At 44.7% G+C, this 128,896-nt stretch overlaps 2 protein-coding genes across 5 annotated transcripts; one reads left to right on the top strand and one right to left on the bottom strand.

Annotated features, from left to right (window-relative positions):
• Positions 1–4,580: 4,580 nt before the first annotated feature.
• On the top strand, positions 4,581–6,437 carry insm1b (insulinoma-associated 1b). The gene has a single exon (XM_076108261.1). It carries the CDS (start codon positions 4,581–4,583, stop codon positions 6,030–6,032), a length of 1,452 nt encoding a protein of 483 aa, XP_075964376.1. The 3' UTR covers positions 6,033–6,437.
• Positions 6,438–9,049: 2,612 nt separating this feature from the next.
• ralgapa2 (Ral GTPase activating protein catalytic subunit alpha 2) lies at positions 9,050–93,719 on the bottom strand. Of its 4 annotated transcripts, XM_076107975.1 has the most exons (42): positions 93,444–93,719; positions 81,305–81,415; positions 80,892–80,941; positions 74,100–74,157; positions 72,514–72,557; positions 72,216–72,396; positions 71,927–72,042; positions 71,001–71,139; positions 70,257–70,465; positions 69,664–69,909; positions 69,279–69,461; positions 68,121–68,255; positions 67,863–68,011; positions 67,631–67,742; positions 66,976–67,213; positions 65,876–66,058; positions 63,501–63,647; positions 62,978–63,100; positions 61,540–61,625; positions 61,363–61,453; positions 60,925–61,098; positions 60,039–60,209; positions 59,134–59,327; positions 58,725–58,823; positions 58,011–58,166; positions 53,779–53,907; positions 52,396–52,524; positions 52,080–52,138; positions 51,663–51,771; positions 49,958–50,068; positions 49,611–49,679; positions 49,218–49,355; positions 46,681–46,858; positions 44,479–45,316; positions 43,751–43,822; positions 42,958–43,081; positions 42,689–42,844; positions 39,846–40,004; positions 36,948–37,075; positions 17,740–17,861; positions 14,073–14,114; positions 11,821–11,949 (listed from the first exon to the last, which is right to left on the bottom strand). In XM_076107975.1, exons 1-41 carry the CDS (start codon positions 93,547–93,549, stop codon positions 14,110–14,112), a joined length of 6,027 nt encoding a protein of 2,008 aa, XP_075964090.1. In that variant the 5' UTR covers positions 93,550–93,719; the 3' UTR covers positions 11,821–11,949; positions 14,073–14,109. The 4 variants fall into 4 exon arrangements, with proteins under 4 accessions (XP_075964088.1, XP_075964091.1, XP_075964089.1 ...); XM_076107973.1 differs by lacking the exon at positions 14,073–14,114 and having other exon boundaries at positions 9,050–11,949; positions 93,444–93,718; XM_076107976.1 differs by lacking the exons at positions 14,073–14,114; positions 60,039–60,209 and having other exon boundaries at positions 9,050–11,949; positions 93,444–93,718.
• Positions 93,720–128,896: the final 35,177 nt, after the last annotated feature.

Genomic DNA, 128,896 nt, shown 5'->3' with positions numbered 1-128,896 from the left:
TCCGCTCATGAATACAGAAATGAATGTGGTGGACGTCAGAGGTGAGAAGCAGGCCAGAGCCGTTTTAATCAGTTCCCAGATAGAACAATCACTTTATCCACCTCCACAGCTCAGAGGTGAATTAGTGTTTAACATTCCAGGGCATGCTTTCTGACAGGGGACTCCACCCCCAAACAGCCAATGGACTGTGGAGATTATCGAGAGACACTCTGATGTTTTCGACGAGTAAATTAGAGCTAAACATGCCCCTGGGACTCCAGCCACTGATATGCCTGATATGCAGCAAGACCTCTTTTTAATAAGAGGCTCTTTATGGGAAAAGAAAAAAGAATCTGTGATTGTCCCTTTGAAGCATTTGTTCACATCTGTGCACACACAACATAGATACAACCAATTAAAGCATCTAACGCTTTCCTTGAAGTACTAAGCAACCTTTTTGCAATTGATGATATGGTGTTTCATATTTACCTTGCAGTATACGTATATACATATATGAAGAAGACCATTTTTGGTAGTTGTTCAGCTCCACCGAACCTCTTCAGAAATGACATAAAAGCCCAGAAACATCTGTCCTCACAGAGTCATCAGCATCATTGTCAAAAGTACGGATGACATCGGGGACATTCTCAGTCAACACCGAGGTCCATTAGTCTTAAGCTCAGAGCTATACCACTTTACAGGGCTTTTCACAGTAACCTGGTCTCGCGGGTATCCTTCTAAAGTACACTTTAAAGTCTAGACAGTGACCTTTGTGTTGCTCTCATGGCCAAACAGGCAATTTCCCCATTGATCCTCTAGATGCTACAGTCTGACTTCTTTTCCAGAGGCTCACTACAAACCTTTTACTATTGTTGCTCTTTATATGTGCCGACTGACTGTTGTTTCACTGTGACTTGTTGACTCCCCTGAGACTGCCAACAGATGGTCTTCATCGTCTTCCACGAGAAAGCCAAACAGTGGCACACAGTTCATATTGGTGGAACACATAACAAATACATAACAGAGGACTCTGTCTTTGTTGTTTTCCCTATGAAAACAAAAGATATAGCAGAGAACCTCCTGACTCTCCAAACAAATCTTCTCTTTGGAAAAGGAAAGTGCATTATAAGGCCAAGCAGTGAGTTGCTCCACTAAAAACAGCAGAAGCAAACAACAAATATATTTTAATTAAAACACAATCGGAAAAAGGTATGTAGATTGATTCCCACTACCAAACAGGTAGATTCATAAACAAAGCTGCAACAGAGCAACCACAAAGAATAGAGTAGTATAGAAGAGAATGGAGGTGAATTGAGCCATCATCTCTCTGTAGAAATAGTTTAAATGTGTTTTGGAAACACCCAAATAGAGCTATATTTAAAAAACAATCACTTCAATAAACTCCGGCACTTTTGTTCTACTGGGTCATTGTTCTCTTGCTGGTGCCTTCCTGCTCTCAGTTTCAGGGACAAAGGCTCAAGCCGAGGCTGTGCCGTGTCCACAGCCTGCCTGATTAAATCTGGGTCCCTCGCTGGCTCTCTCCATGGTGCTGAAAGAGCCCTCTATCAGATTACACCCAGCCAGAATAGGACCTCAGCTAATCCATTACAATAATTGATTGACAATGCATTGAAGGTGGCCATGTAGTGAGCACCAATTACAGTCATGTCCTATTGCACTTTCAAATTGGCTTGGGTTGGAAAAGCACATGGAGCCAATCATTCATCTGGGAGGTACAGGAGGTTTCTGTACATGTATGGCGAGAATGAAGCTAATCTAATCTTTGTGGAATTACCAAACTGCTCCACAGCTCCCTGGGTAACCGAGTTAATGTTTGACAGGAACGGCACAGTGAGATGCCTGCAAAGAAATCTGAGTGCAGTGTTTTGGATACTGAAGCTCAACCTTTCTCTGTAAATCCTCAGCATTAATTCTTCATCCTGTAGGTGGTGCAATGAAGTAAGAACTGGTTTCTGAGACCAGGCGCTCAGAAACTGATAGGTCTTCAACTCAAACTTCTGGTTATTGAGTCGTGAGCTATCAGACCTGCGACAGCTTAGCCGTCTTATTAAAGTGACTATTTGTGGAAAGCTGAGCAAATTTAGACCTACAGTAAAAATGTATTATTTTTTTCATCACATAAAAATAATTTTAAACTATTATTTATTCATATCTTTAAATGTTATCATATCACCTGAGACATTAGATTGACAACATGGCCTGGCTGTGAGGAAACTGAGAACATTTAAAATCCTACAGCATGCCATACGGTTTAGGAGGATGAAGTTGAGCTTGCATTAAAGTAGCTGCAGCTGTATGCTAATTAGGCGCCTATGCTTCCCGTCCGCCAGTGCAGCACGCGCCACTGATCAAACACGCGCATGCGTCTGTGTAGCCAGCAGCACACCGGCCCACGCACCCCACAGAAATTATCATGGGGGAAAGAGGAACTCGTTAAAATGCCATCAAAGCATGTAGTCCCAACAAACCACGACTAATAGATGAGCAGACAAGAAAGAACAACAAGTAACAGAGCAGAGGAGGCGAACACCAGATACACCGAACAACAAGTTTGGATAATATTTATGTCTAAGAGCAAATATAAAGGAATAGCCTGTGGGCGAGTCAGCGAAACAGGGAAAACAAGAATGAGAAAAGATAAAAAAAATAAGAAGGCATTCAGGTAACTTTAAATATGTGGTTTTCGATGAATACTTCAAAAATATGTTCAAACATAGTCACTGAATTAAATCATTGAAAGTTTCTATCTAGATGTCTCTCTTTAACTAATTTATAAAATATATATATATTTTTTTTCTTGTTTTAGCAAATGTGTCATTTCACCCTATCCAACCAAAATAACGGTGTGCTTTCAGGCAGGTGAGAAGGCACCGGCACACAGAGGCCTATTGAAAGGAAGGCGCAGGCCTGCGGCTCAGCGCCGATTGTGTAATTATTTGACTTGGTCATAGTGCAGCTTTATGCAAATGAGGGGAACAATGTACGACGATGGAGATTAATTCCTCCCTGGTCTGCCGAGTGAAAGGAAAAAGAATGCACTCTCTGCCAAGTGGCGCTCTGCAGCCTACATTTAGCCATTATAACGAGGGAAAAAGACAAATACACAATATATGCGGTATGCACGGAAACCTTAGGGGAGCTGGTAAAGAAAATTAGACACAGACAGTCGTCTGAAATAAAGATGTTTTTGTCTGACAGTCAGGAGGCTGCAGAATTAGACCAGTTTTAAAGAAACGGAGGTTTGTTTGAAGAAATGATGAAGGTATTACACACATCTTTACTTGTTTAACTTTGGATTCAACGCACACTTTAATATTGAAGATTACAAACTTATATCAGCAAACTAAACAGAAAGATCAACAATAACCATCCTGAAAACAGCACATATTTGTACAAATAACAGTTCCACACTGTATACAGAAACAACAGCACCTTCACTTTAACTTTGCATATCTGTGCAGCATTTTGCTACACAAGCCTCGGCTGCGGCCTTCTTTGTCTGGAGCACTGATTCCGCCCAGCACGCGTCTAGCTGTGGGCCAGATTGGCCGTGAGTCCCGTTAAGAGGTCAATTTGCCTTTCAAACGGCAAAAAAAAAGACAGGGATATTCAAGAACGGGCAGACGTGGCTATTGTGCACAAAGACCAGAGGGCCTTCTTATTACTTATGTATGCAGCGAGATGTCTGATTTATATGTCGAGTTAAACCGAGACAGACACGTGCCCTACAATAAAGAAACACACCCTCTATAGTGTTTATTTAAGACATAATAAAATAAAGGTCTATAAAACCTTTTTGGCCTCTTGGAAGGCCTGCGTAATGTGCGCAACTGTCGTGCGTAAAAGAGGAGCGTGGGTAGAGAAATAAACAAGTCTAAAACGTGTGGAGGTAAAAAAAAAAAAAAAAACAACAACAACAACGTGAAACACTGAACTGAGAGAATCTGGTTTCACAGTTGTGCATATTTAGGTGAATGGTCTCTTTGAGCAACACCACAGGATAAATTGAAAGAAACAGCTTTGGGTTGGTATGACCAAGCTTGTCTCATCCCTGTCTTAATTCTAAATTTCGATGATTGTGGCAGTGACGGACATTTCCTTTTGGCAGCTCCGGGGCCCCCAGAGGAGAGCCACAAAGCCGTGGCACGTGTGCATTTGTATAGGGGCCTATCAGACCGTAAAAAGAGGAGGGTCCCGTCGTGTGCCTCTGTCGGGGAGGGGCCGAGCGCACACATTAATGTAATAAACCGCCAGTACATCTGCTAAACTATCTGCACATCCTCCAACGAAATCCACCAAACCCCGACTCAGCCCTCCCACAATCCAATCCACTGGGATCCAGCTTTCATCTGATTGGTCAGGGATTCTGCAACAGGGGGGGGGCGAGAACAATAGCATCATTCCGGCATAAAAAGAGTGGAGCTATGCCTTGGAGACGAAAACATTTCAGCAACAGAAGAATCGATATACCGGGGAGATAAAGTCCCATACGCCTCTAGAGTTGCCATATTTTTAACAAACCTGGATACTCCAGACTTTGCCCACCTCCCTGAAGTGCCTTTCCGCTGTTATTCGCCAAGATGCCCAAAGGATTCCTGGTAAAAAGAAACAAGAAATCTGCACATATTTCCTACAGGACTCGGTCAGACGAAGATTACTTCCAGGAGCATCCCACCCCAGCTGCCTTGCCGAGTTATGTGGACCCCTCCCCGCCGATGTCCGTGGCGTCCAGTCCAGACCGCGCCGCAACGTCTCCGGATTTCAGAGCGGCTGACGTGCCGGTGCCAAGACTGGAGAAGCCGGTACAGTTCGGCAACCCAGAGGCGGTGTGCCAAGCCCTCTACAGCCCCACCCGGCCCATCAGCAAGGAGCACGACAGGGGATATTTTGAGCGAAGTTTCAATCTGGGCTCGCCAATTTCTGCCGAGTCATTCCCGACACCTGCCTCCCTCTCCGGCCTGGACCACCTCCTGTACGCCCCGGTCGACCTGAAAATCGGCACCAGCAACAGCAGCCGCAGCGGCACCACCAGCAGCCTCCCGGCGCCAAGCAACCGGGTTGCCACCAAAAGACCCGCAGCTCACGGCACAGAGCGCAAATCTAAACCCGCCTCCAAGAAACCCAAAGCCATTAGGAAACTCAACTTTGAAGACGAGATGACGACTTCTCCCGTGCTTGGTCTCAAAATCAAAGAGGGGCCGGTGGAGATGAAGCCGAGGTCGCCGTCCGGAGGAAAGCCTCTTGGGGAGTTTGTGTGTCAGCTGTGCAAGGAGGCGTATGCGGATCCCTTCTCCCTGGCTCAGCACAAGTGCTCCCGCATCGTCAGGGTCGAGTACCGGTGTCCCGAGTGCGATAAGATGTTCAGCTGCCCAGCCAACCTTGCCTCTCATCGCCGCTGGCACAAACCCCGGACCACCGGCGCGTCGGCGATGCCACCGGCACAGGGCATCAAAGCCGACACGGCCAAAATGCCACCGCTAGGTGTCAAGTCAGTCACCGACGAAGCCAAAGACATGAGTGACAGAGACACCCCGAGCCCAGGTCTGTCCGAGTCGGGCTCTGAAGATGGCTCATATGACTGCCAGTACTGCGGGAAGAGGTTTAAGCGACAGGCATACCTAAGAAAACACATCATGGCACACCAGGCCTTGCAAAAGAAAGTGCTGGAGGAGCACGGGTTTCAAACCGGCGACCACCCGGCCGAGCAGGCTCCGGTGGTATCCTCCTCCTCCTCCTCCTCCTCCTCAGCATCATCATCATCATCATCCTCAGAGGAAGCCTCAAACCAAAGCCCTCTCAATCTGAGCCCAGCGGACTGCCTGCTGTGCCCGGTGTGCGGGGAGAGTTTCACCAGCAGGGCCGGCCAGGAGAGACACCTGCGCCTCATGCACTCCTCCCAGATTTACCCGTGCAAATACTGCCCCGCCACTCTCTACAGCTCGCCGGGGCTCACCAGGCACATAAACAAGTGCCACCCCTCGGAGAACAGGCAGGTGATCCTGCTCCAGATGCCGGTGCGCCCCGCCTGCTAAAGACAACACTAAACTCGTGCCTTTAATGGAGGGGATGGGGTGGGGGTTGGGGGGTGGGGTAAAAAAAAAAGGAGAAACAAAAAAGTGGCTTTGGGGTTAAAAAAAATGAAGAGTTTGTGATGCTCACTGCCATAACTTTAGGCCAATGAAAGGCAGGGCGGTTTGATGTTTAAGTGGTGTTTAATGAGGTGTATTTTCCATGCCAATCAGTGATTGTTGAATGCTTCTCTCTATATTTGAATTACATATAGGCCTATTTTGAGATTTTCTTTCTCAAATTAGTTTATCAAGAAAAAAAAAAAAAGAATACAAAGCGTTAGTTTGACTGTTAAAGGGTATTTTTCTAGGACAGCACATGTGTTCAATGATAGCTTCTAGACCTAAGAAATGTCTTAAAATTCTCAGAAATCCTTTCCCCCATCGAAGCCTTTTGAATTCACTGACCGTGATCGCTCTATCGCTGTAGCTTTACGCTGTTTGTGAACGACAGAACTTGTCAACTTTGTATTGGTGGGGAAAAAGAGAGTGACTGAAGCATTCCCTGTTTAGTAGAACCACGAATGCCTTTAGTATACAGATAAGCCTAGTCCGACATAGCCTACATACACATCCAAATCCCGCTGTATAACTGCCTTAAAAAAAGTCAACATAGACTGTTTGAATTTTGAATGCTGGCACATATTTTATTATGTTATTATTATTATTATTGAAGAATTGTTGCAATATTTTTCATCATATGTTTATTTATTTATTTATTCTAATTATTTTATGTAACTTATTGTTGTGTTTGTTGTGACTTCTTCTGTGAATCGTTCTGGCAGTTTACATGTGGTATAGCCAAAATGTTAATTTTTTTGTTTTGTTTTTGCTTTTGGGTCAAATTCACGAGTTGTGATAATTGTCGTGAGTCGGGTTTTTAATCTTCAATCTCCACAGCTCTTGTAAACAGGAAAAAAACAAAAAAACGTAAAGCTCTTACCTTAGATGCAATCTTTTTTAAGGACAAGTTATTTTTCTTAAATGTTGGCTTTTATAGCGCTTTGATTGTATGTGTACATCGTTGTTGTCTATCGAAATAAAATATTTTCAAAAGGACACGTGTCTCAAGGTGGCTTAATAACTTTTTCAGAGTGAAAAAAGTACACGACGGTGATGAACTTTATTTCTTAACAATAATCACCATATTTCCAAAGGGAGTTTTGAGTTGAAGACGTGAAGGATTTAATAAGTGTTTGAATAATACGCTTGTTGATCCTCGTGTTAGTTGTCAATGCTTTTGTTTCTGGAATTGTTTCTCTTTAGGGAAGTCAAGGCGAATTATTTCCAAAAAGGCAAAATAATACATGAAAACCGAATACATGTAGAAAAGATTAAATATGACACGGACTACTTTGAGATGTTGTAATAAGGCCTCGGATTGTTGTGGTCCCATTCTCAGGAGCCAAACTAAGACAATTACCCTGCATACAACTTTGCGCAAAATATCTTTCAAAATTACCTTTAAACTAAAACAAATCTTGACACTTCATTTATGAGTATATATTTTTAAATATTGTAATGGATTTAGGAACTTAATTCATCAAAAATGTATACAGTTTCTGTCTTTTCCAAACACAATTGTTCAAAGGAGGTGAAGGGCAGTTTCAATGCTGCTTTTATGCCCGATGAGGTGGTTCAAAGTTGACTCCCTAAGGTGGGCTCCCCGGGTATAATTTAACACCCTTAAAGCTTTAACGATGTCAGCATTAAACTTCTCCCTTCTCTTCAGCGCCGTCTCTCCAACACAGGGGCCACACTCCAAAATAGTGCGAATCTATTTAGTCGTCCTAAACAGGAAAAAGAAACCTCAGGAGCGCCCTTGGACAAACCCTTGCCTTCGATTCCCCGTTCATCAGGCTGATGCGCAGTAAATCATAGCTGCACTGGCTCAATAGACGCCGTTTCGCTGCTGCCACAGAGAGGCACTTAGGGGCTAATCATAAATTCCCTCCTTAATACCATGTCAGGACATGACGGGAGGACAAAGAGGTGGTGGATCACACTCACCTCTGGAGCAGTAAAACATCTGTCTGCTTCGGCAGACTCATGCAGCTCGATTTGTGCTGATTTAGGACACATGAGGGCTCGGTTGGCTTCATATCTGACCTCCAGAACCTGTAAAGCATTAAGTCAGTTGTAATTTAGCAGGCAGCCTCCAACTGTGTCACTTCGGACCTACAGACACATGCTGTCGGCAGCATGTTCACCTCAGAGCATTATCAAAAAAAATCCCCCTTCCACAATCTGACTTTATCTCCTGTTTCTCTCTCTTTGGCCACCACAGAGTTGTTCCTGCTCATTAATACCATACACCTGTCTGAGGCCTTAAAAAAAAACACAAACTTTTTTAAAAATGAGTGTTACTCCCCCTTAAGGCATCAGTGACAATACATCAAGACAGAGATATAGTTGAAGTGTGACTACAGGGAAGCAGTGTGAAATATTAAACACATGGAATAATACAATCGGGTAGTATTAACAGAGAATGCCAGCCTCAGAGGGGCTGGGACACCCAGACCCTGCCTGTTGTGTTATAAATCACCTCATTGTCAATGACTGGGGTCTAATAGCGCTGAGCCGGGTGAAAATGAGGCAACATTACAGGCTTCTTTCTCACCCTCTCTGTCACACAGTTTTAGAGCTCCAATTACGGTCAAGTGCTTGTCTTGCATCTTTATGTGACCCTGGCGAGGCAGGGCACCCGTAGGTGCTGCAACCATTGCACCTGTACCTCCCGGTGAGGTTCCATTATGCCGGCCTGCCCTAAGCAGGGCTGAGCAGCAGGGGAGACAGATGGGAGGAGGGTCAGGTTACCCCTGCTGCTGCTAGCGTGGCTGGGCCAGGGTCAGAAAGCCCATGGTAACAGCACCATTATGTCAGCGCGCGCACACACACACACACACATACACACACACACCAAAATCTGAGGTTACACAATTAGCTGATGTGTTTTTGAGAAGGAAAAAGGACAAAGATACTTAGAATTTCAAATTGATTTAATGAAATGTTTAAATTTTCACATTTCTAATAAAGATAGCAGGACTTCGGTCGTTAAAAACAGTTTGATATGTTGACAAGTAATGATGAAATCTTCAAGATTTTTTTCCTCTTTCTCTTATACAAAGATTATATTACAGGCATTAAGATATTTATATTCAGAAGGCGCTCAAGCCCTCAAATTTGACACAATGTACAAGTATTTCTGAAACGAGAAGAAAAGAAAAGAACATACTAGGGCCTAACACGAGCTCATTATCTTCACGTATTTAAGACACACAATCCTTATCTTGGTCCAAACTAACATCTCCAGCGACTAAGCCACCAAAGGGGGAGCACAGACCCCTTTTAACACACATCATCTATAACCTACAATCTTTAAGATCAGCATCCTGGGCGGTTCCTTCAACTGGCTTTAGGGGGAAATAAAAAAACATAGATGTGATCCGGGCCTATATATATCTATACATTCTTCAAAAAACAAAAGCACAAAATAAAAATGTGTCCCTCCGTCCTCCTGCTGTTTGGATTCCCCGTCTTCTGCTCGGGGAATAAACAAACAAAAGGAGGCGACATGTGAAGGAAGAGAGAAAGATGACAGGAGAGCATGGGGGGAAAGTAAGGCATAGCAGCGCAACAGATGGGGATAGTGTTGCAGCTTGGGTGGAGCCCTCAGAGGGTGTGAGAGTACAGTGTGTGTGTGTGTGTGTGTGTGGGGGGGGGGGACACCTGGCTACCATGACAACCCCGAGCGGGCAGGCTGGAGAAGCGAGAGCGTCGGCCTGGCCGTTGCTAGGAGGGCTGCTAGAGTTCAGCTCTGGCATGCCACCTAAACCCAGAACATCCGCCCCTCCTCTGGCCTCAGGAGGCGACATGGGGAGAGGATCATGGGAAAAGCGGAGGAGGAGGAGGAGCTGGTGCCACTTGATCCATTCACAGATAAAGACGGAGCAGCGCACCACCTGTAATAAAGACTAAACGGAGAACCCCGCAATTCAAAATCCATCTGCTGTTGTTTTTGTTGTGGGAAGCACAAGACACTGACCTTTAGACACACAGGGGACGGAACAAAACAACAGCTTTGAGTTAACGCTGCTAACGGGGAGATGTGACGCAGGGTGTCCATGGTTTGTCTCAGACTACGAAGAGGAGGAACTAAAATGTGATTATGGGGAGGAAAGGTGGTGTTGGACAGCATCTTACAGGACAGACATTACACAGGCACTGTGAGAAGCTCTTCCCGAAACTCTCACTCTCTCTCACTCTCTCTCACGCACACACACACACACACACACACACACACACGTACGCACACACAGACACACAGACACACACACACGTACGCACACACACACACACACACACACACACACACACACACACACACACACACACACGTACGCACACACAGACACCAGTGCATGGAGGTAAGATTCACCTGAGGCTCTGGCGGTATTTTTCCTCTAAACAGCACAAGAATACATAATACAACAGAACAGCAAAAATAATTCATCAGATAGTCTTCTATATACATCCAGCAACAGACCAATACAATTTAAAGCAATTTAAATCCAAGAACAAAGAGAAACATTCAATGCTATAGTGAAATCAATGACGGTGAGTGCAAACACGTTGGTGGGGAACGTTGGAATGTCGATGTCTTCAGCTTCACAGGACAGGGAAACTGATCGCAGAGGAAAGAGACAGGAGGAACTTATTCAATTACCGGACATGAGCCTATGTTAACGACATCAGAAAACAATTACAAAACGCAGTCTTTTCTCATTTCAGCAGAGTTGCATAAATCAAATCATGACACAATCCATCGGAATTCATTTAAAAAAGGACAATTAGAGTGATAAAAAGAACAACAAAAACAAATTTCTTTTCAGCTCCAGTTAGAAAGACGTCATTGATTGTCCAGTCCGGGTTCAAAACAATAAAAAAAAAAGCCTCTGACTGCTCGTACTGCAGGGACTCCGTGCCCAGGAAGTCTGTGTAGTAGTGCAGCGAGTACAGATCATTCTGGGGGAGGTATTCCCCATGCATCAGTGTTTGCTCCTTTCCAGTGTAGGGAGACGGTCCACCAACAGTCCAAACTGGTGCCAACGAGCAGGACGACGACATCGTCTTTGACACAGAGAGGTTGTGGCAGGTGCAGGAAGAGGTATAAAGGCAGACTCATTTACAAATGGATACCAATCTCGTGTGCAGTTTCAGCATAGTGCCATTTACAGCTGTATCATTCAGTGCTTTATCGCATTAAGTGTTGAGACCGATGAGATATGGAAACAAAGTGAAGCAGGCTCCCGCTCCCTTACTATAGTAATAACTTCTTTCCCTAGTGCATCGAGAATGCACTCGAACATGAGAATAAAAATGACATTGCTATTACAGGTTGCTTTAAGACTCCTATGTCTTCCTATGCTGCCGATTCTTTAAGCTGAGACCACCACGGCCAACATAAATAGTTTAGTCACATGTCCATCTCGATTGAGCAGTTAAACACCACAACAAATGGAAATGTATCAACGAAATCAATGATTGCCACTTAAATTAAAAAATTGCAATATGCTCCTGTTACATCTTTATACGACACTAAATAAAACAAAGAACTCGCCAGAAAAGAAACAACTCTTGCAGTCACGGCTGGGTGTTTGAGGTTCTTCGAGAAAAGATTAAAGGCTGCACTTGGGGGTGGTGGGGTGGGTGGGTTGAAGAGCTCAGTTGGAGGATTTGCTTATAGCGCTGGCTGACCGGCGGAGTTTTCCGGAAACTCTGTTCTTTGTGGCACGGGGCATTGTGGGAGAAACCTGGTCGACAGAGTCCGTCGTTGCGGTGCTGTTTCCGGCTTCTGTGCTCGCGCTGCCGGTGAAGGAGCCTGGGAGAGAGATGCAGGGAGTTGGTAGATAGAAAGGACAACGATGGAGAGAGAGAGAGAGAGAGAGAGAGAGAGAGAGAGAGAGACGGCGCTGGTTAGACGTGGCGGTGGGGTTCATTGGGCTTTGTGTGATTGCTGTTCATCCCAGCATGCTTTGTCATGCACGTGGCTGCTCCCACAACCAAGATTACCCAGTTCATAGGATTTCCACCAACATTCACCACACTTCCAATGTTTGTTCTGCCCCTTATGTCATTAGAATATAGACGTGAGGAGGCAAATCAAAAATATTTCAGAAATGACATGCCTCTTCCACATGCTGTGAAAAAGCAAAGCTTGTTAAAGAGAAGCTGCCTTTCTTCCCAATACAGTTTTGCCAGATGCTTATATGGTATTAAACGAAATGAGCGGTAACCTTTGCAGCTACGCGCACAAAAAAAAAAAAAAAAAAAATTATTCAGTTCGCAGTGTGACAGCAGAATGCTTTGAATGAAAATAAAATTGCACATTATGCTCTTGTTGTGAACATGTGGAGCCTGCCCATTGTCAGGTATTGTCCTTTTTCAAAAACTTCACATCCATGATTAGGGGATGACGAGCTGGAATAAGCCGGGAGGTGGGCATGGAACGCTGGTGTATTCAAGTATTGTGAACGCTGCCCTGGCTTCCTCAGTGTGCCCCTGACCAAACCCAGACTGAGGGCCCCCCCCCCCCCCACACCCGCCTCGGCCCCCGTGCTCCGAGTTTAAACAACTTTTCTGCTTTGTTGAGATGGCATCTGGTTGCCTATTTTCTTTCCTATCCTTTTATTTCCTGCCATTTTTTCGGAGGCATCTCAAGTTGCAGCGGCTAAAAGGAATGGCAGATGGCTGGAGTAACAGACACTCAGCAGCACAGTGGACACCGGCAGCATCCAGGGCTGCTCGTTGGGAGAGGAGGGCTGGGCTATGGATGAAACATTGGGTGTGGGTATTGTGAAGGGCCGGGAGGGAGGTGAGGGGGGGGGGGGGGGTCCCAACATGAATTCTCAAATCTGCATATTAATCTAAAAAAGGGTTGGGCTTGGCTAAAAATGTGGGCTGGCCCGATGGACAGAACAATTCCTGCATTCCCGTATTCTTCAACTCATTCCTACAGTAAATACTTTGTTTTATAAACTAAACTTTGTCTGGATGTGCTGTAAAGACATATGATAGACAGGATGAAGGAAACCACCTATTACAGCTAATATACACAGACAGTGGTGTGGTACAGTTATCCACCCACTCAACAGACTTCCCTTTTCGTTTAGCAGCCATTAAAACATGCTGCACTAAACAGTCATCACTCCCACCGAGGCACTTAATGACTGTGGTTACATCAGCTTCTAAACGTCGTTCCTCACTGTATGGCCTTAGGTAAGAATTCATTTTCATAGTAAGTTACTGAGTGGAAAAATAGCCCAGATCCAGAGGAGCTAATGTATCATTATTATCGTCGTAAGAACCCAGCATTTCCGCTCTTTACTCAGCCCAGTCTGCCGTACGGTGAGGTTCATTTCAAATGGAGAGAAGAGGGGAGAGACCGAGCGAGAGGGAAAACAAAGAGGGTCTTTAAATGGCCCCGCTATCCCATTGGTCCCCTCCGCAGCAGTTCAAACAAGGCTTTAGATGACAAAGACATCTTCCAGTGCGGCAGGTGTTAGTCTCAGAGTCTGCCCCGGGCAAACAGGCACACTCCAACAGGAGGAAATGAGGGGGGTGGAGGGGGAAGAAGAAAAAAAGAAAGAAAGAAAGAAAAGAGAAAAGTGTTTGCTGGGGGAAGAGATAAAGGCGCGCCACATGCAGAAGCGAGGGCCAGAAGTGTAGCCGTATTGTTCATGCTGCTACTTAGTCAGGTGCTAATTGTCCCCACCGTGCATCACTTTCAATTACCAGCCTGGCCTAAACAGTAGGACACCCCCCGAATAAACAGCCTGATTTCTCTGTCCCCTTCGCTTTGTCAGAGCACTCAGTAAGTAAAGCTTGGTTAGTGCTGAATGAAAAGAAGGAGGGGTGGGGGAGGAAGAACAGCCAGGATGAGTGATCGAGCGACGGGGTAGGCCGCTGGACGGAAACAAGCTTCCGGTCTGACTCGGGGCTTACCTTCGCCATATACAGTATTTGGACCTTTAAGATATTTTTAATCTACAAAGGGAAAAAACAAGAGTAGAGCATCATGTGAGTGAGAGCAGCGGACACACACTATACCACACTGCAGCGGAACACAACACAACACAACGCTGTCTGAAGGGACGGACGAGCGGGACCTTCAGACAGCTTGTGTGCCGTCGAGGTTAGTCGTCACTGGAGGGTTTAAAAGTCAGACAAGGTTCACTGATTTGGGTGATGACTTAATCATGAAGTGCCACCTTTTTTTTTTTCTTTTCCTGAAGACACCTTTCAGGACATAATGTCTGATTAATCTGTCCAATTCACACATTTCAAAATAAGGGTAATTTTGCATGAATGGTGGGCAGTTCTCATGGCAACAACAGACAAAACACATCACCAGTGTTACTTTTAGAGGTTCGGGTGAGGTTAGGATGAGAGAGTTAAAGATGCCAGGCTCCTCAGAGGGTCGTGGGACATTTTAACTTGTTTTATCCATGAGGGGGGGAAAAAAGTATTGCTTTCTATTCATTTAGAAAAAGTTTAGAGGATGAAAACACACGACATAAAAACAAGACAATAAAAAGTGAGCAAAGCAGTGCAGGTGTATCACAACGAGGGCAGAGCACTGTCTGTATGACAGATGGACCGGCTCATGCAGGAAGCCGTGACGCCGGTGTGAAGTTACAGGGTCAAAGTGAGGTTGCATTCAGGATCATGGTGGACGACGTTGTGGAGGATGCTGAAAAGCCCAAAAATGTACAGAGATGACCGGAGAGGGCGGAGGGTTAAATGCCTTTCACGGGGAAGCGGTGAAACACTGAGGGAGCGCGTCATTTAGCAATTAGCATGCAGAATCTGGACTTGGAACTTGAGCCCTACTTTTCTTTTACAAAAGGGCTAAATCAAGCGCAGCCCCCCCCGGTTATTTGATGATGGCGGGGTTCAAAGTGACCTAAATGAATGGATGGATGCTGGTGGGCTGTGGCTGGGCGTCATGCCTAGTGTGGAGGAAGCAGGCAGAGTCTTACAGTCCAGTTTGGCCCAGGGGTACTCCATGTCCCAAACCATCCCCGGCCAACGCCTGCACGCTGTCGTGGAGCATGGATGACATGTTAGTGGCAGCAATGGGAGCCAGAGCAGGATGGACGTACAGACAGACGCACGCACGCACGCACGCACGCACGCACGCACGCACGCACGCACGCACGCACGCACGCACGCACGCACGCACGCACGCACGCACGCACGCACGCACGCACACACACACACACACACACACACACACACACACACACACACACACACACACACACACACACACACACACACACACACACACACACACACACACACACACACACACACACACACACACACACACACACACACACACACACACACACACACACACACACACACACACACACACACACACACACACACACACAGAGGAGGGCAGTAAAGCACATTTCAGAAGGGTGAGAATGAGGAGCAGCGTCGGCCAGCCATCAATGACACATTGAAGCTATATGCTTGATGGGACACAAAAGATCAGGATGATTAACTACAGCGATAAAGGATACTTGGATGCATTATTCATGTGGCCTAAAGCATTAAATACATGCCTTTGGTTTTGAGACGCTAAAGAGCAGCCTTTAGTTTAATGATACGGTTGAGAAGAATACATGAAAACACACACAACTCTGGAGGCTAGGAGCAACTGTTAAAGTCAATTAAACAACTAATTGATTGATGGAAAGTTGATCTGCAACAATTTTTGACAAACGAATAAATTTAATTTTTTAAAGCAAAAATCACATTCACTGGTTCTAGATTAGGCAAATGGGAATTTTGCTGGTTATCTTATATCCCCCTTAATACATTAGGCTTACATTTTTGATTTTTCTGTAAAATATTGTTGTTTCTTTAAATTTACACATATTTCACAGTAAATCACAGATTCACATACTGCTTGTCTCAGCACGTCAGTGAAGCTAACTGGTCCTTATAATGAACAGTGAAACAGTCAAACCCAAAATGTCACATTTCCGTGGCTGCACCATAACATAAAATAGATATATTCTATTATCTTTTTTTTTTGCGGGAAATGTATTGTTAGAAATGTGTTTACTTTGACAGCACTTAAATTTAAACACAGTTATTTGGACAAATGAGCCCCAAGATGAGTCAGAATTTAAAATGACAAACAGCAAAGGCCATTTGTGAAATTGCTCAACAGCACCGTTATAATGGTTAACGTACAAGAAAGTGACTGTGTTACAGTATTGTATGGTGCAAGTGAGTCCTGGATACAATATGAATGGATACACACACACACACACGCACACGCACGCGCATTCATCTTGTAATTCATTTACACACGTAGATTCCGGAGAAATACAAATTGCTGTTCAGAACGAGTTTCCGCAGCAGCGAGGGTGACTCAACTGCCGTACAGACTTCATTATGTTACGGCCTCTCACATTAGACACAGTGTATATGTCCCATGCTGTGAAACATTATTCTCAAGCCTGGCTAACCTCTCTAACCCACCTCTTCCCAGCCACAAAGGAACCCATAGCTGAAATAATCTACGGCAGCTAGTGCTTCTTGCTCTCCCTCTCCACTATATTCCTCTGCATCTGTATTTTCTTCCTCTCAGTCCTTCCCTTTCAGCTAGTTTGGTGCTGGGTATGAGAGGCGGCGACAAGAGGTCGGTCTGAGGAGATTTTTTTGGGCAAACAGTATGGTAATGTGGCCGACTACCTCTTGCCTGCCCGCAACAGCCTGAATATCACACCTGCCGTCTGAGAATCTGAAGTCCTTCACACACTAGCACATTCAGACATATAATTCTCACATGCCAGCATACAGGAAGGACATAGTACATACATATTCACCCACCCTTAAAGCATATCAGCAATGACAGATTTGAAAATGACAAGACATCTATGGTGTGGTATTGTGGAGCGAGTGTGTCGTGATCCAATAGAGTGGAAAAGTGCAATCCCGTATTGATTTCAGTGCTGTTGCAGATCGATCAGAGCTGGTTCAAGAAGGAAGAACACGATAAGACACGTTTTCCATTGTATTCATCATGGACTGATAAGGGTGCTGTGCTGACATCCGCGAGCTGCTGTTTGACGGTCGGATCCCCTAAGTGTTGGTGAATGAGCTCATGAAGACGCGCGCACACACACAAACACACACACACAAACGTGCACTCTACGGCTGCTATTTAACAAGGCTGCTTATATTCATAGGAAAGTAATTGCACGGAAAGATGCAGTTTTGAAACAAGAAGAGATGAACAAAGTAGGGTGAGTGGGGCTTGAGGAAGCGGAGAAAGCGGAGTGTTTGAAGTCAGTCGGATGGCGTGAAGAGCCGATCCCGTCGTTTGATATTCATCAGCGGGCGTAGGCGTGGAAGGAGAGTGGAGAGAATGAGGGGGGTGGAGGAGGGGACAGGGGCAAACAGGTGCGTTGTGGAGGAGGAGGAGAGACAAACACAGGAGAAGAGGCAAGGAGGCCCGGAGGAGGGGAAAATGAAGAAAGGGGGATGAAGCATCATTGGGATGGAGAGACGGAATGAGAAAAGCAAAAGGACATGGAGTGGAAAGAACATGGAGGACGTAGGTGCAGTGTGGTTCAGTTCTCACCTGTCCCACTCATTGGATAGCCAGGAGACGGAGAGAAGACCTGTGAGGCAAAGTCTTCAAAAGTCATGACCTCTCTGTGGTTCTGAACAATGGCCTCCAGGTAGAGCGCCCGCTCCTCATAGCTGGTTAGCGCTCGTTAAGGAACAAAACACAACGGCCTGTTGGAGAAGATGAAGGCAGCAAGGTGGAGTAATTATTCGCCTCGTTTGTCATTTAAACCTAAAACTCACAAAATAATCTCATTTCAGAATGTCATCAAAACATGTCAGTTCATAGTCACAGTTGCAAATCACTCGTTTTTTTTTCTGTGCTGTACTGCATATACATGTAGTGGGAGAGCGAGACGCAGGGCAGCTCCAACATCAGCACCGTAGCCAGAAGCAGAGATGGACCAATCAGCCATGCCACACAGCCCCAAATAAGAAAGCAGTCTCCAATATAATCATACAAAAAGAAAGAAAGAATACATCACTACTGGCATGATGCTCCAAACCTCTCTCGTCCCCCCCCCCCCCCCTCTCGTCCCTCTAATAGAACCCTGCTGCAGGCAGCATGTCTAGGACCACCCTCCCCGATGTGCTGCCTGCCACTTCTCCGTGCCATCAGGGGGAAAATTGGAGCCATTTGAAATTCAGAGTGACAAGCAGTGACTGGAGCCTGGGCAGCCAGCATGCAGGACGGATGGATGGCCGGATTTGAAATGTGGAAAAGCTCAAATTAATAAATAAATAAATAAGTGGGCTTGCAAAATGGCTGCCGGATGAGGGTGGAAAACGTTCCGATGGCCATTATCATATCATTATCATAGATGTATCGCGGTAAGTCTGTTGTGTAATGGAGGCAAGTGCTGGATGAAATATGGTGCAGGGAACTATTGGAGTGACAAAGGGCTGTCTGATGGCACGTTTCAGATTTAATAGTGTGTGTGCATGTTTGACAATGAGTCTGATTATTCTCACAGCTGTCTGTTGTGACCATGTTTCTTTGATAGACGACACCTAACAAATTGCTTGACAAACATGCATTCTCTCTCTCTCTCTCTCTCTCTCTCTCTCTCTCTCACACACACACACACACACACACACAAACAACTCTAGTCACTCAACACAGAGGACCCCTCCCCCTCATCTCATTACAACTGCCAGGGTGGAATAGCAGTGGGCTGTCGCTGAAGCCAAGGCTGAACCAGGCTGAGCCGAGATAGGCTGGACTGGGCCGAGAGGCTCTGGTCTGGGTTAGATAGATAGGACGAGACAGTGACTGGGCAGGGGGCCTGCTGTGGGCACATGCCGCCACAGCAGGGGCCAACAGCCATGACCAATGGCTTTGAGGGAACCGTGGCAAAGCGGGGGTGACGGGCACCTGAGCCGGGAGGCACCAGAGAGTACGATGGCCAAGCTGCTCACAGGGACAGACAGTGCTGGACAGAGGGCAGACTGACACAAAGGATAGGGTACCACAGGAAGATAGGGATTGGGTTTGTATACTCGTAAATGGTTGCGATGTTCTGTTCCACACACCCTCTGACCCAAATAATAAGTGTAATATAGTCATTTTACAGTCCATGTCTTTTAAACGGCAAAAACATGAAAAGCATTATTCAACAAAAACTCACAATATTTGGACGTTTGTCTGGACAGAACACCAAGAAATCCCTTCAAAATAAAAGCTCATATTTCCTACCTTAAGGAGGAAAAGGGGAGTGGAAAGACAGGGCCAGGATCTCCATTTAAGAGAAGCAGAGCAGCACCACTTCAAGCATGTACAAACACTTCCCTCTTGAGCTCTATGTCGGTCTTCCAGTCATACCCAGACATGCAACATCACTGTTTTCTGTCACTTGCTGGAAACAGTATTGGACAAAGAGTGGGCATGCCAGTCCCTGCTGCCATGGTAACTTGGGTCACAGCTTTGTGTGGTGGGTCATATCCAGGCTTTTATGGATGACAGACACAGAAAAAGCATGTTTGTAAAAGAACAAAATGTGCCCAAATAGATAAGTGGAAGACAAAATAAAGTAGAACGAAGGACTTAATGAAAAGAAACGGTAAAAAGTTAGAAAGAGGCCGAGAAATGAAAGACAAGGGAGGACGAGGAGAGAGAAAGAGAACCTTCCACACAGCGTGGGTCAACAGAGCCATATGGCTGTCCATTATCAGAGATGCAGATGACTGGAGGCCTGTTATTGAGATTCCTAAAGCAAATATTGACTCCATCTGGAGCAGGCGCTCTCTCTCGACTCTGACACACGCCTCTCCTCCACCACTTCCTTCCGCTGCCCAAGTTAGACAAATGGATTATGGCGGGTGAGAAAAAACAAAACAAAAAAAACTTTAAAGAATAAAATGAAGGGAGATAGTGTGGAATTACCAAGAGCTGAGAGAAAATATACGACAGGCTGCCAGGGAGAAAGACTGGCGCTGAGGGAGGGAGACTAATAAAAGGTAGTTTGGAGATGAGTGAAAGCGAGAGCCGTAATCAGCTCACTTAAGTAAATGTACGATGCTATCTGTGGGTAAAAAAAAATTGCCGCACAGAAATCAGACCCGATGCACAGTGAGGGGTAATCTTTCCTTCGCTCTCTCGCACTCCCGCTCCTTTCTGCTCGTCTCTAATTACTAAGCCACGGGCACAGCTTGTTCCCCAGCATTTGCACAGATGCGGCTGCCTCCATGCAGTAACTTAATCAATGGACACTTCCAGAACGGTGATGCAAAGACTGTGTCCATGTCATGGACACCCAACCCGCTGACACTGACCTATTTTTCAGGGGGAAAATAACAAAATTCCCTGGAAGGATGGACCACGAAATACAAAATGTTATCCTTAAAGAAAATGTTACACGTTGTGAAAGCCTTTTTTCTGAATGACAATATTACTATGTCGAACAAAAGCTCCTCTATATTTTGTGCTCTAAAATACTCTCATAAAGCTAGAGATGAAATAAATGAAAAGGAAAATGCAGACAGGTCTACATTTCCACAGATGGACTTCAACCCAAGTCACCCGTGACATAACTGTCATTTACAGCTGAACCGGGCAAGCACGACAAGCCGGTGTGTGGGAGCAAAGTCGGTTGCGCCACTTTGGGAATTTCCAAGGAACCCCTACGTTCCAAGCCGCTGCATTCCTATTAGGGAGAAGAGAGGGAAACCAATGCCAATGGAGCTTGGTAACCATCGGGACAGTAACAAGAAGACTCCCAATGTGAAACAACTTCAGTAAGTGGACTGATGTCTCGAGACGTGGAGGTTGTGGTTAGGGCATTATGAGGGCGGGGAGGGAGTATTAGGTTTAAAGCACTAAGTCAGTCTATTAACTACAACACATAATGTGTTTTTAGTGCATAACGGTCCTTGTTGACCATCCTGTCCCCTGCTTGCCCTTTCTTCCTTGGTGACAAAGCCAGTGACCTATTGTTGGCACATCATGTTTGAGTGAACACACTAGTACACAAACGCACAGGTCAATTATGCCCAAACACACAAGATACATGCAAATACCAAGATATGCAAGATATGCAAGATATGCAAGATACATGCAAAAGAACACAAACGGTGTTAGGTTGCTGATAGAAACACCACCAGAAACGGATTCTAACAACATAAAACCTGTAAAGGCATATGTGCATGTGGATATGAGTCAGCCTACGTGTACATGCATATGTATCTGTGGGCGCGTGCACGTATGTATACATATGCATGTGTGTCTTCCAGATGGCAAGGGGGTTGCTCTGGGGGAATGGTGGGGGTCAAGCATCTTTGTGGATCAAAGCCAAGGTCAGGGCAGCTGCAGTGGCCCATGTTCAAGGTGAATAGAGGCCTCAGATGGCTCTTCATTAGCAGGCTGCTCCATCCCTGCTGGACCCCATCGCCAACCGCCACCAACCCTCATCATCATCACGCTCCCCTTTTTCTATCTCCGTCCACAGGGACCTGTCCTGAAAATGCCTGTCCACCGGGATCAATTTTGTGCCGCGTGTAACCCCACCCAGCGCATGCAGACACGTACACATGCTCACACATAGGCACCACACACACACTAACACCCTCCACCCACACACACACTTCCCCAAAAGAGCCTATGTTGACCTCTGAACTGGTGTCTCTCTGGAGAGCAGCATCCTTACCATCCAGCCTCTGTCTTTGTGTTCCTCAGTCCCCCTGCTGACAAAAGGCCTCACGCCACCACTGGCCTCTGACACACACACTCACTCACTCAACAGCCTTTAAAAACACACATACACACACACACACACACACACACACACACACACACAGACAGCAGGGACGTTCATGGCTTCAGAAAATACGCCTCAACTGAAAGGTACTCTGAATGTAAGCAGTTCATATTCAGCAGCTTGTGTGTATCCCTGAGAAACAAACCTGTGAATGCATTTTGTTTACCATAAAACATTAGGTGTCAACATTTTGTTTTAAAGTTAGCATCCATGTTTACAAGTGCTGGAGCATTGCAACACGTTTTAATGTGTAACTACCAACTGTCAATCAACAGAAAAGTATGAACCATTAGCAGTTATTTGTATTGCCTCCCAAGTGTTCTCATGCATGTGCGTCCTTGTGTTAGATACGAATGGCGGTAAAGTTTTGAAGAAATACCTCATTACCTATGTTTCCTATCAGTCTACATCATGATTCTTTTTAACATTATAGAGTCCACCTATGTTCAGTTTTACCTGTCAGCAAAAGGTCTCAAGGTTCACAGAGTGAACACCAAGCCACAAAGTTCAAAGAGCTCCATAGACCTATGAGACAGAACGGTCTTAAAACTCAGATTCCGTTAAAGTAATTATTACAAGTGCATTAGTTTGAGAACTGAGGGTACCCCAGAAATGTAATGGGATTTAAACCATCGCCATTCTTTCAAGAGCTCCCCATGTGGCCAATCTCAGGAAATGTCACAGAGGTCTTGGTCAGGAAAGGACGAACCCAATGACCACTGTGTGACAGCCCATCTGGAGTTTGCCAAAGGGAAGTTCATAGATTCTGAAAGCATGATGCGACAAAAAACAATTTGGTCTGAATGCCAAGTGAACTATCTGGTGAAGACAAGATAGGGAATATCCTCCCCATAGTGAATTGCATTGGTTGCTGTAGGGATGGCTGTCAGCAGCAGGGACTCGGAGACTGGTGAAGACTAAAGTGGGTTCAGCCCAAGTGTCCCAGACTGGAACACTGTTTTGTGCTTTGTTTGTACAAAACAATGAAAGCTTGCGAAGAGGTTTTTGTTTGTAGTCTTTACTCTGATTTTCCATTTAATGAAGAACAGAATGAACAAGGCAGACCGATAGAGACTCGCATCATTATTCCGTTGATTAAGGCAGGGCAGAGGCTGAAGGTCTAGATTAGGCAATGGAGCATTACAAGGGGTCTTAAGATGCACCATACTGACATTTCACTTCTTAAGCTCCATTTCTATCCACTTCTAAGTCAGATGACGGGCGCAGCAGGGTGCCTGACCCCTGTGCTTTTGTCAAAGATGCCCTTATCATGTTGAGTGACTAGGCTAAAATTTCTTTGCTTATTGAGGAAGGTTTCATAGTCGGGTCAAGTCAATTCAATATTTATATAGCCCCCATCACAAACCACAATTTGTTCCACCCTCTATCCATAGAACCCGATTTGAGTAGAAAAAAATTCTCCCCTAAAAAAGACCTAAAGGAAAAAATGGAGAAAATTTCAGGAAGAGTGACAGCAGGACAAACATAGACTATAAGTACTAGACTTAAAGGGATAATGGTAACATGACAACAGGTACAAGGCCTAAAGTAATCAAAGAATAAGCAACTAACTGAAATGGATATAAAGGCCTCAACAGGCCATGTGGCCAATCTCAGGAAATGTTATAGTGGTAGTTGTCAAGAGACAACGAACCAGAGGGCCAAGGACAGTGCCCTGAGGTACTCCATATTACACATCAGAACATTTTGATGTTCTATCCGCTAAGCAAGACTTGTGCCAAGGCCAGAGACACCACATTGATTTTCCAGTCAGTCAAGGAGTATACAAATATCAATGGTGTCAAAAGTTTCACTGAGATCCAGAAATAGATGTGCAAAGATGGAATCGGAGTCCATAGTAAGCAGAAGATCCCTCAGCACTTTGGTAAGTGCAGTTTTGGTGGAGGGGCAAGCCCTGAAAGAAGATTGAAATGGTTCAAAAAAGACGACAGGTTGCTCTTTCTAGCGCTTTTGAAAAGAATGGAGGACTGGGCAATATTGTGTTAGATGTTAGAGATACACTAACAATATTCAAGCCTTATAATGAAAGCAAAAACTTTGCCATGCATGGGGAGGAAACGCTCCCTACGCTTCTCGGGCCCCCACAGCAGCAGCCAAGGTTAATCCTGTTTGTAGAAGCGCTGGTGGTAAAAAGGCCTCTTGTAGTGAAGAGGGACAGTTTAGAGATGAGGTGGAGGGTGCCTCTAGGTGCTTGACCCCCCCTCCTCTCTTAGCCCCACATCTGCCCATTAACCTGGGCCAATCAGCTTGACCTTGGTGAGGAGAAGCGCTCAGGAGTAGCTCACATCGCCATTGACTCCCAGCAGTCACATAATTGGCCTGTTGAGAGGAAGGGATTGGGGGGGGAGGGGGGGGGAGTGCTTGGTTGTGCCGCGGTGCCAGTGCAGCAGGAAGAAAAAAAAAAAAACAGATGTGGTCATTATTTTTTTTGTTGAAAGGCACAGTGCCTCACGTCCTCATACCACATGCACTCTCATAGCAGTATATTACACAAATACTGTCCATCCATACAAATACATTAAGGCGCTAAGTCTCGTGCTTAGGTGGTGAACTAGAAAGGAAAAAGTGTCAGATTTGAAAAATGATTGGTGGCAAAATCAGGCAAGACACACCTTTAAATAACTTGCATACAGGCTTTTGTTGCCAGTCATTACACTGCTACCATATGAGGTAATGAAAGCAGACAAGTGTCACATGAAAATGTTTAAATCAACAGGGGATCACAGTGCCGTCTCCATGCGGCATTGGTATGGACAAATGGATTGAACTGAATATGGATTATCCGTTGCTCATTATGGAAAAGGGGATAAGAGGCAGAAAAATGTCAGGAGAGACTGGGAAATGTAAAGAGGGGATACACAGGGAAAAGAATTGGCGGAGACACTAAAACATGGGATGGGACTATGGAGAAAGAAGGCGGAGATGGAGAGCGGTGAGTGGGGAAGATGGAAAAGAGGAAGGGAAGAAAGAGGGATAAAGCCGAGCAGGTGTTGATTGGAGAGAGGCCAGGCGGTGAGTGCCAGCGGTACCTGTTGTCACAGCGAGGGCTGAGGTGTGAAGCTCGTCTCAGCAGAGGCCCTCAGAGGTGTGAGGTGATTATGGGGAAACGGGGAGGAAGACAGAGACATTTAGACGAAGAGACGCGGAGAGAAAGAAAGATAGGGACAGAGAGAGTGAATGTGGCAATACAGCTGGCTGCTGGAATAATGGCATAGTGGGATGGAACAACAGATTGAGATGGATAAAGTGAGAGCGTGTGTGACAGAAACTAGCCAGTAGGGTGATTTTAGAGTGTGCATGTGTGTCCCAATCCCATTTTATATGGCAGCTACTCAAACCTTGGTGTCTCATTAAACAGCTTTTTTGCTGTAGACACAGAAAATGTCTGAATGTGTCACAAATGCATTACGATGAGTGGAGGTGTTTGTGTGTCCATTTTCTGGGTGTGCATAGACATACAGGAGATCAGATGCTCTGGAGGAATAGCTGGTTTCAGAAGAGTTTTAACAAGTGGCCTAATTAGGAGCGGGTCCAGGAAACTGGAGCTCAGAGCCCCAAAGGACTCGGGTCAAACAGTAAGCCCAGGTTAATCACACCTCCTGAGGGGTGACTTTCCCCACAGCAAGAGCTTTCTAAGCTTCAACCTCCACACCTCTCTACCGTCCATCTGGCATTCAGACAGCGGGACGGGAAGTTATGGCTGTGACATCACTCCTAACCTGTGACATCATCACTGCCCATCAGTGATTTCACACAGGTTTGCCACCGCTGCAGACAAAAATCTGATGTCTGCTGGCTGGCATGACCAGGTTATTTATGAGTTGACCGGAGGAAGTAGTCACCCATTTTCTCGAGTCTCTGGAAGCCCACCATTCCTCTGGGGGACACTAAAAATCGATTTCCGCTCCACAACAAATCATAAGAACAGCACCTACACCAAAGTCAATGTTGACCCCTAAACTATGTTAGGACAAGTTGTTGGGGGGCTCGCAGAACATAAATGATAAAGCAACAAGTCATCCTCACACCACACAGAGAAACACGATGGCCACAAGATACCTGGTGACATCATAATTTGTTGTAGCGCGGTTTGTTCAACACAACATGACTGCCATCAAAGCCTACTGGGCTTGTGTATTCAGATGAGCCGAGTCTGTAACCAATCTCCTTTTCAAAGGACTCTGGTCTCCATTGATGAGTCGTAACACAGCAGCCTTAGATGTGAAACACAATGGATCGACATGATTAATCAAACACAGGCCCATTACAGCCAGACAGTCACGCAGGCCCCCACCGTGCATTAACAGAAAGTCATAATAAGATGAGCAAAGGCTCATAGGGATGAAGATTAACAGATACAGTTCTGTGACTGGCTGGGTGAGAGTTCTCTCTGAAGGTCTCCTTTGTCAGTGACGATGGCCAGAGTGACATGAATGCCTCAGCCATCTGGAAACATTATTAGGTCAGGACAAAGGTGTGCATCTTATGAGTTATCTGAGGTGAATATGCGTCCTTTTTTGTTTTTTTCTCCAGTTCCTGATATTTGAATTGTTTAGAATCAAGACAGGGGACAACAGCATCTATCTGATCTCAATTTGAACTTTTAATAAAAAGTCAAAGATGAAACCGGGAAGGGCACACTGGGCCGAGACTTCGCTTGAAAACCATCTGATTACTTATGAGGCATTTCACCTCTTCTTTCTTCAACTTTCTAGAGAGCGATTATCATCATCAGGCTACAGACTCAAACCCACCTGTGCCCACCCCAAAGCATGGCAGCAGTCAAAGTACCCTGATGTTCTATAATCTGATAATAATTTGACACATCTAGAAAAGCACTCTGACACTTAATGAGGAGTGGGCCAACTCTGGGTCATGCCAAATGGCTCAGATTTTAACCCGACGGTAACACTGTTCAGACAAGCACTGCTGAAATATTAAAACAAAACGAACAGAGGTTTATGCAATTTTAATGATGCTTGTGGCATGTGCGGCAGAATAACTGTGATGCCTTAACGCCAAGCATCTCCGTCTGCTTCCCCGCCAAGGCGTGCCGCACGTGAAGTCTCTTGTTCCTCCATTGCCCCCTCTGTGAAAGGTTCATCGGGCCAATTAGGCTGCTTGGCCTTATGCAAAATGCCAGGCATTTAGCGGGAATGATAATGATTCGCGCTGGGTTTACATATGATCACAGCTGTGGTGAATGCACAGAGTGGGTTAGTTACTGGGGGCAAGAGTGGTTTCATTTGGCCTCACGTTTGCATTTTGGACATATTTCACTCAATTCTATTGTGATTTCCTTAAAATATCATATGAAGACACTAGTCAGGCAAAGTTGCTCATATCTTTTTGTCAAAGTGATGAGGATAATGATGGATGAATGTGTTGTTGTTGAGGCTATGATATGATGAGGAAATTGTGTTTTGTTACTGGTGTTCTTTCTGTACAGTGAGCACTCAGCCTGACAATAAGTCTGCAATAGTTACCGTCAATAATCGGTACTTATATTTGGGTCCAAATCTAAAGCAAGTTGTTGTGTATGTCTGAAATTAATGTGCTGGGACAGTGACGGGCTGGGGGACAGCCAGGAAAAAGGGGCCCAGTCTTCTACCTGCTGTAATTGTAATGGATGAGGCCGACGGCAAAGGGGATGTCTATATGTATACACACATAAGCACGCACCCAGAGAGAAACCCACACACAAAACCTTGAGCAAAAAAGAAAATGGACTTCTGTGTTGGCAACAGCTTTTTCCTAATCCTCGCCCCTGGGCTATATTGTGCAGTCAAGCAGGCTATTACATGGCAACAATTAGGGGGGCTGGAGCCCAACACCTGGTCGTCTCCTATTCTGGCCCTTCAGTGGCAGCTGACTGTACAGTCTCACAGCCAGGTGGCCCTCCTTCAATGACATTAGCTAGTCACTCCAGGGTTAATCAGAAGCCTGCCATCATCCTGTGGGCACGCATAGAGCCCAATTCAGACTGGAAGCTTTTATAGGGGGGGGGGGGGAGAGGTATGATGGAGACAATGTTGTTATAAAAACTTGTTCAACTGAAGATCTCAGAGAGCCCAGATAATCAAAATGAACTTGGGGGAGGGGTTGGAGCCTCTTGGATTCGTGGCCTAAGTTCAGCGCACTGCCTTGATTGGCTCAAGCGGAGCTCACGGCACATCAACTGTGCATCCTGCAGATTATAATGGACCTTTTCATGGGTGGACAAAAACAGATGGAGGAGCGGGAAGTGCTATACGTCCATGCAGACGGGTGATGATGTGGGGGGGAGGGAAACTGGATTTGGTCAAAGTCGGCAGATACAAAAACAAGTGGGTGTCGCTAGAGCTGCCCCGGCTAGATCTGCCTGCACAAAGCCCCATTCCGAAGCCCCCTGGCTCAGAGATCTGAGGGTAAATAACACTCATTAGAATAACAAAAGCTATAGATTTGTACCCAAATCAGCTAGAGTCTCATCAATAGTAATTAGAGGCTATACATAACTAATGAAGATGTGTACACTGCATTAAACAAAGGTACTGAGAGCTGTTGTGCATCTAAACATAGTGTTGGATAAGTGGATGTCTGCAGCACAAAAGTTTTCTTAAATTTCATTACCATTAGAATCAATCTGTATTTTAATGTTATACTGTATGACAAAGATGCATTTCGTTAAGATAAGTGGACCCCACAATTAGAATGTGTTGTACCTGTGTCTGCAGCCAACAATACTTTCTCTTTGTTCCACATCGACGCAATATCATTACAGCCTGTTGCAGCGGAGAGACACAGGAAGATTTTGGCCAATATTTCTCAGTGCTTCTCTTTCAGCCACATCCACCACTTGACAATGAGACACACTATCAGCATTAACACATCAAAGGCTGCTTTCTGTAAAAAAAAGAGGCAGACAATGCACAGCGATGCACACTTAAATGTTTTGTTTTTGTTATTGCTTTGTTTGCTGTGCCTTGTCTGTCGATGCAGAAAATACCATTTCGTGCAAAAGATGCAAATGCTGCGAGGCACAAGGACATCCTCGAAAAGAGAACAATGGCCACAGGCCAGCAGAGGAGCAGACACTGCCTTTGAACCATTTAAAGAGGCATTCATGTGCAACTTATAAATAATCAACTAATTCCTTCTTAAAACAGCCAATTACGTCTGTGACATTAAAAGCAACGCAAGCCCATGCAAAACGAAAAAGAGCAATCCAAGTCTCGGAAAGAATTGAGAATGTAATGGCCATTTAGGGACAAAGAAACCCAATAATGTCACAAGGTGTCCTCACAGGAGTGCCAAACAAAACCCAGGGCCACATCAGAGACCAAGAGATTCCAGCGTAGAACGGTGAGTGACATTTCACTGACATTTCCCAGCAGCATTCTGTGCAGGGCTGTCTCAAGACGGCATCAGAAATGTCTATGGATATGCTCGCATGTGACACAGGCGTTAAGGGATGCGGGTTCTTTCAGGGGACGCCGCAGCTCTGGGGCCGGTGATGAGGAGCCTGGATCCTGGGAGATTGAATGGTAATCACTGGGGCACAGATAATGGATGATTGAAGGCTCTTTCTACGCCGCTGTTGGATTTCAATATCAGAGAGGCCCTAGAATTGGGATTCTTATCAGGGGCGGTGTGTCAAACAAAGGAGAGCCGAGCGTGAAATATGGGGTCCAACTCAGGCACACGACCATGGCGATTAGCACAAGGATAAAAAAGGCCGCACAAACAAAAGAGGGCAGCTTTAGCTGGACAAAGGGCTGTCCACTGCCTTGTAACAAGAGACATGGAAGGAAGAGGGGACATAAAGGAAGGGAGAGAGTACTTGGTGGAAAAAGAGGACAGGACAAGAGTTGTGCTGAGACGGCTGAAAGATGAATGGTGACAGACCCAACTGTTAAAGAGTGTTCCAGATTCCCTGCTTCTGAAGAGGAATAATGGACCAGCGGGGATGAAATGCAATATACCCCGCCTCAAAGCCATTCAAACACATCCAAACAAACACACATCATCATTCAAGTACAACACAAACACACAGTGGCACGAGGCTTCACATCTCTGCCAAGCCCATCACCAAAAAAAAAAACGAAACAAAAAAAAAAAACAACAAAATTATTCCCATTTATCCCCGGATTCCAAGCGCTAGGGTTTGCCAGGAAAGCTCATTAACCCTCCCTTCAAGAACCCTGAGACAAAAGAGGGGAAAACAAAACATAACTAATCAATGAGAACGCACCCATTGAGGAGGAGGAGGAGGGGGGGGGGGGGGGGGGGGGCAAGAACATGCATCCATTTGGATAACCTGAGAGGGCTAACAGCTTTTGCTTTAGTGTTGCGCTGGCTGGCAACGGGGCGGAGAAAGAAAGTTCATTAATTAAACAGGGCTAGGGGGAACAGATGGAATGGCTAGCTGGATGCTTATCACTTAAAGCAGACAGACAGGTTTTTACACCCGCGCTAGAAGCAGCACCACCGCACATCAATCACAATGAACACGTCTTCTTAACGGAAATGCAGTCGGTATTAGTCCAGTGGAGACACTCTTGGGTCAGGTTATTCTGGCTGATGGACACAGGGACTCGCTGACCCATTAGCAGGAAAGTCTTTATAGCAAATTTCATTTTTTTGTTGATATTTAGCGAGGACGTTTGTCAGTTTTTTTTTTTTTTTAAAGTCTTTCCAAGAGTAGGGTCTTGATGAGTGTTAACATCCAAGCCAACACAGGCAGTCATTCCTTTACATATTAGTAGCCACTTTGTGATGATTACTCACTGTTGGGCCAACATGTTCAAGTGTTTACAAAACATAATAAAAGGAATACAAGTCGTGCAATCCTCTTCCTCCGCTCGATTGGTGGGAATCCACCTGAAATAGGTAGAACGAGGAGACTTTTCTTCAGCAGCAGCAGCATGAAAACACAGCATTGTCATGCTTTCTGTACTTGAAATAGAAGTTTGTGTCTATAGAAAAAGACACTCGACCACTTGGAATATCTATGATTGATTAAATGTTTTTCATTTATTTGTTTACATGTAAACAATGAAAAAAAAACAGATCTGTATTACGATTTCCATTTGATATTAGTGGAAATTCTTCAAGAACCTGCATGAGCAAGTAAATAGTAGTCAATATTAAGTTAAATATAATATATTCACAGACTAATATGCTCTGAAATTGATACAGGCCAAGCAGTTAAATACATAAAATCATTGTTTATGATATTCTAACTGATACCCAAAGCCTGAGTAGGGGATGGGACAGGTTGGACGACCCCAAACAAAACTGGCAGTCCTGCAGGCTTTCACTTTGCCGCTCACAAACACACAGATGTCAGACATGAATGCATAACAGACGGAGAGAGAAGGGGAGGGGCGTGAGGGTGGGGGTTCAAGTTTAAAAATACACAGAGCATGACATTTTTGGGTTTAAACCATGATATGCTGTTTCTACTAATGCTAGTTGAAAACTTATTTTATCTATAACCTATGTAGTGTATAAAAACTGGCTTACTCTGGCAGCTGAAAGCTCCCTCACACCATATAAATGGTTCATTAACAGTATGTCATCAAAAGTGGGGAAATAAATGGAAAAATCTAAAAGTTGAATTAACCCTGGAGTTAAATTACACTTGAAAGTAGCACTTCTATTATTATGGCAAATAAAAGACAAGCCTTATTTCTCAGAAAGGTTGCAGTTCGACACAAACAGAACACACGGTGCTCAACAATGTATAGACACACCCATGTTTCAGTTACACCAGAGGCACCACAAAATAGAGGCAGCTTCCGTATACATACAAACACAAACACACTAACAGGCACAACAGTTTGACACCAGCAGTGTGTGTACGCTACCCCAGGCGGGGCTGTGGGTCCCTGCTGTTGGCCGTCTGGTTCCACGCCCGCTCTACCTGTGTTTAAAAAGGGGCGGCCCCCATGCTCAGACCTCAAGAGTGCAGGCTGGGCTGGGCCCCCAGGGCTTTCATGGTGTGGGTGCCATGCAGCGGACGCCTTTTGTTACAGGCTGGGTGGCAAGAGGAGGAGGAACCAATGTCGGGGACGGGACGGGGGGGGGGGGGGGACGGAGAAAAAAAAAAAAAGAGTAATGCTATGAGTCATTCTGCATTAGCAGCAGGGGAGGGAGACTGGGAGAGGGGGGAGTGGGGGCAGCGAAGGGAGAGAATACTTTTGCATGTTGTATGAAGCTAGACGCCATATGCCATCCGAGCTGGGCTGCCTCCTGAGTCAGGGCTCTTGGTTTGACAGGCCTGTGCTTGCCCCCTCCTCACCCCCAGCGCTACCCCCTTCTCCCCTAACTAACACCCTCCTCCCTCTGGGCCCTCGTAGGCTCCAGCAATGGGCTGGGCAATTGCTTTGGTTGTGCATGGACTGCACTCTGTGTATTTGTGTGTGCGTATTGGAGGGGTGTGTGTGTGTGGGGGGGGGGGTACTCAGTGATCTGAACACATCGGACATTGTCGTGAGTCCCGGCAGGAACAGCTGGTCAGCTGGAGAGCAGGGCGGGAGGGGGGTAGGGATAAGGAGTGGGAAGAGATGGGAGGCAGTGCGCTACGCTGATAATGGGATTAGGTTAAAACATTCAGTGGGGGAGAGACCCCCTCCTCTCTGCATAGCCCCCCAAATACTGCGTAAACTCTCAACCGCTCTATCAAAGCCAATGCCAGCCTCCGCCCAAACCACCCTGGCCAACTCCAAGCAGGGACACTTCAACTCAGAAATGGCCCCTAACCCAACCCCCAACTACCTACCCACTCCACATCAGCCAACTGCCTCCAACTAAAAGGCTTGTATCCAGTAAATACGGACACACTACCAGATAGTTAATATAAGTTGCACCACATGTCATGGTCATGTATTAAGAATGTTACTGTATATTAGAAACAATTCTTGGCATTTTTATAAGACCTTTTAGTTGGCCAGTCCTGTTTCCATAAACAGGAAGTTGGCTAGTTATCCTCATATCCGCTCAGACCATTGCATGAAACCAGCATATAATGACTAGCTTGGCGTCTCACTGTGCCCAGTCAAGCACCGTGTTCCACAGTGATATAGACTGCTGAGTATTATCTATGAGACTGCCGACAGTTATGGCACAACAGCTGGCAAATTAGACCTATCAACGATGCTAAATAATTCATGTGAGACAACACTAACATGGCAGATCCTATTCACGACATCCCATCATGCATACAGGCGCACTTTCATCTCCGCTAGGTGAGGAATCTTACAGTATACAAAAGAACGCACTGTCGTTGGACAAAGACACAGTGAGAGTGGGACAATAACTTGCTCAGAAGGGGTGTGAGAATATGTCATTACCAATGCAGTGACTGTAATTATTATGATGGCGTCAGGGGGGGGGGGGTGCAGCAACAGCACACAAAGGAGTGCATACAGGATATCATGTCCATTATGTTTTTCAGTATACGTCCATTGAAATTATGTACATCTCGTTTTGGCATTCAGGGGAGTAAGGGGACTGTAGATATGCTCACACAAGCCTGTGAGGGAACATGACAGACTTCAGCACTGAAAGGATCAAGCATCCCTCTCTTCTTTCTGCTACTGCACACACACATACACACACACACACGTATATACACACACACCACCTAAAAGCCTGGCTCGCATGACTGCCGATGGGCAGAAACAGATTATGGTTATTGATCGCTGCCTGGAGATGGATCTGTGTGTGTGTGTGTGTGTGTGTGCGTGTATGTGTTTACGTGTGTGTCAGAGCAGAGGATTGGGACTAAGGGCAGTGTGCAAAAACTATTGATTTTGTCCAGTAGGGAGGCTATGTCTCTGAATCAAGGTCAGTTTTACACTGTCTCACCTATTAGAAACTTGCCATTTCCCCGACACACACGCGCAGACAATTTTTAGCCTCAACAATACCCCCCCCCCCCCCCCATCACATCACAAAGAGCGATGCACGGCACATCAAACTCAAGTGCTTGTTGAAGAGAGAAATGAATCCCGGCTCCTGGGTGAAAACATTATTCTACAGTGACAGTATGAAGGATCCTCATGATACAGTAAATGGCAGCAGACGGCGAAGCCATTCAGTGACGGGCTGGGTTCAGGTGACACAGACAAACTCATTGTGTCTTCCAAGCACAATCTATCGAACACTGTGTGCATGCAGTAAGTACCGTAAACAAAATTACATTCATCCATTCTACTCCGTTGCTGATGAAAAAAGAATGGTGTTTTTATAAACCCTTAAAAGGGAAAATCCGCTACCAATCAGTGGATGTCCAATCAGTGCTGATGGTGGGCCTGGCTAGCCAGAGGCAGAGACTGGGAAGCTCAAACAGCAGCCTTTAAATATTCCTCACATCCAACTACGTCACTGTCATGTCAAAGGCAATAAAAACAACCGATTTTGCTTCTGCAAACTCAACTTTCTGCGTCAATAGAGCACACACTGAGGAATCTATCGCCTCGATATACAACATTTACCATCCACACTGAATGGACGTCCACATAAAAAAGGTGGTGATGTTCCCCTTTAAGTTGTTTCAGATTGAACATTTTGTGGTCTCAATTATTCAAAATGCCGCTGTGAAGGGTGGACTAGTTGCAGACAATACACTTAGGACACACAAAGCCAGACCAGCTGCATTTTCCATCAGGCACATAAATAATAGATGATACATTACGAGTTGTCTGCGAGGGGGCTTGTGATATGATGCAAGGCCGTGGTTGTGTCTTCTTGACGGAAGAAATTGACACAAATTCTAACCGACAATGAGAGCCGGACCCTGTGCCAGAAAACAAGTACACAGATTACACAAACCCTCACAGTTCAGAGATTGAGGAAAAGGAGAGAGGAGGAGACAGAGGATGTGATGAGCAGAAAGAAAGACAGCGAAGGGGGGGGGGGGGGGGGGGTATCTATCTGAAAAACACTGTTGCTGGAGGTCATTTTTCATTATCAAATCCTATTAGCCTGAGAGATCCTGTGAGCGTTGCGGCAGACTGCTGGAGTACTCTCGAGTCTCGCGACAGAGCGGGAGAGGGGGCCACAGTGCCATACTGGCCTTTTATCTGGACACACAGGGGTCATATAGCTTCTCTTTGAAGAAATATTCAACTAATTACCTTGGAGAGTGGCCTCACGGGCAGAGAGGACAGTGTGGATTGTTAAGGCATTGTGAAGGGGTAAAGTAAGGACGAGGATTTTCCGTCTCGCACAAAAAAAACACATCCCAGAAAAAAAAAGGAGATAAAGAGCCTGAGAAAATGGAAGAATGACGACTGGAGAGGGAAAAGTGCAAAAAGGCTGGTATAATACAACAGCAAATCCAATGGAAATATAAAAGAGCAACTCCACAAGCCTTTCGCTTCTGGTTTATGCCAGCGCTGATCATTGTGCCAGTCAGGACATTCTCTGAAAACCTAAAAACGGGCTTATCACACGGTATACACACACGTACCATTTTTGGCTATTCATTAGTTAATACATCGCTTCTGTCCTCACAAGCTCTCAAGCTAGGCAGGGAAAAAAAAAACAGACATGCAGATACTCGTGCTGGCTGTGTGCTTTGCCTGCCACATTCACTCATCTCCACTCTTGGAGTGTGCGAGGCCTGGCAGCCTATCAGTGCCAGAGCTCTAGAGGCAGCGCTTATCTCCTCTCATAGATCATGCCTTTGTGCTGTCTGCTCCTCTGCTAAGGAATGCCAGGTAAGGCTTTTGTGGCCCAGCACAGTCCCGGTACTGTCCCCCCCCCCCTCCCCTCTTACCCCCTGAGGCTCACAGAGGCAGGCAGGCCTGTGGCTGGCCCCCCTCTGGCACAGAGAGTCACACTGGGCTAATTCACTTGGCGTCGGGTAACAGACATCTGTCACTCAGGATTTCCCCGGGGACGCACAGACAAGGCCTGATGTGGGGGGGATGTGATGCACTGTGAAACGCATACGGGCAGACGCATACTTACACACACCCAACTGTAAACAAAACAACATACGCAAGGTGTGTTGTAGGATAATTAAAGACCAACAGCCTTTTTTTGGGGGGGGGGGGTAAATGACAAGGATACAAAGACCTCATAATAATTCAAAAACATTTCAAATATGTCAACGTTTCAAAAACAACAGAAGCTAACCTTCCACCCAAATGAAACCTCCTCGGGGGAGGTTTCTATAGCAACCGCCAGAGGGGCAGCGTGGTTCTGGTGAGGCGGTGCCGTACATGCTGTCCGAGGAGGAGCGGGGCGTTGAGGGAGATCAGGTTTCCCCCCCCAGGGGCCATCCCGACTCTGCCCCCCATCTCACCCCCCGACTCTGCGCTGCTGGCATTCACATGCTAATTCATCTCCATTGGTGATTACACTCCCTTTAAACCAACTGACAACTACAGCTGGAGTCAGGCTCTTAACGGCACACTGTTGGGATGGATGGGTGGAGGGATGAGGGTGAGTGTGTGTGTGTGTGTGTGTGTGTGTGTGTGTGTGTGTCTGTATGCACTTGTATGCGTTTGTTGAGGGTGCTCTTATTTTTGGCTCTCCGTGTGCTCCATAAAACGGTAGTGATAGATGATGACACATTATCTGCGCTCCTGCCCAAAACAGCCTCACACAACCTCCCATGCTGCTCCAGGCTGTGAAACAGCCCCGGCCTAATAGCTGTATGTAAATCAGCCAGCCCATAAAGATCACTGTCAGCACTCAGCTGTGTGCGTTGGCTGACGTGACAGGCACATGTCTCAATGAATTTACCCAAACGGGCCACTGGTGGTGCTGAACATTTAAGCTCAGCGGTGTGGATGCATCTAATGCAATCATCATAAAAACATCGCTAAATGTACGCTCATAACCTTAACGGTTGATTTTTGAAAGAATGGTTGCATTCCTCTGACGAGCCATGCATCGTATGGGACGGTGAGCGGTAAATGAAGCAGAAGGCTTGAGGAGTAAAGGATACAAGCTCTGGTAGAGAGTCAGCCGGGACTTGACAGCTCTGCTGGCATTGATACAGGTGGCCCGCACCAAGCTTGGCAGCAGCGTCCCGGTGATGATGGCGCCGTTAAACAGCGGACCGAAGAAAGGAACCTGGGGAAGAAAGAAGAAAAGAATGAGAACTTGAGGCAACGTGACGGTCCAAAGCTAATTTGGTCGGTGTCCTGTCATTGTGTATGTAAGCGTCCGCAAATTAGAAAGGATTAAAAACTTTGTTGTTCTTCTTTCTTTCTTTTTTTTAAACCGTTTCTCCATCTGTTTAGGGCAAGGGTTCAAGATGAAATTGAATTTGTACCTAGCTTTGCATGACAACCACACATATCTAGTGTGAATCAATGTTAGGCAAATTAAATTAAAATTACAATCAATACTAAACAAAGCCCTCATATTGAGCTACCGAACAAACACAAAGGGGCAATATGCATTTTAGCGGCAGCGTGTGATTGTGTGTGGGTACGCGTCTGTTCATGCATATTGGAAAGGGGCCCTTAATCACTGAAGCTCAATGGTCGTTGACCTGGAAGTTGACGTGAATGTCAAAGTCTCCAAAAGGTCCTGCTGTCTTCAACTTGGTAGTTCCGCTAGTATAATAACCAGTCAAATTATACAATAAATGGATTTTCACCAGAAATGATACGGACCAATTAACTTGATCACACGCTAGGAAACTTGGGTGACACTGTGTAAATCTGAGTAGATAGCTTTACAAGGTGTTGGAGGTGGAGGCAGTTTAAGTTTTCCAAGTCTGGAAAAATGTGCTGGCTTGCATGTGTTGGGGTTTGGGGGCTTTGGCTTTAGAGACCCTCTGAGGCTAGAACATGTTTTACGCACTTATGTGAACCATCTGCAACCATTGAAGTATTTAATCGTGACGCACACTTGTCTTTATGTGGTCGTTGTTAGGTTTAAAGGGAACATTTCAGCAGAAAGAGTCAGAGGCTGCTGCTGCACGTAATGCATCCTGGTACATGTAGGCACGGCAAGCTCCGGAGAACTCTCGGTCAATACAGCACGCACTGAGGAATTTATTACTTCAACTGACTACATTTAACCAACACTGATTGGACATCCACATAAAAGAGGGCGGATCTAAACAGTCTCTCACAGAGTCTTAATATATGCAGTTAGGGTTATATCATTTAGATCCCCAAAGAGATGAAGATACAATGTAACTACGATCATTTATATGGGTAATAAAGTTTATATGTAACAGAGTAAATAACTGACATTTACGGTAAAATAATTAACACCATCTGAAATAAATACACCCCACTATAGGAATACATAAGAGTGAATTCTAGGGGCTGGTCTATGACTATCAATACACAATAATTGGAGTTCTCCATGATTTAAATCAAGTTATTTCTTGATTTAAATCTAGATTATTGGGTATTAATCTACCCAATAATCTATTGTTGTTATACTCCGTACTGTCTTATTAAAAATAAGACGAGATTCTATTGTTTATCGCATTATATTATGTATTTCGGTCATCTTTGAAAAATGACTCGTTTAAAAGACCACATTAAAGATGATCACTGCCCTCCGTGAGGAATACAAAACAAATGACATCATTTGTTTTTCATCTGAATAATGTTCAAATAGAAAATATTGTGAATGTATCTGAACATCTGAAGGCAAATATTCTCAGACAAAGAAATGTCACTATTCTTTAGAAGGCTACACATCGAGTGCAGTACTTCAGAGTAGCCAAGATGAAAGCTAGTCAGCAAGGGATGGTAACCATCTCTGAGAGCACATACCCACAGTGTGGGTAATAATGCACAGCTGGAGTAGGGGAAACTGAGAGCCTTCAGACAGAAACCCTAACAGGAGAAAGGACCTATAAAACTCACGGCAAAGTCTGAATAGGAAGTGAGGAGAAAGGCTTGCTTTAACTCGTGAGCAGAGACTGGAAATTAGTGCAGTGCTGAAAATAGCCAGAGTGGTTTTCTTGCTAAGTGTGCCTGGAGACTAAGACACTTTGCTATGGTTCAACATCAAAGTGTGATTTCCCCCCTCAGGTCCGAGCCTAAGTCCACCCACTGCATCATTTTTTTTTAAATGCAGAAAAGTGGACAAGGGGCAGAGAGATTAAACAGAGCGCACTTCCGTTTGACGAAAAGCCTTGATGCACCTTGAAATGAGAATTACACCCCGCAGTCACTCCGCCTCACTCTCCCCCTGCTGGGAGACTACTTTGACTGGAGAAAGTATAGGCACTGGATGTAGCAACTTGAATTCAGCCACGAACCCTAGCACCTCTGTCTCCAGAGAGTCCGTCCGCTGTCCTGCCGGCTGAAGTCTCCCAGCGGTGGGGGAGCAGGGACCCAGATTTTGTAAATCAGTGATTCTTGACGTAGATTAGATCAAAAAATTACTTTGCAAGATGTGGGCTTTCTATAAACAGTAGATGCTGTTTTGAGGCATTTTTTAATGGTGGAATGCAGATTTTTTAAATAAATTTGGTAAGAAATGTAAATATTAACAGCAGCGTTGATGTGTTTCATCAAAGTGAAGTCATATAATACAGTTTAAAGCTTAAAAACATGAAGTCACTCCTTAAATTCATTATTTAATAATTATTCTAAGTTATTTAAGTCATAGAAAGGGGTAGGACCTTATAGGTGTTTTCAAATTTGCTGTTGAATGTTTACTGTTCATTTTATTGGTTAATCTGTTTTGTTTTCTCATTATTTGTTACATATTTATCAAAATAAACCTTTCTTATCTAATCTGAAAAGCGTTAGTATAAAAGGAAAATAAGCTCACTTATAAATAGTTTGGCCACATGCAATAACAGTAACTTCCCACTTCCATTGAGTTGATCCATCTTGTATGTGTGTAGTTTATAATAGTTTACCTGTGGTTTCTTCATGATCTGGATGAAGTACATGTGGTTCTTCATTGGGTAGATGATAATCAGCACGTCTCCAAAATCAGTTGGGATGATGCCCCGTCGGTAGTCCCTGGTGTGCTCGGACCACACTATGTGCACCTCGTCATTTCCCAGGTGACGCAGCTGTAAACAAACAAAATCAGTCTAATCAACTTCCTGGCGATACGTGTTCTTGTCATCATCCTACAGTGATGATGACAAGAACACATATTTAGTGAGATCAGGGCATGTCGCTAGGTTCAACCAGCCAGTACCTTCAGCTCACACCTCTTAGAGTGAACTAGTGTATAAGAGGTATAGGAGATATGTGGAAGGGGATAATAAAACATTATTTACTGCATGTATCCTGAAGATAAAACATGATTGCAGCAGGGGCAAGAGCAAGGTGACTGCTAACAACAAGTCTAAATCACAAACTTTGTTTGAAATCAATGGTTTAAATAGGGGTCTGGGCTCTGGTTTTGACTCTTTTTATAGCTTTTTCATTACAAATTCAAATTGCAAACATAAAATGAGCAAAATTGAGCATTTCAAAACCAAATAATTCGAATCCAATTGACTTTCCCCATCATAGATTAAATTGCTTCCCATTTCCACGCTATTCACAAATCCAAATGAAACTGGGCAGGACAAGAACGTATATTTAAATGACAGGAAATTGATGGATGCTAGCTTGAAATAGGTAAACAGCTCCTCCTTTTCCAAAGTAAAATAGAGGGACACAGTCGCAGTATATTCTCGCTGTATTCTGTAGATCACTTTTGCCTCTTTTCACTGCACGGTTGGGCTCGACTCGACTCACTTTCGGTACCAGGTTCCTTTTCTCTTTTTGGTTTTCCACTGCGGGTAGTAGCTGGTAGCCCAGTGATGTTTTCTGGGGTATCATGGACACTGAAAAGTGAGCCTCTACTCAGAAGAAAACATCTGCCAATGTACTGTGGGCCTAATGAGCCATTAAGAAACATGCCCTCGCCACCAAAAATGCAATTAGCACATTCTATTATAAGCCCTTAATTATGGTAATACGGTAATCTTAAACAAATCCACGGCATGCTGATTACTGGAGCTCGCCAGTTCTGTCCAAGGATCAGCAGGTACCAACCAGGTCAGTCACTGGGACAATTTCAGAGAAAATGTTGAATATGCATTTGCGGTAGACAATTAACACGGGGATGTTAATTTGGGTTAAGATATTAGCATTTGGATGAGCTTTAATAACAAGTTTAATGAGGATGCTTATGCTCTAGTCAATCATCTTCTGCACCCGCCTAGTTACTCCTTTGTTAATCACATCCAAATGTTTGAGACTTCTTTTATAAAATGGGATTCAAGTCAAAGGCTCTTGTCCAATTAGCCCTCTTTGACCTCCCGCCCAGCCAATGGGCTTCACACATATGGAGACAGCAGACCACAAGAGGCTCCTTATCAAAACAACCTGCAGCAACCCAGTTAAGCTGTGGTGCCTGGGGGTGAATGCGATAGCTAAGGCACCCGTCTATTTCCCTCTCTTTCCACAGACACACACACACACACACGCACACACTCTACATGGCCTGACCCCAAACCTGCAGGTCGTTTCTATAACCGCATTACGGAAGCCAGCTGCTACTGCTGCAGCCTGCACTGCCCTAAAACCCACAATTGGATTGAGGAATTCATGGTTTTCCCTATTTTCTTTTTGGTTTAGCTGGTTATTTTTTTTTTACCCTCCATCGTCTTCAAACAGGCAATCTGCCCAGCGAGAGCTCCCCCAACCCGTCACTCCCACCACGGTATGCCTCTACGTTTGCAGGCATTAAAGTGGGTGACTGCTGGACTAAAAGTGTTATTTTTAAATTGACAGGGAAACATCCTACTTGGACACAGACGAAGTCCGTTTCTCAATCAATTTCTTCACTCCACTTCCTCTTCTCTCTGCCCTGCATCCATGCACGCAGCCAGCCTGCCAATTTCTGTGCAGCCCGTGAGAGATCTGTACAAGGTGAGCCTGAGCAATTACAGAAGTTCCCCGTGAAATGGATGGAAGAGGAGTGGCAGCACACTCTACTCTGGGCATGGCCATCCCTCCAGCGCCTCACTCTGGCCAACCCAAAACCCCAAAATCTTTACTTAGGCTAACTCATTTTTTGCGGCCACTAAGCACATGTTCAGGATGGGTTTGGAATGAGTATGGGGTTATTTGTGAGACGGAGAGGGGGACGGTCTGTGGAGGACTGGAGGGGGTTGGATATGAGGGGAGTCTGATGAATTTCCCTTCTCAGCAGGGTACTGTATGAGAAGATTGGCAGCACGGGCAGAGGCCTTGCGGCTCATTTCTTCGTGCTAACTGCTACTGGTACACTACAGCTCAGAATCCCACTGCAGAACCCAATCGATCGCTCCTGTGGCGGCAGCAGGAATTGGATAAAAGGATCCTGCCGGCATCCGGCCGGCGCCTGCCCTCGCAGGGAGAGCTAATGGCTGAATCCAGGCCCTGGTCACAGCACACAGGGAGGGGGGCAGGGGCTAGCAGAATCATAGTCATTACCGCAGCGGCACATGCCCTCTCTTCACTCACGCGCCTGCGACTCTCTACTCCTCAGGTCTGAATGGCCAGGGTCACTAATCAATGCCCGCACTCTGGAGTCACACCTCCTGATCACAGCTTAACACAGAGCTGAAGGCTACAACAACATACTGCTATGGGCAGGCAGCACTGTGTAGCCATTTCACCGCTTCAAGCAGGCAAAGCAGTATTCTTCTTATTTCCGGATTTGAGGTGTGCAATTCCTACGATACGTATTATGATTATCCAGGACTTTTGTTACCTTTTTGGTGAGGCAGTCATTGGAATCAGATGGCATGCGAGTGGAGACGTGGAAGATGGTTTCCACGGTGGAGGTAGCATAGTAAGGAGCTGTCAGACCCGTGCTGCCGTTCCTCTGGAGGCCACCCATAAAGCCACAGTGTGTGGCCAGGTCCACCTGAGGGACACATGTACAGTTTAATGCGTTGAATGAGTGCGAGTGCGTTCATATTTGGGCTGTATCTGCGGAAGGCAGAGGATGTGTTGATTTGAGGGTGTGGTTGTCGGCACCTCCCATCCCAGTCCAGACACAAAGTCTTCATAGGCCTGGCTGCCTGCGCTGTTAGACAAGATGGAGCACTTGTCCTCTTGGCCCTCTCCAATGTAGAACACAGCAATCTTGTGTGTCTCTCGGCTACGGAACAAAACACATAGCAGCCTTTATTAAAAAACAACAATGTTATAAGCACAACAGAACTTTCAAAGCTTCTCACTACTCTTGCCACTCAAGTCCAATGACTCAAAAGACTACACCTTGTTTATCAAGGTAAATTGTGTGTTTTTCCGGCACATTCTATCACTATCCCTCCGGCTCGAACATGATTTTGAAAAGGATGGCAGCAAAGGCCCCCCCGTCTCCTTTCCCTGTTGCCATGGCAGTACATCACGCTGGGGTAGATTTAGGGCACTTTGCATGCTTGCGCACAGGTTGCTTTTGCCCAACCAAGTCGGGCCATCTGGGAGAATGAAGTCTAGTCCTGAGGGAAATCGTTAATAAGCTCCTGTCATGAGCAATGTGTGGTGTACTTATTGATTGGACTAAGAGAGGCACAGTAAGAGAAGGACAGCAAGAGTGATAGTGAGAGACTTCCAGGGCTGTGATCAACAGGAGACGGTACAAATTAGAAAGATCATTGGGGAGGAAGGGAGGGAGGGAGGGAGGGGGCAATATAATCAGCATGGACCAACTGTGTGATTTATAACCTGTGTTAATTTAATGTAGAAATAGGTTTACTATAGGGCTGCAGTGACAATTTGATGTTTAGCAGATATATATAGAGATATAAACAGATGAAGGTATTACCACTGCCTGGAATCCAAGTTCTTCAGTTCCCTTAAGAGTTTAGAGTTCTTCTTCAACAAATGGAAACTTTTCCTGTTTGACAAAAACAGTCTCGATTACATGTGATATTTTCAATTCTGCATGAACAGCCATTTGTGAAATAATAAAGTGGCATGATCTAGAAGCAAATTGTCCTAAAAAAAACGTTTTCAACCTAAGTTTTGTTTTTCAGACATGATTAACAAAGGCAAAAAAGGTCACAGGTGCAAACAGCAATCTCCTACTAGCTGTGTGCACGTTGCACCATCACCATTAAGAGGTGTAAGCTTTTCATTTACGGGGAGGCATGGGAAAGATGTGGCTCTGCAAGGTAGACCTTAGTGCAAACAGCTGGGCACTTTTACCCTGTGGAGAGGAGATTAAGACACTCTAGACTGCACAGTGCTTTTAGCTTTGCTCTTTCTCTCTTTGAGTAACGAGCCAACAGCTGAGTTACTTTGAGGAGGAATGATGTAACTTGGGTTCAAAAACAGGATGTGGACCGTAGAGGTTAAAACACAATATTGTGTGTTATTGTTTCTGTCATGCCACTTACATTTATCATGTGGTTTGCAGACTGAATGATAAAGAAATACATTGAGAGCAACAGGCCCCTGTATGACTTCTTACGACCCCATTTGACTCTTTTTTTCTTCTAGTACAGTGCAAACCAGAGCACTTAATGAAGCCAATTTCATTTGCTAGTGTACCTGCGGTCCCACGAGTTCATGCCAAGGTCATTAAGCAGCAGCCGGCAGAAGTAGAAAGGAGCTTTTGGTTCCTGGTGGGAGGGTTCCCTCTGGCAGGCAGCCCGAAAGCTGACATCAGCATCCCACCTCCTCACTTGCTCTTCCTCCTGCTGAGTCTGACGCAGAATGGCCTCCAGGATGGCGCTCTCTTGCTCTAGGTTCATGCCATGGGGCGAGGAGGCGGGCTGGTTGAGCCTGAGCTGTGGCTGGGGCAGGCATTCCGGGCTGCTGTGGCCCAGGTTCTCCAAAAGCATATCCAGAATATCCGCCTCCTCCTCCTCCTCACAGCAGTCAGAGAGGGAGTCCGAGACGGAGCAATGGTGTTTGTACGGCCCCTTTGTTGGAGAGTTGGGCTGGTTTCTGCTGTGAGAGGCAGTAGTGGTAGTCGAAAGAGGGCGATCGACTGCACTAAAAACGTCTGCATCAACAGAGTCTTCCTCGGTGGTGCAGTAGAGGATTGCGCCATCCCACGAGTATTTGCCCGAGATGTCCCGGACGATGACGCGCACTTGGGAGGAGGGTTGGGGGGGCTGTCCGACAGTGGGGGTCTCGGCGGGGATCTGCAGGTAGGACACCAGCGTGCTGTCGTTGAAGACGAACAGCTGCAGGTTGGGGCTTTTGAAGACCTCGGAGGACAGCTCGGACGACTCCACATACGGGTTGTCGTGGTTCTCGCTCACGAGGCTGTGGAGAAGGGCGGGGCCGCCGCTCAGTGGATGATGGCCCAGATGGTTCACCAGGTGTGTCATGACCATCCGCGCTGTCAGGGGAATCAACTCCATGTTCCGACGGCGCTTTTCTGGTGAAAGAACGAAGGCAGGGAGGTAAAAATACTGAGACCCTGGCTGAAGGAAAATACACGAGAAAGTGTAAAACCTAGTCAATGGTTAAAGTTACTGATGGGTTCAGAATAAAGCTGCACATGGGGCAGCTTCTTTTGTAATACGTCGTACGGCCCGATTTCAAAGCCCCACATTTGTGTGTAGACATGCTATCATCCGTTAGCTCTTTTTTTATACAAAGCCAAATCTCATTCATGATTACTAATAGGCGTATTTTATTCATTTCTCACAATAGCTCTGGCCAGCACACCTCTGAGTAGGTAGCATCTAATCATGAGACAACTTTCAAAAGCCCATTGAGTCATCTTACAATGGACAAGCGTTGAGACTGGCTGAGTGCTAATGAGAACCACCATCTTTACATGCTGCTTAATAGGACTCTACTTAGTGAATTGCATCTATTTTTTACTCCCAAGTGCAAGGCATGCCACGCTTTATTCTGCAATGATGTGGGAAAAACAAGAAGATGCACTCCTGCATTGTGACAGTGCTATCAATACCATCATCCCCCATCAAAGTGGAGAAAGCTCTTTAGAAAGCAGGCCAAGCTGCATTAGAGATGCACTAGCCCTTTGATGTGACTTGATCAATATGAGGTGGGGGACATGAATATAACTAGGCCGGCACTCTTTGGTTTGCCCTTTTGATAGTGTTTTGTTATTTCTACTAAGAATCTCTGCAGCTGTGCATCAGAGAGCAGAGGTGTGGTGAAATGTTCCGGACGAAAGCCACTGTTCAAATGTGACATTGTTTCAGGAGCCTGCACGTTGTATTTGGGCTCTCTAACGGACTTTTCGGAAGTTGAGGACACGAGGGAGAGAGAGGATTTCATTGCCTAATGGAATCACAAGGTCACAAAAAAGAAGGGAAAAACATCACATTTATCTGAACCCCATAATGGGTCTTCTCTCTAGGGCTGAGTACTAAGCTGCGAACATCAACCCTGTGATGGTTGATTTCCTTTTTATACTTTTAATAAGATATTGACATTTAATGGAGTGGCTCCAAATGGAAGGGCTACTCAGAGTTTGCTTTTCCCTGTAATCCTTTTTTGGATGTTTTGGGGGGGGGGGGGGGGTTATGGGTCTCTGTTGCCTGTCAGAAGCTCAGGAGGAGCTGAAATAATTTCCGTCAAAAAAGTAATCAGAGATCATCAGCTGGGGATAAGCTATAATGTGACAGATTACAGCCACCACTAACTGACAGGTTGTACCCTCTCACACGTCAATAAATCGTCATTTTATCTGCCAGTCCAGTGCAATTTTTGCAGGTAGTAAAACAAAAACCAAAAATGAAAACCCAGAAGGCTCCATGTCCTTACCCTCAGCTACAGTGAGCAAGTTGCCGAAGTCGGTGGTGGTGGTCTGGGAGGGCGGCGGCTCGAAGCTCTTAACCTGACCCAACATGAGGTCATAGTCAGTGGACAAGTCTGACAGGCTGAGGAGGTAGTGGCTCTGTTGGGTGTGCAGGTTGGAGCCGGACACACAGCAGTGCAGCACCTGAGGATTCACAGAGGAAGGCTCGGACTTAGTGATTCCTATGAAGTGCGCCTGGGTAGTTTTTCTACAGAATGACAGTGAAATGCACTTTGATGGCTGAACTTGAACTTTGATGTGTAAAAGACATCGTCCTGTTAGATGTGCTGGTGTCTGGTCAGACGGGACAGTGACACTCCTGCAGGCCTGCTACAGATCGACATGAACCAGGAGCATATGAAAGGGGAATATATGGTCCATTTACATCATAAGGCGATGGAGGAAGGGAGGGAGAAAAGGAGAGAAAAGAGGGTCTTTACTGCCACTAATCCATTTCTCCTGTGATGTGCGAGTGTATCGATCTACATAACAGATGGCAGAGCATCCGTTGGCAGGGCTAGATAAGACGCACTGGGGCAGTTGATTACAGCACTGGACAGGTTTACACTGTTTGATTTAATTAGGACTTTATCCCTGTGCTCAGCTCCCACCACGAACATGCACGCTCAGCCACACAGACAAACACACCTGTATACTGTATAATCTGAGTGGAGGGAAGGTGCCGCATAAGAGTGGCTCAAACATATGCCTAATGTATGTAAATGAGGGGGCCTCTCATTCAGAGTCGAGCAACTTGGGTAAAGCCATGCAAAGGCTAATCCCATTCAGTACACACATGCACTCAAACTTGGCAGAGAGACGCTCTGAGAGGCAGGCTGGCCCTGACATCTGAAACAGTATTGTGTGGGGCAATGTAGACAGTATGTGGATGATTCTACCGAGCAGACCTCTGGGTGCATGGGGGAGGGATTGAAGGCTTGAAGCTGAAAAGACCTGAACCAAACAGCTGCTACACCAAAGCCCCAAAGAGCTTCCTCCGTGGAGAGGTGGAGAGACAGAAAGGGAGGGGGGGGGACGGGGACCCACAGCTGTGCTTGACAACTAAGTGACTGCACTTCGCATAGCAACAGTTCCTGGAAGGTAACACACAGTGCATACTGTAGTTAAAGGGCCACATATTGTATGGACACGTGAATGCGCCTGTGTACAGACATAAATCAAATAATAAAAATGTAAACAGAGACAATGGTACACACACACACACACACACACACACACACACACACACACACACACACACACACACACACACACACACACACACACACACACACACACACACACACACACACACACACACACACGGTGGTGCAGCTGGCTGCCGAGGCAAGCTGAAAGAGCAGATGGAGAAGCTTGAGCAGAACTCCAGTGAACCAATGAGGTCTAATGCAATGTTGCCTTTTGCATTGATCTGCATGCTGTTAGTCCCCAAAACTACTTTTTTTTCACTTTTCTCATCATCTCAGAATAAATAGCATGAAAACCTTTCCGTTAGCTGGTGTTTGATGGCTTGGTATATGTTCAATATAAAACTGTAATTGAAGAAAGTTGAAGCATGAAAAAATAAATGGACCCTCCGTGCTACCTTGTCAGTGACGGTGGCCAAGGATGGAATAAAAGGGAGATTACTTTTCTATTAGGGAAGCTATTCGCCGCTTGAATAATTAGCAGCCAAGGCATCGTTGGAAATTTATAGATTTTAGTCTTGATATTGCATTAATTTTGTCACACCTTGTGATGCTTTGCTTAATATATGATTTCCAATGAAACCAAGAGGGGCCATGCCTTTTGTGTGCTGATAGACAACCAATCATGCCTAATTGTCTTTGCTTCCATAGCAGCTGCAGTCGCTCTCATATTAAGACATATTCTATTCAAATCTCCAGGACAAGCGTTTATAGCCTGAGCTTATCAACTGGACAAAGGGTCCCGTTTGAATAATTGGACCATTTCTTATCAGGGGTGACATCCTTACAAAGATCTGCCGTTGACCGCATCTGCCCAGACAGGAGGGAATGAATAATACCTCATTCATTTGTGCCTGAAGCTCGGCCCTCATCCTCTGGGTCAGACCGTAAAATAAAGCGTTAGAGGGACAGATACAGAGAACTAGATTGAACACTGCATATTTTGCCTCTTTTAAGCAAATGCAGTGAATGCTACTACAAAGCAAGTTGAAGGGGTTTCCTGAATATGATAAATGCCAACCGCATGCGTCGGGTGCTTCTTTGCTGTTGTGCCACTATAATGTTAAATGAGGCATAGTCATGAGGTCACGGCGGAGGTGAGTCTAATTAAAGTGGCAAGCCCATTGGATGGGGAGGGGGTGGAGGTGTCAAAGCTTAAGTTATTGTGTCTGCAGGCAAAGACTATGTATGTTTCAAGAGATACTGGAAAACAGACGGTAGTAAAACATAGCCAGGTTTGTTTGTTGTAAACTTTTAGCTTTTCCCACCTCCCAGCTGCCAGTGAGGCTACCCACCCTGTAGATGTAGTCCAGCAGCGGGGCCTTGTGGGATGTGCGGTCCTCCAGTGAAGGCATGGTGATGGGTTCCAGCAGCAGACTCAGCGGAACGGCCATGCACCAGTCCAACAGGCAGAGCAGCAGTGACACCATCAACTGCGGAAGTGAGGAAGAAGTTTGGCCATCAAACATACATATACAGATATTATTACAAAGCAAAAAAAAAAGAAAAAATAACTGAGAAAACACAACATGTAATCGACGACAACCGCAAAGACAGAAAATAATATAGAGAGAGGTAAAGAGAACAAATCACTTCAGCTGAAACATTCCTCTGCAAATGCACAATTCCAACATGGCAGACCGACGGCCTTTAGATCTCAGCCATGTCTTGTCCTTTCCAACATGTACCTTTTTGTCTGCTTCCACTGTTGAGTGCTCTGCGCTCGGCAACAAAAAGGCTATTGTGGCCACAAAGATCTGTGTTGGGACAAATCAAGGAGAAAGATAATTGGATGACACACTCCTATTCATCAGCTGAGTCAGGGCTGTGTGCTAAAATGGATGTGATGCCACAGGATGTCGAGTGTGCATATGCATGCGTAATGACTCATGTAAGACTTGCATTTAAAGGCTTAAGTGACTTGATAGTAATTTCGCACTCAATTTCTTACTTATAATATGTTTTCACAGGCCCCTAATGGCTACTGGCAATTTAACTGTGTGTTTGCAAGTGTGTGTGTGTGTGTGTGTGTTACCTCAATGATTTTCTTAGGCAGAGTGAGCTCCAACCTCTGGAGATGTTCCCAGTGAGAGATGAGCAGCTGAAACACGTCACAGGCCACTTGAGCCACGGCTTTGTTCCCAAACTGGACAAAAAATCAAATAAGAGGACGGGACAACGAGCCGGTCAACGATACAAAGCATTTGGCTCCTTTTAGAAGAATCAGCGCTCACAGAGAGAACATTTTTGTTGACGAACCAGTATTTTTCTGTCATACATAGAAATTCTTGCGGCAGAAGAATGCTTTTTATTACGACCGCCGTGACATTGTTGCGGCTTACAAATTGCTATAAACAGATATCTGCATATGGATGCAGATAAAAAATAAAAAAAAGCAAATAAAAAGCTAAATCGTTGTCAGACGATTTTAGACATTTGCTCTCCACACAGACCTGCATGCAACCAAAGCCCGCTGAAAAGTGATTGGTCGGTACTAGTCTGACTACAAACAGAAACCAGAACGTTTCTGATTAGAAATCTTTTCCAGTTGCCTTCAGATTTTGCGTTCATATTCAGCTGTTTACAGAGATTATAAATGACGTAAACAGAAACAGCGACTTCAAACTGCTCAAAGAGCTCAATGGTGACGGTGGGTTCATTGATTACAAATGAACGTACACTAAGCTATGCCTGTGAGGCTGACTCCACACCGTAACTCCATAAATAATTGTGACAAATATTCCCGGTGGAAGATGGGGGGGGGAGTTAAGCTACTTTCTGAGTACTTTCCCTTAAATTGAGTTTTTCACTTACTGTGCATATAATCAGCAAAATTTCATTTCCTCTTCATTGCAGGGAAAAATTGAGCGGTTGACAATTTTCTTCAAATGTGGATTTCTTTAGTGATTTGAAATTCTTTGTGGAGAAATAGAATTTCCCATTTCTTCCAGCTGAATGCCTCTCAACATGTAACAAGGGCAGACAATGTGGGGAGTGCAGAAATGGCCAAACACAAAAAGGGGCCCTGAGAGTTCAGCACCTGCTTTTGGAAAAGAGACTCTCAGTGCCACTCTTCCCCCTAGATCCCCCACCCAGCCTATACCCTCTATTTTGGGGCTGGCTGAGTCTGTGTGTCAAGTTGTACAGGGGAGTGATTACTGCTCCATTAGAGAAGGGGGGTTGCTCGAACAGGAAGCTGGGAGATGTAGCTGCTTAAATTGGCCCACATCTACCGAGAGCGAGAAGCCTGGAAATTACGCCACCGCCCCAAAACCCTTTTCCATGAAAAAAAACCCCAACCACGCACAAAAACAAAAAAACACTCTCTCTGCATCTCTTCACTCAGGGAGAAAAGAGGGCTCTTCCAAAATATGCCCACGAGTCACATGATTGGACATGTTTTATTCTCACACTTTTTGTCCACTCACTATGTTGAAATTGTCCTGCAGTCCTTTTATGTAATCAACCATCATTTCTGCAGGAGCTAAACACTATAGGGCTTCTGTAGTAAAAGAAAAAAAGACTGTGATGAAATCCAAGCTCCCTACCCCAACATATTTAAAGAACAATGTGGCCATTTCTATTCAGAATCTTTGCCACAGTTACAATCGTCAACACCGCCCATGATGCCACTAGTTTATTTTAGAAGTGCAGTTGTGTTCTGTAAATCATTTTGTACTCATAAGTGAGCGGATACCCATCTGCGAATGCAAGCGTCTTCGGCTCGGTGGGTCACTGACCTTCAGTGTTACTCCCAGAACATTGATGGCATCTTTGACCTGGTGGTGGATGTTGTTCTGCGTCAGCTCCTCACACACCCACAAGCCCAGACTGCACACAGCAATGCACCTGAATGACAGAAGCAGAGTGAAAACTAACCGGTGAATCGGAGATTCATTTGAATTGTACAAAATGTATTCAGAGTACTATACTACAATTAAAGTAGAAGGTGCTAAATTTCAAATTCAGCGCATATCTATGGTTGTGGGATCGCCTCCTCCGGGCATCGCGCAGCATTTTTATGACAAATTAGTAAATGCTCTGTGTCAATTAGCTTTCTGTATGTATGTAAAAACACATTCACATCAAACTAATACAAATAAATAGTAAAATGTAACCTCAGAAAAAATAATCATCATCACTATTGCCGATCATACCTGGCCCCTTCACAGTGTTCCTTTGTTGCCTTCTCTAGCAAGATGTTGACCAGATAATCCTGAACCGCAAATCAAACAAACAACTTTACTCCATGTTCTCAAATGACAACTGAGGCCACTCACTTCATTTGATATATGTACCGTTGTGACAACCTTCAATGTAACATAAGACTTCTCCTAATATTCTCATTTTAGGAGAAAAGTGTAAAACTCTCTGACTGTTCTTCACACTGCAGGTGACTAATCCGCTTAAAACATACAGTGAGCAGTCTTTTAGTAATCACATATATACAATATGCACATGTTGACCATTTACCTTGATATTCTCATCGCTTATGGTGATGTCATCAGAGCCCGGCACACGCTGCAGCACAGGAATCTGTCGATAAAGGTTGGGGAAACACACGAGGGAGCCCAGGATGGTCTGAGCCTCCATCCTTGGAGCCTGCAAGAGATGAGAAAGAGAAGGCTATCATTCATTCCCTGAAGCTACGTGAAGATAACCTTCTTCAAGGAGTCGGGCAGTGGGGAAAAAGGATTGGGGGCATCCAGCAGAATTAATTGCATCTTTATTCATGATTCTGCCGATGCTTAACAGAATCCCTTGACAACAAAATGACGGATTAAATGGGCAATGGATGCAGCTGTAAAGCAGGTTGTCAATCTTGATGAAATGACCTGGCAACCAAAACATATAGTTCAGAGAAGTAAGAGACAGTCAACACTAACTTTCCCATGTTTAAATCTGTGCATAATGGAAACACGGTTATCTTATCGGTTTGTCAACATCATCTCTACTAATTGATCCAAATTCGGCCAATGATGCAAAATGTTCACAAGTCTTTATTCATGCAAATGTACATCCGAACACAATTCCAAAAGACTGTGTACAGAGTACAGACTGTGTGTATCGAGCTTTAAACAATCACGTGTTTGCATGTGTTTTTATGGCCGACTGCGTTTAAAGGCCACAATGACTGCGAACACATGTTGGTGTCCACAATGAATCAAACACTTTAAATCTGATGCTCTTTAATGAAACACATTCTGTCTGGCTAAGACATTAGTTTTAGCTTGAATTAAGCGCTCTTTGCTATATAAATACAGCAGCTGTAGGCTTTTGAGTTTTATTCATAGGCAATAGGTACAGCACAATATGAAATTGACGTAATGCCAATTTCATTTTGCGCTATATGTCAATTGTGTAATAAACTTTACTTTACTTCCATAATCAATGATTCTATGGCAATATTGAGCAAAACAAATGTGTGGTATTCACTTCAGAAATATTTTGTCTAAATCCTGTCTTAAAGTACAATAAAACCTCAAAAATGAAACTAAATTTGTGTCATTTTGTCCCCTGATATTCTCTTCTATAACTACTAGATTTGACAAAACAATTTGTACTTTTCAAATGTCAAAGCTGTAAAATTCAGACTTTTGTTATTATCGATCAGTTATGAGTGAGTGAATGAATGAGACAGTTACTGAAGATCAACAGGTCGAAGAAGAATTCTGATTTTGCGTATTCTTTATCATTTCTTATAAGTACCATGCGTCTGAAAAGTTTTCAATGACATTCCTGAAAACTTTAAAAAATGTGTAATATTTAACAACTTTTTCTAGTTTCTGGTAAATTACTTTTAGATTCCAGTTTGATTCGCGTGATCAATCTGAATGTGAAAACGTGTGTGCGTACCTCTGAGGAGTCAGAGCTGAGAACGCAGGCAGCAGCAGTGATGAAATCTCCAACAAGCATGGTGAAGCCCGGCAGGCCGAGGAAGAAGAACCGAGGAGAGCAGGAACGGATGATGGTGTTCAAAACATCCTGATGACAAGCATGAACACACGCACACGCACACGCGCACACACACACACACACACACACACACACACACACACACACGGTTGATAGGAGTCAAACCTTAATTTTGATATTCATGGTATTTGCCATGACCAGCTGACTTTAATTGACAGAGCAAACACCAAAACTGAGTATCTCAGCACTTTTCTACAGTTAGATGTGATTTTTGCATTCGGTATGAGCACATGGTCTTGTCAGGGTGCTTTCACAACTGTAGTTTGGTTCCTTTTGTCTGGACCAAGGGAAAAAAATGAAACATTGTTGAATTTCAGTTCTGGTCCATGTCCTGTTCACACCGACTTTTAACAAAAAGAGAGTTAACCAAGAGAGTTAAACACAAAGTTATACGGACGGAACGGTAACTCGCTGACAGGACAGTTTTGGTGATTATCATCCCGCATCATCAAGACCCACATGAACAAATCAATTCCAGTGACTAACAGAAGTTTATGCAGCGCTTTGATGCTTCTGATGTGTGTTTTATGCTATTTGGTGTCACAAAGAGCTCACAAAGAAATAACTGATTAAAAGCATTATTAGTATTATTAGACCGCATGTCATAATGACTAACAGGTAGAGGCAGGAGGAAAAAGGAGGAGTCTCATACTGCAACGATTCAGGGCTCGTTACTGTGGAATCGCTATTTTTAATGGACTTAATGAATTGGCAAAGAACATGGAGTCTGATACGAGCACAGCGGTCTAAACTGATTTTATATGTATTAATGAGGGAAAATACCCTGATTTGCATAGAAAGGTTATATACATGGCTTTATACAGCTCAATAATAAGAGTGCTACCTGAACAGATTTCAGAGAGAGAGAGAATTAATAATCAATCTTGACGTTATATTAATGTATTGTGTGTTTATGTTATTGTATGTGTAATTTTTGATGCTTTGCCAAGATTGTTTTTAAACTTTCATGCTATTAAAGCCAAATTGAATTGAAAGAGAGAGAGAGAGAGAGAGAGAGAGTAAGTGAAAGAAAGAGTAAGAGAAAGAGAAGAGAGAGTAAGAGAGAGAGAGAGAGAGAGAGAGAGAGAGAGAGAGAGAGAGAGAGAGAGAGCAGATGGATTGTTCACAGAGGAGATGAGGAACAAAAGACCTCAACTTTGGTGAGTCCCGTGTATTTACACAGAAGCAAACCTGTAATTACAACAAGGTATTGTTTTTGCGAGGTACAGGCGGCTCAGTGGCAGATGGGTGCTCTTTCAACATCGCCATATGCTGTACTGAGGAAGGCTCGGCAAAGAGTGCTCAAATATGTGCAGCGTAATACCATCCCAGACAAGAGCGTAGAAAGCTTTTAGCAGGTTGTCAATAGAAGGTAAATGGTTCTATTTACTCTTCCTTGACAGAAGAAATACTCTTGTTAAAATAACAAAATAAAACATATTGGTTTGAGAATGCATTATGTCAGTAAAGCAATAAAGATTGTTCTCTTTCTTATCTGAGACATGCGTGTGCATATTTGTGTACAAAGGCAAGGTCCAGGCTACAAGCACCTGCCGTCTTGACCATAAACTTGTGTAAATCGGACAATTCAAACATCAGCCTGTTTCTAGCTGAACCGACGGGCACCTTAGCAAACACACAATTTCTGTGTCTCTCTCTCAGTCACGCACACACACACACACACACCTATCTATTTGGGACATTAATCACCTGGGGCTTTGGTAAACAGGGAATGAAGGTGAACAAAAGAGGAATAGAATAAACAGGCAGAGGCAATCCAACATGATGCACTGTGCATGTGGAAAATTGGTGGGAAGAGCTTTCGGATTGAGGGCCCATTTTACCCTCACTTTGTTAGTAATTGACCTCTGAAACATAATGTGCAGTGCAGACAGAGGTAATTAGCATGCAACAAACTGTTGCTTGATTGCCTGAAATGAGCATTTTAGAGCAAGCCACAAATGTAGAATGCAAAGTGTTTTCTATTGTGTGTGTGTGTAAGTAGAGGGAACCTGATTCGAGGTGTGTGTACAGAAATGAGAATTGAGCCCCGCATGTGTCTCTGTGTTGGCAGGAGGAATGGCCCCCCGTACCCCCGCATCAACAAAAGATGCATTAATGTAACTATGAATAGAGCCACCTCAGGCCTTCTCATTTGGTCTTCCAACTGGAGGAAATCTTGTTCTGTCCACCTGCTGGCTCCGGGGGTGAGAGGACAGAACAAGATTTCTTGTCGCAATTCAACACCACTATCATAAGTATGAATATCTTGGAGTTTCCCCTCATGAGCTGTTAGGAAGGGTTGTAACCCAGCTGCATAACTACGAGGTGAGGGGTTTAATCAACAGCCAGGTTTGTGGCTTAGGGGTCAACTGTCACCTCAAAATCAGGCTTTATGTTAATCATGCAAAACCTCTTTTTTTTTAGTTGAGGAGGAGCTAGTCTTGGTAAGGAAAACGGTCCGCCCACTTGTACCTAGCACATTACATTTCAGTCCGCAAGATTAACTGGTGTTGATACGTTTTCTTTCACCTATGCAAAATAATTAGGTACAAAGCTGCATTTGTGTGCACCATTTTACACAAAAAACGCTGTTGACTATTGCAGTCCAGACAGTAGACCTATTAGCTGGATTACTGCTATTGTGCTACGGTCATGCCTTTGTGTGACCAGTGACCAGAGGATGACAACCGGGACAATAGCCCTGACCTTGGTACTGACGGAGGCAGAATCCCTACACGGGAACTGTCATATTTCTCTACGCTTAGTTGAATTTTAAAGGATTTACAGGAGACCCCTGTTGTTTATAAAAACAAGGCTGTTAAGGTACATTTTATGATTTGAATAAAAGGTTGTCTCATGAAAATGCCCAAGCTGTATGCTAGAATATTTTAAAATACAAATGTACAATACTTACCGTATGTCAAAAATAAATAAATAAATAAACACAAACCATTAGTTTTTTTTCTAATTGCACATCATCATATTAGAGGATACCAGCCTGTACTGATGGCTACTGGAATCATGTAAGCAAATTGAAAAATGAGTGCATGAAAAAACTGAAAATATACATGTATGACGGATTTGGGAAAAGTATATGTTTTTTCCTTTTTACGGGTGGGGGGGGTGGGGGTTGCGGGTGAAGGCAGAGAGGAAGGAGGAGGGGGAGAGTAAGAGCCACTTTCTTATGTTAAGCAGGCGTGCGGCTGTCCTCTATTGTGTGGCGTGAGGACTCTTTTCTCCGGCCAATTTGAGCATGCTTCAGTGGCCAGCCTGGCTCTGGCCCCCCCGACGCATTATACAGAGCCACAACAAAAGCTGGAGAATGTTGCCTCTTCCCTCAATGTGCCCCCCTCATTGCTCTACTCTACACTACGTTCCCCAGGCTCCCCTCCCGCTCCTTCACACACTTCACGCAGGCAGGCCAGCCTACTCTGGGCCCCTGGCCGACATGTCAGTCTAACGGAGCGCGACAGACGTCAATCCTTAATTAATCACGTATACGCGGCAGGGGCTCAAAACATTATTTAACGACATGGAAAAACATTCTAATAAGCTTGTCGCACTGCCAAGGCGCAATAGAAACCCAGCCAGGGGGGCATACATACACACACCCACACACACTTTCATCCCCGTCCTTTGTTTTTGGGGACTCCATTCATCTCAACTCGGCTTCGGCTGGAAGGAATGGAGCCGGGACAGATTTAAATACAAGGAAGGGTGTGGCTAACGAAGGTGGAAGATGCCAAAACACAGAGGTCGTCTTCATCACCACTGGTTGGCACGCTGTTTTCAAAATCACCGGCTGAAACGAAGCCTCAACGATCTTGAATTGCAGTGCACCTATATGACCCCTGTCCTCACTAAGTTACAGGTGACCCCAAATAAAAGAATTTGCACCGGACATATATTAACATCAACAACTAACAGGAATCACTGAGTCACATCAAGCAAGAAAAAAAAGACGGCAAATTGGCATCTACAAACCATATTTCTTAGTATTGAAACAGGGCCGATGCGTGTACCTCACATGAGTTAGACTGGTGCGCCATCTAATGGTGAATAAAAACACAACTGGCAGCCGTACATTCGGTGCCACCTGCTGGCTGTACCTGGTCGTTGCTGGTGATGCCCTTGTGCATGATGTGGTAGAGGTGCACCAAGAAATCACTGTTGGGGAGCACGTCCTGGTGCCTGGTCATCATCTCACAGATCAGCTTGTAGGCCTGCAGCTTGCCAGCCTTGTACTCAGCAGGCAACATGGTGGCCTGTAGGGGGGGGGGGGACGACACTAGGGTCACTATCATTATGAAGAGGTGAAGACTTGGACGTGTTTAACATCTATTATACCCGTCACCACTGGAATCACTTTGACTTTAATGTGCAACTTTCCTGTTTTTATGATTTTGCTGAAACAGTACGATGTTGTGTTACAGTGTCTGTCGCTGCTAAAGTTAAACATTCAGTCTATTTTTATTACTTGTTGCTACTGCTGCAATTGCAATCAAATGGCTTCCTGAGCATTAGGGGATTCCTCCAGGGAAACACCTACCAACCATTGTTTACAGCTGATGTAAACATATTGTTCAACTTGCAACAAGTGAAATAACCGTAGCGTTCAATGAAAATGCTTCCGGTTATTATTTATAGGACCTGACAGTCTGGATCCGGCTATATTAATGTTGTTGATGTTGAAATTATTTTGTATTCTGCATGCTGTATACCTACTAAACTATAACACACTTTTAAATCCAACCCTCAGTTTCCTGGTTGTTTTTTGTCCACTTTTCTGGATGTTGTGTGCTGTGCCTATGTGTTGTTCATACCCTAAAGAGCCAGGAGGCCAGCATTCGAAGAGGCGGGATGAAGGCGGGCTGGGGAGGAGAAGACAGGTTGTCCACACTGATCCCGAGATTGTCCCGGATCTGTAAGCACACGTTCACTTTTGGTCAATAAGCGTAACCATCGTGAATAATCGTTGTGTGGTAAAATAAGGTTTATATGAATAATATATAAAAAGCCATATCCATTTACTTAAAATACTGTTAACTAAAATAAACAGGCCCGAGTCCATAAACATAAGTAAATCCTCAAAACACCCCCAATCTGCAAAAAGCCCTTTAATCAGTCATTTTATAGTCATAGCGCACTTACATTTCATGCCAACTATCTCTTTGCAAGAGCGGGAATACATTCTTCTCATTTGAGATGATGTCTTTGGCCTCGCCACCTTACCTTGGCCAGCTTGTGCCAGAGCTCATAAAGACAGGAGAAGACCTTGGCATGGATTTTTGGACAGCGGATACTGTTGACATCTCCCAGGATACCCAAAATCCTCCTCCACAGGACGAAGGCCGAATCAGCATGCCAACCAGTCAAGGTCCCGCCCGCAATTATGCTGACATCATCTGCCAGACACTCACTACTGTCTGCATGGTCAGAGAGAGAGAGAGAGAGAGAGAGAGAGAGAGAGTGTTTGGGTTAGAGAATCAATTATTTGCTCACACCTTTTAATGTAGCTGCCGGTACCTAATACAAAATGAGTCAAATTTAATTTCATAAAGAGTATGGGATTCAGTCAACAAATGCAGAACACCTTTTATAAAAGAAAATGTAGAGACTTGAAAGACAAATAAAGCGATTCCGTCATTGTTTGTTTGAGCAGTTGTTTACCAAATCCCTCTGTGCATTTTTCCCAAATGCATCCAAGCACTCAGTTCTTTGCCAACGGAAACTGATCAAAGCACTGAAACACTTTTGGGAAACCGGCACCAGTCACATGCACCATCCAAATGAACAGGCTGAATTTTGGGAGGACAGTGCCACCTAGTGGGCATCAGAAGAACGATGCGGAGTGAAGGGAAGTACAGGCCAGGAAAAGACACCAAAAATGAATAGTGGGGTTAAAAGATCTGAGGTGATTAATAAATGAAAGAATGTTCCGCTCTTTGAGCAAGGAGGACCAAAACAAATGTATGCATTTAATCAAGTAATTGAGCGGGAACAAACAAAAGAAAAACATGGATAGTGTAATGCAACAAAAGAAGTCAAGGTAAGGTGGATAAATGTAGAGCATGGAGGGTCGGTGGTAATTGAGGACTCTTTGGTCTATATGATGAGTAGCAGCTAGGGAGCAGTACCCAAGTGGTGTGGCATGTGTAAGACAGACTGATGCATGGTGTCGTCCAGGGGGCAGTCCCGCGGGCACTCTGTGTGCACCAGCAGGGCTGGTGAGGCGGGCGGGTTCTGGGGGTAGTGGTAGTGGTGGTAGGACGGGGGTGCAGAGTGGGGAGGGAGGGCACACTCGGGACCTAAAAACGACAAGGGGGGGAGGGATAAAATCGGGTTTGAGGATGGGAGCACAAGGACAAAGGAAGAGTGACAGCTTCATGATGATCACAATGTAGGACAACACAGACAGAAGTTCACGTGCAAGGGTGGGAGGGGCAGAGGGGCAACCACAATCCAGGAGGGGGGGGGGGGGGCAAACTAAAAGCTGAAGCGTAAAAGCAGAAGGATCAGGATTATTTTCTTATGAAAATAAAAAAATAACTGCCACAAACGACTATACATCCCTTCACACAAGTCCACACTGCATCAGCACACAGAATGTCATCAGCTTTAAAAGAGCTACTGCAGCACAGGGGTTCTCAACCTTTTGTAACGGCCCAAAAGCTGCTGCAGCAGATACTGACAAGCTGATCAAGTTGCCTAACCGGGTCACTCTACCTGGCTATGACTAATCCATCAGGAGTGAGGTAATTGGAGGCACCAATACCCTGGCTAGATGGGGACACACCTCAGATGAACCCTGAGGAACAGCTTCACAACTTACTGTGCTGTGACCAGGAGTATTCTGCTCCTGATCACAGCACAGTAGTCCTATTTTAACCTCGGGGTCAGCCTATGTACCCTGAAAGGTGCCTGTCTTTTTTTTTGTAGTACAGATTGTAAAATACATTGACATAAATAGAGGGTCGTGATCTGTTTTAGGTGCGCCAGGTGAGTTTGTACCAGTTCCAATACCTGCCAGAGCCTCATTGTGGCTGAGCAGCAGACTCCCCTGGCTCAGGGGGTCGGTAGTCACGTCCATGTGGGCCGACTGTGTGGACTGAGTGTCAGCTTCCTCATCAAAGGCCTGCCAGGTAACCTCAGCTTCATTGAGGTAGCCGTTGGATGTCTCGCTGCTTATACTCTCACCTAGGCAGGGCGGGTGAATGAGGTGGATGAAGGACGTAAAAAGTGGAAGAAGTTAAATACAGAGAAGTATGAGATTAAAGGTACTGGCTGTGTAAGGACTAAACTATTAATCCATGCAAAGAGTTTGATACTTCTATGGTTGATGTAACTGATTACTTTTTAATTTAAAAACAGTAATTCTTCATGCAGATAAATAAAAAACAGCTACACCGAAATGACAGTGCTGATCATTTCAAAGAAACTAATTGTGGAGTAATCTCTAACTTTTCTCTCTGAGCTTGGGTCGCGGGTAGTTTGTGTGTCCCTCAGCATTGCACTCGGTTTCAGTGGGACTGCTGCTCCGCCGGATGTGGATCTAGGAACACGGAGACAAATATTAAACAAGAGATGCTTGAATGGAAAAAAATCTAGTTTTATTACTTCGACATAATACAATCTCACCACTGGTGGCTCGCTGCTCTCTCTCCTCCCCTCAGATGTCCTGCTATCAGAGTTACAGGAAGTAGGGGAGTGCTCTCTCTTCTGGGCTGAAGTGCAATGGGGGATATTATCAGAAAGCAGAGAATTAGGTTCATTTAAAAAAGGTTTTATTGCTTTACTACCACCCTTTTTTGAGTTTAATTTAATAGGCAGAATTGGGGTACTTTTTAACATCTGGCCAAGGCCAATAGAAAATGAGTTTTCAAGGCTAAGCTGGCTCATTCACAATTCTTTTTTTCAGGTTATCAATGAGCATTGTCCCCGTCAAATAAAGTAATACAACATAAATGAATAAAAATGCATCAAAATCCATTTGAAAATACACTCTAAATGCATGGTGTCCTCCATGTCGTCTCTATTGGCATGGGTGACTATTTAAGTTAGAAGTGGGGGTGCAAGATTAGTGACAGGCAAGGGGCGGTATGGCAGGAAAAATTTATTTTAATTACCTTAATGCAAATATGCAAATATTTCAGAGTTTGTTGAGACAAATTGCAAAGCTACACAACTAGACAGATACTGTAATGTAGTTAGCGGATCTTGCATGGTTCTCTTCCGGCAGTAAGAGAGCAGTTGTGTTTTCACCGATATCGTTTTGACTGCTCCTGAAAGCTCAGCTGTGAAGCTAGCACTAACGGGAAAGAGGATTTCCTGTTATTTCGCGTAAAAATGAAAATTGTATTCTGGGGAAAAGCTTAGAAATGCAGAATTACAAAAGCAGCGTGTGTCCTGACCCGATTCTCCCGACATTGTGAGAAAATGTCTTAGGTAAGGAGGGGAAATTTAGAATTCTGAATTCATATACTGCATATGAAACGGCAACATATAACTATGTTTGTTCAAAACTTGCTCAAATGTTTTAAAAATAGCAAAGTTGTATATTTAAAAAGTGAGGATGCAAAAAAAAAAAACACGTTAGCTCTCCAAAGTCTAACAGCAGAGGTGGAGCTGCTCCGCCTGCTCTATATCTACAGGTGGTAAAGATATTACTAGTCACTCTAAGAAAAAGGAGCAGGCAGACATCCATACGACATGTCTAATTGTATATATAAAAACAGCTCATGTCACAGCTCACCATATATTTAAAATTGCACAATAGGCCGCAGTCTAATACTAATCCATCACCACTAACTACGGCCTACACATGCCTGATCTCTGACCAAATGACAAAAAGCCGTGACAAGTATTTGTTTATGTTATTGAATTGAATTAAATCGTAAATGCTGTATAATTAATAAAATTGCAACTCAACTGGTATATTACTTTTCCCTTCATAGAGCTAACCAATGGCTTACATGTAGCGCAACTAAATCTAATTTTAATAACAAGGGTGTTATTTCTGTCAACATCAGAGGTGAAACATGAAAGGAATGAAAATGAACTTTGTGTTTGCATGTACCTGGTAAAGTGTCAGACAGTTGTTGGGTGATGTCGGAGGTGCTGCTGCTACGTGGCAGAGGGCTATCCCCGCCTCCCAGCTCCTCCTCTCCCCCACATTCGGACAGCTGACACTCCTCCACATCTGACAGGCGGGAGAAAAAAAAAAGGTGCAAAATAGTCAGGCCAAAGCACAAAGCTTCAAATGTTAACACACTGAGATATCTCATTTGTGGTCTTTAGGGAGTTGACGCAGTCATCAGAACATAGGAGAGAAGTGAGGACACGCACACATGCAGAGGTGATGCAGACATACTCTTGTTATAGACTGTATTATTACACATTGTACACATCTGCCCTCGAGCTGTTTTTTCAATAAGTAAGCACAAGACAGTCTTAAGTTCCTGTAAAAACATAAACCTCTCTGCTGCAGATACCGTCACAGCGGGCACTGACAGCATATAACAGACAGTGACAGACGGATGGGAAGGCAGGGCGGAGGTCACAAACACACAAACACATGCGGCTCCCGGAACACACTTTACCTGAGAGTCTCTGAGAGCAAGCAGAGTTACCAGAAGAGATACCAGGCAAGAAAGAGCTCACAGTGTGGAGCAGCATAGGAACGCTTTTAGCATTGGGCAAAGCCTCGTATAGATGAACACAGTTGCTGATGGACTGGCTTCGCTTCGCTTCCATCAGGGAAAAAGAAAGAAGAGGAGGAAGAAGAAGAAGAAGAAAGACAGTGGAAACAGAAAAGAGGTAAAAGGGAAGGAGACAGAATTCAATTACAGCATAACAAGTGGAGAGGGCTATGAAAGTGCTTCAATTAAAAAACATCCCCGATCAGGAAAGCAGAGTAAATAACACAGCAGAACCAGAGATTGGTGTTCGTTGAAAAGGATTTGAGGAAAAAATGGTGGTTCTGAGAATGAATTGAAAATAAGATTTAGACTAAAATACCCCAAAATAAAACAGTAACAAAGAAAAAATAGGCTAACATTAAAGATAGGTTGGTCATTTTTTTTTATTAACAGCCATGGTCGTTTATGTTCAGTTTAAATTTTTTGGGGGGGGAGTGGCTTTGGAGGGAGGCCTAAAGGAACGGGTTAGGGTTGACGACTAGGCGACATTCTTACTAGATTCAGTGACTTCTGGAGCTAATGCTGCTAGCTGCTTTCAGATTGGAAATGACAATGGGCTGGTATTTCAGTCGAACATTTTTAAACTCTAGCGTACTCTTGCTGGTTTCTCAAGATTACCAAACCTAGCTTTAATCAGCTTTTAACGCTTACTTATCGTAATGTAATTTGAACTACTTCTTGACACTAAGCAATTCTGCTTTGCCAAATCTGACATAAATTAAAAGTATTACATTCTATTTTAGTAATTAACCAAAAACCCTGTGCTAAGGTACACATGCTGCGTCTTACTTTGGTTTCCTAGACGAGGGCTGGCATTGCAAATTAGCTTAGGTTGTGGTGTGTGTGGTACACATAAGATGATAAATGAATAGTGTATTCAGTTCTTTTGCTTGACAAAAAAAATGGGCTGACTTTGTGTTGTAACTACGATGTTAAACCAACTATTTCAGTGGTGCGAGGGTGGCGAGCAGCATTGAGTAAAGATGCACGCTTCCGTCTGAACCATAACAAAACATCCAGCCCTTTTCTCCATAATCGAGACCAAATCTCTGAACAACATTAGTTTGTATTTGCATGCAGAAGTACAGTCAAGTTTTGACAGTCGTCAATGCTGAGGCGTTGACATTGTGTCTGGATAGCACTTCAGGCCTAATCTAAAAGAGAGCAACGGCAGAGGACGGTTCTATTCACACTTTAATTACGCCTTTCAGTAAGAGAGATACATCGTCTCTGCTGCTGCTGCTTCCCATTTATGCATATTAATGAGCATTAATTACACCCTTAATGAAACTATCAAAAACTGCTGTGCAATTGATGTGTGGGCCCCTCTCTTGAGGAGTGGGGAGGAGGGCTGTCGGGCCTTTGAAGATCAATGTGGGAGAAATCCAATTAGGCCAAAGAAAGGGAAGGGAATTTGAAGCGGCGGCGTTTAATGTTCGTCTCTGCTTGCAAGTAGATACAAATAAACAAGACTAACTGAATAGGTGCATAAACATGCACATGAGACGCATAATAGATGCGTCAGTACACACAAACAAACACACACACACACACACACCTTCTAAGACTTCATCTTTCAGGCACAAATACATCTGCTCCTAGCTCAACAAGCTCCTCATTTTAGGACGTCGTGGGTAATTGGGGAGGCGGAAGGCCAGGAAAGTAAAAAGGCATCGTCTCTGTCTTTTATCCTCCACATTAAGATTCTGTCTAGACAAAACTTAGACAAGCAAGACTAGTTACTGTTCTACTGCCTTCAAGCTCAACTTCTAATTAGCCTGCCACATTCCCATCAGATAAGGGCTGTTTGTGGAGTCTGAAATGAGGTGATGACAATGAGTGTCCAAAGCTGGCCTTTGACATGCTGTCAGGGCTGGGGGTGGAGATTGTGCTGTATGCCTGCAATCGAGCTGACATGGAAACATGTCGACATTGGCCAGTGACATGTGAGGGGGAACAATGGGGGCCACCTGCCGGCCTTTTTGTCTTCGCTGTTGGGCCTTTCAACGACACCTGGGCCAGCGTACACATGGAGCTGTCTGAAGGCTTTCACGCGCAGTCAATACGTGGGATAAAACCCTGTGGTCTGACGCTGTGCTCCGGAGGCTTATCAGCACGGTGTTGTTGGCCCACATAAAGCCAGAGGATTTATACAGTATGGACATAGAATCATACTTACGTACGGAGGGTCTTCTTAAAGCCTTTGCTGCTTTGATGGTATAGTAATATACAACTAATACAACAATAATGCTATCACTAACATCACAGGTACTTACCGGAGGCCTTCTGTCGGACGTTGTTACGGGCTTTCTCGACACCAGGAGCTCCTGAAGTAGTGGCCGAGCGAATCCTCATGGGCTCCTGAACTCCTTGCACGCCCTGCTCCCCTTGGTTCCTCCAACTCAGTGAGAAGGAACGCGCCGCCACCGCCGCTGCCTTGTGAGAGTCCTGGATCACACCTGCCATGCAGAGAACAACACTTATTAGTGCTAATAATCAACTTCATAATTAGATTTAGAACCACCACCACTCAGCATTACAGAGCGTCTCAACAAGGACAGTTGTGGTTACGGTATATTTGACCGTGACCACACACACTGCTGTAGTGGCTGTCGACATCAATGTCTGTTTGCCCATTTCCTTAAACTTGCATGTATAGTGTGGGTATTATCTAAACTAGAATGAGCTCATTGTTTAAGTACACACTTAAAGCTCCGATATGTAGTATTTGAACATTTAGGATTTTGGCGACCACCTGTGGTTGTATCAGAAAAGACACGCTTGCAGACAGCAGGACACACTGATGGCAGTTCTACATAAAAAGGTATTCACGGTACACTGACAAAAAAACAACATAAATCCACATATCTTCACATTCATAAGGCTGGAGAAAAGAGAATGTTCTGCTTCTTTTTATGCCAGATTGAACTAATCCATCGCTTATCAAATTGTTATAATTCAGGTAATTGACTAATCAATCAACTTTGAGGAAGAGATTATGATGTATGAATTATTTGTTGAACATCAAATGTTTCACACAAAAGTGTGTGGAAGTAAGGATAAATGCAATTTATGTCGACTTAAATATTTAAAAGCTTCACAATTGCTATTTTGTCCCACTGTAAATGAAAAATACACATCCCCCTTTGGACTTTCTCAAGTTGTTTTTTTCTGTTGTTTTGAGTCACTGATCAACAGAAAGGACTTTTTGTCATATCAAAGTGAAATAAACGTACACAACCAACCACCATATATTCAAATGCCAAAAAAAACCCGGCTAAACTCTCAAGTAACCAGACTTATCTTCCCAAAAGATAATTTCACAACTTTTTTCACCCAAATTCTAGCCATCCCGATTCCCATTTCTTCCCCTCACCACGTCCTCTCTGCTTCTTCTCCTTCTGTTCGCTGAGTTTGTCCAGAGGCAGGTTGGCCATGTCCAGGCCGTAAACGGAGCGTGCCAGCACAGCCGTCAGCGAGTCCATGATGCTGGCCCACTCTGTCACCAGCTCCTCCCAGCAGGTAAGAGAGGACAGCACTGCCAGCAGCTCGTCCCACAGCTCCCGGGAGATGAATACGCACAGGTTGGCTCGCACCCACGCCACAATGATGGTCTGAATGTGAGGCGAGACGAGGAAAGATGAATTGGCATTGACAGACAGGCTTGCAGCTCTGATTTCAAGGCCCTGATAAGACGTGACAGCAGAATTCTCATACTGAGGCATCTAATTTGGTAGAGTGTCTCTTTGGCTTTTTGTCAACAACCAATCCATCCAAGACACACACAATCCATCCAAGCCACACACACCGAGAACATATAGGTTCCCGAGCAACACATCATGGGGGCTACTCATCAAGAAAAATGCACAGAATTAGGTACATTTGATGTTCTGTAATTACAGTGTACTATAGTGACAGACTGCAGAGAGCAGGGATGACGATGTATCAACACTCACTCCCTTATTTTTCAAGATATATAAATAAAAAACCTGTATACCAGTTAATGTAAAACTAAGCAGCCGTAGACGTACCCTAAAAAGTACAGACGCTAAGCTTTCAGCGAAGTTGTCTTTTCTTTGGTTTTCCTGTGGCCTCTTCATCACCGCCTCCGTGATCCTCAGTAGTACCTGCAGCATCTGCTCCCTGCAGAACACACAGAGAGGACATTCAAACGGTGTCGAGCCCAGATCAAAAAAAAAAATAATCTGATTCAAGGATCATGAAGGAATAACTGTTCAATGTGTATCTGAATGTCTCACTGACCATGTCTGTGTATTCATCGTGTGCTCCATGATCATGTGCCGGTAGATGCTGAGAACACCCTTGCACACCTCCACCTGGTTATCCAGGAGTTTAGCTACATCTTGGCATGGCTCCAGCATGAAAACGTTGGAGGAGTTGGTCAGGAACACCTACACCGATGGGTGCATGAAGACACGGTGAGGTTGAGCAAACAGCGAGACAAAGTAGGTAAGACTGATTCTAATCATGACATGCTGTGATGTCAGGATGAAGACAGACCTGTAGTGTGGGCTGGATACCAGCCTTGACATCCCTGTTCTGCCCCTCGGTGAGAAAGCCCCGACTGATGGCGCTGCTGAACGAGTAAGTCCTCCCCCAGCTGGACGAACGTCTGTGGCCGGGACTCTCTACCGCCTGGTAGAAGAAAAGGCAGGCCAGTCAGCAGATTAAAGCTAAGATATTAAGTAAGACAGATACTAAAGAGCTTGCGTGTTTACGGTTAAACAGCCTATGGTCATAACTTGATTATCTATACTGTTTTGAGAACGCCATGGTATGGTTGATGCAGCTAATGACGTCATGTGTTGTTGTTTTTTTGTAGGAGTTGTAACTTTTCCTACTCCTATTTAAAACTGTACTTACTCTTTTTACCAGTTTTCTTCGCTACATTTGCCATTCACACCTCTAGTAACTAGTCTGTTATCTGCTATGCATTGTGCTACACTGTCACAGCTGTCATCCAAGCTGTGTGCTTGCGGTCACGCAGGAGAACTTTAACTGGTCTTCCTTGCAGCAAAAAGAGACATGCGCTTGTGCCAGTAATTAATAAATAATTAACTTGGTACCCAAGACTCTTTATGACTAAAGACTTGGCTTGGACTTGCATAAAATAACTTGTGAAGATCTCTGGCCTGCATGCAGTACCCAATATTAAACACAAATATTAATATATTTTTACTTGAGTAGGTTTGTCAAATGGTAATTTTTACTTTTACTTCAGGATTTCTTAAGGGAATAACTGTACTTATACTTGAGTAAAGATGTCCAGTACTCACCACTGTGTAAAGGTGAGTACTACATGTCAGTCAAATTGAGAATCACAAACAATTTAATAATTAAATGCATCCAAAATATATTCCAAACTGCTAAAAAAAGTTAGCAAATTAGCTGTTTTAGTGTAAATTGGAGCAACTAAAATGTGCTCTTTTGCTATCTGTAATATTTTTTTTGCTGATCAGAGATTTCCTCTCACATATTATTTGTACAGTATTATTTAACATCCAAACTATGCTTCTTCATAGGGGCGCACATAACAGGTCTTCTTTAAAGAAATGTCTTAGCCACCCTTTTACTAAATAACAACAAATGACAAGAGTTGTATCTATGTATGCTACACTAACATGTATTTTAATTGGCTGTCTGTATCTGAGGTTTTACCTGTACGTGGATGCTGTTAATCTCTGTGCTGAGTGTCTGTTCAGAGCGGTCATCGACCTCATCTTCCGGGGCGGTTTTCTCAGGCTCTGTCATAAAGCCGGGCTTGTCCAGCAGGATCCACTTCCTGTACACTTTGATCACCTTCCTGGTTGCTGATGCCTCGCAAGACGGCAGCAGGAAGGCCTAAGGAGGGAGAACAAGGGCATGTGAATGGGTTTAAAAAGCAGCCTTGTCATGGGAGGCATCTTTAAGTTATGTTAACAAACGGCCAGCAGAGGGCAACATAGTACGTGATATCACAGAGTCACGGCATTCTAAACTACACCTGCAAAGTAATCTATTTTTACATCAAATAAAGACGTATTGCTTTGTGACCCCACTGTACCTGGTGGAAGACCTCGTTGACAAAATTCACATTGTCTCTGGTGGAGAGCAGGATGGCATGCACCATGTCATAGACATGGCGGTGCTCCTCCTCAATGCTACACAAACTGGAATCGCTGTGCCGCCGATCGGACAGCGTGCTGCTGTTGGAGTGGCTCTTCTCCGGCTCCCCCGCTGGCCCGTTCGTATCCCCATCTGATGCCTTCTCCTTCTCCTTCTCCTGGCTGCTACTGCCTGCAGTGACAGTCTGGGCACCACAGAGACACGGTGAAACATGCTGCAGGGCTGCCTCTGCACAGTTAAATAATTGGGCCCTAGAGTCTCATTGACTGGAAGTTCCTAAGTCGTGATTTATGGTCATTTTTATGGGGAATGAGCCACTGTGCTGGTCATTACTGTAAAATGATTCTCACCTCCGTGCAATCATAATAATGTAAATGTTGCATTTAATTCCACTCCGTCTCTCCCCGTGATTACTGTGACTCTAGGGAGTCTTCATACAGATACAGCTCAGAGGTTTTGCTGCAACAGCCCGCCTCCTCCATCCTCAGTGACGGCATGAGGAATCAACAGAATGGTACTTCTCCCGCTCACCTGGATGAGTTTGGGAATGACCTCGGTGCCGTTCTTGGCGCTCTGCGCCGCAGCAGCACTGCTGACGTACTTCTTCTCCAGGAAGAAGGTGACCAGCCAGGTGATGAAGGCCACACGGGGTGCCAGGTACTGGTCCCTGGTGCAGAAGGTGCTCTCATTGTTTCGCGTCACTGGCACATACAAGGGTTTTGGTCTGTGGTGGGGGAGGTCTAATTGAGCAATATAAGCGGGATGAAGAGTGAACGATGGTGACAGAGGGAGGGTAAAAAAAAAAGAAAGAAAAGAAGGACAATAGGAGAAGAGCGAGACAAAAAAGACAAAGGGAGAGAGATTAAACGTCAACACCAGATGTCTGGCTGTGAAGGTTTTTCCAGTTTCCAGCTGCATCAAAACTTGTTCAATCGACTATAAAGTCTGTGGCACAAAACAAGCAGAATAGTATTTATTATGTTAATATAATAATGTGGATATACCTCTGGAAAGGAACACGCGGCATGTTATTTATCTATACTGCTCACTTGTTATACCTTTCTGTTTTTCAGGTTTAGAATCATGTTTTGGAGTCACAACATCACACAACATTTGTTTGTTTGGTTTAATAAAATTGTTATTGTAATTTTTTAACACCCACGATATTTACTAACTGAAAAGCCTCCGCTCAGCACTTGAATTCAAGGAGCCGAGGGGTTCAACTTGGGGTTTCATAACATTGTTGTATACTATAAACACAGTATGTCAGCTTACCCAATAAAGGCTTGTAGACATTTGTAAGCTTGGTGAAGGAGGGGAATAGGTGTGGAAGGTAGTACTTCTTGAACAGGCTGAAGAGAAACCTAAAGCCTGTGTCCTGGTTCTCTTTGTTGCGCCATTCTAAACTGGATGCCTGGCAAACAGAGCACAAAGGCAGACAAGGTCAGAATTCAGGGAGAGGAGATGGTTCCAGCGTCGCTCACAAAGCGACAGCATATTGTTTGCAACACAATACTTTGACCGTTCCTCTAACAAACGGAGCACCATTGAAATGGCAAAATGGATCGGGGTTAGGTTCACATGAAACGAACACACTTAAACTTAACTCGCTTAACTACTGATATTGTATTTAGTTTGTCATCTCACTGTTGTACAAGACAGGGATAACAAACTACCTGAGCACTCACATCAACACCATGCCCGTGAAAAAACACACACACACACACACACACACACACACACACACACACACACACACACACACACACACACACACACACACACACACACACACACACACACACACACACACACACACACACACACACACACACACACAATGTACAGGTGATGCATTCTTGCCATGATTTAGTTTATTTGTCCAGATTGTTGTTCTTTTCAAGTACAGTCTCGCTGGGAACGTTTTAGGAGACCCCTCCAACCAGGGTCAAATTTAAACTGTTAAAAAGGATGGATTCAATTAGTTCAAGTGTGCCAACTCTCTGCCCACGCCCAACGTCAGCTGGGAACAGTTCTTCCTCCGTCTTACATGCAACCCTTCACTACAATATCACCTGTGCCACCGCGTGTCACCCCCTACTAACAAGGGATTCAGTTCAGACTTGAGATCTAAGTTATGACCGCCACTCTGAAGCCGATAAAAAGCTGTCTAGTCTCTTCCTAGCATAATCAGTTATTACCTGGATGACCATGTACTTGAGCAGGGTTTCGAGGATGTAACAGGTCTGGTCATCTGCAACCTTTTCTCCGACCACAGCTGGAACCAGCGGGGTAATCTCCTCAGGCACCACCTTGGCTGCTCAGATCGACGGATACAAAAGAGCGGAGTTAAGTGTAGGAAAGTAAAATATACAAAAATAAAAGGAACCTACACAATTCAATATCAGTTTTAGTTTGTGACAGACGAGCTCTAGAAATGTCTCAGAGTCTATGTCGTAATCAATTCATCACACATGTAGAAACATTCACCATCAGGGGGGTTGGAATAGGGGTTGTAGATGATGGAGTCGAGGGTGCAGGGCCCTCTGGAGGAGGGCACAGCAGGGAATCCCGGCACCAGACAGGCAAAGATAAGGAACTGCTCCTCGGCACAGTTGTCCCTAAGGGCCTGCAGCCACAGCAAGAAGAGACGGATCCCTTCACATCGGATCTAGACAGGAGGAGATCGGGACGCATTAACGGCCACACAAAGGAGTAGTGCTGTAGTGAGTCAGGAGGCTGGAAGACGGGGATTCGTGGCAATGATCACAATGAAAACAGCACTTACCTTGAATGAATTTCCAGTGTGTAGAAGTTTTTTCAGTATGGAACCTGGAAGGAAGAAAAAGCCAAATATTCAACAGAAGTCTGATACACGACAAGCGGCCGCTTGTCATCTCCACTGAGGCAAATTGACCTTAATGGCTGGTTCTCACAAACTAGTGGGGAGAGCGGCAAGGCGTCACTTTTTCCTGATGGAAATTAACATCAGTTGGCAGTGACATGCGTTCATGAAGGCAATCTGGTTCCACTGTAATCAAATGAGACATCGCTCCGATTGCTAAATACATTGAGCGGAAGAGGTCTGTGTGTGTGTGTGTGTGTGTGAGTTAGGACATGCTCTTGACAGCCTGCAGACAGCACCTGTTCATATGAGGTCCCCGTAGGCTGTGAGGACATTTTGGCTAGTTTTTAAATAGGTATTTTATCTTGAAGATTGTGGATAAAACCGGGATTATGTTAGGGCTAAATGTGCTACTCCAGAGGTGAGGAGGAGGAGGAGAAGAAGAAGAAGGAGAAGGAGGCTGAGTTATTTAAGAAGAATGTGGACGAGTTTATGAGTGTTTGTCTGGTGCTTTCATTGTTCTCCTCTCATCAGCTTCAATCAATAACATTTCTGTGTTGGACCCATAAAGAGATCCTTTCAGAAGGTGTTGGGCTCAGGAGAGAAGGAATTAGAAGTTAGCCGACAAAGGACGATAATAGGTGTGAGGATTTTCCGCCAGCTACTAATGGTCTGTGTCAACTGTCTGTGACCTTGCAATCCTCAGCTAAAAAGGACAAAAGCACTACAAGTCGTTAATGTCATTCCTGAGCTTCCTGACCCACAACAGGGAATTTGTCCTCGGGCACTAAAATGCTTTCAGCAATTCAACCGGCCTGTAGAATGTGTGAAGATGTGAAATAAATGTTTCAATTCAATTAAAACTCAGATATGGCAAGAAGCTATCCAGCCACCACCGCATATTCTTCAAAATAGAAGTGCACAGTGAAAGCACCGCATCTTGACCAGTGACACGTGAACTGATGAGCGCCAGAGAACATTCAATGAGAGTTCAAGAAAAAGCCAAGAGGCAGCCTTAAGCCTGCGGGGGTTTGTTGTCCAATGACTGACAAAGTGGTGAATTTGTCTGGAGCATCCAACCCCAGATGAGTCTTGATGATATTTGCAATTGCAAGCCCGAGGGGAAGGCCAATCTCCAACAGTGATCTAGACCCAGACTGCTACCTGCCAACGGCTGACACACAACAGTTATAATTGGGGTTATCGCTTCTTGCAAGGGGCTTTTCTTTCTTTTTTGTGTGTGGGACTGAAATCATGGCGGCATAATTCAATTACTTATTTGCATTTCAAATTAAGGGCTCATTTGCATTTTTGACATTTGCATCCCCTTCTAAGACTAATTATTTTCTCTTCATTATGAAAGGCTTAGGCATGGTGGTGGCCATTTTTTTTGTCCTAAAGTGCATCTTCACAGATGCATAAGCAGAAAGACGCAGACACACAGTATATAACTACCCGTCAGGTGTAACAGAGAGACAACACTCAGCATTCTAAGTATTTGAGAAGGTAGTAAAAAAACAACAACATACCTATACTGTGAAACTGCCATCGGTTGTAGATTTTCTCAGGCAGATGTTGAAGAATTTTCTGATGAAAAAATAGAAAAAGTTATGATTATAGTTTGTTACATTTCAGCAATAGTGATAGCATAATGTCTGCAGTAGGTCACAGAGTTGGGCCTTTTTCCTTAAGCACGGCTCCAGGCTTCATTCTGAGGAATACATTTTCATTCAGAGCTGAAACGATTAGTTGATTATTCAATTAGTCGATCAACAGAAAATGAATATATTTTATGCAAAAAACGGCAAACATCGACTGGTCTCTAAAATGCAAATATGTTCTGGTTTTCTTATGTGACAGAAAATGTAATATCTTTGGGTTTTGGCCTGTTGATCGGACAAAGCCAGACGTTTGAGCACCTTGTGTGCTGTCATTTCATAGACCAAACAACGAACCGATAAATCAAGAAAGTAATGACGCAATATTGGAAACAATTGTTGTTTGCAGCCATTTGATCCTAAATAAGGGAGGAAACGCCAACTGACTTAGTTTTGGTAAGTGGCGCTGTTCTGCCAAAGAAGCCTACACTTAAGGAATGCCGTGTCCTTGCCCTTTCCCTCCACTTAGCCTTGCATGTCTGCAGATCCCCGCGACACAGGACGGCACTAAGAAATGTCATCACCTCGCCAACAACCGCTTTACAACTCAATTAGAGCGCCCTAACCTTTCAGCAGCCTATCATTATTCTTGAATGCAGCGACAGGTTAACTGGGTCCCTCAGGAGAGAGAGAGGGGGGACGAGACGACAGATGCGTACTTAATAGTCGATGCACTGTGAGCAACTGATGGCCCCCAATGGCTCACTTCTTATCACATCCTAATCACTGACCCAATAAGACTTCATGATTGCAATGGGGAGGTCAAGTCTGTCCTTTGCTGCTTTACGTATGCAGCTCCGACCCACTCAACCAGACAACCAACTCTGGCCGGTATAATAAAAGGCTCAGCTGCCCTCGAGAGTGAGAAACACAGGCAGGAGAGAGATACAGAGCACGACCAGAAGAAGAAACAATGTGCATGAAAGAGCCACAAAGATGAAGTCCTTTTGAGTGAATACAAATCTTTGGCAGTTTATAAAAAATAAACTAGTAATCTTTAATACATGTCATTTTTACACAGTAAAATGTAAGTATTATTTAGCTTGTTTCTGTTGTTTATTAAGACAGTTTATTTGTTTTGTCGTTAAATATTAATATTACCACGACAGAACCGTCTTAAAGATGGTATACGCTGACTATTCTTTTGCCCGGTGCTACACTACGCTGAGAGCTGTGGTGGTCCAGAAGTCATCATGTTTCGAGTGTCTCAGTTTGTCAACAACGTCCTTCTTCCCTCGTCATCCTCCATCTTTAACTTTCCCTTCTTGTCCTCTGAAAATCCCCGTCATTACCAGTGGCAGCGGAGGTGTTGAAAGACACACATTGCTTAAAGGGGGGGGGGGGGGGGGGGGGGGCTCTGGATGACTATCTGTGCTGTTCAATTTCTCTCTGATCCAACGGACGTGATGGTATGCGTGTACAGGCGCGGGGCTGCACCTTGCTATTGATCCGGCATAGGATTACCACATCTCCGCACAGGCTTGGAACTGGCCTCCTTCACTCCGTCTCCTTGGGGCAGCAGACACATTATGCTAGGCGGCAACACAGCAGGGTAGCCTGCTTAAGCCTTTCCCTGTGAGTGTGTGTGTGTGTGTGTGTGTGTGTGTGTGCAAGCAGACACAATAACACTTTCTCGCTCCTCAAAGAGCACCAGGACGGGAGAGGGGGAATGAGATGGAGAAGCTAGCTCAGAAAGACTCCCTGCGGAGCTGGAATGGTGGCCCGCAACAATGAGGACTTTACTGGCTGATACCAGGCGGATGGAGAGTCTGCCGTACTGAAGGTTGGTGGAGTTACTCTAATCTGCAGCCGTACTCCGGCATAAAGATGGGAGCATTACTGCGGTACAACTACAGCCTTAACACATTTACATGATCCGCACTTAGGTTTCCAGTCGCAGGGCCTGAACATGACGCAGAATACACTTCTCCGAGAGGTGGTCCACGAGGGGGACAGACAGGCAGCACTCTCAGGAGGAATGTAGTCATTCACATATTGTGTAGGTCTTTGATAGAACTCGGAGATTATCATACCGTCTAAAAGACAATGACATCTCCTGACAGTGGCTTTGCTGTGTGACATCTTTGTGTCTAACACGAGATGTCCAAAGCAGGAATTAGAAAATGAACAGCTTTTAGTAAAGCACAGTGTATATAGTGTCGGGAATAAAGTGCAATACTGTTAATAAGTATCGTCTTTGCAGTACAACATGTTTTGTTCTACAACGGAAACTAAAATCACCTGTCGGCCTCATGGACGGTGTGCCAAAAGACGTCAGTTACACCACTGCTTTGCGTAAAGTGCTTCACAGGGTGAGTCCAAACACTGGAGACATAACCAGGCTGCTTATTTACATGATAACCAAATGTCGAAGCTCGCCCCTCATTATTTGTTGGTGAGTAAATTTAAGCTGACATGTGTATATCTCATATGACCCTAAAATATAATGAAGTTTAACTTTTACTTTCTTGAGTTTTTAGGATCATTTACCAAAATACACTGAAGTCTGAGCAGAATGACTAAGATGTTGTCGTTCTCCTCGGCAGCCAGTGGGTGGCAGCAGCAGAGTGCAAACAAACCAACAGGCGGTTAGTACAGCCGTCAGGGTTTCCTCTTTGCTCTGTGTGTGTGTGTGTGTGTGAAGCTGCAGCAGGCTTCCTCTATAGGACCGTTTGGAAATGGTTTGCATGATCAGAACAGTGCCGGACAACAGCAGAAAGCTGAAGGACACGTCAACAAATTCATACATTTATAAAAAAATAAAACAAATGCATCCACGAAGTGTTCATAACTTAAAGACAAGTCCCCTCTTAACACATTTCTAATATCCTCTTACTGGTTTTGAATCTGCTAGTGGTTGTATTCTATTTTTGATTTCATGCTTTCCTTTCTTTTATTGCTGCATTGTATTATGTATCAATGGTTGAGGAAGAACTTTAAATCTGCTCCGGTTTGAAGGGTAAACGCGGGCACAGGTTAAAGCACTATCCTCATTAAGATGCATTTACTCAGCCGGCTCCAAGTGCGCACCCGAGCTACACTTAGTACATTTGCATTCATGCATTAACCAACAACCCCCCTGCTGGTGAACTGTCAGTCATAACTAGGACTGCATAAAGAAATCACTTAGCTAAATGGCCTTGTGTTCATTCTTCAGCAACATGTAAAGTCAACATGTAGAGGAGAGTTCCAGTGAATCAACCCCAAGACGTGCGTCGGGAGGAATACGATGCCATTACACCAGGCAGGAAAAGACACACAGAGTGACGCTGTGTTCTTTAATTACCTCCTTACTAATTACTAACCATTTACAGACACGGAGCTTAAATGGTGCATTTAAATGAACAGGAGTCACAATGAACCGTCTGTTTGCCATGAGCTATGGCAGGTGGACAACAACATGGCTCATTCCTCCTTAATTGGGCTGCGTTTGTGAAAGCTAGGGGTTTTTCCTTAACTGGGCAAATGCAATTGTTTGGAACGCACAGTCTTTTGGAAATAGCAATATCTTGCTGTTAGGCTGTTTTTTATCCCTTTCCTGGATTCCTCTGCACACTGTGGTTTTCTGGAGATAGCTGTGCTGTCATTTCTGACCCCTTAGATCTCCATCTGAAGTAGAAATCATGGTGGAATAAATGTTAAATCAGCTTAAAATCATATTTATCCATCAAAAAAAAGGTTAACTAGATATAATAATCAGGTATACCCATATAAGGCAACTCAGGAAGTCAAGTCTCAAATCTAGATGAGGGGCTTTTTACAGAGCATTACGAGGGGAATTCGGAATGCTGAGTCAGGTCCGGGTGACGGACGACAGGTCACGGTGAGGTCGTATCCTGGAGAGGGAGAGAGTGGATATGAACAGACTTCCCTCAGAGTCTTGTTGGTCCCACAGCTGTCCCTTAACCTGTCCCACAACCTCAGTGGCACCAGCATGGAGCTGCTTTCAGGCAGTGAGAGCTCATTTACAGTCAGACAAACCCGAGTCCCTCGAGCCCCGACAAGCTCAATCTAGTCTTCTGGCAGCAAAAACTATTTTCTACCACAGAGAGTGGTCTCATCTGGTTTCAGAGCATCCTTAGTGTCCGTTTAAAACAGCTTTTCAGCAGCTTTCTCACTACATATTTACATCTATACGCCGGCAAGGCGATCAGAAAGAATGCATCTAGACTCCAACACAAACGTCTGCCAGAGGGAAACAGACATAATCCCACTGACAAGGACGTCGCCTCACACACCTGCCTAGTATTGACGCTCTGAAACTTTGCGTCAGGCTCTGACAACAAGCTGCGTTGGGAGCATAAGCGAACGGCAGCGTTGCCGTTTCAGGACAGAAAGATTTTGTTCACTCGGCTCTCTAGCTTCACAAGCCTGTGGCTCTTGGCGGCCTCCTCTCACTGCTGCCCATCCCTCACTGACAGACAGCTTCCTCGACTGACCTCAAAGTTCCTTTTGCCTTCATTGACTGAGCAGTTATATATAAGTGCATTGAACATTCAATTACTTGGCACACCTTGATTACACAAAAGTGTCCGCTGAACTCGTTATGCGACCGAACTTGTTATATATAAAAAGGGACAGGTACGTTTTTCTATTCCATCCACCACCGTGTTGCATTCTCACAGAGATATCAGGTCTCTCATCTCTTGTCGGCTCCGGTGCAGCATCACGAGCTGCCACGGTGGATGCCTTCGTGGAAGCCGACACAAAGGGATCCTGGAAGGGAATGGCTGCTGGTGGCGGTGGGGGGTTGGGGTGTTTAGCAGAGTTTAAGGAGGAGGGACAAAAAGATTGCCCCCTCTAGATATCTATTACTCAAACGGGCTAAGCACGGGGGGGGTCCTACTCCCCCACAGCAACCCAGGAAAAAAAGGGGGTCACATACCTCATCATGACAGTAGAGTAATCCCCACATAGCCTGCTCAAAGCAGACACACGCTGCAGACATGTACTGTGTCGGTCAGCCAGATTTGAATGCGGGAAGGGACTCAGGTGATGGAGAGGGCGGGGGGCTATGACTCCCATGTGCATGGAGACATGAGGACACAACTGTGGCTTTACAGGGAAAAGACAGAGGGACAGGGATGTGGAGCTGTCGTACAGCGTTAAAGTGTGTTGCAAAATGGCCTTTTGTCTCAGCCGTTGTCCATTGACAGCCACCGCTCTGAGGCTCTTTGGACAAAGGCTGCTGGGGTTGATGTTTTGGTTGGTTGACCTCAGTGACTAAAACAACTGACAGGCATTTATAAAAAGAAGAAGAAGCCTGGGAATTTGGGTTTATGATAAAATAAACTAGAATGCACAATCCACTAACTAATATTAGTTAATCTTTCACCGCATTTTGTCATGTCCCTGTCATGTCAACGTATCCATTGATATCACATTCACGAGCACATAGGATCCAACACGCCTAGTCTAATGTGGCGTACAGAGAAAGTCTGCAGAGTGCAGCAGAGCTCCGGATCAAAGCAACTCTGTATCTGTCCTGTACACACCACTCACAGCAAGCTTATCTGCTCAGCTCACGGGTAAGAGCACACGTTGGCACAGGCAGGGGCTGAAAGGGGACAAATGAGGGTTAAGCTGCTTTCAATATTAGTATAAAAAAAAAAAAAAGAGAAAGATGACTCCATAAATATGTAGGAGGTATGAATCCGGGCTATTATTTACAGGTCAGATGACTGGATGTGTGCGGACAGGCGACACTGCAGGGACATCGAGCGAGTCCACTGAATCAATTATCAAAATATCTACCGAAAAACAAGCTAAGAAGCGCATGAATTACACACCTGAACCATTGAGTCTGGCATCAGCAGACGCACTAAAATGCACAAAAGTACGCCATGCCTCACCCAGACGGAAGAACCAAAAAAAAAAAAAGATGTAACACGAGCGTGATAACATGAAAATAAGAGTCCAAGCTGTACGAGATAAGCCTGACTTGCAAATTAAGAATCCATAGCTAAAGACAGATAGCAGCAGCGTCTGGCCCGATGCTACTTAGTCAAACAAATGAAATATGCTCTCTTTCTGTGCTTTCTAAGCCGCAATGACTTCCTCTATGTTAGGCGTAACACTCCCACAAAGTTCTCCCAGGTGACCAGAACAACTAGGACAAGACATACTGTACCAAGAGGGACAAACAGACTGCCCTCCCATTTATTTTTTATTTTGTTGACCTGCTGCCATCCTTACAACCCTGCCCAGAGCAAATGTAACAGGAGAGCTGGCTGTTTGTATTGGAAACTGGAGCTGCCTTTGGAGTCAGGCGGGAAAACAAGGTGGGGGACTTTAACCTACATGTGCGACATAAGAGTGTTCAGAAGAACAGAGGGAGGGGCCTACCAACAGACACCAGACACGCCTCCTCTGATTTGCATGCACACCTAGGTTTTAGAAACAAGGAATGAGCTGACAGCAGCGAAGGCTGGAAAATGATTGAGCGAGGCTTTTTTTTTTTCTTTTCTTCATCTGCACAATCTCCGAATGATTTCCAGGCTATTTGAGGCAAATTCAGGAAGTAGCCAGAGTTACGAGCAGTATGGCGCCATGGAAACTACGGTTCCGCCCCAGAGATCAGCGGTAAACAGGTTGAGGCTCTAGCGGCTATCAGTGGAGATCAGAGATGGAGAACAGTAGCAGAGAAAGAGACGGATGACTTACTTCAAAAATAAAGAGGATAGAGTCCAGCTCCTCCCTTTGAGATTTGTTCCCTGAAACACAAGAAGAGTACTTAGGCTTTTTAAACACAGAACTGGGAGGTAGACTGCATTAGCGCCATCAATAATGCAACAATAATACAGGCCATCTCGTGGCCAATTATTCAAAGGAATTTGTGTTACCATGAGAGCACACTCCCAGTGGGATTTAACCCCCTAACCCCCGATAGTGTTGGAGGCGGGCTCACCACACACAGTCATAAGCAGAAATGGCTGCTCTATGCTCATATAAACCCATAATAAACCCTTGTTCTAACATAGAGAGCAGGCAGAGGGTTAATTATTAAACCACCATCGAGGGTGGTGGGCAACTAGTGAGTGTGCAGTTCAAAATAAAGAAATAACCTTTGAACTCACCTTTTAGTTTTAAGTTGCTTTCCAGTGTAATGAAATTTTCATAGAAGATAAAATAAATCTGAGAACAGTTGCCTTCGAAGAACGCCTTCAATTCACTCTTGTCAATGATATCTGTGAAGGAAAGGGGGAAAGTGTCATGACATATAAAATAGAAAACAAAGCAGGCTATATAAATATAGAGTGTTATACCTTTTAGAACCTTAAATCCAGACATGGGGAATAACTTTATGTAGGACAACCCTCTCTACCCATTGAGCCACGGCCACCCCCGTTAATGATAGTCAGTTGTGTGTCCACGTGTCAGTGTTCATCTCAGGGTACAGAAAGTTGAACTACAAAATCCTACAAACAAACCTATTTTAGTATTTAATTATTGCTCCTGAGCAGTCCCGTGAGTGCATTTCTTTCTTCTCAAGCAGCTACGTGACTCGCTGTCTCTTGAACTCAGAAGTGACACTGTTGAGCATCACTGTTGCCCCGACGACTTTCCACTTGTTTCCCCATTGTTGCAGACTACATGGGTTTTGCAACAAGGCAAACCGCTTCACTTCCTTATTCCGCGTGACTTCACTACCGCTCACCTGAGCTCGCATCAACGTGCTGCTGAACTAATGTTCCACTCTCAATCAACAGTTCCTTCAAAAGGTTTTCAGCCACCGTTCGGGATTAGTTTGACGTGTCAGTTGAGATGAGTTTAGGGATTATTTCATGGTGGTTGTGTGGTCTTATGGAGATGGAGAGGGGTGGTTTGGATCAAGGCCAGGCTGAGGCACGTTGACGGCCACACCGTTAATGAGAGAAATAGGTAGTACATGTGTACAGTCGCAAACAGCCTGGCACTGACAAAAAATGCCAAAATTCTCCATTAGATGAACCCCCCATCATTTATCATACTTACACAACTGTGGTAATGAGATAGGCCTGGTCTGAATAATCAAATATAGGCCAGGAGGAGTACTGGCACACTAACCGCAATTAAGGTTCACCTTCTGTTGCAATTCTCCCTCTGCCACATGGCAAACTGGAAGACTCCCAAAAGCTGTCCAGCTCAGGGGGAGTGCTGGAATTATGCAGTGTGTGACAAAGATTCAGATTATCTCTGCCCCGAGATTAAAGCAGAGATAATGAAGATGCATGATGGGAAGATCAAGTCCAATGCAAGACTGCCATTAGTTTTCCTCCTTGACGTAGGAAAGACCAGCAAGGCATCATCCGAGGACGCCAAGTGGGCGACATATCACACTCATTTCCAGGTTCATACTTGTATTTTGGGGTTTCTACTAGTTTACATTCTTTAAATGTTTGACAAACCTTTTATTTTCCTGTCTATCTCACTATACCTGCATTCACCCTCTGTCTGAAAGGCTCAGCCTAAGCGTGTTTTAACTGAATTCCACTCTGTGTCTTACACACTGAAGAACACGTCCGATGCTTAAACTCTGTCAAAGTAGCAACGCTAGAATAAATGCTCCTTGCTCCTGGAATTAAGCTAATCACATCTGCTTGATACACGTTTATGCGTAAGCACACAGTTCACGTCCTAACACACACCGACTGGAAAACTGAAGGAACACTTTAATGGTGGGAGTAACGGTTGTCCGTGCAGCGACTTAGTCTTACAGCCAGTAAGAAGTGCACGGAGCACTTGCTGCAACATCCAACACCAGAGGCTGTGGACCCAGGCGCAGTCTGCTGTGGCAAAGATTTTTATCTGACTTGTATAATGACAAATATGCAATGCATACACCATTCATATGGTGTTTAATTACAAAAAATGATGACAGCCCAACACATGGTTCAGTCCTCTAATGCTCGGGAGGGTTTTCATGAATCCTGGTTAGCCTGCACGCTCTGGAGAACGGTGGACGAGAGGGAAGGAAACCGAATTTTGGAGGGCGCGAGGGTCAGTGCAGGTGTGTTGTTGTCGGGACAGCTCGAGCATGTTTATCATACATATCGCTGAGTGGGCTGATGTTCAGATAAAAACAGGTTTGAGACAAATTACAGCTGACTTGCTAAATACTCTACATTCAGCAAACTCCCCCAGACGAGAGACAAAGAGCTGCTCTGGTCTGTGTTCTATAGTTAGACCAGAGCTTCAGCCCGCGTCTTTAAGATCAGTTCCAAGGATAATGATGTAATCCCTAAATCAATTTTAATGTCGAAACAAACACTTTATTAATACATTTCTTAATATCAAACAGGTCTGATCCGTGTGAACGTCGTACCTGTGTGCATGAGAGAGACAAAGAACAGAGAGGAAGTCTGTATGATAATTATGCAGCTGATTTGAATATTGTTGCATGCGTGAAGAGTAGATGGGGGATGGGGGGGGGGGGGGGGGGGGGGGGGGATTCATATGTCATGCTGCATGTCACAGGGCCATCATGGTATGCTCTCCATCTGCTCAGATACCCTGAACCAGCCACTGCAGCATGACGGACGGAGGGAGAGGACTCAAGGGGAGAAAAGAAGATTCCCCAAAAAGGAACTACACGCCTTGTGACAGCAAGCAAGACTCTGAGCTGGACGGTAGCCATCTTGGAAAAAAGGCTGACAAGCCACTGATCAGCCTCCTGGAAGTACAATCCAGACAAAGACGGTCACACTCTAAAATATTCTTGTGCCGGTACGAACAGGTTTCTTTCCAGGCTGCATAAAGTATGTCAAGGGTTCAAAGGTCAGCATTAATCCTCATGCATGAGTAAAGCCATCTGTTCACTACATGTTTATACAGACAACATGTGCCACACAAGACAACATTAACAGCATCTTTAAATGATTCAACTGAATGCATTACATTTCAGTAAAAGGTTGTGTATAAATGAACACCAGTGAGAGATATTCTGCATGAACTGTCTGTTAGTAATGAATGTTCCCTTCTCTCTGGTGTAAGTTTGACTTTTTGTAAAAGAAATACTGGGCTGAAGTTGTACAATGGCTGTCAGCATTGTGAAGCGCAACATCCAGCGAGGTTCTTCCCTCAATGGGCTTCACTGACTTCTCAGGTAACAGCGTGCGGACAGAGGCCCCGGGGAACTCAGGGGGACGACACTGTATCCTCTGAGCCCGACGAGATAACTGTGGCCTCCAACTGACACCGCTCCGTCTGCGAGACTCTCGTGTCGTGTCGTGTCGGAGGCAGACGGAGAGAAAGAGTGCTGGATGAACAGCAGCTGTAGAGAGCTGTGATCACACAGGGCTGTCATGGTGGGAGGAAACCATGTGTCTTAACACCGGGGCGACCGCAGCTGAAAGAGCCGATGGCTCAGAACCGCTCTGTTTGAGGACGGCACGTTAATGCCAACACTCAGTGATGGGATTCACACACAATAGCACTTCTTATAGAGGGGGGGGGGGGGGGGGGGGGGGGGGTGAAGAACGGATGCAAGGGGACGAGAGTGGATAGAAGGGTGTATAAGAAAAGCCAGCCGAGTTCAGGAACAAAGCAAACCAAAGGGTCAATCTTAGTAATTCTACTTCTTATTGACTGAGGCTAAGTACTCGGCTGTCGCCCTTCGGCTGCCTAAATTGCAGTGAACTAACTATTAAGTCAGCCTTATTGTTAACCGACAAAAAAAAAGGCCGTATGAACAATGGACTAGATACTGCTGACAGTGATAACTTAATGATGCGGAGAGCTGCAATCTTCTCTAGTGGAATCAATAAACGCATGCCAAACACAGCAGCCGTGGCAGGTTTGGGTTGGATGACACGGTTCTCCATTGTGATACGTTTCCTGTTAAATGTCAGGGAAAAGGCAGAGGTTCCGACCCCATGCCAGAGGACCATCTGGAAAATAACAGTGTGCAGCCACAGCTGAGGGCCACACTGTAATACTATGAAGGGCATCTTCTCAAAATGTTCTATGGAAGCAGATATTATAAACGCCCTTTCGTTTCCACCACGGGAAAAAAGAATTCCCACCCGAACGTCAGTGCAAAGATTATGCCAGTATTTTCCAACCCCTGGCTGGATGACGTCACTAAGGGTCTCCCTGTGACTTCTGGGGCCACGGGTGAAAGGGGGTAGACAGTACTAAATAAACCTATGGCATGCCTTTGGTGCACAACAACTCTGCATAGGACCCCATCCATCTGGTGGGTAGCAGCATCATTTTAAGCTTCAGCTGAATAATTAGCGTCTCTTTCTGTTGCTTGCTATTCGAATGAACTTATGTTAAACCGGGTTTGCCCAGCGAGCACTAAGCGGTGTGCACATAGGGCTTGTTAGCCAAAAGGGTGAAGGTCATCTAGTCGAAGCCTTCGGTATATTTACACAATCAAAACCACACTGGCCACTGTTCAAACTCAACGAGCACACAAGCCACGCACTAATAATCACTCACATTTAACGTTCAGCAGTTGTGTAAAGCCATATTTAACCCTCCGGACAACTTACAATGTATACCATTCAAACCAGCTGAAGCTAAAAGTCATTAATATGCCGCGTCATACTCAAAAAGCAGACTAATTAGGCCTTTGATCAGACACACACTCATTTGCATTAGCTCTGGGCTAGCTAGCGCTGCAGGTGCACTTCATTCTTGCCAGAAAGGAGACGAGGAGAGAGAAGAGACTGATAGGTTTCTCTGGCAGCGCGCTCAGATCAGACACAGAGGACTCTTTAAGGGCTCCGGCAGAGGGATGCCTGGACTCGGATGCCAACACATAGTAGAAGAGATGGGGGGGGGGGGGGGGGAGCTAATGTGGAAACTAATGGATGCACCATAGATGGTGCTTCCCTTTTTAAATGGTTCTTACAAACCAACTTCAAGGGACTGCATGAGATTGATCATTTCAAAGATTAGAGAGATATTCTCTTCAGGGGATATTTGTTTTTTGGGGGGGCAATCATATTGGGTTATGCATGAGGGATTCCAGTTTCTACATTTAAATCTCACTCTTTCATAATGAAAGAAATCTACACAAGCCACATTTAGCTGCTTCACATTTTTAAACAGTAAATACATTTTCCACAATTTTCCTGAACCACATTCTTTCCCCCCATCGTTTTAAGTTAAACCTTAACTAAAAAAAGTGACAATACAATTCTTAAATGTATATTAGGGACTGTTAAATGATGCCATATTGTATTCTGTGTGCTCTCTGGTATGTTGTTCCCTTTGGCCACAGAGAATACAAAGAAAAAGAAGAAACAAATCAACTGCTCTGTGACCAATGGCTGCCTGAGGAAGTTGATAATTGGCCAACGTAAACGGAGTTTAGTCATAAATCCGTTGAAAAACAGCTGAGGAGGGCAAGTCTGTCACATGATGCATTTTACAGTTGAAGTTACAACGTGCAGCAGGCTGTATGAGCCTCGTCGAACACACTGACTGTGACACCGGTGAACGTGTTCCAAGCTGCGCCAGCCCGGAGACGTCAATCATAATTCAGCACTCGCTGGGACAAATGGATGTTCCTCATCGGGGGGGGGGGGGGGGGGTTAGATTGGAGCCAATTCACTTTTTTTGATGAGTTTAATTTAATCAACTTTCAGTTTGCGGCGTAGCACACAGCAGCCATGTAAGCCAGGGCTCAGCACCAACTGCAGCTGTATTCAAAGGAATCAGAGAAATGCAACAATTAGGAAAAGGGCCATTTCTGCAATCCCAAAAACACTTGTGGTGCGTATTATAACTTCATTATGATGCCACTGTGCCAAGCGCTCGACGGATGCCGCTCAACTTGCGGTCTTGTCGAGCTGTGAAACAGATCGGGGACCATGGGACGACGCAGAGCACAGTGTGAGGGAGTCATGGTAGAACTGGCAAAGCCTGACCTCATCCCAGTCTCAGCTCACACATTAGAGAGTGGCTTATTTCGGCAGCTTAGCGCCGAAAGAGCTGCTAAACGGGGCAACTTTCACTCTTCATCATCAGGTGGCACTAATCTCCTCATCTTTATCAACACAGGGGTATCATTTGTCTCCCTATAAGTAACTAACTAAGTGTAGATATGTTCTCGTATCTTTTGCCGACCTAAAATATGCTCTCTAACAACTCTGTGTAGCAATCTGCTTTTGCTGTAAGCCAAAGCTAAGTGTTTATTTTCTTTTGCCGTTAAACCTATAAATCCATAGCAGATTAGCGGGAGCTTGGACATTCAGAGAGGCAACATGAAACAGAAATCCACTTTGAGATCAAATCTTGGTGCACCAGTAAACTGCAGGTCTTGTGCTGGGTTGGGCCTGAATGACAGGTACACAGTGGAACTAGACCAACTGGTTTTTCGTGTGCGCCGTAAAATCGTGTGTATACATCTTCCACACCGCTGAAAACAGAGCACTGGTGTTCTCCTATCTCTAGTTCCTGAGCAGAGGAAAGAGAAGAACAGCCTTTGGTTCAACACCATGCGATTTATATCACGTCTGAAACGCACAAACAATAACATCACAGACGCCTCTCAAAAGGTTTCTGTGGAATTTTCAAGTATGAAAAACATCCTGGAGGTTAACAAAATGTTCTTAGAAGTCATGTGTTACAACATGTCGCCGAATAAAAAAATGAATCTATAACCAGCTAGCTCTGAAGCCCCTCTATAAATAGTGGTTCCCTATAACAAATAAAGTACTAGGTAAAAAGAGTATTTAGTATTGAAAGTCTTAAAATAGGTGTTAGTTACTTTATATATACAAGTACAAATGAGGAAGGACACACGGGATTGAAATAGATTCACGTATTTATGTCATGCGAGCTCCAGGACATTACAGAGTCTTTGCTCTTCGATGGAGGCCGATAAGAAATGACTCAGCCGGCCCTCTGCTGCTTTAAAAAAAAAAAACACCACCAAAGCAAACCATAACTCAAAGCCGTGACATGTCTGCACAATTTGTTAACTAACAAGTCCTGTTACTGATTTGACAAATAGCCATCATTGTGGTAGGAACACACTGCGGCGTCCACATCCCCACTAAGACCCCAGCAGACACTGTGAGGTTTGGTGAGCCAGCACCAGTAATAAATATAATGTGTCAAATAAATAATAAAGTGCTCCGTTTCATCAGCGTTTGCTATTCTAACACCCCTGGGACTGCAGCACAGGACTGTGTTCAGAGGCTGATATAAGAGTTGGGAGCGGGAAAAAGCTTATCGACAACATCTTCTAAACCTATCGCGAGAATAATGCGTTGAAGCTTATTTCATGGAGAGTAACTTTCGTTAAAAATGATCTCAAACAATGTAAACAATGAATATCTAAAAACGTAACTGAAAGCCTGTCGTGGGTTTACGGCGCGCCATGAGAATGTAGCTGTGAATGCTGAGAAAGTAAACATTGATTCGTCTTTGTTAAGGTGATGACGAGGTGCTCATATTTCACTATCAGACGTCTCCTGTGAGGCTGTAGGACGGAGGACAGAACTTGGGTTTTCTTGTCAGCAGCGCTGGTTCTAATGTAATGTGTTGAGTTTGTTCTTTTTCAACCAATTTTAGACCATCAAAAAGAAACAACACAACTTGGCAATGCAACATTTAGCCCAATAAAGTCATTTAAAAAGTTCCATCTTGCTGACCTTAAGCTAAAACAATGCAGCTTTACATGACGACATCATTGAAATGGTTCAAACAGCTGATTTCTGTGGCTCATCCCTCATTTCTTCTTCTTTCAAATGTTCTTCTCAAGCAGCTCTGCAGATCTCATGCTAAGGGAAAGAGCTAAGATGCTCAATGCCAGGACCATAATGACAACACCACCACACAAAGACCCGTTACTGGTACACTTCTAGTATTAACCTCAACAGCAAAGCCTCTTACCTTAACAGCTGTTAACAGTGTCACTAACAAATGCCTAAATCATGTTTTTGCCCTCTACTTGTGAAAGGAAGAGTCGTACCGCTTCAAATGCTGTATGTTTATCTCATAATTAAAGTTGTCTATTATTTTGGCCAATGGCGTAATTGAAATCATTTTGATATGTTTTAATTTTCAAGTTGAAGAAAAGAGTCTATTTGTGCTCTTCAGTGCGTGATAGCCTGTGAGGAACTAAGAGAAAAAGCCTCAAGACCCTAAGAAGTGACTCAAACCCTTTTGTGATCTCTCACTGCTGGCTTTAACACTTGGCGAGAAACCCTCGAGAGTCTACGCCGGGCCTACATAGTGCGGAATAAAAGATTAGAAGGTAAGAGGCTGCCGTTATTCACATGTCTGACCCGAGTGTTTCACAAAAGGGTGGAATCAGAAGTCGAGTGATCTCAGCCTTTGCTTCAGTCACGCAGAGGACCTGGCTGAGAGCCCTTCCAGTGTGCTGCGCATTGTCTCCTCTGGTGCTTCACCTTGCGATTTCCTCTTACACCAGCAGCGCTTGCAGTTGACCCTGGCCTCAGCAACACTTGGAGCAGGCACATGGAGAAAAGTAAGGTGTAATGACGCTAGATTTCATTTCTTCTAAAGACGAGTGCAGATCTTCTTTTATAAAAAAGAAAAAGAAAAAAAAAAAAGCATTAGCTTTGGCCACACACACGCACACGCACGCACACACACACGCCTGTTGTCACTAACAACACCTGCACACGTTCACTGTTGTTCCCATGCAGTTCACCAACAGGTCCGAGCCGAGCTTGTTTACAGCAGTTGAAGAGAACAAAAGGAAACAAACAAAAGCTCTTTGAGATGGAGATTAGGTAATGTAGATGTTTGTCCTTCAACCATAGGGCCCATGCTCAAACAACGACTTGGGGCCGTGCTGGAGAATGACTTTGAGAAGGAGAGCGTCCGTTGAGAGAAGCAGTGAACGATCAGGTGGTCTGCTGGGCTCCTGTAATGAACAACCTCAGCCAAATCCAGCCAGGCATGACCGGCAAATTAACATGCAGCAGCTTTCACACTCTATCCCCACAGATCTGCCCGGCCAGAAAACCAATACAGGGCCGCTCTGGAAATAGCCCCGACCAGAGATTGCACTTTCAACTCCAATACCACTGCTACCATGACCTCTGGTCCTGGAACTACACAGGAAATGAGACTTAAACTACAAAATACTTCACTGAAACATCATAAAGCATAACGGACAATGAACTCTGAGGGGTCCGTTAACTCAACTTGTGTACAAATATTGTAATATTGAAATTTAAGATGACATATGAAGCAAATTCTCTTACAGGTTATGATGTTTAATGTCACTGAAAGATCAGAGTTGTATACATTTAACGGACATCACACGAGGGAATTATTCCATCTAGGGCAAAAGTTATTCTTGTAAATCGAATGACTAGTAGAAAAAAAACCCCGCTGTCAGCAATTAAAAGAGGCCAGCTATACTCAAAGTCCCTGTCCCGTCCTCCACAGCACCCCGTCTCTCACCACTGCTTCCTGTCCACACAGGAAGCAGCAGCACCAGGAGGAAGTCCTTACTTAGCTGAAAGCACGGTGGAATCAGGGAGGTTTCGGGGGACATCGACGTGGAGGCCCTTCTATCAGCTGCTGGACAAACAGAGCAGCCTTATCTTCAGCTGCACACGAGTGGAAGAACAACAGAGAGCATGCAGAGCTCGGTAGTGACCTCCACTTTGGTCGTACTGGTCTTGACATTGAAGGTGTGCTGTAATAGCAGAGAGATCCGGGCTAGCCGCGTTAACACTTCTGTTGGAGCAAACTAAAAACTGTGATACTGGCCGTCACAGCTGTGCAATAAATCAATAAAACAGCAAACATGCCACTAGGATTGATGCATGCGTGTCTGACCCCAAGCACGCATCGGTCGACAAACAGTTCAAACCCTGAACATCTGAAAGATGCCGTGTTCTAAAAGGGATTCCTTCTTTCCAATGACTTCCAGTGCTACTGCAGGCAGAGCTTCACGCTTTGCCTAAAAGTGCATAATTGCACATAAAGTAATGTCACAAAATATAAAAAGAGATAATGCGCACTTAAAGTCTGTTTTTCATTCCTAAGTTGTTGTTTTTTTAAATGACCTGTGGACATTTATTTAGTTAATAATTGTTTTCTTTAATATGAGTGCACTGCAGACAGAGTGCAGATCTACTTAACCCTTACATACTGTTTATATTTAATGCCTTCACAGTATGGCTCGGGTCAATTTTGACCCAGACCAAGAATTCCCTCATAGTAAGTGTCCATACCAAATTTTTAACTACTACTAAATGTGTCAGAGAGCAGGGAGAGTGTATTTTTTAAGTTTTACAACATTCGTTTTTGGACAAAAACATCTACTATTACACATTATCATGTCCTGTTTTACATAAGACATAAAAGCCATAATGATTTAAATATATTGTATTGAATTTTAAAATGGCATGAACATTCTGGAACTGTTGGAGTTTATAATATAACCATATTCAAAGACCAGCAGGTGTCTGTCTCTGCGGGAACCTGTGCAAATGTTGTTGGAACACAGACAGTTCTCGTGACAGTGTCGAGGCCCCCCTCTGTCACCACTGTTCCATAACAAATACACATAAACATGGCCTGTACAGTTTCAAGATTCCCTAAAACCACCATTTTCCTTGACTTGACCCACACTGGTAGATCGAAAATCCATCTCAATAGATACGGGTCAAATCTGACCCGAAACAGCCTCAGTGTACAAAAACTTGTAGCACCTGTTCAAAAGTATAACATTTTAAATATTTAAATTTTTGTGTATTTTGGGTCACTTTAGGAAAAGTCATCAAATGTCAGGCTAAAAGAATGACGTTTAGGGTATTTGTACTGCTGTCAAATGTCAAAACGGGTCAAAAATAGACAATGCAGTGTTAACTACATTTTCATTAAAGTTCAGCAATTTTGTCTCTCATTTGTTATTTTAATTAAATTGTCGTAATCAGAAAAACAACAAAAAACCAACAACAATATCTCTGCATTATACATCAGCCGCCCTGTTCTCCAAACATCAGCATCAGCCAGTGAGAAGCCCATAGTGGTCAACCTCCAGTATAAATACCACGAGTCCATTAGACTACATATCAAACTGCATTACAATCCTTAGATACAAACTCTTCGGGTACAGAGCGATACTTGAGCATAAGTGACCTACTTTGAAGTTCTGGAGAGAAAAGCACATCTTACAGTATGTTGCACTTATAACGAATCCATTGCTGTTTTCCTCCATTCAATACAATTCCCTCCTGACAACTTCCTCCCTTTCCACACTCTCCCAAAGTACCTACTGGCCCTGTTCTGTCTGTGGTACTATGCATATGAATAACAGAAGTGAATCAGTACATATGCATACTATGAAGGTCATCTTGGTTGTAACAGAATGAGTCTACTCAGGTGGGATGCAATAAAAAAAATGTATACCTGCTACCTAAAATACAACTGAAGTTATACTATAAAGTCATGTGGACTCAGTTCAGCAAAACAGGATGCACATAAACTATTTAGCGTGCATGTGGATTTGACATTCAGACTCATAAAGAAATCCACTATACGACTCTTTTAGATTGATCAATGAATGAAACAGGTTCCATTATGTGTGACAGGGGTTGTAACAACAGTCACACAACAGTCTTGTGACAGCCATAAACACTGCACTTCCTCGTCCAATGAAAGAAACAAAAAGGAAATCACCAATTTAGTTTCTTCACGTTTATATTTTCTGTTTCCACATCAGTACAATACACAACATCCATAGGATAGAGTCACTTGATAGCAGCTCAACCTGCTACAGATCTAGAAGAAAGCTGTATTCCCACTTCAGCATGAAGCATACAAACATATGTGAGCTGTGTTTGTCAGGTGTCGAGCCAGAGTTGCAAATACTAGCCAGGATAACACGAGACTAAATGACAACAAAGGCTTGTGATGGGCATCTGCTTCTGAGGCGACTGACAAGGCAGCATCAGCTAGCATTGGCTAGCTAGTTAGCCACAAGGGGAGCTAGCTCACATTAGCTAGCATCCATGCCTTATCTCAGTGCGTCTTGTCTGATATTAGAACGTAAAAAAAATCAATGAAAACTTGTGGTGAGTGGCAAACACTTCCAATTCCGGAGGTGTTTTTTTGTGCGAAATGATTTCCCCTGTCAGCTGGCTCGCATTCGCCACCGCAGTGACAGCCAGCCAGCTAACCTGACGCCGTGTTTGACGTTAGCTTGTCTGCTGATGCCAGCTAGCTAGCTCGACTAGCTAACAGCTCGGCGGTGCAGCATCAGAAGCCCCGGTGTGACGTTTCACTCACCTAACAGGGACCGGAGGTGTTTGAGCCGGGTCAGTACATCCTTCTTTGGGTCCAGAACTTTCTGTGTAGATTTCTTGACGTCTCCATGCCCCCTTCGAGTGAACATACCGCTGTGAAATGCAACCGTGGAAGCTGAAATCACCTGTGTTTCACCATACACCGAGCCTCCAGTGCGACTGTCACTTTCCTCACCACCGCTCTATGCCTGCTCGGTAAACATTCGGCCGACGGCCGCTAGAGTCCTGTTGTTGTTTTTTGTGGGTGTGTAAACACGGAAGCGCAGCCTGACAGAGAGGAGTGGTCAGATGATATGAAGAATACGCCTCCTTGTTTACAACCGTTCCACCTTGCACTTCCAATGGGCTTGTTTTTATGCATGTTAACCTTTCAGTATACTTAACATATTTGTAGTTTAACGCCCTGTGAAGAAGGTTTCGTCACGTTCGAGTCCCACACTGTCAACGTTACCTCTTGGAAAAATGGGAACGACAAGCATGTGTGCAATGTCTCGCAGTGAACTTTAGGTTCAAGACTGGCACCCATCTTCAGTCTAAAAGACAAGCGATTCCACTTTATTCCACACAATAGACGTCTGATAATAGGAGATTGGAGTCTGGCTGTTTAATAGCTCCCAAGCGCCCTCTGGTGTTTGAAGTAGGTAAGCACAAATCGCCGGGAACAACAGTATATAAATGTATGGGAATGAAGAGGACAGATGGACTTGCTTCAACGTAAATAGCGAACATATTTTACGCCATGGCCTGTATGTTTGGGATCATTCTGCAACCAGAAATTATTTCCATTTCGGATTTATATGCAAATTATTTTCTCGATAATAGTTTGATGCATACAATTTCAGAAAAAAATGTAAAAATTCCCATCGTAGCCTACTTTACAAGTGCTTGTTTTGTCCGCCCCACGGTCAAAAACGCAAAGATCTTCAGTTTGATGCATTAATATTCTCATTTGAGCAGTTTTTTGCCTAAAAAATTACTTAACAATTAATTAATTAATGATCGAAGTTGTTTAATTTGTAGTAGTTACTTAGTTTTCTGTCAATTCACTTATCGATTAATCTACTAATCATTAACAAACGAGACTAGTCATTTTCAGCCTTTCAAGGGCTTCAATGAAAGAGTCAATTAAAACTAAATGAGAATGCATGTTACAACACACTTGTGTACGTAGGCTGTATTTCAACATTTCGCATGTTTGTCTGATATTGAGAGGAAACTGGATAACCACAATGCATTGGTTTCAATGTTTGTCATTAATATGTTATTATCAAAAATACAACGTCTGCACTTTTATTTGTAGACTAGACAGTTTTCACTGCAGACATTTTGACTGAGAAATGAGCACAGAAGTAATCAATAACATTAACACTGGCTACATTCCCCTTTGAGTGTTTTAGTTCCAGGGCTTTGGTAGTGTGCGTGTTGGCTCTAAATGGACCAGAATCACCATTAATGTTATTGATGCACGTGTGCGTTTCGTGCTATGAGATGCTGTTAAAAAAAAAAAAAAAAAAAGGTCCATTAAATGTAGGTTTAGGTGTTTTATCTGACAGAATATTCTGTAGTATGAGTGTAAAATGATTGTTCATGTTTCTCATGCTGTATAAATGCACATCAATGCCTATCAAGTCTTACTGTAGTTAACTCCAGCTCAGAGTTCTCACGTTATAGTCAAAGCCTGTATTAAAAATACTGCGGGTCTCATATCCACATGAATGCACCATTTGTTGCAGTTATGATTGAACCAAGGAACCTAACTTCCAGATCAAAGACACTTGTATTTTTTGATATTCACACTCCTCTACAGTGACGCTTACAAAGAGAAAAAAGGTAGAACAGCTTCACTGCTCATTCAAGCCGCTGCCACTTGACACTTTAAACTGGAGGTTTTGATGAATTAATATGAATACAAGGGATTTTGTTTTTTAAATAGCAGAGCTCTCCTGCAGTTAACGTAAACTTAGGGTTATGATAAATTGAACAGAGTTCAGCGTGCTCGCGACTTTAATGGATTTTCAAAAAATAATTTGTTCTACATGGTTGTGCAGACAGCAAATTCCATCTTGGAAATGAAAAAAAACAAAAACAAGTGTTTACGTTCTGAGATGAATCTTAAGTTTGAAGAAATTGGATGCATCCGTTAATCAACCCCAACAAACTGGCATTCCGTGCAATCTCACACGTTCGCTTGTCTGAACCTATCTCTCTTATTTTGGAGGCAATTAATTTTGAGGCTAAGCTGGGAGAATTATTTTATTCACACATTTTAGACACATCTCATTGAAGACAGAGCTTAGACTGTAGAGTTCAACTTTGTGACTGAGAAATCTTTTCCGACTTAAAGTCTACTTATGAAAAAGAAATGGACATATAACCATAACCGTGCCATTGTATCCCCCCTATCACATATCACATTATGCAATACTGCTTTCCCCCCCAGACTTGGTATTATAATATAAAGTCTACTATTATAAAAATAGGTTTATTTTCTATTTATTGAACTCAAGTGAGAGTCAAGTGAGATTTTGGATGACCAAATTTACCAGGAGATGGCGCCTAAACCACCGGCAACACGGTGAATCTGTTTATTGTCATGAATTAAAAAGTGCATATGAATGTGCTGCAAATACAGTTGTAAAAATCACTTACATAGCAAGAAAGGGAGGAACAATCGTCAAAGAAAACGTGAGACAATTCTCAGAAAAAAAGGCCTTTGTTAGAATAACTCAACACTGAAAGTAAAATAAAAAGCATTGACAAGAATGTCAGTGTTAAGTAGTCGACTGTGAGGGATCTTGTACTCTTCAGAAAAGAAGACAAGACTGTATTTTATTTCATCTATACCACCCACACATATTGAGCCCTGACAATGTTGCGAGAGTGTTTGTCTCTCTTGTTCAAGGTTCTGCACAATGGATGTCTTGAGTGATAGGAGAGGGAACCGAGGGTGGTGAGAGCGGGAGGCCAAAGAGGAGGAGTAAAAAAAAAAAAAGAGGAGTAAAATCAGCCTTTGCCCTGCAGTTTGGTATGACACTCATTATCTGAAGTGGGCCATTCTGAGGAAGGAGGAGGTTGCCTGTCACAACAGATGTTGATTACACAAAACAGGGTAGTTTGGAAGGATGTGTGAATAAAACACAAGCTCCCACACACACAAACAGGGTTATTGTTGGTGCTTTGTCACCAGTCTTAATTGATTGTAATCACCATTCCTTCTTGGCAAACCTCCCCTGTTCTTGAAGTGCAGGTTATTGCTCATTATCTAAGATGGCACGGACCTATACGATAATCTATCAACAATAACAATGGGACTGGACGTTTTCTTCCTTCTCTCATCCTGCACCTGGACGTGTTTTTCTTTTTCTTTTTCCGGTTCCAGCTCATTTCTGAAACGGCGTACCGTATAGGCTGAGACAATTCGACTTCATAGTCTGCTGTGGAGTTTAGTTCAGCGCCGAATTAGACAATTACGGGGCCAACTGTGACATTATTTTCGAATGAGATCGTTTATTTCAAAATGGGATTTCCAGAGTATAAACCCATCATAATTTATTCGTTTTCATACAGGCCTAGAATTGCCAATTGCCAGGGCCTGGCAGAGGAATGAAAGCCTCGTCGTGACCAAATGGTGGCACTGTAGCCTTACAAATGTACACCCGGCTTCTCATGGCCAGGCTGTCGGACTGATTCCAATCCAAGGTTTGAAAAGCACTTGTCTGCTCTAAATTGTTCTTATAAAGAGCTTGGAAATACTTGACTTTTCTCCTTATGTGGTTATGGATTTCCTTTTTGTACAATTAAGTGCCATTAAAAGCTAATATATCCTGTTAAACCACATTAAGGTGTTGGGGTGGACAGTGGCACGGTTACCCATCCGCATATTGTGAATAGGAGCCCACTCTCTGAGCATTTTTTGAAATCTATATCGGGCCATTCAGAAACTTCACGATGAAAAGGATCAAAAGGGAACTGTCCACAGGGCTGCTGATTTTTTTTCAGCCAGTGAGACCACCCACAGCCGCTTGACATAGATGAGCTCCGGAGCAATGAAATGATGAAACAAAACCAATCTGTGTTTGAGTCAACCGCAGGCTCGCAGGCGTATAGTGTCTCGTATGAAACGCTTTTGAATTTTTTGTTTTTTTTGTATGAGCCCTCAGAAGAGTAATCATAAAAAAAATATATTGATGCAATTATATTAAATACATTTAATTCATTAAATATATTTTAGGTTATATTAAAGTATAGACATATTTTATTGGAATCCGTGATTTGTCAACAGAAGGTTCTACAAATAAGGCACAAACAAGAGCCTGTCATTTGAGATTAAAGCTCCCACCAGGGGTCGTCACGGTGCCCTCGGCCGCCAAGGTTATCTCCCAATTAACAAGTTCAAAGCAGAATATCCAGAATGGCAGAGCCTCTTCCTTTTATGTAGAAATGCTGAAAAAGAGTGCGGGTTTTTCTAAACAACAAAATGAGGAAACATATTTTGTTCCCGCGTTGAGTTCCTCACGTCTTCTTTTTCAAACACGACAAATGTGCAGCTCTGCACATGGATATAAGCAATTTCCAAATCTAGTGTTTGTAATGCACACCGCAGTTTGTAGCACATCTCCATAGAGGTTAATGAGGGGGCACTCTGAAGTAATTAAAACAAGAGCATTATAAGGCAGCAGTTTCACATAAGGCACTCATGGCAGCATAACCCATACTTAATTAAAACTCTTTGCTGACAGCATTCTGTATCTTCTCAGGTAATCTGCTGTGAAATTAATAAGGAGGGAGAATTAAATGACTAATGTTGGCAAAGAAAGGCACTTTTTTTTTTTTTGCCTGCCGTATGCATGACAGGGGTCTCTATCTGGAATGTGTGATCCTTATTGTGCTGAGAAATACTTCTTCAGGTTCTCACCGTAATCTGATTCCAATTTCACTTACGGTGTGACACCGTAGCGACCAGCCGGGGGGGACGTTTAATTGAAATGTCCGTGCTTTTAATTGGATTCTGTTAAGATGTGAAATTACCTCCTGAAATACAGTCTTGTACCTTTAAATGCTGATACAGAACGGTTTCCAGCGGTGATCAGTTAAGGAGCTGAAATAATGCCTCCATTCAGCGGCGCGTCACTGTGCCGAGGCAAAAGAACATTCTCCAATCTGGAGACAAACTGTTCAAAACCTGGAGCCTTGCATTTCAAAGCCAGACAATCGTCCAGTGAAATGAATTCTCATTATTTATTCATTTTAACTGGGTAGTGCTTGAGAGACAATGCAACACTTAAGCACGCTCCTGCTGTAGCAGACATGGGAGTCGAGGTATCCATTAATTTTTCTGCGGAGCTTTCTTTATCAGCTACCGATATTTTTTTGCAGTCATGATGCACACTGCTCTTTGTCATGATACTGTATTTAGACCAACAGAATCACACAGTGGCTGCAAGATATCCATCGCAAGGCAAGTGAACCAGGCATTCATGATATCATCTTTGAGCTGCAGGTGCGAGCATCTGACATGTTCAGGTGACGTGTGGGTGGTAGGCAGCAAAGCTTCCCTCACCTCCTTGAGGGTTGCGCTCTTCCGACCCCCTGCATTGAGATTTGTAAATTTTTCCCATTCTAGGAACCGTGTCACCCCGCTGTGGCCGCGCAAAAAACATCCCTGCCTCCTCCACCTACATCCATGACCCCCTCTGATAAGCTTGGAGTTCATCCCTTTCACTGATTAGTTTGCTGGCAGATTGAATGCCCATGTCTGCGGCCCCGTGTCACCCCAAGCTGGCTCTACCTGTGTGTGGTTGGATCAGCAGGTGGCTGGCACACCGTCCAGCGTGATACTGAAACCATTATTTATACATAACAGTTCTCTGTGCGCTCAGCAAAGCCATGTTTCCCGCCTTGGGAATTAGCCGCCTTGGTTATTTAATAATTCCAGAAAAAAATAAAAATAGATAGTGCCTTGATTTATGCCAGAGATGCACCGTTTTGGAATAACTTGCAAAAAATGTTCTGTGCGATTCTAGGATTCATATTCTGTGCGAGTGAGGATCCTGAAAATGGGAGGGTCATTAGTAACTTGTCTGTCCAAATCCCCTCTCTTCTGTCTGTGTGTGTGTGTGTGTGTGTGTGTGTGTGTGTGTGTGTGTGTGTATGTGCGGTTTGCGTGAATTCACATGCGTTTGTTTGTTTTCCGTGCCACGGCTGGCCCAAGCCGGAGCCACGGGAGTGTGAAATAACAAGCACAAGAGGGATTTCACGCCTTTACAGAGCTGAAAAGGTATGTTTTTGTCAGACAACTCAGTCCATTTCCATCCCCGACAAACTTTGTTTGCTTCCCACTAGTCACTGCCTATTTCCTAAAAAAAAACAAAAAAAACACCATACAATTAAAGGGCAGCATTATATATGGGTTCCCACGGGTATAGTGTGTCCAAGTTTGCTAATGCTACACCTCTGGCCTGTTTTATCGCTGTTATCAGCGGCACACGGTGCATCATTAGAAGAAGACAAACAGCCCGCTTTCTTTTTGGGGGGCAGACGCGCTGACAGAAAATCAATGGCCGGTTTCCCATGAGCACCTAATTAGCTGCACACTTGTGCACTGTTGAATCACGGCGCCGGATCTCTTTGTCTGCCGAGTCGATCGGGCGAATTGCATGAGAGACACCTTCAGAGCTGATAAAGTGTCAGAGAGGTGAGGAGTAAACACGTAAGTGACACTTATGGTCTAGCACGTCTCCCACCCACTGTATGCTTTGGCAAGGCTTGATTTGAACTTTATCGTCCATGCCAGCGCAGCGTTTCACACCGACGGGCAATATATGTTCATCAAGGAGGCTCTCTTATCTCACAAACACCTCCGACGACGTTTGTAAAAGTTGGCTATAGCAGAGGGTCAGGAAACAAGTGCTGGGTATGGAATGAAAATACAACCTTGAGTGCCATGCAGGAGGCAGTCTTCCTGCATAGCACTGACTCGATTGGTCTCTCACTGGAAATTCTAAACATTGAATAAAGAAAGGGAAGAGGTGGGCGGAAAAAAACCAACATTAAATGTCCAAACCGATTCTATAACCTGTTGGAGTGACACTTGCGAATTTCCACTATGGACAAGGTGGCAGTACAAACGCAGATAGACGAAGGGGAATAAAAGGGCCTTCTTATGACAAACTTTCTGGAAATGTCAGCCTTTCATGCTTTTGAGAAGACCTATTTCATATCTATTACAGCAGGCATTCTGTGTCCGATATTTCAGATTTCAGTCCTCCCCGCGCTGCAAATCCTCTGCCAATCTTCCGCCCTTAAGAATCTCTGCCAGGCCCGATGCATTATTCCCCCTACATCCTCTCTCCCCCTTTTGATGTGACAGAACAAACCGCGACCTATTAGGATTAAGGCTTTGAAAAGATCTTTGAAGCAGCTCAAGGTTCCTTTAAACTGGGGAATGACAATATGAGCTGTGTGGCAGCAGATGCTGAATGGAGTGATTGCTAGTCCTCCTCAGCGAGGTCTGCTGTCACACAACACACAGACGCACACAAACAACACACACGCACATGCGTTAGCGAGTGCACACGCACACACACAAACAACTCGCAGCATCCACCCTTTACCCAAAGCCCCGCAGTCGTCTCTTGCAGCACATGTGTTGTGCTCACAAATGCAGATTTGGTTCAGCACTTTGGAGTTTGGCTCCGAGCCTTTGTTGTATCTGAACTGCTGCCCAGGATGAAAATTAACAAACATAAAAAAATACCTTGCACCCCCCCCCCCCACCCCGCCCTTTAATGATCTGTTTCTGTTTAGGACACAGTCATGTCAAAAGCATCCTCGGAGGCAGGATGCTGCAATGTGAAGGACGGCGGTAAACACGGAGGGATGTGGGCTGAGGTTTGTGTCTACTTAAAAACATAATGGCACGCTGCGGGAGCAGTTAATCTGGCTGGAAATTAGAGTTCAAGGTGTCCCACTTTTCAACGCGAAGATTCTCAAAAGCAAAGGAGAATTTTCATTTTTCTATATATATATATATATATATACACACACAGTGGGTACGGAAAGCATTCAGACCCCTTTAAATTTTTCACTCTTTGTTTCATTGCAGCCATTTGCTAAAATCAAAAAAGTTCATTTTATTTCTCATTAATGTACACTCAGCACCCCATCTTGACAGAAAAAAACAGAAATGTAGAAATTTTTGCAAATTTATTAAAAAAGAAAAACTGAAATATCACATGGTCATAAGTATTCAGACCCTTTGCTCAGTATTGAGTAGAAGCACCCTTTTGAGCTAGTACAGCCATGAGTCTTGTTGGGAATGATGCAACAAGTGTTTCACACCTGGATTTGGGGATCCTCTGCCATTCTTCCTTGCAGATCCTCTCCAGTTCCGTCAGGTTGGATGGTGAACGTTGGTGGACAGCCATTTTCAGGTCTCTCCAGAGATGCTCAATTGGGTTTAGGTCAGGGCTCTGGCTGGGCCAGTCAAGAATGGTCACAGAGTTGTTCCGAAGCCACTCCTTTGTTATTTTAGCTGTGTGCTTAGGGTCATTGTCTTGTTGGAAGGTGAACCTTCGGCCCAGTCTGAGGTCCAGAGCACTCTGGAAGAGGTTTTCTTCCAGGATATCTCTGTACTTGGCCGCATTCATCTTTCCTTCAATTGCAACCAGTCGTCCTGTCCCTGCAGCTGAAAAACACCCCCATAGCATGATGCTGCCACCACCATGTTTCACTGTTGGGATTGTATTGGGCAGGTGATGAGCAGTGCCTGGTTTTCTCCACACATACCGCTTAGAATTAACGCCAAAAAGTTCAATCTTGGTCTCATCAGACCAGAGAATCTTATTTCTCATAGTCTGGGAGTCCTTCATGTGTTTTTTGGCAAACTCTATGCGGGCTTTCATATGTCTTGCACTGAGGAGAGGCTTCCGTCGGGCCACTCTGCCATAAAGCCCCGACTGGTGGAGGGCTGCAGTGATAGTTGACTTTGTGGAACTTTCTCCCATCTCCCTACTGCATCTCTGGAGCTCAGCCACAGTGATCTTTGGGTTCTTCTTTACCTCTCACCAAGGCTCTTCTTCCACGATTGCTCAGTTTGGCTGGACGGCCAGGTCTAGGAAGAGTTCTGGTCGTCCCAAACTTCTTCCATTTAAGGATTATGGAGGCCACTGTGCTCTTAGGAACCTTGAGTGCTGCAGAAATTCTTTTGTAACCTTGGCCAGATCTGTGCCTTGCCACAATTCTGTCTCTGAGCTCCTTGGGCAGTTCCTTCGACCTCATGATTCTCATTTGCTCTGACATGCACTGTGAGCTGTAAGGTCTTATATAGACAGGTGTGTGCCTTTCCTAATCAAGTCCAATCAGTTTAATTAACAGCTCACAGCATGTGAGTTAAATATGAGTGTCACAGCAAAGGGTCTGAATACTTATGACCATGTGATATTTCAGTTTTTCTTTTTTAATAAATTTGCAAAAATTTCTACATTTCTGTTTTTTTCTGTCAAGATGGGGTGCTGAGTGTACATTAATGAGAAATAAAATGAACTTTTTTGATTTTAGCAAATGGCTGCAATGAAACAAAGAGTGAAAAATTTAAAGGGGTCTGAATACTTTCCGTACCCACTGTGTATATATATATATATATATATATATATATATATATATATATATATATATATATATATATACAGTATATATATATATATATACAGTATATATATATATATATACAGTATATATATATATATATACAGTATATATATATATATATTTACGATGCCTCAACGCTGACAGTACATCTGATGATGCTGGAATGATGGAATGCCGCACTGATGCCAAGGAGAAGAAATTAAGTACAAATGACACCCTGAATGCGACCTACACACTTTACTTCAGTCACACAGACATGGCGGAGTGCAAACACCATTGCTATGCATCTCCCGCAATCAAATAAGAATTTAGCTTTCTTTTATCTAATCACTCCTCTGAATATCCCTTATCGTACCTGCCTCGTCCCCCCTGAGGTAGCCGAGGACAGATGTGATATCGAATATTCAAACTGGGTGATTCCTGGAGTGATTTATCGAGGCAAATTTCACGGGTGATCCTATTTAGATATTCACCGTCTGTTATGCGTAGCGTTGGGGGGGTTAAACATGCCCCGGTGTGAGATGTCACCGCGAGACAGTCACTACAGATAGCCGGTCTGTCGAGAAATGAAGCCATGGGACACGGAGGGCAAAGGCTTCTCAGTGCACAGTCGGAGAGACAAGTTCTCGTGGAGCTGCCACCATAGAGCACATATTGATCTGCCATTGCATCTTATCTTTGTGACTCTAGATTAAAATGCTCAACACTGGCTCGCCCTCTCCCCCCCCCCCCTCCCCCCCTCTCTCTGCCAGGCTGAAGGCCTTTCTATATCCCTGAGTGGAGGAGCTCTAATCTCCCCATGAAGTAGTGGGAGCCTATCACTGGCAGAAAAAACGCACTGTTCTCACTGCAGAAAGAGGGGGAGCTCAGAAATTAGCCGGCTTAACAATGCACCCCCGTCTAAAGACTAACTTGAATGATAATCGGGTTTGATCCGTGCTCTGCGTCTTTTGATGCTGGTGGTTGTTTTTTTTCCTTTTACAGAATGTTTTGCTCTGTGAGATTTCTGACCCCTCCCCTTTCTATCCCACTCTTTCTTCTTCTTCAGGCACTGTTATCATAATCCAAACAATTGGCTGTTGTAACTCTATGTATTCCTCTTGTGGGAAATGGCTGGGAATCAGATCCTCTCCGGTCCTGTTTAATGTCCTGTCCAAATGAGCGAGGGTGGGGTGGGGTGGGGGGGGTTGAAGCCCTGACAAAAACGGGCAGGAATAAAGGGGAGAAAGCCTGGGCAGACAGACGGATGAGCCCCGGGCTCCAGAGCTTTGACTTTGGCCAAACAAACGTTTGTTTTTTCAAAGTGCTTTTATGGTGGGATGGATTAAGGCGGATGTGCACCAAAGCCCCCCACCACCCCTGCCCGTCCGTGGTCTTGTCAAACGGTGCATTGAGAAGAGGGGTCGCACCTGTTAGGGCAGCCCAGAGGAGAGCCTGGACCAGGATGATATTGAGCAGGGCTTTGTGGGTATCAGAGTCAAAACAAAGCTGTCAGCCAGGGCTCATTCATCTTTGATGTTCATTGATGAGGAAACTGGTGGGCCTCAACAGGGCATTGTTTCCTCTAAGTGGTGCCCATTGATAGCCAGAAAGCCACGTTTGTTTTTCGTCTCTGACGGGTGGAGCTCATTTTAAAAGGCTTAATGGTGCATTTAACCAGTCCAAAACACTGTGCTTTGGAGCCCTCCTCGCGCCGCTGGCTCTGGGCTGGCTTCCTGCTTCCTAAATGGGCTATAAACAATAATAAAATGCTAATCACGTGTAAACAATAATAAAATGCTAATCACGTGTGAACACCGGTGGGCATGCATGTATCGGGCTCTTATAAATGCCCGCTGTGACAAATCAAGATCCAGGAACAGGGGCATTTGACTGCCATCGTGTCTGCTTCCTGGCCCATCCTCCACCTCTCCACTCTCTTTGACATAAAAACCTGGATAGCCTTCATAAAGTGCATTCCTCATGCTATTGTTCAGCTAATCATATCCTCTCCAACAATTTCAGGATGTGACAAGATAAGATAGGGAATATTAATGCCATATCGGCTCATCTCAAATTATGAAAACGTGGGGGGGAGGGGGAGGGGGAGGTATCTGGGGAGGAAATAGAAATCAATTTGTACCGCTTCCATTTTGTATATTGCCTTGAAAAGAAAACAGTAATTTTCCCCGTTATCTACCTCAAATCCTATTAAAACCAGGTTAATTTAGTGCCAACCATTTCAAAACATTATCACATCGTCCGATCAGCTGATGTCTTTGAGTGCTCTCTGTTTGTAAGGTGTAACTGTTCAAATTTACCATCATGTCAGATAGCGCGTGTGACTGAGGCATGATCTTGGTTATCACTTGCTGAATGGTGAATGCAGGAACCCCACATTAATTAAATTCTCAATTGATAGTGGCCCACCTTTGAATAAAGTGAATGTAGCGGCGCCGCGGCTGGAAATCCTTCAATCCGCCGCGGAAAAATGCCAAGTTGTTTATCATTTAACTCTTCGGTTGACCTTATCTTTCCTGGCATTCACGTTTCTCGCTTCTACGCCTTTCTATAAGGACACTGCCTTGAATTAAATGTAATTAATGAGAAATTTCACCTTGCCTTTTGTGTACACAGTATAAGTGTACAACAAAGCATTATATCCTTCATATGAATGCTCTGTGGTTTGTACGTTCCACCCGGAGCTGCATGCTCACAATTTACCACTATAGATCCTGCATTCATGAATATAAATGTGTCTTCCTCAAGAGCTAGCCCCTGTTGTTGTGGGAAAGAAAACAAGGACTCTTGCCTTGTTTCAGCACAGAGGTGTGTCAAGGATGCACAGCCACATCTGACCTTAAATAAGGGTCTCTGTTTACACCTTCAAAGCACTGGAGGAAGAAGCTCTCGCAGAGTTTCTCTTCCTCTCGCTCCTGATTGTTTGCAAGCTTGATTCGCTTGGATTCTTAAATGATAGGCTCATATAGAGCCCCAAGACTTTATTTATGTGGCCGCGTATTGGTTGGCTGCCTCCTTAAGCGTGAGGAGATATGCAAGAGCAATCAAATATTTCTATGGCTTGTATAAATGATGGTGGATGGGAGAGGAAGTTTGAATTTCTCACTCCTCATTTGCGGTTCAATTGCCAGAGTGTGTATTGCCTATTTTTGCGGAAAGAAAATAGATGGCTTTGTCACTCAGTATGCATAAAAATGTTTGTTGTACGCTGTCAACGGAAATGATAGCAATTATATTTGTCTTATGAGGAGAGACATTGTTACAAAGTCGGAACAGCAGTTTTCATGAACGGGATTGTTTGTCCGTTCTCAAGTTATTTTCGTCAGACGTCATATCTCCACGGACCCCTTTCAAATGCCCAATCCCCTGTCACAATGTGATATGTTAAGTGGAAAGCAGAAAAGTTACTTGACTTTCTTTTTGCATACACCTCGGAAGACACAGATTGACAGGCTGTCCTCTTATTTCTGCACATACTGTGTGGAATTCAGAGGTGGCATCAAGCAAAAACTTGATAAAAGCGCTGGTAATTATGAGCTTGCTCATCCGACACCAATAATACACCACAGAGATTACAATTTGTGTCTTTATCTAAAATGACACACTGTCATAGATGCGGCCCGTCCACATCCGCCTTGCAGTCTCATATCATTCAGCACTTGAGCCAAACATATATTTCTATCAAGGCGCGGGAGAATAGCATCCTCCGTTTGGCGCAGAGGAGGTGTGAGGGGGGGGGGGGGGGACCGGGTACCTCTCTTTTGTTCACTCCCCCCTCTAACTGGTAGTGTTTGACTTCCCCCAGCCAGGAGTGGGTAATTCTGGAGCCCTGTGTGAGGTTGTTAGATCACTGAGGCCCAAGACAGCACCATTCTTTGCAGACCCTTGACAGCAAATATGTGGTAATGATATTGTCTCCTGCTGGGTAATAACACACAATTCAGACTGCCACATACTGCAGTCGCCGGGGAAAAAATGGAGGGGAGAGCGAAAAAAAAAAAAGAATTACACTGAAGTACTGGAGGAAAATGACAGGAGAAATGTCTTCAACCTGAAGTGCTGTATTGAAAAAAGATTCACTCCTGCAGGACACTGCGGTAGGAGCAACTGTTTTATTCCCCTGTCCTCAGAACGACGTGGCCACTGCTATCTGGAACAAGGTCGCTTCCTCCTGCAAATGACCCTTTCTGCGCAGTTTGTCTTTAACAGTCTTTAAAACGGGACTCTTTAACGATCATTGTGTTTTCACTCGGGCATTTTGAGCCCCTGAATGCTAAATACCGTGGCCAGCAAAGCACATCCTGGGTGTTTGACAAATGCCATGGCTTCAAATGACTAAAGCCCTTTGTGCCCATATAACACACTGCATAGTTAGTGTTTAGTATAAACAGCATTTTCCTACTATGGAGACCTTCCATTGTTAACCAGACCACACTGGCAGCTTCAACCTTGACCTTTGTGTTGCTCCACTTGGTACTCGGCTTGTAATTGTCAACACCATCCATCACAGGCCAATCAGCGGCTGGGGGGGCGGGGGCCGGTCCCCCTGCTGTACTGTGAAATTGTGGCATGTGATCCTTAATGTGCGTGAAGTAGACAAGGCCTTGACACAATGCATCAAGCTTCAGGGGGGCTCCTCGGGGCAAGTCTATTAGCCTCCCGCTGGGGCCCTGGCTGCCTGGACTTATTCCGAGGGATAAGTTGGAATAATAGTGTTGTGTCTGCCTCCAAGGCACCGGCCTTAGCCCTCCTCAGGCCCGGGGCTGGCTGTCAATCAAAACCCTGTCCAGTTAGACAGGACGGCATGCAGCCAAAATATCAGCCACGCCCAGCTCGCGTCTTGTATATCAAGAGTTAAAAACAGATTTTCCATCCTTTTTTTTTTTTTTTTTAACTAGAAAATGCCAGTGACAGATATGGAGGATATTTGGGCAATCCTCAGCTCCCAATGAACCCCCCTCTCATGTTTTTCAAAATTATCTTTGTGGTCTCCTCTGCTAGTGGCCATGATCTTAGATACAGACCTCGCCTCTCTGTAGAGCATGAGAGAGAGAGAGAGAGAGAGGGCGACTCCCTCTCCGTATTCATATATTTGACTGCCGTAGCAGCCATGTGCAATGGGCTAAAATAAAGAAGAGCACTATGTAAAAAGGTAGCCTTGATACCGCGCGACTGGGTGAAAAAGGGAGACACATTGAAATGGAAGAATTCATCTTTTTCTATCAGCCCCTCCGCTCGCGAGTTGAACCAGGTATTCAAATGGGTTCAATCTCAGCCGCTCAGATTTGCATAACACAGACAGATGAACTCAAGTGATTGAATTGGGCTAGGTGGAGAGAAAAAAGAGAAAAGAAAATGAATTTCCAAGCAAATTAGGAAATGATGGAAAACGGCAAAGGGTACATTATTTATTATTCACACTGAAATAATTACGGAATTAACCTTTCCTTCCAATGTGACAGCCCTCTAAACCCTCTTTATCACTGTGAATTTGATGCACTGCACTCTTTTGACGAATAAAAAACAGCACTGCCTATTCTGTCGCCGCCATACCTGTGCCTATTTTGCCACTGGGTCAGCTGGTCTGCATTGGTCGCCTAAGCCCCACCCGGGTGCCATGTTGTGTCGTCTGCGGGTGATGTAACACGGGCGCCCGTGCACTTTCCCTGTGACTGGCAGTGACTACTATAGAGTCACAACACTGCGGGAGGGGAAAAAGCAATTTCATGGTTCACTCTGTGGTTAATGTGCTGCTGTAATCTTTAGAGAGGCCTGTCCTTTTTGTTTAAGTTTCACAGAATGAAGGCTTGGACCGTCGTAAGCTCGGGCCTAATAATCACTTGGCTAAATGGTGGCGGCAAGCCATCCGCTGGGAACGGGCCGCGGTGAAAGTGCACGCCCGTTTGTGTGTGTGTGTGTGTGTGTGCTCGGCTGAGCGAATAAGTTCTATCCAAAGGATCAGCTGGTGTGTATGTATTTACCTGAGTGTGCAGTATGTGAGAGAGAGAGAGAGAGAGAGAGAGAGAGAGAGGGGCGGGGGTGTACCTTACAGAGTCTACCTTGTGTGTGTGTGTTGGTGTTTGCGTGCTGTGCTCACGCAGTCAGGTAAGCCTCTCTAATTGCTGCTAGGTGCATTAGCACTCAGCCACCTCTCTCTCTCTCTCTCTCTCCCAGCGTCTTTGTTTTTCCTCTCAGTGCCAGTCTGCAGGCCAGAAGACAATCAGACCAGAAGGGTCATTTTCTGCAAGAGCTCACCTCCCTCCTCCAAGCCCCGCCGCTGACAGGCTCACGCTCGGCAGGAACCCTAAATTAACACTTGACGTCTGCGAGGCTCAGCCCTGATGAGGCCGCAGAGAGACAAAATGTCAGAAAACAAACACTCGATCATTTTTGCTTCATTTCCTTCCACCCGCTGGAGAAGCACACTCACCTGGAGGGCTGGAGAGGGCTGCGGTGACATTCACTCCCGTATCTGTGGCCGCGGATCGGCCCCGGTGCCTATATTGGGCAGAGGTGAGGGGTCGAGAACAAATAAGGCCAGAGGGTTGCCTATTAGGAAGTGGAAATGTATTAAAGTTATTGTTATCAAGAGGCAACTGAAGGGAGAACTAACTTGTTTGACACCTGTTGGGTTTGGATCAATTAGCTGAACTTGGATTATGACCTCAGTCAACGTGTACAAAACACAATTTTGCTTTTGAATTTTTTTTGGGGGGCGAAAAATAAATATCTTTACTTTCTTGCATTGGGACGGCATTCATCTCCGTTCTTCCATCACAAAGCCAATGATTTGTTTTCCTGAGCGCGTCAACAACAACCCTTGTAATTATTCCTCGCTCGGGACGTGCACAACACTGTAGGACTCAACGCCGTAGAGTAGTATGATACTATTTGAAGCCTACTTCAAACACAGTGCCCCCAGCGAGTTCCGATAGCGCCAGTGTCTATTTTATTATTTGCTTTATCTCTTTGTTGCGTGAGAGTTTATTTGTTTACATGAGAGGGATTGGAGGTTTGGTGATCTGAGCAAATTGCAGCAGAAAGTACTTCAGATGGGAATGACTGTAATTAGCATGCTCTTAAATGTGGAACGCTCTCCTAATGTTTTTGTTTACGCGGGGCAGCTGATCTGTGACTCGGTGCGGGGGCGGCCCACCGGCAGGTTAAAATCACTTGTCATGCCAGAGATCATCATTATGAGCTTACAATTGGTCAGTGTTGAGGAACAATCAATGCGGCGCCAGGTAGACACTCTACCACCAGCCTATGCGGTGAGACTCTCTGTGTCATTTTGTATTTGTGGTTGTGTATTCCAGAGTGGATGATTTGAAAATATGAGTGCCTATGTTCGCATGTGGTCATGCTCTTGTTTTGGCTCTTGCTTTCTTTCTTTTTTTTCAAAGCGTACCGAGCTGCCTTTCCCTAATCTCTGCATCTACACCGAAGAATATGTTCCATGACACTCATTAAGAGCCAATTAAGAATTTGCTGGTGTGCCCAGTTATTCAGTCAGTGATTATATTTCACTGGAGGATAATATCCAGGTAAATTAAGATTTCGATTTAATTCAGCCCTGGTTGTCGCTGCATCTCCATTTCACATCATGGAACAATTGAGATCTTATCTTGGATTAAAGTGGGGGGATATTACACCTAATTTAAAATATGCACATCTACAACTGCACACACAGCTTAAGCATCTGCCATGATATTGTGGGGGGGGGGGGGGGGGGGGAAAGAAGAGGAGCGAAACAATTAGGCGCTTTGCGCGCAAAACTCAAAAGGCTGCGAGATACAATTCATCAAATTGGCAGAAGAATTCAGGGCGGAAACAACGCCTTCAAGAGTTCTTGAGAAAGATGAAGGGAGGCAGCTGAAGAGAAGGAGACAGGAAGTTGGGAAACATTGAAAAGAGGGTGCCGCGGTAGTCAGGTGACAGTGTGACAAAGTTGTGCTTGTTTAAAATGCAAATGTTCCCAGACTTCCTCCCAGTTGCGCTCTCTCTCTCTCTCTCTCTCTCTCTCTCTCTCTCTCTCTCTCTCTCTCTCTCTCTCTCTCTCTCTCTCTCTCTCTCTCTCTCTCCTCTCTCTCTCTCCTCTCTCTCTCTCTCTCTCTCTCTCCCTCCCTCCCTCGACCCCCCTGGAGCCCGTTGCGAACGCTAAGCTCCGGCATTTGAAGTGGCAACACTTGAGATGGTGAAAGTGACAACATCTTAACATAAGCTGAGGGGCTAAAGTGAAAGTCAGTGCGAACCCCCAACCAACCTCTGTTTACACCCACATCCTTCACCCCTGCTCTGTCATCCCTCTTAACCCCCCCACCCTCACCCCATCCGACTCCCCCACGCATGGGCCACGCAGTCATGCTGCGGCTGCTTGGACATCCAACCTGCCTTCAACAACGGGGAAAGTTACAGGTTGACGGCAAAAATGAGACTGTCGCGATTCCAAAAAGTGGAAGTGAAAGGGGAAAGGTTGAGAGGGAGGAATCTCTCTCTCTTTCTATGTTTTGCTGTCAGCGTCGGTCCTGCCTTCAGCTTCCAGTCACAGGTGCCTCCTAACAGAACTGGAAGCATGTAATCCGCCCAAATCCAGCCTCTTCCGCGGAGTGTAAAACCAGGAATGTTCTGTGGGGGTCACTGGATTAGACAGAATTCATGGTGGTAGCTTGGCTTGAGAGGCGGAATTAGCGGAGTCGGGAAAAAAGGGAGAGGAGACTGAACTGGTTTTGTATTAAAATGAGCTTACCAGGTGGTCTCCCTCCCAAAAGTGGACACAGTGTGTCAAGTAATCTGAAAAGCCCCCGGGTGTTTGTTGCTCATTGGCCAGAGGCCTGGTAAAAAGAGAGAGCGAGGGACTGAGAGAAAGCGAGAGAAAGAAGGGGGTGTGGGGGGGGGGGGGGGGCTGGCTAGGGAGGTGGCACTGATGTGGCCATTGAGGCCTCAGTGAAATGTCTGTCAGGCTTGGTTTACCACAACCACAGCAGTGATTAGGCCCCTTTTGATGACAGGTTTAGTTTTCTGTCCATTGGCAAGAAAGTGAGAATGGACAAGAGGGAGGGGCAGGGGACCGGGGTTGGGTTGCACTGGGAGACTTTGGGGGTGGGCGTTTACACACTGTTGCAGGAAAACGGGTGGGGTGGAGATGGAGGGAGTGTGGGGTGTGTGTGTGTGTGTGTGTGTGTGTGTGTGGGGGGGGGGGGGGGGGGGGGGGGGGTGTATATTAATGCCTTGCACCAAGGAGCTCCTACGTAATTTCCCAGCGGGTCGTGGGGTCAGGTTTGTATTTAGTTAGTGGTAATGATCTCGTTAGGGATCTGAATGGACCACCGTCTAAGCCCATTGAGGACAGCGAGTGTGCCTCCCCATCCCCCACCCCTGCCTGCCTTGTGTGGGCTTACACAGCCCGTGAACTGTGATTAATGGACTTCCAGGGCTTAATAACTTGCAAAACAGTATTAAACAAGGGAGGCCCCGGGACAATCGGAGAGGCTACCCAGGCGGAGTAGGAGGTGGCTGTAAACAGTGCCCGGCAACAATTGCAATGCATGGAATTAATTGAGATGGGCCACTCACAATGCTACAGCTGGCTAGTGGCAGGGAGCCAGGCCTGGGAGAAAGCTTCACTGGTGCTTCCAGGTGGCCCAGACCAGGCCAGGCCTTTCAGTTTTGTAAGTGTTAAAAAATAGAAGGGGGGGGGGGAGAAAGGCTACATTTGTGATGGGGAGACAGTGAGAGGAAGCCATTGAGAAGAGACAAGAAAGAGATTAAAGAGCACAGAGAGTGATAAGCAGATAATGGGGGGGGGGGCACATTCAATGGAACAAGTAATCCTTGACATGCAAGCACAAATATGAAGCCTTTTGTCTCTTGTGTCTAATTCAAGCCAGTCTACGTAAAGTGGCAAAGCAAGAATAGTGGTCCACATTAACACGGTACACAGACGGATAAAACACCCTCATCTGTCCAAGTGCCCACATACACCCACACACACACACATACACACACACACACACACACACAAACATTTCATCACCAGCTCCCACCCTTCACACATCTCCCGGCTGTCTTATATTCTTTTTTTTTCCCACCCTTGTGCCCTCTTGTCTGGAAACAAATGATCCCAGCATGGAGTCATGAGTACTGATGTGTTCAGACCACCCTCCACTCTGTCATAGAGCTGGTCTTTTCTCCCAAGCATTGGTGTGCATTTTTATGCCGGCATAATGCATCTCAAATTTGTTAATATAAGCAACGGGCACCACTTGTGCCGAGGGAAAAGCACTTTTTAATGGACACGGGAACTACATTGATCTATCTTGCGGGGAAGGCTTCTGTTGAATGGATGAAATATTAATTGACTGGTTTGTGTTCAGTGACAGTTATACATATATATATATATATATATATATATATATCATAATATTTTTGCAATACATTTATTGTAAATACTCTCGTGTTTCATTTGCGATCTTGCAAGAAAATAATTTACAGAAGTATGTTTGAGAAGGAATGCGATGAGATTACAGTGAGTGCCACTGTTGAGACAAACGCAACGCCAGCACGCAGAAAATAGATCCTGGCACGAAACAGCGAAATCGCACAGCGTGGGTTCAATTATAGGTAATTATGAAACAATTTGAAAAGCGTTTGATTACAGCGCGAACAGGTAGTTTCTCCCATCATGAGGCATGTGAGATAAATGTTTTTGTTCGACACAATGTAACTACTGTTTTACTCCTTGATCTCTGAAAAGTAGATTTAATGACAATACAAACAAATAGCATCATGCTCAAAATACATATATAATCCAAAGATAATGTATATTCCTATATTTTGTTTGGCTTTGATAAGAAAAGGTTTTAACACGCTTGTCTTTGGTTATATAAGAGGGGAAAAAATGTAATAATTGTAGCAGCAAATAGAGGAGGCTTAGCTGCTGCTGCTGTTTGACATTCACTCCAGTGTGTTTGGCTTTTCTCGACAGTGACTCATCTCCAAACGAGTGACACTGGGGTCATCCTAATCATGCTTTTCTTGCAGATCAGAGACGAGTTGGACAAAAGCTCACTTTTCCATTCACTTCAGTGTAGAAGTCCAATATGTCTCTCCAAAGTATTTGCCCAAACCCTTTACTTAATCAGCGGCTGAGAGGTTATTCAGAGCCACAGTGTGATGCTCCTTCCAGGTTTCTGATATGTGTGTGTGTGTGTGCATAAATGACAGTTAAAAACACTCATGAGCAATTCTATAGAAGAAACTGATGTAAAGAAAATAACACATTGGTTTTGGGATATTGATAAAGAAATACATTTCTGCCATAATGTGAATTCATAATGTGAATACACACTGTTGCATTATCTCTCTATCTCTCTCTCTCATCTCACAGCTGTCGCCCGTACTCCCCCCCCCCCCCCACCCCCCCACTCGTCCTCTCCTGCATCAGGGGTGCGGCGGGGGCCTTGGCCCTGGCGAGGCCGAGGAGGGATCCACTGCTGTGCTAAGCCTCTGGCTCCCTGCTCCCTCCCCACCTCCTCACATCATGAATAATGGAACAGAGAAATACATTTATCTTTTAATAGCCCCGGCCCCCTGGCTGAGACCGTTCAGTCTGGCCCGAAACCGCCACAGCACAGGGCTGAGGTTTCTGAACACCCCCTCCCTGACCACCACCACCACCCCCCGTGATTGTCTCTGCTCCTTTTGAAGTTGGGTGCTTCTTAGTGTCCTAGAGATGGGTAATCAGGCTTGATTTCGGAAGGGTCAGGCCATCTTTTGAAGGGGCGGTCGTCCCCAAGTTCGACCGAAGAGGGCCACGCTCATGCTCCGCGTAAGAATTACTGTAATTTCATCAGACACATTCACTGCCCAGTTTAGAATGCAACAGACTCAACAACAAAAAAAGTAGATGAAGAGAGCGTCGTGGTCGTGCCACGAATGTAGAAGGAGGATTGTGTAAGAGGATCGTGTGATGCAGATGGCCAGCTGTGCGATAATTGTAAGGTAGAAATATTGTGTTTGCTTTTTATTCAACTTTGATGGTGGAAGAGGGGTTCAGCTATTAACTGAGAAGACTTAAGAGGGAAAAAAGAAGAAAAAAAATATTCTGGATCATTGAGACAATTCGTAGTTCATCCAGTTTTTAATGGCGCGTTAAATATTTCCTCAAAGATGAATATCTATAATAATAACTTTAAAAGAAATTAAAAACAACATATGTGTATGTATATATTTACTATAAATTTGAATTATAATGGTGACTTTTTACAGTGAGAAAACACACAGTTTACATAACCACTATCAACACTAAAACTAGATATGAGCATCAGATGAAGACACCGTCAATCTCTGCTGCCACACTATTTCTAATAAGATACTCTGACTTCTAATCAGGCAGGCTCTTAATGCGCTACGTATCTGTGCACCATAATGTGGGAATAACACCGTCTTCCTCTGTTTAACTAGGATCAGGAGGATTTCAGTGCAGCCTCCTCGTCCTCATTGCTTACACATCTGTATGTGTGGGCTCTGGGGAAGGCAAGTGTAGCTGAATACCATAACCCTCTGTTTGTCTACGCTGATTTAAGGCTCAAACAACCCTCACTGTGACACCTGCTGCAAAAAGAAACGAGAGGGACTGAATCAGCCCGCAGTGGCTCAGACAGCTATCCGAGTCGTTCATTTATAAAACAATTACTCACACAGTAATCAGTTCTTTTTGCTTTTGTGCATGAGTGTTAAAAAGGTTTACCTGCAGGTACGGTTTAACTGTGTGTGTGTATATATATATATATATATATATATATATATATATGAGATACAAAAGTGTATATTCTTTCATCCCAGTGAGGGATTTGACTCACCAACTTTCTGTAGGATTTCTTTAATCTAATATGGATTTATGTTTTCGTGATGGAACATCCCGATATAAATACATGAATCAAGTAAAAACATTTTTTTTGTGTAGGATCCTTTTATTTAAAAAAAAAAAAATGTTTATGTTTATTCTGTGTTAAAAAAACAACAGGATTTCCAATAATAAATATATCAATATAGGGTTTTATTGTGACGTGTTTCTGAGTATATTTTAGGGATCGCTGATGGTAATGTATGTTAGTGCCACGTGTAGACGAAACATATTTTTAATACAAAAACAATTGAAATGGCTTAGTCTGCAATAATTACTTCACTTTCTTTTTTGGTTACAGTACACACATATAGAAGTCAACAATATTTTCAAGTCAGATATTTTATGTCACTGGTGAGATTATCACATAATGGACAAACACAGGGAACAAAACACACTCGAGTAACACTGAAGCTGACATCACTTTTTTCAGCCAACAATAACAAGTTCAAGCACACACTTCTTCCCAACATTCCCCCTCCTCCCCCCCTCCTCCCCCTCTCTCCCACACACACACACACACACACACACACACACACACACACACAGAGCGTAAACCTAAATCTCCTTTCTCCATATCCGCACACACAACCCATCCGGCACCAAACCCCTCTTACCCACCACTCCCCTGCACCCAAAGCCTTCAAGCAGCCCCGGGCTTGTGCAGTCATGCGTCAGTTGCCCGGCGTCGGGGATGAGGCCTTGCTAGCTGTGGCTGTATCTGGGTCCTCGCCAGCAACTCCTCAGCTCCCTGCTCTGCTCTATGGAAGGCAGAGAAGCTGAAAGCACCATTTATCATCACTTGTGTGGGCAGCATCACCACGGCAACGCTCAGGCTGGCAAATGCCACTGCTGTGAATACTAATGAGGCTCTTGGCAGGCCTGCGTTGGCGTCAATGGGGCCAGGGTTGTACTCTACGGGCGTGTGTGTGTGTGTGTGTGTGTGTGTGTGTGTTTGTGTGTGCATGCTTGCGAGCCAGTGCTGGGCTCTAGGAGGGCTACAGTAGAGGTAAACAGTCCAAAGGAAATCAATTAAGTATTTCCACAGTGTTTGGCAAGCGCTCTAATCTTCGGCAGCACATTTTAAAATAAGGGCAGAATCTGCCTTTAATACCTCCTCTGCTTTCTGCATGACAATAAACAAGCAGGCAACAATAAACAGTCAGGGACAGCCGAGCTTGACTAAGTCCTTCAGCCTGTACTTTGGGAAAACACAAGTGAAGTCATTATTCCAGAGTTCTGTAGCTTTCTTCCTCGTGCAGTTTGCCTGTTCTCGAAACTAAATAACGGCAATTATTTCCGCAAGGTTTTATATTCTTTTCGACATAACGTTTATTAGCGAAACCATCTCAGACGATTCAAAGTTGTGGTTGTGGATCCCCGAATGGCATTTGAGTTAATGTCATGAACAGTGGCACTTGCATGAATTGGGGCACACCTGCCTCTCTGCTATTGACACTAGCTTTTAGTGTCAGCGGGGCCCTCGCATGGTCATCTGTCAGAGATGCTCTCTCTCTCTCTCTCTCTCTCTCTCTCTATGTCTCTCTGTGACTCTTATGTGAGAATGACGCTGTGAATAAATTGGGCTGGAGCATGCCTGCTCTGCTCTTTATTGATTCAGGCACTTTGATTGAGCAGGGATCTAATCAATTCTTCAGTGGTAGTGAGACGCCAGAGTAAAATTATTCTTAGGCAAACCCTTCAAACGACTTGTCATTAATTTGCCTCTTTACTGGCACTTGTTTGCTGGGAACGAGATGCGTTTTGGGCTTCCTCTGTCTATTAGCGGGGTTGTGCTCCTGGGATTTTCATGGGCTGCTAAGCTTAGGGGGTGGGTGGGGGGGTGTTTGCGTTTTGTGTACAGATCTGTTTATGCGTTTGTGAACTGGGGGTGATTGGGCACACTATGCTTGCTCATCCTTACAGAGTGACTTATTAGTACTAATTGGGAAGGACAGTTCAAACAAGCACAGAGGAGTGGTTGTCACACAAGCGTGACATGAGTGTAGAGAGGCAGGCAGTGCCGGGTGCTCTTCCCAGCTTCAGCCCTCCCTTTCCCCAAACCCGGCCCCCCTAGTGTCTCCTCCTCCCTGGACCCCACACCACTAACCCCCCTCCTGGCTGTCCCTAGATCCCCCCCCTCCCGGCCTGGCCCCGCAGAGTGGCCACAGAGTGGGCTCTTTGTCTGGACACGGCCATTAGCAGTCAGCGGACTTCAGAAATGTGAGCGGGACAAGGCAGTGGACAGAGGCGCAGACAGAAACACGGCTGTCTGAGACACTTAGGAAGTCAACAGCTGACGGAAGGGCCAACACAAAGGAGGAGCTGCTGAAGCACGGGGAGCGTGATCTGCATAGAATATAGACCTCCCTCCGCTCGCTTGTGCACTTCGTGGCGAGCACACGCAAGCGGCTATGAACCCACGCACTCACATTATGCACATAAACATGCCTGATACGCTGCTGAAGAAGGCAAACAGCACAAGCACACACAAGACTGCACACAGATGTGAATGTGCTACATCAGTGCCTCCATTAGCTGGTGCAGAAGATGCACTGACACCACAATATGATTGGAAAGGCATTCCTCCTGCCCTGAACCCTCTAGTTAATGATGAATCAACCGGTGGTGCATCGACACTAAGACCTCCTGGTGGAAAATGCTCTATACTTCTATTTAGCACGTTTTTTTTTTTTTTTTGCTAAAAGATGCTAATTCCAATGATTATTTAGTACCATAATAGCTGCAATTATATTCGGCACAAACTGATACAAGGTGTAAGCACCAATTAGTAACTGGTCATTATCTTAAGCATTTGGTGCAGGGAGAGTGAAGTAATAGGCAACCATTCAGTAACCCTTGCTCAGAAAAATGACTGCATAGTGCCTCGATAATTAGTGGAGCCTGTTTGCCTTTAGTCTTGAAAGTGGGTTGCATATTCACTAACCTGCATTACTGCTTATTGCTCGCAGAGACATTTCGCTATTACAGAGGCAGCCTTGCTATTAATGGGCAGCATGAGGGCTGTGACGTGTTTTAATTATTCTCTATTTGGTTAGGACAAGAGGACACTTTCAATGAAGTGGTCTTTTCTGTGGAAATACATTTTCATGTACCTGCATAATTAACGTGTAATACTTTAAAAAAAATAATAATAATAATCTGTGTCCAGAAATGGACACATGAGATGAAACCCCAAATTGGTATGAAGATGGCAACAAAAGGCGCCAAACAAGCCACATTTCCATGAAAACATGCGCTTAATGCCCAGCCGAAAGAGGGTGGTTTCATGACAACAATAATGGAAAATTCTGGAATATATAAAAAGCACTGTGTTCAAATGGTATGTAATGGTTGATGGCCTGGGCTGTGTGTGTTTGCTTTCTCAAAGCCACGCCAGCGAGGATCACAAGAGCCGTATCAAAGCAGTCGGCCACCATGCGAAATGTCTTCTCGCAGCAGGAGGTTGTGGGATTGTTGTCGGCATCCCAACTCTCTTTGAATGTCAGCCTCACTAACAGGGCAGTTGGCCTACACGGCACTGCTGACAACACAGCTACTTTCAACTTTTATTCTTTAATATTTTTCCCTCCACCTCCTTTTTTGCCCGGCACAGCGCCTCTCAATGGCGGGAGAAGATGACAGACGCGTGGAACTATTCCGCTGTCCTTGTGGAAGACAGATCGCATGTTTAGGTGAACATGTGTTGAGGTGAACGTCGGGTCAATGCGTATTATTTAAGGCGACGTACGCCGTAGGATTTTTTTTGTTCCACTGACACATACAGGACTTGCGGTAACATACAGCCCAATATACGGAGTATACGGACAGCTGAGCACAACAGCTTTGCACATAAATCAAGCGCACCCCAACACACTGGGCCCGCCTAATAGATGTTTAACTAAACCCCCTCATTTCAAACAGTTTGACCCCGGTCCGCTAAAACACAATGTGAGAACTCCCCGAGGATTAGGCCCTGACCTCGCAGGCAATGGAGGGAATGGCCCACACTGGCTATAAAGGAGTCTGCCATTGTGCTGTCCAGGCATGGGGGAGGACAGTGCGAGGGAGATACATGCCAGTGGGTGGAGATAGCCTTGTTGTAACGACATCTTGATGGAGCATCTTTCCCACCCACCGGAGCAGCACCGGCCCTGTATGTATTTTAATGAGGCTTTGTGTCTGCCCACATATAGCCCTGCTACTGACAGGGAACGTGTTAGCAACATGCTCACCCTTTGTCACGGCCCCCGATCACATAATCGACTGGTCGGCGAGATTTATTCTCTTGACTCTACTTTTGTTTGTGTGTGTGTGTGTGTGTGTGTGTGTGTGTGTGTGTGTGTGTGTGTGTGTGTGTGTGTGTGTGTGTGTGTGTCCATATGTGCAGTCAGGGATGTAAATAGTAAGAGTGACCTTTTACAGACACCATGCACTGCATAGTTGGCACGGCTTGTAAAGCTGCTGGGGTGAGCTAAAAAAAAAAACGGGTGCTTTTGTGAGTGCCTTTACAGACCCCTGCGTGCGTGTGTATGCGCGTGCACGGATGGACCTAAATAGAAAACTCCCTTCATATTGTAAGATCAAAATAATAATTTTTACTTTTGAAGCGCGGCCTTTTCATTCCAAAGTGGCCTTATTGAGAACACAGTGAATGCGTTCATCATTGGGCGTAAGGGGGATTTTATTGTCTTAAGCGTGGATGTAGCAGGTCTGGAGGACCCAATTGTGTGCCGGGATGCAATTCAGATTTTATTTTCTTAGTTACTGACCTTGATCGGGGAACTGCAGGGTCAGAGCCTCTCCAGTCTCTATTGTGGGCTCCAACAGAATGTTAATGAATTGGTGCACTGAATATGAATATTAAAATGCAGACCCCCTTTCAGCGCCCAGTCAGACCGCTGCGGCACGTTGAGTGTTTTTGATGGCTGGAAATGCAGAGTCCGCCTCGCAGAGTCTGCTGCTGCTGCTGACTGGGGGAGAGGGTGGGTCCGTTCGTAGCAGGGGGGGGGGGGTGAGTCTTTTCTTCCTCCCTGAAGAATAAAACCAAGTCTCACCGACCAGGAGAGGGAGGCAGTGAATGGACAAAGGGGGAGGGAGATGTGAAGGTAAATGTGTGATTTGTAGGTGTGGGTGTGGAGGAGTGTCACTTGGTCCACAATTGGGTGCTGTGTGATCCCGAAGGTTTCTTTTCTGGGAGAGCACAATAGTCCATTTAGGGCGCACCCAGCTCCCCGGTCCTCCTCGCTGGCCCCGGAAGTGCTTCGTGTTTTTTTTTTTTGGTCGGAGGACAGCTGCACGGCTCCGTTTGTCTTCCCCTGCCTTTTGATTGGCCTGGCATGCTCGAGAGGGGCATGAGTACTGATTGTTTGGAACAGAACCTGGCATGCTATCAGCTGGGAGGATTGTTTTTCAGGGAGGGGGGGGGAGGCAGGACAAAGTCAACAAAGCGAGCCAGGAGCCAACGGTGGCTCTGGGAACGTCCAGAGACTGTCCTCAAAGGAAAACAAGCATCTATACAGCATCTCTAAGCCACCGCGAAACATAACAAATAGCAGCACAATACTCATCTCTCTAGTGCCATCAATAGCCTCCATCAATAGCTTTTGTAGTCAAGTATAAACCCCACTGAGCCAGAATGGGCTCCACAACATCAACAGCCATCGGAGGACGGATCGCATGTAGCGAAGTATGAATATTAATTGTTACATAAGCAGAGGTAGCCAATCAGAGATGATGGAGGGCTGCATGACTGCAGTCACGACTAGGGGTCGCCATGGTCTCAACGCGCTCTTCACTTGAACGCTCTGTGTCCGTATTTAGATTAGAACGTCAAATAGAAAATGGCTGAATGATAATGGTAAGTAGCAATAAAAATGGATGTTTTCTAATGCATTATTCATCAAGGACATTTATCTGTATATTTACTCACAAAAACAAGATGGAAAGAGGAATTCTACAAAAGCAAACAAGAGCGAGAAAAAAAAGATGGAAAAATATGAAGTGTGTTAAGAATGGTGAGCTGGGACAATTCAGAACTAGAGGCGCGCACGTCAACAAACAAGTGATTCAACACGAGCCATGATTTGAATAAATCGAATTACTAGTTAGCAGCTACAGTTGCTATTGTATCTATTTACCCATCAAAAGAAGCAGCATATTTAATATCACCCGACTGAGAGGTTGAGTTTCACCTTGCATTTGGTATCTAAATGGGGGAAAAAAAGGGTTATCCTTTCGAGTTTGGCTGAATAGAACAGATCCCAGAATTAATTTAGCCAAATCTATTTCTCTTTCACGGTCCTTCTACAGAAGGATGAGTGAGTTGTGGCCTTGCGCTAGCCTCCATCTCCCTGAAAGAGGATCGGGAGAAAAGGCAGCAAATAAACAAAAACGCGTCTTGGAGTTGCTTTTCCGGCGCCTCTCCATCCTCCTCATTTTGAAGCAGCTGTGCGAAAAATGTCAAAAATTCAGAGTGTCCTCTTTTTAGATACCTTTCTGTCAAGTATTTCTTCCCCCCCCCCCCTCAGGTTCAGATGGAAACCAATGTCTGATGACACATCTGAGGTACTTTAAAACAACCCGGAGAGAAAGGGAGAGTGAGAGAAGTACAAAAAAAAGAAGGAAACAAACAAACAAATGGGTGTGTGTGTGTGTGTTTCCTTCGGTGCATGTGCCTTACCGTGCATCTCTGCGTGTGTGCGCATGACTGTTTTTTGTTTTTTTTTGCGTGTGCTTGCAAACACACACCATCTGAGGATGGTGCAGATGTCCATGCTGTGGCCGCTGTCGCGCACTGTTCAACATGCCTCAAAAAGAAGGGATTTTCCCCTCTTTGTTTCAAATTTCACAGGCCGCCCAAATGGGCACAGACATGCTTCCAAAATAAATAAATAAACGGATGTATCAGTGGCCAACATCTGCAGATTATGATTAGCATTTGGAAATTGCGTCGGTGAATGAGATTTGGATGTCAGTCTTCTTTTATGCGTGCGACTCCTATTCGGGGGAACTAGAGGGTGCCGCTTTGTCCTTAAATTGGCTACAATTTGGAGGGAGAAAGAAATCCTCTTCTCCCTCTTCCCCTCTGCCCGTTGTGATGTGCCGTCTGAACAAGAAAGAGACACCATTAATTGTGCTGAATATGAATAGCTGTATTTGGTTAACCAGTTTCAAAGGAAATTGGCCCAAAGGAGCTTCTTTCCCTCTTCTTCTCTCTACTGTCTGTCCCTGCTTTTTCTTCTCCCTTTATCAAGATTTTTTTTCCCTTCCCTCTCTAATTTTACAGTGAGCGAGCTGGCTGCTTTAGTGCGGCTGCATTATCTTATGTATTCAGCTTTCAGCTCCTCTCCCTCTCCCGATGAGGCGAGGCTTAATTGGGCTCCGGCTTTAAAGTCTGTAGAGCTCTCCACTTGCTCATAGAAACACATTCAGGGGCTGCTCATTCACTTCGAGTATGTGTTAGATGTACAAATATTATTTACTTTTATACTCCAAATCAAAAGGCACACACTTCCTGCCTCTCTACACACAGTCCGTGCAGGAGAATTCACAGTTCAATTCACTTCAGGTTTTTTTTTCCTTCTACTTCGTCAACCGCATTACAAGCATGTGCTGCTGCTTCACAACAAAAGTATTATTTTAAAGGACTGTTTCATTACAGTGTAGTGGTATTGTTGATAAGAAAATATGAACAACCCTTTTAAAGGAGAGTAATTATTACACTGCCTTACGGCGGCACAGAAACTGGAGGAGCTACCACATTTTAATTTTAATATAAAACAGAAACTATTTTTACCTCGACTGCTATTGATACGAGGGGATATTAATTCCATTTTTGAAAGCCATAATTCAATGTGTGACACGGTCCAATTCTCCCTTTTAATTTCAGGAACAAACACGTGCATCATGACCGAATCCTTAAAACAACTGAAATATATTACAGAGGAATCCAATCAACAGCAGAGCCTACTGCGCTGTTGATTGGATTAATGAATGAAATAAAAACAGACACAGATGGCAGAAGTGGAAAATTAAGGTTTCACCCCTCGGATATCAGGCAAAGGGAGCAGCTTTGTCCTCACACTCCTCCGTTCCCTCCCAGCTAAACAACCTGAGCAATTAGCTGCACCATTAGAGCCTGGAGAAGGGGGAAAGGAGCTGATAAGAGAGAGAGCGATGCCGGAGAGAGGAGGAAGAGAGAGCGAGTCAGACACCCGGGAACTCGGTGGCTCTTGTTCCACGGCGAGCCGTGGTGCTGTTATGTGGAGTGTCTCGGGCGCCGCGCGCTGTCGACGCCGGGGCCATTTCGGGCGGGAGCTGATGAACCTGCGGATGAACAATTTTGCACTTCGCTGAGACCCGAGCTTCCATACAAACTCCTCCTCATTAGTTTTTGTCACTTGTGCCAGGCACGGGAATAAATGAGACCGCTATCAGCTGCTGCCTTGATAAGCTGCCTTATCTCATTAGGTTCCACATCAAAGTTAATCAGAGATGGGAATAGTAATTGGCCGACTAGACAATGCCACAGATCATGGGGCTTTTGTAGTGTATGTCATCTCCACAACATCAGCAGGCTGGGGCTGGAAGATAGGGTGCATCTGTTGGAGAGAGGAGGAGAGAGAGGAGTGTGTGCAAGGGGGAGAGTGGGAGTGAGAGCTGGGAGTGAGTGTGCATGATGAAGAGCAGGGGGGGGGGGGGGGGGGGGGGAGCGAGAGGGACCGAGTAGAGAAAGAGAGAGAGGGGATGAGAGGGGAAAGGAGTAATGGCAGAGGCATAACAAGCAAGCTGCTCAGAATTAATGAGCTTACTCAATAAGAAAAGAATAACCAATCAGTGTGTGTTGGGCAAATATAATTTGGGAATAATTGCTTGATTGCTTTTCTATAGTAGGCTGATTTGACCACACACAAGAACTGAGAATTAAGATGTCAAGACAAGAATTAATTTGGCAAGCGAGGGCACACAAATGTTCCTCTCGCTCCCCACTCAGGCGGCTTGGGAGGCAGCAGAGCCGTGAGTTGGAGCGCACTAATGATGAAAACACAGTGGTAGATTGCGTATTCATTTCCCCGTCTCTATTTTACATAAAGAGAGCCATGGCTAATGCCACAGATGTTGGGATATCATACAAAAAAATAGGGGGAAAAAAACCTGTGCGTATGCTAACACATTTAATTGGCATTTTTGCATATTCCACTCCATTGTTGATAGCTAGTTGCAGCTGATTGTTCAGTTTGTGTCCTCATTGATTTCAGTGTGCGTTTCTTTTTTTTTTTTTTTGGAGGGGTAACTGTCTGGGGATAGTAATTGGTGCGTTTTGACGCTTCCCACCCCCAAACAGTGCTTATTCCTGAAGTCTTCTCTCCTCTCTCGGTTGCCAATTCGCGAAGGCTTAGAGTGTGTCTTTCATTACTCGCTACCTGCTTTGAGAAATCAGTCTCGACCTCACTCACACACACTTGTGCGAGCGGAAATGTTTTTTGTCCTCTAACAAAGTGCCGGTGGTCGGAGTGAAACATTAGAGAATAACCGACAGGAATACAGTGAGGAGAAGAGCAAAACAACACCCACCCCTAGGACCCCTTAATGGCCAGCTGCACCCTGCTAATGATACACACACCTACACGCACACGCGCGTGCACACGCGTACACTACCCCGCGATGCTCCATTTCCATTACAGGGCACCGTATACGGTCTCCCGATGTACACATGGCGGGAGCTTATTAATAGTAATCATGGTGCATGATGCGGGATAGAATCCAACATTAGCGCTACATTTGGAATGGATTCAGCCAACCCCCATTCAATTTAGATTTGAATAAGAAATATATCCCAACCTGACCACATGCATATGAATCGCCACATATATTTGCTCCCACATGTGTCTGGTACTTAGTTCCAATTAGGCTGAAAACACTGCTGCTGTGACGGAGGCTGCTCACACCGTCTCAGTTATCATCTCTCTGCAGGTTCCACGGCTAAGGCTATTCATTTCCAAATGCGTGTGTCTCGGGGTGTGTACGTCCGTGTGCATGTGTGCATTGACATTATTTGAGCGGCGAGGTAAGTAAAGGGAATAAATAAGCAGGCAGAGGTCCTGTCATGATGATGTTATTGCTGCCCTGGGTTTGCCGGCAGCATTATGAGGACAGGCACACTGCCATATCCCTCACTGTCACATGCGCACACAAACACACACTTGCACACATGCCTGCGTGCTGGGGATCGAGGGCACATGCTCTAGGTAAATTTGCTTTGATCCGCATTGCACCTAATTGAGTCACAGGCAATGTCTCTATTCCCAGATCAAGGAATTTGGAAATGTTAGATTATTTCGCCCGGGGATTAAACCTAATTTTCGTGTGTTACGCATTAACCTATTAGGCTGGTTCATCTGCATTGCTAATGCCCCCCGGTGCAGACAGCTGTCACTGGCCTGGAAGAAGAAGAAGAAAAAAAAAAAAAAAAAACATGATCATGCAATCCTTGAATGAGTGATCCCTGCACCGATTAGTGGCAGTGAACTTCGCTGAGCCCAAGTGATAAGGCTGCAAAATTCCCAAGTTGCCAATAGCTCCGAAAATTATCAGACTGTAGGCAAAGGGGAAATTGTGCCTTCTGGCTCAGGGGCTTCAATCCGGGGTTTGCCCAGATTGACATTATTTAAAGCTATGGAAATGGGCTCTGGCTATCTGGAGGATTGCTAGAATAAGAAATTTCCAGCAACATTTATGAATACGCTGACAGGAGGGGATAGGGGCAAAGTATATATATATATATAATATATATTTATTTATAAATATACTGTGTGCATTCTCGAAAAAGCAATTTTAGGGTAATTTCATGATTTTATGATCTAATCTAGGTAAATAAATAAACAGATATGTGTGGAGGGAAAACCCATATTGCTGTAATATTCTTAAAGGACCTCAGCAATCTTTACTGAGAAGCTACTTTAACAGGAATCACTGTGTGCTCTGCGTGTGGACCAAGTGCATTGTTTTCTAACCTGATGCAGCAGAAATGGAAACAAAATCCCCTCAATCGCTTCCTGTTGTTTAGCCAGGACATATTGGCAACGCAACATCTGTGCAATGGCCTGAGCGTGGGGGCTACATGGAGATTGTATTATATTTGCTGGTCAGTAAAATGACTCCATGTTCCCAGTAGATGCAGTTTCGGTGCATATTTTGTTACATCGCCACAATGATGCCTCCACAGTGGACAAACAGACACACACACACACACACTGCTGGCACATCAGCCCTTTTTAGCATGCACAAGCACTTGTGAAGTGTGAATGTTGCCGTTTTGCATAGCTTAACACAAGTGTGCACACTGATCGACAAAGACATTTGTGCGTGGTAGAAGATGCCGTGTGTGTGTGTGTGTGTGCATGAACACGACACTTATCTATCTGTCTTCAAGTGCGTATGGGTGTGTGAGTGTCCTATCGTCACCTATGAAAATGCTGAACGTAGGGTGGAACACTGCCCCTGAGTGCCTATTCAAATGAACACAAACATCAATCGCTGGCCGGCCCCCCTCGCGTTTTCCAGCCTTGGAGGGCGACACAGTAGTAGTCACGCACACGCTCCACCCAGGATGCTTCTGTGGCACTTTAATGAAAAGCAGAACATTAATCCTGTCGTGCTTGTTTATTGTGTTTTATTTTTTTAATTATGTTTTTTTCCTTTCACTTTTGTTTAAGCGCTACGCAAATGAGTTACATGCATGCTTGTGTGTGTGTGTGTGTGTATGTGCGAGTCTCGGGGCTGTGTGAATGGGGTACTGGACACTTCAGCGTGCCTAATGGATACAACTTCATTGGATACGGTCATTATCATGGCTGTTCAAGAGCGATGTGACCTCACATCATCACAATAGATCCCCTACTATTCTCACCCACTGTCTAATTATGTATGGGTGCTGGGCACAGTGCACTATACCCACAATATCCACTTTGCCAAGGTTTGATTTTTATCATTCTGGCTCAGTAAAAATCTGTGACGGAAACACGGGGCTCAACACTGAAGCTCATAGTAACCGATCAACCTTATCTAGAAATTCCGAACTGAAATGTAAGGCCCAAAATTGAGATTCTAGCCAGAATAAAAGCGAGTGCGGCGCCAACGTTAGACGCTGCCTATCGGTAACCCAGCGGCTGCAGCCTGAATGTGGGGAGTCCCGGAGCACAAAGGCTAATCAATGTCAGGGTGGAAGCGGAGAATCCCCTGGCCCACCCTATTTGACTTAACTGCTCCGTTTGTGCTCCTACTGATCCTGTGGTCTTTGTGTACATTGTAATGAGTGCTGACATAATCCTGCGGATTTTCCTGGAGGCCAAACCTTTGCCACCCCCATCAGGCCTGGGGTCTCTCCTCCGATCAGGAGGGCTGCCAGAGGGGGGGAGAGACAGAACCACAATGTCCCCCCGACCCCCATGAGACACTTACATTTAGGGATGGTTTGAAGCTCTCTGTGATTGAGCTAGTAACCCATTTTAATCCTATTAACACTAGCCAACAAAAGCTAAATCTGCTGCAGGACAGGCAGGGCTGGGGCATGGAGGCTGGGCTGCGGATAGAAACTTGGGGGGGGGGGGGGCTGGGGGCTGGGACTAGTGGGAGATATTGAGGCAATATAAAAATGATGTAGCAAAGGGAATAAAAAGATGCTGAATTGAAAAGCCTGCCCTTAAGGTTACTCCTTTTTATTTTAGGAAAAGAGATGGAGAGGCAGGAAACAAAGGACAAGAAGAAGAACACAAGGAAGACACAGAAAACCAGGGAACAAAAAGCCCCTTTGTGCCGAGACGGCCTCAAAGCGGCGGACCACCAATAGCCACTGTCAAATACACACAAGGTTAACTCATTCA

Source organism: Anarhichas minor, unplaced genomic scaffold (genome assembly GCF_050575085.1).
Source record: "Anarhichas minor isolate MPS153535 unplaced genomic scaffold, ASM5057508v1 ptg000040l, whole genome shotgun sequence".
NCBI lineage: Eukaryota > Metazoa > Chordata > Actinopteri > Perciformes > Anarhichadidae > Anarhichas > Anarhichas minor.
Note: the sequence above shows the minus strand (reverse complement) of the source record. Positions and strands in the feature narration are given on the sequence as shown.

Coding starts and splice junctions, on each gene's coding strand:
- insm1b (XM_076108261.1), top strand. CDS start 4,581: ATGCCCAAAGGATTCCTGGTAAAAAGAAACAAGAAATCTGCACATATT.
- ralgapa2 (XM_076107973.1), bottom strand. CDS start 93,549: ATGTTCACTCGAAGGGGGCATGGAGACGTCAAGAAATCTACACAGAAA. Junction 74,158..80,891: donor CTATCCTCTTTATTTTTGAA/GTAAGTCATCCG, acceptor TTTTTTCATCAG/AAAATTCTTCAACATCTGCC. Junction 58,167..58,724: donor TGGCCTCCTGGCTCTTTAGG/GTATGAACAACA, acceptor CCCCCCCTACAG/GCCACCATGTTGCCTGCTGA.